The sequence below is a fragment of the Centroberyx affinis genome, unplaced genomic scaffold, assembly GCF_046629955.1.
Source record: "Centroberyx affinis isolate AG114_WGS23_722 - 3 ecotype Tasmania unplaced genomic scaffold, CSIRO-AGI_Caff_v1 ptg001874l_1, whole genome shotgun sequence".
Classification (NCBI taxonomy): Eukaryota; Metazoa; Chordata; class Actinopteri; order Beryciformes; family Berycidae; genus Centroberyx; species Centroberyx affinis.
This window is the reverse complement of record NW_027280248.1, coordinates 146,191-270,650: the sequence shown is the minus strand read 5'-3', so window position 1 is coordinate 270,650 and position 124,460 is coordinate 146,191. Positions and strand designations below refer to the sequence as shown.

General features: G+C 40.9%; 2 protein-coding genes across 2 annotated transcripts; one reads left to right on the top strand and one right to left on the bottom strand.

The window, feature by feature from the left end:
• Positions 1–3,479: 3,479 nt before the first annotated feature.
• Positions 3,480–93,405, bottom strand: slc39a11 (solute carrier family 39, member 11; the record flags this gene model as incomplete). The annotated part of the gene is made up of 5 exons (XM_071530059.1): positions 93,394–93,405; positions 90,480–90,597; positions 87,820–87,858; positions 63,609–63,767; positions 3,480–3,609 (listed from the first exon to the last, which is right to left on the bottom strand). Coding segments are annotated over exons 2-5 (436 nt in total), but the record flags the coding sequence as incomplete, so codon positions are not given.
• Positions 93,406–103,394: 9,989 nt separating this feature from the next.
• LOC139653107 (somatostatin receptor type 2) lies at positions 103,395–104,429 on the top strand. Its single transcript, XM_071530060.1, has one exon. The coding sequence runs from the start codon at positions 103,395–103,397 to the stop codon at positions 104,427–104,429; it is 1,035 nt and encodes a 344-aa protein (XP_071386161.1).
• Positions 104,430–124,460: the final 20,031 nt, after the last annotated feature.

Genomic DNA, 124,460 nt, shown 5'->3' with positions numbered 1-124,460 from the left:
TTAAGCATTAACTAACCCTTAATTAATGTACCCTTGTTTAAAAGTGTTTTATTTTATTACCTCTTTTTTATTACTTTTCCTGTACTTGACTTCCTTGGCATTGTTCCGCCAACTGCAGATCAATAAAGTGCAATCATATCATATCCTATATAGGGTTGGGTATTGTTTGGATTTTAACGATTCTGATTCCGATTCTGCTTATCGATTCCGGTTCTTAACGATTCTTGATTACAATTCTTTGAGGGGCAGGGTCAAAACAGGTCATATGCTTATTTCACAGAATTTTTTTATTTTATTTTTTTTTTAAATATGACTTTACACAAGTCATATTCAGAAACTTCTAACTTGTGCGCACATTAAAAAAAGCAAAGACCGGGGTATTTTTCAAAGTCTTTGTAAGTCTTTGTCACTCAGACTCCGGTATGGCCGGTATGAAGAAAGGTATGTATGTTGTCTGTCTCTGGAGCTGTGTGTGTGTGTGTACAGTTCAATCCTACCGCACTTGAAGTAGGTGTGGAATACGTGTTCCTTAGTTCACAGTCTTCTTACTGCAGGCAACAGGTTCTGTATCTTGTGGGCTGGGCTCGCCATCCAGTGCTGGATTAGTTCAGAGAGCTAATACATTTAGTAAAAACTCTATTGCAGCTAGCGGACTTTTAGATCGCTAACGCTTTTAGCATAACTCAATGGAGTTGAACATAGCGAAAATTAGCATCATGGCTAGCGGACTTTTAGATCGCTAACTATTTTAGCATAACTCAATGGAGTTGAACATAGCGAAAATTAGCATCACTGCTAGCGGACTTTTAGATCGCTAACGCTTTTAGCATAACTAAACTAAACTGCATAACTAAGAAACAGGAAACTTCTTCTTCTTCTTCTTCATTGGTTTTACTGGCAGACTACAAACCAAAGGTGCATGCCGCCACCACGGAAACTGAAACTAACACGAGTGAAATCTGTTTAGGAACCGATAAGCAGAATCGAAATTAAAATGTCTTAATGATTCCTTTGGAATCTGAATTTTGGAACCGGTTCTAATTTGGAACCGGTTCTCAATGCCCAACCCTAATCCTATAACTATCCTATCTTATCTTATCTCATCTTATCTTACAGAGGATTTTGTATGTTATCGTTTCAAAAAAGTTACTAAGTTACTACGAGTGTGGCGGGAGACTCTTACCGATTAATCCACTACAGACAAACTTTACCAGCTGGCACTGGGCGGGTGTTCACTTCAGACTGTGATTGGTGCGGACACACAGATGAAAAGCCGACAAATAGACAGAGAGAAGAGAGAGAGGGAGGGCAAATCCATGGAGGAAGCCTAGCGGGAGCCATCTTGTTAATTCAGAGTCCCACTGACTGTCCATCCCATAACCTGCTGACCACAGGCCTGTTATCATAGATCATGCTGGTGCCTTTCCTCCTTCTCTCTGAACAAGCAATCTCACACTCACACACACACACACATGCACATCACACACACACACACACACACTCCCACTCATTACCACACTCTCACTTCCTCTATGACTCGTCTCCATCAGGGCGTTTTCGGTTTATTTTACTTCCCTTTCTTTCAATTTTATGCAATTAGTTGTTCTACCATTTTTGTTCAGTTCACTTGTCTTTGCTGGTTATGTTGTCATGTCTTTCTTTCTTTCTTTCTTTCTTTCTTTCTTTCTTTCTTTCTTTCTTTCGTCTGTTATGAGGTGAGATGTTTGTATCTGTCTCTAGCTTTACTGCCACCTCCATGCATTAGTCATTTGTTTCTGTTCTTTCTATTTTCTTTATGACTGTATTTAATCACTGCAAATAAACTAACACTAAAAACGAAAGTGAATGGGGGAAAATGAAAGCCAACCGTTTCTGGTGTGTATTGTAAAACAGCTTTGAAGAGTGTGTGCATATCCATGCGTATCTTCCCTCTTATGTGACTGTATATGTATGTGTGATCACGGCGTAAAGAAAGTGAAGCGCCCACAACCTTAAAGAAAACTCAGGATAGTGAAGAGCTGCCCAGATTCACACAACATAGAAAGTTAGGAATACTACCAATTAATATGACAGAGGGACAGAGTGTGACTGAGACGGATTGGGAAAAAGAAATATCAGAAGCATCAGGACAGTAAAAAGATGAGGCAGAATAAGCCATCAAAGAAGCTCAACGTTGGATGTTACAGTGGCAGCCATTGTAGAAGTCCCTCCTCATGCATTCATCCTGCATCTATGCTGAAGTAGCACTGCAGACTAATTCATTCATGAACATTAACCCCAAACTAAAATCTGTGTAAAGCCTGAGATGTGACATTTCTTGGCCAGGTCTCACTTGGAAAAGAGATTTTGAATTAAATAAAGTAAAATAATAAAGGATAAAAAAAAAAACATAAACATAATAATGGTAAAAAGGACGCTACAGATTTGCCATCTGCTATTGGCTGATCTTTGGTGCCAGGTGATGTCACCTTCTATAGAGTACAACAGGTGGTGACATCACTTGGCACCAAAGATCAGCCAATTGCAGATGGCAATTTCAGTAGCATGCTTTTTACCATTAGATTACCATTAGGCTTTACACAGATTTGGGTTTGGAGTTTAGTTACTCTTTAAGTATACTGGAGTCAGTGGTGGAAAGTAACTAAGTACATTTACTCAAGTACTGTACTTAAGTACAATTTTGAGGTACTTGCACTGTACTTGAGTATTTCCATTTTATGCTACTTTGTACTTACACTCCAATACATTTTAGAGGGAAATATTGTACTTTTTACTCCATTACATTTATTTTACAGCTATAGTTACTAGTTACTTTTCAGATCAATATTTTATATTTAAAACATTTGATCATCTTTATAAAATAACTATAAAATAGCATTTTTCTAGATTCGACTACCCAAAAGTATAGCTAAATTGTTAAGATTAGCTTCACGTTGACAACTTTAAAATGCTGCTTACATGTACATGTATGTCAATAAATCAGTATTAATATCCCAATAATTTATGAAAAATATAACTCTCTAAATGGGGACAGTTTGCATAATGAGTATGTTTACTTTGATACTCTAAGTACATTTTGCCGCCAATACTTATGTACTTTTACTTAAGTAAGATTTTGAATGCAGGACTTTTACTTGTAATGGAGTATCTTTACATTGTTGTATTGCTACTTTTACTGAAGTAAAAGATCTCAGTACTTCTTCCACCATTGACTGGAGTACAAACTCTAGTGTCTCTCAACTAGAACATTCCTTGTAAACTACTTTTGTCGATGGAGCAAAAGTGCTGCAGTACTTCAGCAAGAATGCAGAGTAAAAGTGGGACTTCTACAGTGGCTACAACTGCAGATGCCTGTATGGTTTTCTGTCATTTGGTCAATGTTTCTTTTTGTTGCGGTCCAGAACACTGTGGCTGCAGCAACAGTGGGACGTCGGGTATATACTGTATGAGCTGATGTGGGTATATGAAGGGAGGCTTGCCTGGAAGAGGTCCGGCTCTACCTATCCTGATGCTCATCTCCTCGGGGTCAGAGGGCTCCTCCGCTTTCTCTTTGGCCAGCTTGGAGTCTGGGGGAAGGGCCAAGGCGGTGTGGGGGTCGGCCCCGACACCCTGCAGACAGAGAGAGAGAGAGAGAGAGAGACAGAGAGAGAGAGAGGGAGAGAGAGAGAGAGGTTGGGTTAAAAACTGTGTAGCTCCAAATTGATTTTACTCTGTTGGAAATGTTTCTGTTTACATGCCCGAAGCTATTGACCGTACACCGGTTCAGGTCAGTTTGGGCTAAGATGTGAACATGAACCTTTGATACGCTGCGATGGAGTCTCCCTGCTGCCATAAAACAAACCAATTAACAGACTAGAAAGTGTGCTCAGTTGACATGAAAAGTTAATCAGTTCTCCCCTGGTCCATAACCAACCTTCATACCAAGTTTTGTGCAAATCCGTGCCCAACTTCTTGAGATATCCTGCTGACGGACAGACGGACGAACAAACACAGACACGGATGAAAACACACGGTTGCCCCCCTTCCACTTTGACTCGGCAATAATAGACTATTACCAAAACACAGGGAAGAAATAATGATAGTAATCTGTGATGTGTTTTGTTGACATCAAAATATACCCGTAATGCTGTGTGAGTCTAGTTTGTGCAGACAGTGAAAATCAAAAGTTAAAGTCACAATGACATGGAAAATGACGGTTTTAGCTCATTCTATCACACCATTTGACAATTTATGCCAAATAAATGACAAAGAATTTATTTTCTTGTATTTTATTATCATAACTGTTACTTCCTGGAAAACAGAAAATCTTTAGCGGTGTCTTCATGTTGTATCAGGACCATCACAGATCTTTGAACAATCCTGCCACCCTCCCATCAAATAAAACTGCCTTTCTCTCCCTAGCTGAGGTAAAATCACTCTGCATAAATACATCCACAATGAACCTGGCAGTTCTTTAAATTGCAATACCAGCTTGCAGTTGTTTTCAAAATTCATTTCCCTGGTCGGCACAGAGAAAAAAAAAACCTGGGTGATGATCAGTCACTTTGCATAATGCTTTGAAAATCCACTTATTTCAGCACAAAGATCTAAACTTCACAGAAAAGCCTTTCTAAATGTGAATCATGTTAGATGATCTGATGTTAGAGGCTAAATGAGTCTGAGGCCCATAAATCCACACTGAAGACTGAAGAATGACTCAGGGCCGACCACAGATGCGGGGTTAATGGGGCGGTCCTTAAGCTCACCAGGTTGATGAAAACAGAGAGGCCACACACTCATTAACAAACCATCAGATGAGCAACCTCTAACAGTGAGAGCTGCAAAACCATTTCCGTCCATTTGTCCTCCCTTCCTTCACTGCAGCTCTTTTATTCCTCCTCCCTTCTTTCTCATGCAGTGTTTGACGCACTTGGTTTAAAAGCAGGTAGTGGGAGGGCTTTTAGGCACAAGGTGTGTGTGTGTGTGTGTGTGTGTGTGTGTGTGTGGCAAGGTGTACGGAAGGTACTATCACTGACGTACATGAAGCAGCATGTGGAAAATCCCAAACCAATAATACATTGGTGACATTGTTAAAGTTTACATATTATAAATTTTACATAGAAAACTCAAGCTAATTATAATAACTGTGTAATGGTAAAATAAACCATTGTTAATATATTTTATAGCCTAGTTGCATTTAAAGCAAAATATTTTGGATTGATGTAGAACATGTTGTAAGAAAAATTACTGTATAATTTTGATGTTATGATTTATTTTGTTAACAACGTAAGTGAAAAAGATTTTTTATTATTTTGCCACAAAGTGGGTACATTTCATTTACTTAAGAACAATTAGTCTGTATTCCAGTCTAATTTATTTTCAATTAATAAATGACAGAAAATAAAGTGTCCAGCACTACTTTGTATAAAATTAAGAATACAATAATGAAGAGGTAATAGTATAAATAAGAACAATACATTTTCAAGAAGTACAATTTGTGCACATGAAACACGTGGCATCGCTTTTTATTCTGTGTGTGTGTGTGTGTGTGTGTGTGTGTGTGTGTGTGTGTGTGTGTGTGTGTGTCCAGCCTGTCTCTTGAATGAGGTACACTCTTAGTCATCTGAGCACAGACCCTGAAGAGGCCTGATTATTCTCATGGAGCGCTCCCTTCAGTCTGATGAGCAGGTCAGAACACAAGGTCTGCTGGTAGAATAAATCATCAGAGACAACATGTTCCCACTGAAAACACTGAAAACAAAGCGGTTTGTACCGGCTGGGAAATATCAAACACTCCAGAAAAAAAAGAAAAAGAAAAAGCAAAATCAACGCTTGTTTACTGAGTGTGAGGAACGACAGTAGAAAGAAAATGAGAATATTGTTGAGGAATCATTGACAGGCAGCTTTGTTTTCACTGAAATGTGTCTTGCACCAAGTGAGGGAAACACATTAGCATATTGATAGCGAATACATCACAAAATAGAATAGAATGAAATAGAATAGAATAAAACGTAATTGTCCAGCCAAGGCAGGAAAATCATCTATGGTCTCACCAATTAAAACACAACATCACATCCATATTCTGATTGATGAAATAATGCTATCATCGTTAAGAGCAAAGATGAAACATTAAAGGTGCTACATGCAGCATTTTAACATCAATACATCATTACTGCATTAATTTAGAGACATTAGTATAATTACTGTAAACAAACCAGAGCACCAGTGGTCAGCCTGTCAGCCTCTATCAGCCTCTACTCTGCATCCTCCATTGTTTCTCCACCTGGTGGATCTGGAGGGAAATCTGCTGGATCACTTTACGGCACAAAACAGGAAGAGGTTCTGTTCTTCCAGAGCAAACGGAGCTAAAGCTGAAAGAGTTTCTGGCAGCAGATGGTGGAAGGAGGAAGAAAGGAAGATGGAGAAATCACTTCCAATATGTTGATCCTCACTACCAGCACATCTCCACCGTGGTCTCATTTGTTTACGGTAATTATACCAAGGTGTAGGGCTGAACAATTAATCAAAATTTTAGCGAAATCGCAATATGGCCTACTGCGATTTTCAAATCGCAGGAGGCGCAATATTTGTTAAAGGAGTAATGTGTGTCAAAATACCATTTTAAATTAAATATATGTCCCGGCCTGCACATCATATTCTACAGACTTAAGAAAACATCTTTGTTTGGTACAGATCCGCGCAAAAATCACACCATAATCGTTTTAATACGTTTTTCAATGAAAATGTGAATAATGATGTAAAAATGATCATTCCCTCTAATATCGCAAATCATATCGCAATTGCAATATCAGTCAAAATAATCGCAATTAGATATTTTTTCAAAATTGTTCAGCCCTACCAAGGTGCCACAATTAATCTGACAATGATATATTGATTGATTTCCTGCACTTTACCAGCACCCAGAAGCAATTGTAAACTTTTCAATGACATGTCGATGTTTGAAAACTCTACACACAGCGCATTTAAAAAAAAAAAAAACAGATGCAACACTCCCAGAGGTCATTCACAACCTTTATATGAGCAATGTCATGAATAAATTCATTTTAAACTGTGTTTGTCATTCTTCCTCGTCGGTTATTATTTCCGCCAGCGAGCAGTGAAGTGTGTGAGATGGACGCAACCCGCCGAACTCCAGCAGCACACACATGGACATGAAAGCAGTGGGAGCGGCATGGAGGTTTGCTCGGGCATAAACTAACGAGGAAGGCAGTGTGTGTGTGTGTGTGTGTGTGTGTGTGTGTGTGTGTGGTGCTGTGGGGATGAGGCGGTTTCACTGAGGAGCGGGACCACCGACGTCAAAGCTGCACCTGTCTGTCGGCCTGTAGGAAACTGTATGTATGAGAAAGTCAGAGGTGTGTGTGTGTGTGTGTGTGTGTGTGTGTGTATGTGTGTGTGTGTGTGTGTGTGTGTGTGTGTGTGTATGTGTGTGTGTGTGTGTGTGTGTGTGTGTGTCAAAATGTACAAAATATACCATCAATAATGTTTTGTCTGTCAAGGTTTACAAAATGAACCGTCACCGCCACGTTTCTCGCATCCGTGATACCTGTCAGCGTGTGCGTCTCTATGTGTGTGTGTGGGCATGTCTGAGTATGTGAGTGTGTGTGTGTGTGTCTGTGTTTTAACAGACTGTGTGTGTGTGTGTGTGTGTGTGTGTGTGTGTCTGGCTTGAGGGGACAGGTTATGTAGCATCTCAAGGTGTGCCATTAACCTGCATTGGCCTTTGGTGACGGGCCGTGATACAATCTCATCAGCAGGTCCAAGCTCACCATTAAACACCTAGCGGTCTGGCTCCGGTGACCACTGAAGGGCACCTCTCTCTCTCTCTCTCTCTCTCACTCCCCCCCCCCCCCCTCTCTCTCTCTCCCTCTCTCCCCCCCTCTCTCTCCCTCCCTCTCTCTCTCACTCTCTCTCTCTCAGTCTCTCTCTCTCTATCCCCCCTCTCTCTCCCCCCCTCTCTCTCCCTCCCTCTCTCTCTCTCTCTGTCTCTCTCTCTCCCCCTCTCCCTCCCTCCTCTCTCTCTCGCTCTCTCTCTCAGTCTCTCTCTCTCCCCCCCTCTCTCTCTCTCCCTCTCTCCCCCTCTCTCTCCCTCCCTCTCTCTCTCGCTCTCTCTCTCAGTCTCTCTCTCCCCCCCTCTCTCCCCCCCTCTCTCTCCCTCCCTCTCTCTCTCGCTCTCTCTCTCTGTCTCTCTCTCTCCCTCCCTCTCCCCCTCTCCCCCTCTCTCTCCCTCCCTCTCTCTCTCTCTCGCCCTCTCTCCCCCCCCCCTCCCCCCCCCCCTCTCTCTCTCTCTCCCTCCCTCTCCCTCTCTCTCTCTCTCTCTTTAACCGTACATTAAGAAAGGAGGCATTTGATCGTCTTACTACAAAAATCGTCAAATGAAATTTGGTGGATCACATGTAAGCACAGTCGATGACTCCACTTAACACAACAGAAAGCTCTCTGTACTGATTTTTTTGCTACATGCAGCATTTTAACATCAATAAATCATTACCACCTTCATTCTGGGACATTAGTATAATTACCGCAAACAAATGAGACCATGGAAAAATCACTTCCAAGCTAGAGATAGAGGCTACTGATCGTCTTGTCCATGGTCTCATTTGTTTACAGTAATTATATCAAGGTATCATAATTCATGTGACAATCATACACTGGTTAAAATGGTGCACAATCCTCTCTCTGGACCTTCCAGCTGTCTGAAAAAACACATACTCTTTTTTTTTTTTTACCACCTCATAGTTCAATTTCTCAGTTGGAGGTGGTGGCGGTGTGGGCACACTGGCACAAAATCAATGCATTTTGTTTGGCAATCCTCTTAGTAAATTGCATAAATTGTGCTGATATTATTTTGCCTCAACTCAGTTAAGTTGGCATTCCCACTGAAGCTTTTGAGTGGCTGACGGAGGCAGCAACAACGTCTTGGTTTCCAAGGAAGAACGGCAGAGATAGCAGGCAGGCGACTGGCTGGGAGTTATTACACCTTAAATATATGTAGGTTCAGAGAATTTCAACGAGTTTCAAGCGTGAAAATCTCACTCAACAACTGGGCCAGATCTCTGAACCCGCCCGCTCCTCCTCGGGTCGAGCAGTAATCCCCAGCCTGCTGATGTCTGCTAAAGATCTCTGTGTAGTAGCACTCGATATGAAAGTACTCCAGCTATCTGATGTCTATGTGATTCATTCCCTGTGAACGCTGTAGAGGGAGAAAATGTCTCTGAGGGCTTGTAACAGTTTGGTGAGGAAGGAAGGAAACTGAGAAGGAAAAGTCAGTCAAAAGTCAAAGAGGCAACTTCCCTGCCTCCATCAAAAACACATTCATGTCACACGTGTACACACACACACACACACACACTCATGCGCGCAGACACACACACACACACTCCTGTTATCTCTACTTCATATATTGCTGCTGCTACTATCAACTTGGCTCAGGTTGTTTGATCATGGAGGCACGCTTTCTCAAGCAGAGCGAAACCTAACCGGCGTTCACACACCGTTCAGGCTCCTTGGTAAGTCTTCAAGAAAAATAAATTTGACAGATTTCAATCACAGCAGAAGCCAACCTCACCGACATTCCTCTTACGATGATAACCGAGTTAGCTGGACAGGTTTGATTGACAATTTGACATAAACCTGGGATTTTCTGTTCCTTAAAGGCCCAATATGTAACTTTTCCGCATTAAAATGTCTAAAAACGACTAGACCTATGTTATATATTTTGTTGAGTTGTGTACTTACATTATCCCAAATGTTTCCAACAATTTTCAAACCTAGAGAAACCCGTAATTTTAATCAAGGTAACGGTCCGTTTCATTTGGTCGCCTGTCAATGGCGTTATATCCCCTTTACCCCCTCTACTACGTGCACGCATGCGTCAGTTTATCCAGTTTTAAGCCACATTTTTACGGTACACTTTTTAGATCTTGGTCGTTCTTAACTATATCTTTTAACCGGATGAAGGATTTTAGTCATCGGACGTCTGGATCTGAAGTTATCAGAGAAACAAGCTGAGCAAACGTTAGCGGCAGCTCGGCTCGCAGCCCCTCTGGACATCCTCTGTCCGCCGAACAGTGTCAGAGAAACACTGATTTTTTAACGTGAAACTGCTTTATTCAGTGTTTTTACCGGTTTTAATCACTGGGTCCGTTTGTTTTGGAGAGGAGGAGACCTCTGCGGATAATTCGGCTCCCGGTAAAAAACCTCCTGAACGATGAACACTGAAGGAATCCTAGCCGGGAGAAGCTGACTGCAGAGCACCGTCTGTCTGAGAGAAACCGTACGGCAATGGTGGTTGTTTAACAATGAAGACTACAACTCCCATGATCCCACGGTACTTCACGACGTCATCAAACTCCGTCTTTTGTTATTATTGTTTTGATTGAGAGACCCCTAGTGGCAGAAAATTACATATTGTGTGTTTAAAGCAAGCTTAAAGTTCAGTCTAACTTGTTACTCTTTAAACTCAAACCATCCATGAACTCATTTCCAGACATGGCTGCACTTTGCTTAGAGAGGCGCCAACAGATCGAGGCGCTATTATATAATTAGAAAAGCTTTAGGGGAGAACCGTGTACTGAGAGATTGAGCGAAGGTCCTTTGGTGTTTGAAAGATACAGGTTTAGTTAAAGAGTGAATCAACACTATATCACATAAGGCAGAAAATCGTTGTTGCACTGCTCTCTATGGATTCAAACTTTCAAAAATGCTGCACTTCTGGCCACAGTGCAACACGCCTGACAGTTTCAATCCATGGAGAGAAGTCCAACAATGATTTTCTGCCTTATGTCACTTAGTGTTGATTCACTCTTTAAGAAGGGATTATTTACAGTTTACCAGTGTGAAGTATATTCTCATATTTGATTTTGTTTGTTTGAATGTTTGTCCTTCGATGTTTGTCCTTTCCTTACAGGGAAATAAAATCATATCCTGCCCTTTTGAATACTTTCCACAATCAAAAGACCATTGAAATGATGCAATGTGGGCTGTAGATGCATCCTACTCACACATTTATTTACACATTTTATTATTTATTTATTTTTAATTCTCTCGTTTGCCTCTCTCCTTCCAGTTGTATTATGTTTATGAGATTGGTTATCTTGCTTTTTATTTCCTTTCCCTCACGGTCTATGAAAGTTAATTTGTATCACTGTATGACTTTCAATCATGAAGTGAATGAAGGATGGCGGTGACAGAATAAGCGAGATCAAATGAACAAATGGGTGGATTATAGCAAGGATTTGAGGGTGATGCGGGTGCTTGGAGAGTATACAGTATATATGCAGTATGTCTATGTATGTGTATGTGTTTTAATTTATATTCTTTCTTTTCTTATTTTTGGTATCTGAGCCTTGTTTTCATGTCACCGTGGTGTTTCGCTTTTTGAAAAATAAAGTAAAAAAAAAACAAATATGCCATGATTGCTCTCATTTTAGAGGCTTTGGCAATGTTGAATTTCATACTATAGCCAGGTTCATCCTAACCGTACACTCTGACACACACCGTATACCGTGGGACTGAAGAGCGATTTGGAAACTGTTTACCTGTCACGCCAACATGTTAGACGAGTGTCAACAAAAGGAAAAACTGCAATGTAATCACCTCTTCCTCTCTGATCTATCCTATGGTATCATTTAAACACCTGACATCCGCACAAATGACATCTGTCTTTGTTCTGTCAAGGAGGGAGAAGCTAATGGAGGTCAAGAATACTGGTATCGAGCGCTGTGATTGGACCGTCCATATTTGTGGTCTGGATGCTCTGAGCCTGTGTGTCCGTATGAGTAAAGTGACTCATGCGGTACTTTATGGTGACTGGTTTGAAAACAATGAAGGCCGAGGACTGAAATATTGACACTGAGATTATCAAATGACACCAAGGAGCAGTTAGGACTTTTTCTGCATCATGAATTCCCTTCACAGTATCTTTAGCTTTGTGGAGCAAGCATCCGCTCTGCCTGGAGGGGAGCAGGCGAAAACAGAAAACAGACTTTCTTCACCCTTTGTGGGGTGAATAAAGTGTCAAGTAAATATATACACTACCAGCCAAAAGTTTGGACACACGCATCTTTCTTTATTTTTGGTATTTTTCACATTTTAGAATAACAGTAAAGACATCAAAACTATGACACAAATGGAATAATGCAGTGACCAAAAAAAGTGCTAAACAAATCAAAACTATCTTATATTTTAGATTCTTTAAAGCAGCCGCCCTTTGCCTTGATGGAAAGGCAAAGGCTTTGGAAAGAAATTCATACAGGATCAACTTCACTATTTGCCTAAGAAACAGAGTTCAAGCATTTAAGCATACGCATTTGATTAAAGTGGCTTTAAGATAATGAAAAACATCAGGTGTGTCCAAACGTTTTACTGGTAACTGTAGATTGAACATTCCTCCACTTATTTACAAGCAGCCCGCTTTCACAATGCTGATTTCCACACCGTTTCCTCCTTGAGCTCTTGACAAACCACAGACATCCAAACAGGAGAAACCTCAGCGCTGGCATCGCTTTAAGGAACAGGCTGAAGCGGAGAGTGTTCTGTTACCACTAAACAACATCGCATTGGCCCTGCTGACGACAATTCAGAGAAGCCCCCCCCCACCAAAGACAGCTCAGCCAGAAATTATAATATGAATACGATGAAAGTGAGTGATTCATGGGGACTGAGTCTGTCCTCGTCTGCCCTCGCTCCTCCCAGAGCCTCAGCCCAACTCCTCGGAAAATGAGAGGACACATTTTGAGTTTGCAGCTTCTGGTCCCAACCCCACCTCAGGCAGGTGTATGAAACTTGCCCTTTTTAATATGCATCCTAAACTTCTACTGCCACTTTGGCTCTATCCCCGGGGAAGGGGAAGTGTTTGAAATAGTGAAGTTATAAGAAAGGGCATAGTTGGTTGAGAGTCACTGGGTTTGCTCAAACTGCATAATATTCAGGAAAGAATCGCCTGCTGAATTAATGCAGTGATAGATGCAGGATAAATCAATGTAGGGAGACTTAATGATGGCCGCTGTATACTACTGATGCCTTCACACAGGAGGCTCAAGCAGCTGTGTGTGTGTGTGTGTGTGTGTGTGTGTGTGTGTGTGTGTGTAAGGCGTAAAAAAATGTCCCATTACTGACGCTGCCACCAGCATGTTTTCTTGCTTACATGACACATATGCGTGTGCATCAGAGTATTTGTGTGGATGTGTGTGTGGGCATGTCTGAGTATGTGCGTGTGTGTGTGTGTGTGTGTGTGTGTGTGTGTGTGTGTGTGCGTGTGTGTGTGTGTGTGTTTCAAGGGACTGATGCCAAGACAGGAGCAGTAATCTCCCAGCATGACTCTCTCTCATACTAGTTAACTCCTGCCTCTGCCTCTCTGTTCCTGCTCTCCTCCACACTACCCACAACCCCCTGCAACACCCACATTATTATCGCCACAGTCAAACCGCATGACATGAATAATGCAATCTTCCTCTGGACATCAACTGAATACACTCCACTTCCCAGTAGGGGCTATCGCAAGGAAACACAAGTCACACACCAAGCCGAAAAGTAAAAATCCCAGTGTGAATTTATCACCAGCAGTCGCACAAAACGTCCAAACTGAAGGCGCTGGTGAATTTTTCAGCCCGGTAATGACTGTGGCTGGTAGATGAGAACAAAAAGAAAAAGTCTGTCTGTAGACTTCAAAGATAGAGCTTGAATGTGTAAAGTGGCCACTCACTCTAAAGTTAAAAACAGCAGCTGCCTGGTGGAAAAGTTTGACTCGCTACTTGAAATACTGGAACTGGAGCGACTGCTGTCAGAAGGAACTTTAGGTACAATTTACTGAAATATTTCTTCCATTGTATTAACCCACCTCCCACTGTGTGGAGCCTCCATCAGTCCTATTAAAATTCACCACTGTTACTTCCAACAAATTCCAAGAAACAATCTACTTTTGTACACATGTTGATGAGATACCATAATAATAATAAGATAATGAGATAATAATAATAAGATGCAATAATAACCGTCTCGATCTTGTCTGTTAGTAAGTATTCCAAAATTCAAATACTGGCGGAAACTGACAGAATAGGCTGTCACTGGATTTTAGAAAGCAACTGGTAGCAACAACCTCAATCAAATGTGATAAAATTACTTAAAATCACTAAATGAAACAAAAGTCCCAAGGTAAGACTCTTCTTTGAGAAACTTTAAAAAGTCTTTATTTCATGGGTTCATCTAAGGACATTTAAAAACACTTGTGTTTTTAAATGTCCCTAGATGAACTGATAAAATAAAAGGCTTTTTAAAGTTTTGTTTCATTCGGTTGCATACTCCAAACCAAAGAGCACCTTCATTTTATTTTATTTTTTTTACATGTTGCACCATTTTTGTAGCACTCTGTTTTTATTCTTTGTTCCACTTCAAATTACCAATTTTAAATCACTTAAAAACTCTCATAATCTGATAATATTGAATAAATCTGACTAATAACATCCTACCAACGGCTGGCACAACATTGAATATTTTGATACTTCCAGTCAGGTCTAAACATCGAATGTGATGCTGTTAAATCAATCTTTCTTATTCACATTCTCTTTTCTTTCCTATTCACATTCTCATTTCAGGCAGTTTCAGAGTTATTTCAGCATCTGGAGCTCACAACAATTTCACCCAGAAGCAAACAGGATACCGACCACAAAGAGAGCCCACACTTTCTCAATTTTGGCGTAAACGCACAAACCTGTGATTGACACCACTATACTCAGCAGTAAGCCTTTCATTTTCTGGTCGAGTGGCACTGCTCTCACAACCTATTCTCAGATTTGAGTTCTTTAAGTAAGAAAGAAATGAAAGGTAGACGCATTTAATGACCTGGTGCTGCTGAGTGGCAGGTTGCAGGAGGTGGCGTTCAAAATATAAAAAGTTTTTGTACTGGAAACATTTGCTGTACTATCTATTTCCCCTCTGGGTTATTTTGTAGGAAACTGAGCTAGGTTGGTGCACAAGCAGACTAGACTAGACCTTTATTTATACAGGGGAAGGTTGACTGGACACTCACACAATCACACGTTTACACCTGGGAGCTGCCCAGTACGACCAATACAATCTTCCACTGTCGGCCAGGGAGCAGCTCCATGGGATTAACCGGTGGGTTAAACGTTTCACTCACTTTCCCAGATTCACCCGGCCGCTCCGAGATTCAAACAACACTCTAGAGCCCTATTCGCAAAAAACCTTGAAAAAAAACAAAAAAAAAAACAACCCCAAATCATCGAGATGCCGATTCGCACGGGACTAATATTATCACATGACCTCTGTGTTTGGCGAAATATGGTAGGTAATTTGCGGAGGAATTTTTACTTTACAAATTACGGACATGGCAGATTCGCACGGGATTAAGATCACAGACGACCTCTGCAATTATTACAAATGACTAGAGGTCCCCAGGTAATACTAGTCGAGTGCGAATAAGGCTTAGGTCAGGAATGGGAACCCAAACTCTACACAATTGCACTAATTAACTCCCCCGTCTCTGGCTCAAGGTGTGCTGACCAGTGAAATCGCCTCGGCTCTTCATGGCACTCGACTGCCTATCACTGCTCTAGGTTACAGCCGCCCCAAGTGCTGAGAAAACCTCTCATACATATCGGTCATATCTCTATAGAGACTTTACAGTTGCATCACAAATCTCCTAGCTATTGCTGAGGACATCTGGACATGAATGTATGTGAAAAGTTCTGTTTTTTAATAGGCTAAGGTGATATTTTGCTGGTTTATGTTTCCTCAGAAACACAAGTGACATAAACACAGAAACAATGATAGTCAGTAGACAGTGGAGGCACAGCAACATACACACACACACACACACACTCACACACAACAATACATGGGAGGGGATGGACTTATTTTTCTGTTATTTAATAATTTAATTGATGATTAATCTCTTGTTACATGCTTTGGCAACATTGTTTGTTTGTGAACTGTCATGCCAATAAAGCACCTTGAATTGAATTGAATTGGACTCTGCTCAGGTTAGGTTTACTGCATATGCATGGGTTAATATACAAAGATAGAGCTTGTCTAAGTAGGCTACACAACTCATTTTTACTGTGAATCAAACAAGAGCCTAGCTGTGTATTTGGCCTGGAAACAGAAAACTTGTAGCAGTGAATGAGCAGTACAAACTGGAAGGAAGAAGGAATGTGAGGTACCCAGCATGATGTCTGATCCTAACCCTAACAGAAGGTTCAAGGATTGTGATTGGGTCTTAAAAGATTTAAGACATGATTATAATTCTAAAGGTACATATGGTTCAAACAGGTTAAAGGTGAATGCTGCTCTTCCACACTATCATGACTGCCGCCATCATGGGGGTCCACTGGATAATTGGCTGTGTGTAAACAATGGCAAGATAACAGCAACCTAGCTAGAAAACTAGAGATACCAAGCTTGTTGTGGTGTAGGTGTGGGTCAACTCACTAATGTTATAAGTAAAAGTGAATAGTCTGACGAGATAGATTTGTTTCCAAATTTGAGTTCCTGTGACTTGTCTTACTGTCTTGTCTTCAGTCCTAGTTTCTACTCTAGATCACTACACAAGTAGCTGTTTTTTGGGCAACAACAAGCTAAGAAGTTGGCATTATCTAAACACAAAATCAATCAGATGTATCAGTGATGAAATGATCCGTGTCGAGTGAAAAGCAGCACAGAAATGAACCAGGTCTATTCAATTCTGTTGAGACGACCAAGTTGTACATTTAGAAACGCAATCAGGTATTTCCGGCCATTGTTGCCCAGGAGCTGAAGTCACCTGAAAGCCCTCTTTTGGCCGACAGACTATGTGAAATAAAGCACCTCCAATTCAAACTCCCACCTCCAGGTCACCAAGCCTGTAATCAGAGAACCCCACAGCGCTGTAATCACCACTGAAACATTTCACACCACCTCTTTCAAAATCAACTGAATTGAGCGTTTCTATAGGCTATTAAAATAAATGCATCCCAAATCACAAACGCTTTAATAGTGGACAGTTATAACGCACTCTTCTCTTTCATTTTCCTTTTTAATGGATTTCATTTGCATGTAAATGAATGGCGGACATTGCTTTGTCTCCCCGGCAAATTAGCAGTTGGTCTTTCATCTGAACACAGTGGCGTTGATGGACATTTCAGCCAATGGCGTTGGCCGTAGAGGCAGAGCCGCTCAATGGCCTTTTCTGCCATGGCTGAACATCTGACATTTAGAAATAATCAAGGGATGGATTCAACGCACACCTCTTTCCATGACCTTGTCTTCCAATTATCACATTAATATACAAATACATGCTACTAAGAGGAGTACACATGATGCTCATTTTTCTTTCAGGAAAATGCACCAAATTCCACTTTAAAGCATAATATTTCCGGACAGTTATGCACTGCCTTATTTTCCAGCTTTGAGGGTTTTTTTTTTTTTCCTAAAATGGCCGTGCCAAACAACAGTAGCAGCTCAGTAAAGCTTAAAATTGAAAACCAAACCCTTCCGCGATGGCTCCAACTGTCATAAAACCAAAGACAGAACAGTTTGTGTCCAGGCAAGGAGGATAAATGACATTCTCCTGCAGCTCCGTGCTTGAATGATTTTGTGTGTGTGCGTGTGTGTTTGTGTGTGTGTGTGTGTGAGAGATCCAGGGGGGCGAGGAGGGGGTTGTGTGTTTGAAATCAAGTCTTGATGGAGCCTCAGTGTATCAGCGGTGTGTTTGTGTAATCACAATCTAAACTCGCTGCAGCTTCCAAGGCGTGTGACTTCAGAAAACTGAAATAGCTGCACTTTTACCCCTCGGTGCGTAAAGATGCGACACGTTTTTAATCAACTGGTGTCAACGCTGAACACCATCTGCTGGAAAATTCAGTGGAGATTTCAGCAGTTACATTCTGATTGTCTTTGTAGCACCTGGGAGAAAAAAAAAAACACAACAATCAGGATTAAAAACTGAAAGAGGGGAAGAAATAGGTCGGGATATGTTTACATGCACAGAGTAACCTGCCAGCTGACCATACTCCATTTAAAGTCTTATTCAGATTACGCTGTTTACACGTTTGACACCCTGTGATTCTGTTTCCATGAATATAAGAGTTCAAATGTGGGCGGGTTGGAGCGTAAACATGGAAAGCGACTACTTGCTGCCACAAATTACAGATTCTTCAAAATAAAAATGAGCCACCGGGACGAAACCAGGGTGTTTCAGGAAGAGGAAACAGGGTTTTCGAGAGTGAACTCCCAAAAACATGAAGTAAACACTAAAATACTAAATAAAAAAAAATATCTGCCAAAATTGAGTGAAAAAGTTATTTTTCATTTCATTGAGTTTCATTGTGTGTGATACATTGTTCCCTATTTGAGTTCTCAAAAACAACTGCAGGATTTGAATTTGAACTGTACTGTACGCTTCTGAAATGCTTTCCCACATCAGTTGTGTCTTTACTTGTCATCTAGATTTTTTTGTTCCTTGTTACTGTTTGTTTTTTTTGTTTGCTTTGAGGTGAGATGTTTTAATTAAACACTTTGTTTTTTATCTTACTTGCACAAATGAATATTTTTTTTCCTCTTCTTTCTGTGCTTTTTAATTGTACTTTACCACTGTATTTTATCACTGTGCAAATAAATTAAACAAAAGAAAACAGAACAGAAATAGGAAGAGTATTGAATTATTACCACATCAGGACCTTTACATAATAAAATCATTATTTCTGAGGATGACATTATTGTATTTTTTAAATTGAAAATGAAAATAATTTCAGCTAAACAATTAATCTCTCTTATAAATATGTAGTTTTTTTTATTTAAACCCTGCACATAGTTTGGTAAGTCGGCCAATATAGCCTAAAGCATCAACCGCACATGAACAGATATAAAAACAGAGATTGACGCTATATGCTATGAAAGAGAGACAAACTTCCACACAAACTGTGTGTGTGTGTGTGTGTGTGTGTGTGTGTGTGTGTGTGGTGGAGGGGGTAATTAGTACAGTGCAGTGCTGTGAGTGTGAATGTATTAATGGTGTAAAGATTTCCCTGTGAAACTCTCCTCAGCAGCTGATAAGAGCCACTTTGTCTTCAGCATGCAGGAGGTGTCATCTGCCAAGGCTATTTATATCAGCACGGCATCTAAATGCCATGCACACACACACACACACACACACACATACACACACACACACACACACACACACACAGGTGTCTATGTTTCTAAGGGGAGAGGTAACGAATTACAATTACTCTTGTTACAGTCGTTTTTTTTTGTGCAGTTGCACTTTTTGATTTGTATTTTACTTTTGTATATTAAACCACATCCATTACAAATACACTAACCCTAATACATAATAAAAACTGCACAAGAAAAGAAATAAGACTCACTTAATTTGTGACTTAGGGTTGGGATCAGGCTAAGGTCGGGGTTAGGGTTACATGGTCATGCAGTGAATAGGCAAGTGACACTTTGAATATGAACACTTCTCTTCTGTAAAAAAGTAACTTTTACTCTGAGTTCATTTTAAATCAGCTAGTTTTTTACTAAGGTACACCACCAGTCAAGAGTCTGGACCCACCTGATTGAATGTTCTGTGTTTCTCATTCTCTTAAAGCCATTTTGATCTAAAGGCTTCTGCTTAAAGGCTTGACATTTGTTTCTTCGACAAATATAAATAGTGAAGTTGATCCTTTGTATGAATTTCTCTCCAAAGCCTTTTGCCTTTCCATCAGGGCAAAAGGCGGCTGCTTTAAAGAATCTAAAATATAAGATAGTTTTGATTTGTTTAACACTTTTATGGTTGCTGCATAATTCCATTTGTGTTGTTTCATAGTTTTGATGTATTTTCTATTATTCTAAAATGTGGAAAATAGTATATAAAAATAAAGAAAAATGTGGTGTGTCCAAACTTTTGACTGGTAGTGTAGATTTTTACACGAGTTATAGTTACAGTACTTCTACTTGAGTAGGATATTGTAGCCCTAGTTCCACCCCTGGCATTTTACCTATGTGTGTGTGTGTGTGTGTGTGTGTGTGTGTGTGTGTGTGTGTGTGTGTGTGTCTTGTTCATTAAGCCTTGATGGGAGAGTGATTAATCAAAGTGTTAATGGGAGCAGATTTGTTATGGGTGGCCTCAAAGCCTCTCATTTACTGCCATTCTTCTTTGTTAGGTACTGTCTCCCTGAAGTCTTTGTGATTAATGGGTTAACACAAACATTCACACACACACACACACACACACACACACACATCTTTTTTCAGTGCCATGGACTCTCAGTGCCCAGCCCACATGGGTTTACACAACACATCAATGCAGCACACTGAAACAATGAAACACATGATCATGTTGCCCAGGCTTTACAGATCAGGTTTTCCACAGAGTCCAGCTTTTCCTCAAGGACAGCTTCCATTTAAGACTTCCATAATCATCTCAACAGAAGACAGGAGCAGAATGGAAGTCATTTTGCTATAAAGAACATTTCTCAGCTCATCACATGGACAACAGAAGGAAATGAAGAGAGAGATCTTCAGCTTATGGACAAGTTCCCATACCGTTCTATAATACCCAGTGTATGTTTTAATTAAGGGCCGGGTCACACAGGAGGCGTTTTGAAGGCTGAAAAACGCAAAGCATGCTGCGCTAACTTTTTAACCTGCAAAGCAGAGTAGCATGTTTTGTGTTGTTGCTAGGCAACCACAGAATCAGCTGACAATCTGCTGTCAGTGACTCAACCAGCTGCTGTCTATTGTGCTAGCTAATGTCAATGTGATTTAGCAGAATTATACGTAAGTAATGCCCGACGAGGTGTCCATTATCAGGAATTAATGGACAACGGGGAGGCCAGAACCGTCCAACGCGCAGCGGAGTTCATTAATTCCTGATTACGGACACCTCGAAGGGCATTATCCCGCTTATACCATGGTCTCAGTTTCCCTGGTAACACCTGAGGGTTTGACTAATACCTGGAACAATCATTACCGTCCCATAAGGTTCTTATGCAATGGAAACGTTGTTCACTACTCCAGTAAATAGGACGAACCTTAGATACGACTTGGCAGCAGGAGATATTTCTAGTCCGCTCAGCTCATAGAACCCTTTGGCTCAGCTATGAGCCAGAAAGCTAACGTTATGCTAGCAACATTCAAAGTCAATAACAAACAGTAAATATAATTTGACAGTATGTTTAACAACAAGACTAGCTAGCTATCCAGCCATGTCATTGTCCCCAAATCAATATCAAGATTTTCACGAACGTACAAATTGTAAACGGAGGCTTTGACCGCGTCCCTGTTGCTATGGTTACTCATTTTAGATACAGGCTGATACTACGTAGCCAGCGCATTAATTTAGAACAGTGAACAGACAGTTTCACTGGAACTACTTAGTAGGTGTCCATTATCAGGAATTAATGGACACCCTGCAACCAATCAGAATCGAGTATTCACCCAGACCATGGTATAAAATTATTATAAAGAATAAACAATCACGATTAAAAGTGACCACAGATTTTGAGAGCAGCTCTAATTTGCCTCCAAGCTGTTTTCTGTTCATGTCATCGTGGTAATCATGGTAACTCTGGTTCATGAAGTCGTAAAGCTCTGCCATATTTATTGTTTACAAGCGTCACCGCAGAAGTCTTGTGTCTCCGTCGATCCGATTGGACAATAGAGAAAAAGCCGACAGTGATGTAGGGCGCATTTAACTGCATTCATGCCGCTCTTCCAAAAAATGTGATGCACACGGAGCGGAAAAAAGACGAGGCACACCGAAACGCAACAGCAGCTTCACTCACATTGAAAACTACCGACCTCTGCTGCTTAAAATGTGTCCTGTTTGATCAGGTCCTTGATAAGACAATATGTCCATAGTTTAGGTTTATACCAAATATACCAAAATACCATTTTCTTTAAAAAAAATAATGTCTAAATTCTTTTTAATATACTGTATAAACCATTCAAAATAAACACAATTTCAATGGCCTAAGGGAGAGCTGTAAGTTTCCCAAATTAATATTCTTTTAGTGAGTCTTTAGTCTATTGCAAAGACAAAGCATTTCACACCTCAGTCTGGTATCACAGGACTCCTACCCCACTCCACCTCAGCTTGCCAGATTCTGAACAGTATTAAAACAGGCAATTTCTTGGCATCCCCAGACACCTGTGGCAGAATAAGAATCTTGCTACAAGTCTCCATCTTTCTTACAACATCAAACAACAACCACCAACATATTGTGTAGATCTTAGTCAGACTCAGCAAATGAAATGATATCTTCAGCATATGATAGGATACCAATAATCCTATCAGCAACTTTAACTCCCAGTTTACAGGCGCTCAAATAGAGAGCCGTCATGGCTGTTAATGTATGTTGTCAAATGTCCACACACACACACACACACACACACACACACACACACACACACACACACACACACACACACACACACACACACACACACCCACATACACACATACACACACACACACACACACAGCTACTTTTCTCTAGAGAGGAAGGTATGCCATCATCTATCAACATGTAGGCGTCAAATGCCCTCCTAATTGATGAAGGTATAAAACACTCTGTGTGTGTGTGTGTGTGTGTGTGTGTGTGTGTGTGTGTGTGTGTGTGTGTGTGTGTGTGTGTGTTCCAGGGGGGTGACAGGCTGCCAGGTAAATTGATGTCTCCTGGTTTGGTTCCCAGCTCTTAATTAATGAGCTCACAAACTGGTGGAGGACAAAATATCATATTGAGAGGGCTGAGAATAATAACACCCACGTTCATGTACACACAAACACACACACACACACACACGGATACACACACACATCGGTGCGTGTGTAATAAGGTGTGGATCCTGTTGACATCTGAGTGGCGGTGATGATGATGGTGATGATGTCAAATTGACAGACTCCAGCACAGTTTACTGAGCCTGTAAACAGACTTAACTGGTCTGAATACACCAGGAAACATATTAGTTTCAATATTTGATGTTTAAGGTATACAGCATGGAAAAGCAGCGTTACACTGACTACAAACAAATAGAATTAAGCTTTTAAGAGCACTTTGTATAAAGCTCAAGTTTTTAGACACGCATTTAACAGATAATCTGTTATTCCTGTCTCTATGCTGTAAGAAGCATTTTTAATTTGAGTCAGCTATTGGCAATGTAACATGCATTTCTGAGCCCATTTTCCCTTTGGTGGTGTATTGTCTATTATTCCTGTGGATAACTTGCCAAATATAGACAATGTAACATCAAACTGAGATATTTCCAGCAGCTACAATGCAGTTTGATATGAGAAAATGTTTCAGGATGTAAAGCATCAGCGGTAAACGTCAGGTTTTGGTGTCAGTCCCTCAGAATCAAAGAGCGAGGGCTTCTTCTTTCTAGAGCCGCCATTTTAACACCAAGAGACGATCAACGATCATACAGGGAGAGATCCATCGTAGAAGAGGAGAGAGACCAGTTTATCCACCCACAGGAGCAGGAGAGAGACCAGAATGCAATGCAGCAGAGAGACAGGTTGGGTTTTGAGTAAGGGGCGTGGCCAAGACTCGCTCCTAGCTAGCTATATATCCCATATGCCCACCGTTGATTGAAAGCAACAAGTTTACGCCCATTCTCTGGGGGTTGTTGAAAGGCATTCTGGGAAATGGAGGAAATCACTGACTGCTGTAGAGGTAGACGAGGCAGGTTGAGGGAAAGTGGGTACAACAATAAAGTAAATCACAACACTTCATCACAAAATAACTCCTATTCTGTTCTCTCCTATTCTCCTATTACTTTAGGCTCTTTGTAATTTTGTCAGGAGAAATGCTCTACGCAAACACTAGTTATCGTGAAGCATGGGTTCGGGGACAGTGAAGTAAAACTGTGTATTTTTGCTGCATGAAATTTGCATTTCAGAATGAGACAGTAGACAATCACAGCTTCTGAATATAATTTGCATACATGTTAAACTATATTGGAGCAATGCCATTCCATCGCTCTCAGCAGTCTATGCATCTCCAAATAAGAACCGTACTCCCATTCCATTCCATTTACACACACACACACACACACACACACACACACACACACTACTTACTGTTATTCTCTGGACCCCTGCCTGTTTCATTTCCTTTCACATCTATTGTGAGTCTATAAATGAGTGTGTCATTATTTGTTATCACAGAAAGTGTGGGGCAATTATGCTTCCTTTTTATGTGTGTATGTGTGTGTGTGTGTGTGTGTGTGTGTGTGTGTGTGTGTGTGTGTGTGTGTGCGGACCCCTGCTTATGTCGGAAGAGCTGCATCTGTGCAGGTGATTGCTGACTTCCTGCTGTGGGAAGCTGCAATCTACAAGCCATGTCTGAACAGTCAAATAATGTACAGTGGCAGCCAGTCACTTATCCTACATGCACCCGGTGTTAGTCCTGCAGGCAACTCCATCTATATGTATGTACAGTAGAGCTGAATGAAAAAAAAAATTGAAATTGCAATATGAACTTCTGCTATTTCCAAATTCAGATGCTGCAATTAATTGCTTAAGAGAGAGAGTTGTGTCCAAAATGGATTTGTGAACAAAATGTTTAAGAGCTGCAGGTAATCTTTGGTCTGTGAATCAAGTACAATATCGGTGAAAACCTTTCATCAGACTCAAACTCAGTAAATCCTGCACACTGACATCTATTTAAAAAAAAAATAACAGAACAACTTTTCTTTGAACTATTTTAAAGTTCTAAAAATGTATGATAAGAACAATTTGAAAATCACTTGAAAAAAAAGTTTGCAATATTCTGTCAATTAATCACAAATTCAGCCCTATTACACAGTAGCACCAAATTTGCAAATTATAACATCTAAAAACACCATTTCCTTGTACGGCTGAAAAAAGAGCAAAATTCGATTTTTCCCCAACAATTCCTCTTCAGGATGGAGCTCAAGTGTGTAGGGGAAAAATGTGGTTCAAAGTGAATGAGCAAAGGTTCAAGAGTCTTCCGTGGATTCTTTATTCAGGAATGTCTGGAGAGAAAACCTTAAGCACATACACTCAAGTGGGCTGCGGGATATTCTCTGACAAAGGGTAGAAATGTCAGTTTTTTTATACACTTCAGTATGTACAGTTGCTTTGTCCATCCTTTTCTAAGAAATCAATATATGGCTAATCCAGTTCTACAATACACACTAAGATAAAGTCTATTCTTACATGATTGTCTCTAACAATGAACACTAGTCTGAGGGCTAAACTTCTAATATCATGTGGAAGTCATAAATGCACTCATGACAGCTGCATGATCAGATGAAGATCCTTTACTGAATACTCCATTGTAAGATATATAGGACAAACACACAATATCATATTTTATTTCTACTTCAGTGGGCCGATGCTGACCGAACACTGAGCCAGCATTAAAGTCATGTCGGGTCGTACTTTTCTCCGAGTGGGGAACACATCACAACTCGGCCATCTGAGTAGTTCACGTTCACATGCTTTATGGTGGGAAAAAAAAATGTTCGCAAAGGTTTTGGCCAGCTTTCTAGGCTAACGTTAGCAATTGAGCTAGCGATAGCCTAGCTAGCAAGCTATCTTTGGCTATTTCAAGGGATTATGAATGTAAACACCACAGGAAGCTGAATGTCGTAGCACTATAGTTATCAAGAAATATCCATGTCTTTTAAATTTGTACTTGTGGTTCATTTTTGGCTTTATTGTATGAAATTTCTTATGTTCACGTACGACTCTGTGTTCGGCAAATTCGTGCTGCATCTACAATTCTCCCAACTTGATCATCCGACATAATAAGGTGTTCATGTGGTACTTCCTGGTCGGAAACTCATTCGGACCGTAAATCCGACACCGCCTGAACGCAGCATTGGCCCTCACACCAGGCTGTGCAGAGAAGGAGGCTAGGTAATGTGTGAGTGATATTTCACCACAACATTTCAGCTACTCATGTTCATGAATGGGGATTTTCATACCCAAGAATGACAAGTCGATACTTGAGTCCTTGTAGTAAACAATCTCCCTGAACAACCTTCTCAATATAGCAGGGAAGACCTTCACAGACGGAGATGATATTGTGGTTTTGTATTGTATTTTATACTGTAATATCTGAGACTCACCTTGTTAAATAAAGGAGAAATAAATAAATAAAAAATTACAACACACAGCTGTTTTGCTTCCTCACTGAATCAACCGGCTCTGCACTGGAGACTATAGACTGCTACACTACAGACTGTACTATAGACCGGTGGTTCCCAACGTTGGGTCCGGGGACCACCAGGGCTCCTTGAGGGAGTTCCAGGGGGTCCTTAGCAAATTCAAATAAACTTCACCATTATTTAATCTACAAGAAGTTAACACAATTAGAGAATGTAGAAGAATCACTGTTTTGATCATAGTTTCTCTGTTATCTCTCTAGATACAATACAGATAGTCATGGAATTCTGGACAAAATCATATCTAACATTAAAAATGTTTTCAGATTTGGGTCCGAGAGACAAAATCTCATCAAATAGGGGTCCGTGGCCCTAATGTGGATTAAATTAGGGGTCCTTGATATGAAAAAGGTTGAGAATGACTGCTATAGACTATGTGTTGTTCTCATAACGAATCTCGGGGCTTGGCGTTCGTTCTCGTTGGCCAAGTCACTATCTGATGCATCTTCAGCTGGCAAGTTAACTTCTGCCATTTTTATCCTTTTGTTTTGGAATCACACTTTGGGCGTTGCATATTATGTGAAATGCGTCAAAGAGGACGCAAACACACAAAGACCCACAATGTTCTACCCCAGCGGACATTTACAACACTCAACTGATTAAAAAGCTCAAAGCCAAATGCAAAAACATCCTGTCTAGGCAAGCTGTGCATATTTAACAACTTGGATATGTTTGGTGCCAAGTTTAATTTTGTTTATTAGCACGGTGATAAAAACATTAGATGCAAAGTGCTAAAAACAAAGTGATAAAAAACAGTGATAATCAATTGGGTGGGTGATATTAAAAAAGAAAACAAGGGGCAAAGGGAAAAACATCTCACCTATAAGACAACAGAACAAAGATAAACTTTAAAAAGGAAACAACATGGAGATGAAAAGCAAAGACGAGACTGAACTGTGTGAGTTTGAGACATTTGAGACACTTTTAATCTCTTTGATCTGCCGCTTAATGAATTTCTGCTTTTCTGAAATTAGAAAGGTGTCAACATGATTTGAAGAAAAGGCTTGAGGAAGCATGGAAAGGAAGGAAGAAGCCTTTTACCATACACACACACACACACACACACACATAAACAGACCACCCTAAGGGACACCAGGAACCGGGTTGACATGGTTAAGTAGTGGAATACCGGTTGGAATAATTAATGAGTTTTATGAGTGTGTGTTCTGCATGTTATATATGGCATGGGAGCAGATGTGTGGAGGGTGCACACACACACACACACACACACACACACACACACACACACACACACACACACACACACACCCACACAAGGGCTGCAACTAACCATCATTTTCATTTTTGATTATTTTTTCCATTAATCGATTAATCTAGTCTATAAAATGTTAATAAAATAATGACAAATGCCAATCCTAAGTTACCAGAACCCAAAGTGATTCTTCAAATTACCTGCTTGGTCTGACCAGCAGCCAAAAGAAAAACCCAAAGTGTTAATTTTATGATGATATGAAATGGGGAAAAGCAGCAAATCGTAGTATTTGAGAATCTGCAACCAGCAAATGTTTTGTATTCTTATTTGATAAATGACTAAAACAATTAATCAATAATAATTATAATCATCATAATTATAATCCGTAAATTTCCGGTCGATCGACTAATCAATATATAATTTCAGCACTAACACACACACACCCCACATTTTTTCAACTGTCCCTTCCTTCCATCCTTCCTTCCTCCCATCTTTTGTGTTCTCTCTCTCTGTCTCTCCATCATAAACAAGCCCTTGTGTCCTTGCTTCATGTGCAGATGGGGTGAAACATGAAGGCGGGTTCCCGGGGGGATCCTGCACATGATCCATTCACGGTCCTCAAGTTTGCCCACGGCTGCTGATGTTGGTGTTTCCTGCGTCACCATGGCGACCGTGGGCCTCGGCTCAGGGTCATCGTCTGCCTCACAGTCACTCACCGTACTCTCCAAGCCGCCCCATTTACACAATACAGATGAAATTAGATTTTTTTTCTACTACCCCTCAAATCCAGCTTATCTATAGATTGCTATTAAAGCTAACCTGACGCGCCAGATGGTTTGTTACACAAAACCATCTGGGAAGTCGTCCTTGGAAACTGTTTGGAAAAGGGCAGGCACTTTCAAAAAATACGTGGCAGGTGATTAGATGAACCATCTGTCTATCACCGTCTATCACGGGCTAACTTCAACCAATCAGATCAACGAACCATATGACGTAGTAGGAAAGCGCCGAAGAGGAAAGACAACAACAGACTATGTAGTTAGCATGTCGGTAGACGATTCTTGCCATCTTTGAAAGGAAAATTTGCGCATAAAGGGAAACTCTTACGAATACCAAAAACATATTTGATTGAAAGAAGTTAGCAAATGAGCCTCTTTAGGAGCCGCCATTGTTGTGAACGAACAGTCGCTTCTCGCTGTCGCCACACCTAAGCCCCGCCCCCAGCTGCCCTCACAGGACGCTGATCGGTCCGCACCGCTGTGGTTCGGCCACAAACGCAGAACTTGAAGCCTGGCGAGATGGATTCTTGCGTGATCGTGATCTCGCGAATCCAGCTGCCTCACAAGGCAATATTAAAGCTGTGCTGCACAAGAATCCCATCCCCAGTAACCGAGATGCCATACATGCCGTAAATCCTTTCACCCACTGAAGTGACGAGCGAAAAGCAAAAGTTTTTCCTAAACAGCAATTGAGTATCCTGTCCAGCCACTAAGAAGAAGAAATTTAAGTCAGAGAGTGTACAGTTTACTGACATCACGTTACATGATTTCTGGGTAATAAAGTCCTACAAAGTTTCAACAGTTCAACAGTTATCCCAAAGTTGCCTAGTGCAGCTTTAATCCAATAAACACCCTGAAAACATGCAATAAAAGTAGCAATAATCAGTAGGCATCAGTCGGTGTCCATGCTATATAGATGCAAACTGATAAAAACACAGTGATTGATGGTTGAAAGCTGAAAAAGTTTACAAACCATTTTCCTACAACAGCCAGTCAGTCATGGGTGTGATGGGAGACCAGAGAGGAATAAATTAGTTAGAAAAGTAATTAGTTACACCCTCAAACGGTTGTGCTAGGCTTACTTCCATTCACTGGACCGATAAATGTTGTGGAGTGAAGCCTCATTACCAGCAGAAGATTCTAAATAAAGACAGACACTAAATCTTTCTATAATGTTTTTAATAAAGACAGAGCTGCAGCTTTACATTCAGACTTTCTGAGTCGTGTTTCCTCTTTGTGGCTCGTTCATGTCGCTCCGCTGTGATTCTGATATTTCTGACAGACTTGAAGGCAGCAGAAGACGAGGAGAATCTGTCATAGATATTACACCAATTAAGAGCGACGGAGGCGACAGTAAGGAGCGATCTGTTAGATCAGGAACTGTAATGTGAAACTAAAACTGGCACAGTAACGCCTTACTTTACTCTGCTATAGGAATATCGTATAATATCAATATTGTGATACGAAACTAGATATCATGTGGGATTTTGATTATCGTAATATTGTGAAATAACTTAAATGTTAGGCTACTTCTTCCTGGTTTTAAAGGCTGAGTTACAGTAAAGTGACACAATTTTCTGAACTCATTAGCCTGTTCTGGCTGAGTAAAATGAACAATGATTGGCTTTACCTGCTCATCATATCCATATTACTATTAATGATTCCATATTACTGATCATTACTAATTTTAAAATTTTTCTTGTGTGTAAATATCTTATGAAAGCATGAATACTCATCCCCAAAATATCATCACATTATCGATATTGAGGTATTCGGTCTAAAATATTGTGATATTTGATTTTGTCAATATCTCCCAGCCTTACTTTGCAACACGCTACCCCCAACACCGGCATTTACACACACAGATACACACTCAGAAACACACACACACACACACACAGCGTGAAGTATTTTGCAGCTCTAGCGGGGGGGAAAAGAACATGCCTCTTAGAGATGAAGAGCGCTCCAGAGAGAGAGAGAGAGAGAGAGAGAGAGAGAGAGAGAAAGAGGAAGATGAAGGAGCTGAGATGGAGAGGCAGGCAGAGAGAGCAGAGGAAGGGCGGACAGCTAAGTGTTATAAAGCCTCGGAGGGTGTTATTTACCGTGATTAGGGCCGAGGCTCCGCTGCAGCTCGCACCCCGGCCGCAGCACCCCAGCACCCGTAATCACAGCGGGGAACACAGTGGGGGTTATTATGGCTTTTAAACAACAGTTACCAAAGATCTCTTCAAAGCGGAGTGCACACAGAAGAATAAAAGAGAAGAAGAACACTAACTAGCTCCCCGGTTACCACAAGACTTGGTACACAATCCAATAAAGCATGGCTTGTTGTGCTTTATGGGAATTATGAGCATGTTCGGCATGCGTCTTTGACCGGTCAGATTGCTCGGCTCATTCATATAAAAAAACCCACTATAAACAATTCATGAGTGTAATCAGTGAGACGCTTTTTTATTTTACTGGCACAGCAGGGCCTTGCTGCAAGACGCCTCGACAGCGATTGAGAAAGCAAACCCTTTAATTTTATCCCTGAAATGTCCTTCATTTCTCTATTTCATAATTATCCATTAAAGATAACATAGCTTTAAAAAATGAAGGTTAGTATCATGGGTGTATAAAGGGATTTATTCATGGGTTGATTCGCAGAGACACCAGTAAAGGTTCATGTCTCCCTGAATTTTTCATTAAAGTCAAGATTACAGGGCTGTTTAAAGAGATTTCAATGGGATCTCCTCCATTAATAACGCCCTTCATTCATTTTAAGGGGATTTTGCATGAATTAAGGGGTGGATTAATGTAGATTAATGAAAATGTAAGGTTATTTTAAGGGATTACTGGTTCGTAGAATGGAGAAGGGAGAGCGTTTCTTGTTAACTTACTACAAGATTTTCCCGCACTAGATTTCAAATCGAAACCAAACAACTTCTCGAACCATTAGTTGCCCGTTGCCCTCTTCCTGTGATGGAAGGCAACAAATTGTCACTGATATTTCAACAAAAAGAAATGCACTGACGGCAAATAAAGTCAAAGCAAACACTCTATAGCCCCTTTCACACATGAAACCCGTAAAATTGCCGTTTTAATTTTTTTTTTTAATTTTTCAGTTTCAGTTTCAACACATTCAATTTCATTCCCGCTTTTTTTAACATAATGCTGACATTCACACAATTAATGGTAATACCGTTAAATTCCACTGTTTCCCCAGATATTACGTTTAACCACCAGAGTCGCTGCAGTTTGAAAACATGGCGGGCTAATCTCTCCGAGGATCTCTCTCATTTCACCGTCTGTCCAATTCCACATTTTTAACAAAAAAGTAAAGCTGCAGCTCGGTGTCTAATGGTTTGTATTTCACTCCTACAGTTTGACAGCAGAGCATCCAAACGTTGTCGATACAGAACTTTACTAGTAACGTTACAACGTCTTGAACGGTGAAATTGGCAGAACTGATTTACCGACAGCATGTGTGAAAGGGGCTTATAACTGCCAAACTACCATTCTGCTTTTATGATTGAATGACACTGATGCAGAATGTCTTGGCATGTTGATTTCAAAATGTCCCACCATCAACAATAGGCTTATTCAGAGAATGGAACAATAATAGTTTTTTGACAATATCTCCAAGCCCGGGCAGGTCCACCGGATGATAGGAAGGCCAACTGTTTTAGCAGAAAACAAACAGCGGGGAGAATCATTACAAGATCCAAAACCAGAAACAGAGCAGAGCTGAAGGCCTGGATATGGACACAAACAGCAGGAACACAAACAGCAGCTCTGCAGGCAGGACACACTCTGCCATTCACCACGGCTGAAATAAAACGTCCACAGGATCAGTGTTGGGTTCTCAAAAAAGTAACTCTTTACTCATCTGATATTTAATATGATTGCATTCCTTGTATGGAAGCAGCAGTTTCTTACACTACTCATTATACTGGGAGCTGTAATTTGTTACACAACTCATACGTTTTTGTCACTTAGTCTATTATTGAGTCCTAAAAATCATAATTTTCTTAAAATAAGTGCAAAAATCTGCCAGTGGGGTTTGATAATTTCACCTGTTTCCAATGCAAATCAACCTGTTTCAAGAATTTAGTAGAATCAAGTGTCATTTTCTTGACAGCAGTGCGGTGATCTGTCTTATTCTGACTGGTTTCAACAGACTGACTCTCATTTCCAGAAAATGGAGTGGAGTGGAGGTGGAGTTATCTCTCCTCACTGCAGAATGTTTCTCTTGGATTAAAAAAAGTAAGATTTGAAAGCGGAATACGAGACCAAATGACTTTTTTTTGCAGTGTGGTAATTGTGTTGTCTCTTACCTTCTAAATTTGAGACAATTCAACTTCTCCTTGGTTTTGGGGGTAACGAAATAGCATAGATGTCCAATGCCCATGTCATCTGTTTGCTCAATAAAATCAAAATAGTGGGAATATTTCCACCAAGAAAACGTCAACTTTTCTAGTGTGAGGGGATGAAGACTAATTCTGATGAAAACAAATGAGGGTGTGTAATAATATAATATGTGAAATGTAGTTTTTTGGATGACTAAACTCAAATCTGATATTGCAAGTGGGTGATAACAAAAACAACTCATTTTTTTAACTGGTAACTGGTAAGTAATAATTCATTAATAGTAGTAATAGTAATTCCCCTAAAAAACACACAAACGGGTTGTTACACTCACATTGTTGCTGTTTGCTCACACTTTTTTCTACCACTCAACACAGCTCAAGATAGCCAAACACTCTTTACAGGGATGGGATGTTCTGTTTTTTTCCACCTCATACATCTTCTGTTTTCTACTTTTTTCTTGCTCCTATTTCTGCACCAGCCTATTAGACAGACAGACAGTCCTGATGCAGGTTTGCTGCTGTAAAGCCCTTTCATTTGAAGACAAAAAGGAAAAAAAAAAACATCCTTGAGCACACTCAGAATATACTTCACACTCTCCTCCTGCGGAACAAGACATCTCATCTCGTAGAGAGAGAGGATCCGGGTGGAAGCCGGGATCACAATAGTTTCATGTATCTACAATAACGCTGCTTTAATGTGCGGTAGACCAGTTTTATTCACCCACATCCCCGTCTTTCACTTTTTTCTTTTCCCATCTCTCTCTCTCTTTCATCCTAATACATCATACCTAGTACATTAGACATGCTTTTCGTGGTACACACGCAAATCCTCAAACGGGGGGCAAAACAAATGGCAGCCATTTCTTTCACAGCTACACAGCCATGATAATAAGGTGAAGCTATTTCCATACAAAGCCCGAGAAAGTATTTTGAATCTCCGTGAGGAATAAGCCGAGTTAATTTTATCTTTACTGCACTTCAGTAGAAAATTTCAACAGAGCGAAGAAAAAAACAAACACACACACACAAACACAGTCACATACACAAAAAAATCAACCTACAGCTGTAAGAGTTTTATGCTCAAGTGCTGACAGCTCGAAAACAGCTGATCACATCGGTCCTGAGGGTGAATGACAGGGTTAGGGGTTACATTCCCACTTCAGTCGACCATGTTCACAAAGCAGCATGCACTTATGGGCACCATAAGGTGCTTTAGATAAAAGCGTCAACCAAATGGCTTATGTCATGCTGCTGCCGACAGTTTGTTTTCTTTGGACCAAACAGAGAGCGAAGATGAAGCATGTTGTATTCAAACAATGGAAGGACACGTGGGCGGAGCAGCCGACAATCAGGCTTTTTCTTGGTGGATGACAATACACCTTTTTCACAAGCATGGCTGAAGTAATTTGGCAGGGTATAGATCGGTTCTCACCGTTGCCAGCAATCTTTCTGTTGCCTCTGACTCTGTGATCAGTTATTTAGAGTTTCAACATAGTGTATAATACAACAGGTGTCGTCACTGACATATTTTTGTGTTTCTGCTGTCAGACCACAGACGATATGTCAATGACAACAGCTGTATTGTGTTATACATTATGCTGAAACACAAAATAATTGATCACAGAGAGTCAGAGGCGACAGAAAGTTGGCTTTTTAACATTGCTGTCAACAGTGAGAACTGATCAATACCCTGCAGCAGTATGCCAGCCATGTTTGTGAAAAAGATCTATTCTTGACAACAATAGAAATGACTTCAATTTCTATCTAACTACCATGAGAACAAAAACATTCACACAAAAAAACATTGTTTTTAATTGATGTCACGTTTGATGTAAGTCTCATGCTCCTAACTTGATTTGATCCACCATTATCTAGTCTCTTATTTGGTTGCCTGGCAACGTCCCCGCCTAGGCGAGGCCTCTGCTAACATACAGTATAACCGAATTTATGCCGAATGGTTTTTAAGCGGATTGTCCTCCGAATATAATTTTGGTGTCAAAATGTTCGGAATCACCTCAGATTTTCATAAAGAGCCCCAGCACTATAGTGTCAGTCTTCATGGGGAAATAGAATCAGACTTAAACTTCACCTGGGCACGCTGCTCCCACAGTGAGTCAACAGAGTCTCCTATCTCCTAAAGTGACAGAACCCACGTGACAAAACACCCAGAGGCCACAATCATCGTCTCCAAATTAAAAGTCTCTGGTCCAAACCATAGTGAAAAAGTATACTTGATTGCATTTTTGTATTGGGTTCGTTCAGGTTCACACTGCGCAATTACAAGCGAAGCAGGGCTCGTAAACAGAAGTAACACAGACTCACAAGCAGCTCATTTATTGGAGGGAGTTTTGGTAACCTGTCATCCTGTGAGGTCAGAGGTTTTACTGGCGTGGGGAGCCAAGAAGCAGCAGCTAAAAACACAGAGGCTATTTGTTGGCGTCTGATTCCTCTCCCGCTGTACCATCACAGGAGTCTGTGTCCATCCCTAGCTAGCAGCACTTAACAAATGCTTGGGGTCACGGCTTCAATCGTTGCTCAGTAACTATTGAAAACCCATTCTTGGGTGTCTTGCTAGAAGTTGAAATATTTTGAACTTCAAAAAACATCCGAAGCTCTCAGCGCTGAAGGGAAGGCACAACAGCAAGAAGGACTAGTAGTTATGTAACCTTACCACTGTCCTCTCATAGATGGTAATGTTATTGTCTTCCTCTGACAAAACAAAGAAAATGGCTAATTTCAGTGTGATACTATACTTGGTGTTCTATAAATCTATCTTTACTTTTCCCATTTACAGCACAATCTGAACTCCCTCTCACCACATACAGTAGACAATGGGCATGTTGTTTGCTTTGTCAGGGAGGAAAAGGCAATAACATTGCGATCTTCAGCTTTATTTTCAGTCACATCGTGGCGTGCCCCTCGTAACCCTTGGTAGTCTCTCTCCAAACACTGCGTGACGGGCCTCCATTCTGCCAGATAATTACTTTCAATGTTGATCTAATTCTGTCAGAGCCTTCTCTCCTCTTCCTCTTCCTCTCCCGTCTCCCGCCCCTCTCCCTTTCATCTCTGATCATTCCTACCAACTACTAGAATCCACTAGTATTTTAACTTAAAGGCATACTGAGTAGGATCTTGCCGGTGGTGGCTTGTAAACACAACTTTCAAAGTTGACCCCTCCTCTCTAGCTCAACAAGATGTGAAGCCACGCCCCCTGAACACGTTTACCAGAACGGTAAAAATGTACAAAAAAATTACAGCGAGGAGAAACACCAAGCAGACGAGGCTCATTCCAAAACGAGTGTGAATCTGTTGGCTTTCACCCGTTGGCGAGTATTAAAGGAGAGGAAGGGGATGAAGAGTGAGGCAGAGTTGGCCTGTTTTCTATTGCACAGGTAGGTGCCAGTATAGTTATCAGCTTTTCTACAACAACAAAGCTACACTAACAACGGTACATAGCTGCCAGCTCACAACACACACTGGCTCTGACCAGACCTCCAGTTACTCTATTAGAGTTCGGACCGCTACCGCAGCCAGCGAGGCTTTTAGATATAAAAAGGATTCAGCAGTGGTTTTGGTTGCAGGACTCACCTGCTGGCAAAAGGTCGACACCCAGAAACATCCTGAACATTCAGAAATAAGAAAATCCAGGCAGAAGGCAGAGTCTCTATAGACACACACACTGTCACACACTACCAATGAGCCACAAGTAATGATTAGGAGTAGGATCATTTGCAGTTGCTATTGCTATTTCAAAGGGGAAAATCCTGCTCAGTATGCCTTTAAGAATCTAAAAAACTAACAAGCAAAACATGTCCACAAGCAATTTGAGTCGTAGAGAAATGAAAAATGAACAAAGCAATCTTCTAGCGAAAAAGTGCCGCAGCTGGAGCAGCAGCATCAGTGCCATCATCCGGCCCTTCATACAGGCATTTCAGGCATGGCATTTCAACAAGGACCTAATGAAAACCCTACAGTCTCTTAGCAACATCAGCAGCAGTAGATGCTTTCCCTTCTGCCCTTTTATATCAGACAGATGTGCCCATACATCCTCGCTCCTACAGTCTGTCCCTCTTTTCTACTTTATCTCTCAGGCCTGGAATTAAGTCATTTTTAGGGCAAGGCCACTTTGGCCTTTGATAAATACAAATTTATTGGGACATCGCGGCCAAAATGTAGGGCACCAAGGCCAAGACCAATGGTTATTCAAATCCTTTTTTCTAGGGATGCCCCGCTAACGTTTTTTGCCGCCAATCACCGATCGTCTATGAGCCATATCTGCCATACCGATCGGCCATACTGATAGTTTTTTTGTTTTGTTATAGCAGCTGGTATAGCAGTATTATAGGTCTAACAGTTTCCATTTGACATACATTTCATCCATCAAATTGAGTCCTGGTTAAAAAGTATCCACATTTTCTTTTTTCCTACCTCAATATTTACCGAAGCACAAGACTGTTGCCACTCGCCTGTGTTGTTGAGTCGAGTGAAATAAATGGAGACACCCTCCGAAGATATATATCCGTTTCAGTCTTTGTTTTTGTATAAGTGAATGTTCTTAAGAGAGAGAGAAATGAGACTTTTCAGTTGCCTCTCTGTGTTCGGGTCTGGACCGTCGTCCAGTTCAGTGTGCAGAGCCTGCAGAGTGCAGACCGTTATGTAAACAAACGCGCATGGCATGCGATGAATTGATGCATTAAATAAGCAGAGAATTAAATGAGGAGAAGTAGCGGGCATGACGGACTGCAACGTTACTGGTTGTACATGAAGATTTGTGTTTTTAATTAACATCCACACCGCCGACATGTTTTGAGGTGAGTTAGCATGTGACAATGACACCAACTCCGCTGAGAAACGGCTCACGTGTTTTGCGTCATCGATCGGTTTTTGCAATCGGCGACTATTAAAGCATTATCGGAATTCTCCGATCTCATATTTATACTAAATATCGGCCAATTGCGATTGCTGGCCGATCGATCGCGGCATCCCTACTTTTTTCAGTCCTTTTTCCTCAACAAAATAAATATCCTAATAGAAAAATGAAGTGCTGCAGTGTGATACAGCACATATGTAAGATGGCTCAGACTGCAAAGTTAGTTACATGTCCAGTAACACACGATAACGTAAGTGTAGCTACAAATTACAGATGTCCCCTAAACGCCTCACATGCAGATTATCGGTAGACGCTACAATTTACAGATGTTCCCTAAACATCTCATATGCAGGCTACTGCTACTGATACCGTTTTTGCTGCTCTCAACCCGGTTAATTTTGCTATATTCTTCATTACAGCGGCTAATTACCCGCTGTACATTTAAACTGACTCTAGTTCTGCTCAAGCACTCATAGCGCTCTCTCTCCTTCTTTTAGCGACTCCTCTCCTTCTTTCTTGCTAATCCCACAGTTGTTAACAGGCTTTTCAGATCTGCTAGTTACTTAGCTTAGCAGTTAGCGATAGCTTAGCAGTTAGCGATGGCTTCTCTCTCTCCCTCTCAGTTTAATTAATAATTAGCTGTTAATGTTTACGTTAACGTTACACATATATTTGCGGGAGTGGGAGAAATCTCGCGCTACTGTTGATGTCCAGCGTGATGACGGAGACTCTGGGAAACTGAGTTTGTTAATTTGCTGCGTTGCATGTAGTTTTAAATGAGGAAATCCGCAACTTTCTTTTAAGGCACAACGGCCAGTTGAAAACAGGACATGCCAAACTGGCCGTGTAGCTAGTTAATTTTAGAAGTGGCATTACGGCCACACTCCGGGGCATCCACAGCACTGGCCGTTTGGTCGTGGTATAATTCCTGCCCTGATCTCTGTCCTGCATTTTACCTTCTTATACGATAAATGGATCAATACGTAGATCGATAGGTAGATATGAAACTCTCACTGTGTCTTCTTCTCTTGTAGATTTCTGTCACGGATGATAGACAGAGATAGACGGACAGACAGACAAATAGATAGACAGAGAAGAAGAAATGGGGATAAAAATAGAGCAAGAGAGAGAATCTGAGTGACATAGGAGTTAAGGAAAGTCAATTAGATCAGAATTAAGAGCAGGAGAAAGGTGTGTGTGTGTGTGTCTGTGTGTGTGTGTGTGTGTGTGTGTGTAAGCAAGCTCCTGTGTGCTTGCATTTGTACCGTCACGCTACAGTGTGTGTGTGTGTGTGTGTGTGTGTGTGTGTGTGTGCGTCTAAGCTCTTATCAGGCCCGGTATATTGCCTTGTACAACCCACTCACACCTGTGGCGTCTATCGAAAATCCCCAGAGTCTCTTTAGTGACCTGGCTAATCCATTCAGTGACCTGCCAGCCATTCTGCATGATCAAAGATAACAGGAGAAGGGCATGGAGCAAGTATTCCCACAGCGGAGAGGCTTTGGGGGGCCTTTGATCTGACATGACCCCTCCACTCTGTCCATCAAAGGCCCGCTGAGAGGATCCACTCCGAGTGTGTGTGTGTTTGTGCATGTATAAATCAAAGACGGGCTGAAGGGTGTTCTCCCCAGCTGGAAAGAAAAGCTGTTCCATAAGGAACCTTTGTCCTGCTGTGTTATGTGGAGCGGGCTCAAAACAGGACAAACAGCATGACTGCCGAATCAAGTCGGTACTACCAACTACTGGAATATGATAAAGCACTGGGTGCCAAAGCCAAAGGTACTTTAATGGTTAATCTTACACCAACTTTTATCCAATCACCATACCTGTTCTAAAACCTAAAGTGACTGCTGATTGGCTCTCTAGGCAGCTATTCGCCACAGGCAGGAAAAACAAACTTGTACACAACCAGAACCAGTCCAAGTCCGGGCTACATTTTACTAAAAGAGACAGAGAAAGTGTGTGGTGTGATATTTGTGACAAGAAAATGACAATCAAGTCCAACAACACCCTGAACCTAATGAAGCACTCAATAGTGCACAATGTCAGTGCACAGCTCTGCTGCCAGAGGCAAGAGAGAAAAATAAAATAATAATAATAATACGTTGGACATAAAGACTTGTTTGATACTGTTAAAGTAAACAAAAATGAAAACAAAAATGTCAGACTTAAGAGTTCAAATGTTACTTTTAGTTTGGATAACAGCAAAAAAGATATGATAGTCAAAAAACTTAGGCTATTGCATTGCATGACAAGCTTTTATTGAACATAAGTATAAAAAAAAGTACCATTTTGGTACCGGTATCGAATTCAAGGTACATTTCACAAGGTAAATTTTCAAAGGGTACCAATCTCTAGCTTAGGTGCTATTGTACACAGTGATGTAGTGGAAAACACAAGGTTGGGTTAAATATGAACTACCAATATAAAGAGAAAACAATTATACTTAGGATTAATATGTTTTTCTCTATCTTCTTCTATATCTTCATATAACCTACATCATTTTGATACTACTCACTATGCTGTACACACTAAATTAACCTCATAAAGATTTGTGTCAGCCTAAAGAGGGAGGTAAACTCTATTTTGCATATTAAAAAAGTGGGTGAACTGAGTTTACCCTCCACTACATCCCTGATGATACGATGACATAATCTAGAAATATTGCCTCTAGCAACTCCTCTTAGTCACCGCTCACACACAGGCCCAAATACTCACAGCTGGCAATTCAAAATATTTTCTTAACATGCTGTGTTAAAGCAGATAGATGCAGGGAAGGGGTGAGTGAGAGAGAGAATGAATGGGACAGACAGAGTGAGAGAGACAAGAGGCAGACAAGTGTCTCCTGCTATATCTGGGTGGCAGAGATAGGAAAAGAAAGCCTTCAGCAGGATTCAGGATTCACAGGATGTGTGATTTGCTTGATCTGACTTGGTTGAATTGAAGTATGAAAATGCTCCATGAACTGTCACTCCAATCAAGCAGCTTGTGAGGAACATCCTGCAACTACTTATGGCTGTTGTCGGGTGAAAACCTTGTATCTCATTTATCTCACTGGTTTTTAAAAGGTTTCATAAACCCAGGAGGAGGAGGAGGAGGAGGAGGAGCATGTAATCCTTCAATTGAAGTTAAAACATCAAAATCACGTTTGGAGTTACAAGGTTTTCACCTGAGAGCGACGTTATGCTACTACTACTACTAAATGTACTACTATCACCACTACTGCAACAACTACTACTTTTACTACTACTAGTACAATTACTACTAATACAAAAACTGCAACTACCACCACTAATGTAACAACTGCAACTATTACTGCTAAATGTACTACTACCACCACAACTACTGCAACAACTGCTACTTTTACTATTACTACAACTACAACATCTACCTCTACTGTACTACTTAGCACTACTACCGCTACTGTAACAACTACAACTACTACTATCACTACTGGAACTGCTCTAACTACTGCAAGTATTACTATGACTACAGCAAAATCTACTACTACCACCACTACTGTAACAACTACAACCACTACTATTGCAACAGGAACCACTTTGACTACTGCCAGTACTACTACGACTACAACTACTACTGCAACAACTGCTACTTTTAGTACTACTACAACATCTACCTCTACTACTAATACTACTACTACTACTAACTGCTAGTACTACTACCACTACAATTATCACTAGTGGAACTACTCTAACTACTACAACAAAATCTACTACTACTACCACAACTACTGCTACTTTCACTACTACTAGAACATCTACTACTACTACTACTCTTAATGCCACAACTGCAACTACCAGTACTACTACTACAACCACTACAAATATTTTTATGACGATGATGATTATTAATATTATATTTGTATGACACTAGAAAAGTGTTATAATAAAGTTAGAAAATACTCAAGACAGAAACTTGATTTGTGATTTGTGTTTTTCTTTTATAGGCCGGTCTTACATATCTTATGTTTTTCATGTAGGCCTGATAAATTGTTATTGATTAGTTTTCTATTGGTTGTAAATACAGTATATGCCCACATATGTATACACTGACTTGATGGGCATTACTTATGTAATATGATGTTATTTTTGCTCCGTCCTTGATGTAACATTTAATGCGATTTATGTCGGTATGCATTATTGAATTCTCTACTATTGTAGACTGTTTTTTTCTTTATATTTACTTGACTGCATATGCATTTTAAAACCTTTCTATTTTTTTCTCAACTCTTGTGAATCTTCATATTGACTCTGGTGTGTCCTTTAACATTATGGACATATGCATGTGAACAGCCTCTCTGGACATTCTAGCTCTAGGCTTACGCTGATTACCCTGTGACGCCAGTTTTCTAGAGTATATATGTCACTGAGATGCTGTGATTTTTTTAATCCTGAATAAAGCATTAAGTGCCGAAACGTTGATTAAATTCATACTTTTGCATCGGAGTTACGAGTGTGCGGCTTCTCCTTTCTTTTGATGTAAACTGAAATATGAAAACGCTCCACCCAATACTATATCAATCAAGTCTCTATTTGTGTTCTGATAGTGAGGACACTATACGTATATATTTTATTGTATAGGTTTTCTCAAGCAGTGGACGAATTAGCGAGCAGGCACTATGCTTCAACAGACCGACACCAGCAGAAGACTATGGACTATAAATGACGTTTCCATGGTGACGCAGATCCCTAGAGATGTGAGTGAGAATGAAGAGAGAGATAATACCAAGTGGAGATGCCATCACCTTGCTATGGCGCATCCACACACACACACACACACACACACACACACACTCTAGAGGTCTCTCTCTTTTAATATCTCTCAATCTCTCTCTCTCTCTCTCAGTCTCTCCCTTTATCAGTCTAGGTCTCTCTCTCTCTCTCTCTCTCTTTGGTATTTTTACTTGACAAATGACTAAAATGATTAATCAATTAGCACAATTAGAATCAATTAATTTTCTATGTAACAATAACAATAATAATTGTTTCAGCACTATGTAGGTTTCTGTCGTAGTCTCTCTCCCTTTCCCTCTCTCTCCCTCCCTCTATCTCTCTCTGTCTCTCTCTCCCTCCCTCTCCCTCGCTCTCTTTCTCCTTCTCACTCACACACACACACACACACACACACACCTCCTCCACAGAGTGATCCGCCTGGGGCCACTGAGTTTGGAAGGTGACATTTCAAAAGGGAATGATTATTCATAGGTAAGCCGGACGGCAGCCAGCGCTGTAGGAAAAACACACACACACACACACACTCACACACACACACACACACACACACACACAGACGGTGGCTAGCGTGCCTTTTCTGTCATGTGATATTCAGCATGGAGCATGAGCTCTGTATCCATGTGGTGAATAAATGAGGCAGAGACGTGCTGCTGGCTGCATGAATCATGGGGCTCCGTTGGACCCTCGCTACCCGCAAAGCCTGTCAGGATCTAACTACTGGGAAACACTCCGGCTTCAACACACACACACACACACACACACACACACACACACACACACACACACACAACAGCCATTGAGCATCAGGCATTGTGACCAGCCATCGAGGGATCGCTTCCTTTGAAATCAATGAATGCTTCTCCACTGTTGCGTTGCGTTCACGTTGCAAGGTTCAGTTCTCAATGGCTGATGCACGTGTTCATCTTCATCTGGTGCACTGAAATAAAGACAATATTGGCTGTTTTCTGCTTTACTGACATGTAAAAAAAAAAAATCCTAAAGTGAATGGCAACCCACAAAGGCAATGGTGTTCAATTAAAAAAGGCACGTACATTTTTCAAAATGACAAACATACTCCAAAAAAGCAGATAATTGTAACCTACTATAACAAATGTTTGGCTGTAGGTTGTGGCTGTGTTGTAGCTTGTTTCAGCTCTTTTGTTCACATTTGTGCATGTAATGAAAAAATCCCAAAGCTCTACTTATTGATGAACACAGTGCAGACGCTTTTCCCCTATGATCTCTTTTCAAAACAAAACTGCCTACATTTACATGCATGGAGCATCCCGCCTATCGACTAAACGCTGGTTAAGGTCTTTTTCAGTTTAAGCTGTTTACATGCAGCTTGTGTCTCCCTGTTGGTTATCCAATTAAGGGAATATTCCTGTCACCTGTCAGCTTCCCATTCCCTCTTTGACCGAGCAATAATCGCTTACTTCGAACACACTGGAAATAAACGATGAACCGAGTAGTACGAGCAGAAAATAACTCGATGCTACAGGCAATTATACTTTTCACTATAATGAATCACGGACATCAAGGACACCGGGCTATAGCTGCTGCTGAAAATGCACTCAACCCTAGACGTTTACAGATGACGCCAGCATGAAATACTATAATACCGTTTTATCCGGGCCGCAAGTATGCAGTAGTAAGTTGAAGTTAAAGTCGGCAGTCAGCGCTGGCAGGAGAGGGCGGTTATGTTTCTGTTTACAGATGTAAAAACGGAGAGAAAAACTTTTGCATGTCACGCGCCTCATTTGTGAAGTCGTGCAGCATCGCGGAGCCGGTAATGAAGCCTTGCCAATGCAAAACCCTGTGAGAGTCTGAGTTTGTGCAGACGGGGAAAAAACAAAAGTGAAAGATGTTTACACGCCACAGTAACCAGTTAATGCGGGGGGTAAGCCGGGGTTAGGGAGGTTTTGGGAAGATGAGCTTACTCAAGTTTTTCTAACTCAGTTATGATGTTTACAGGCACCGACCCAAAACCAAGTTAGGCTGCGTTCACACATAGCGTTTTTTTCCCCAACCGCCAGCGGCCCTTTTCTCATTAAAAGCAAAGGGAAGCGGCCGCTGCTCCCGGAAAGCGCTGCAGCCGGCGTTTTTTTTTAGTCAGAGCGGAGCGCTTTCAAAAGTTGAGAAATGTTCAACTTTTTAGAAAAGCACCGGGTGACGTGAAACCGTTTTTTTCCTCAGCCGACCAATCGCGATCACAGAGACGCTGGCCGTTTCCCATAGCAACAACAAATATGGAGAAAGTGAAATTGCCGGTGGAGAAATCGGGACGTTGTAATAAGTGAATTTCTGTTACCGCAACAGCGATCATAAAGGCAGTATGGATTATAGTGGACATGTATGGGAAATATTTGGTAAGCCTTTGCTTGTTGCACAACACTGTTTTGTCTGCTAGAAGAGCTAACCAGCTGGTTGATGAGCTAGCAGCTGCTCAGCTAATGTCAGGTGACGTTGTCGTGATCCGTTTTTTATTTCTCCGAATTCTCCATGCATGAAAACACCTGTGATGTGACAGTATGTTTACATGCACAACAATACTGCGATTATTGGGAGTAATCAGCTTGAGGTAATATTTCGATTACAGCGTTTACACGGTAACACAAGTTCTCTAATGACCCGGTTTACATGGATTCATTTAATAATCGGCCTACAGGTCTAAATGAACCGACGTCTGAACCACATAAAATGCTGTTTCCTCTGTAAATACAACATCTGGGTTACTGCATCTGGTGACCTTTGACATGCACAGTTTGAAAAAGAAAACAAGAAATCCAGCAAAGGTGTTTACATGCCCTGATAAACTGAAACGTAGGTGTGTTAACCAGGTAATGCTTATACTCAGATTATGACTTTACTCCAATGAATAAAATTGTTTACATGACCATTTCAATAGAGTTTTGCCTTAATCAGGTTGAGATTGAAGATTTAGTAGAGTTTAGTAGAATTTGAGGGTAAGAGTTTGATGATTTTGTGTCCTATCCTGTGTAATTAGGGTCTTGTACCATTAGCTGGCTATTGTCTTGTCATGATATATCTTTGTATGCATTTACAGGCAAACATATTGCAGCAGCACCATTATTTACTCTAAGTGTAGCCTATACAAGCTCCTGACAGAACAATCCATCATTTGACAGTCTAAATATCAATTCCCTTGGATCACCATTTACAGGGTATATGCAGGAATCCTGAAGTTAAATTCAATACCTTTTAAGACCTTTTTTAAGACCTTTTCAATATATTTTAAGACCTCAACGCCACTTCGAGCTGTAACAGTCTTAGTTTGTGATAACTTCTATGGACCACTGTATCAATACAACAGAATTCAGATAGGCCGGGAGGGAAGAAAGCTCAAGAGAATAAACTGAGTGACTAACCCAAAGGCAAGGTTTATTAAAAGTAATATCAGTAACAAGCTCACACACGCTCACAAACTGAGTGACTAACCCTAAGGCAAGGTTTATTAAAAGTAATATCAGTAACACGCTCACACAAGTGGAACACGTACTTTCCACTTAGTGACAGCCTACACAGAAGAATCCCAAATTCGCCCGGTCTTAACTTCCGGGTTATGCATTACTGTTTCTGGTTGTAGTTTGTTGTAGTAGTTGTGAGGAGCAAAATAAATAAATTCACGCAAACTTTTAGCACACAAACTCTTTGGACAAATAGGCTATTCACATTGAAAAAATAGCTACAAAATTTAATACCTCATAAAATGGCGATTAAGACTTTTTAATACTTTTTAAGGGCCTTAATTTTCACTAAATTGATTTATTACCTTTTAATACTTTTTAAGCCCCCGAGGACACCCTGATTTATCATATCATTTAGCAGGATTTCTTCATGGAATAATGGATTAGTTAAAGAATGGGCCACTTGAAGACATCGCAGATTGGAAATCATAACAAAAATGACACAATCACTCATGTCATCTGACAAGGACAAGATATTTTAGTGGTAATGTCAATGTAATGCCATGCTGGAGACCCGGGCTTGAATGCCAAATTATGTCGGCACAAAGACATGTTTTTCTCTCCGTTAAGTAGAATTTGGCAGTTTATTCACGGCTGGTACAAGTTAGGGTGAAGCCTCTTAAGCAGCAATTTGATTATTCATCTGTAGCTAACTCTCCAGTAGAGGCCAATCAATTTGTCCCATATATTTTACTCTCTCCCACACACCCACACATTAACAGACAGACAAACCTTTTCAAATACCAAAAACACAGTGCTTTTAACACCCTCTGTTCCAAACCCGACGCAGACAGGCAGCAATACTCAAACTGGGAAATTCTGACCTGATGCATCAAATGTTACAGTGAGACAAAGTTACAGCTAATTAGATTAAACTAGAGATGGTAGGATTCCTGTCTCCTTTTCTTGCATTTCTTTCCACGAGTGACAAGAGAAAATCTGTTGCATCTTCAGACTTTTTCCTGATGACATCATACATTATTACATTAACTGGCATTGATTGTATTATAAGGGGCATAACATTTTTTAATTATCACAATATCATGATTATACAAGTAGATTTCTTATAATAATGCAATTAGCCATCCATCTCTTTCTATCTCTCTCTCTCTCTCTCTCTCTCTCTCTCACACACACACACACATACACACACACAGGAGGAGGAGAGGACGGGTGACGTGAGCGCACCAAGAGGTGGTCTTGATGTGAGGCAGAGGACCCATTACTAATGCATTGACTACCGCCGCGCTTTGCTGACGCACCCTCTCACCCTGACAGACACAGTCACAGATGGCCGTGCACACCTACACACACACACACACACACACAGACACGGACGCACACACACACACACACACACACAATGTGGCGGGGGAAACCTCTGGAAATATACCTGCTTAAAGGTGCATTTTGTGTTTCTCAAAATTAGGACCACCTTTCCCATAAGCGATAACTGATAAAAGGCCAGTTTAAACTATGCAGTCAGAATAGAGGAATTGCAATAAAGTTGTGTAAACAGTTTCTGTTTTGTGCCGTAAAGCAATCCAGCAGGTGGAGAAACAATAGAAAATGCAGAGTAGAGGCTGATAGAGGCTGACAGGCTGCTCACTGATGGTCTGGTTTGTTTACAGTAATTGCACCAATGTCTCAAAATTCATGTGGTAATGATTCACTGACGTTAAATGCCACATGCAGCACCTTTAAGTGCAGAGTGTGGAGGAGAATAGAGGAGAAGGAGAAGAGGATGAAGGGACAGAATAAGAAAAGAAGAAGAATATAATTGGTGAGGAAGGAGAAGACGTGGCCCGCCATATCGATGGAGGCACAGCGGCAGGAAATAGAGGACAGGACACACAAAGCTGAGGGCCAATTAGACCTGCCTCTCAACACAGAGGACCCCCCACCCCCCCCACACATTTAATGGATTAGCTCACCATCAGTAGGCAGGTAGTCGCTCTGCGCGTGACTGTAAAACACGCTGGGTGCTATTTTAATCAGCCGCTCTCCTGTCAGTCTCTGGGGAAGTTTTGCAGAAGGCTGCTGAATCAGAACAGCTCGGATAGCGATGGTGGCGGGCGCTGCATCGAAATCAAAACCCATTGGTCGGCGAATACTTATCTTCTCTGTTCATACTGTAAAACAACTTTTCTACTACATGTACAGTACAGATGATGAAAAAGCCTGTTTTGGGTGGAAGAGGTCAGTCTCTCTCATCTGTCTCTCTCATTCTTAGGGCGTTTTCACACCTGCGCTTTTAGTCCGGTTAAATCGGACTCTGGTTCGTTTTCCCCCTTGGTGCGATTCATTTGGGCAGGTGTGAACACAGTAATCACACTCGGGTGCGGACCAAAACAACCGCACCGACACCCTTTAGAGGAGGTGGTCTCGGTCCGGTCCCAAACGAACTCTGGAGCGGTTCGTTTGTGGTGGGAACGTGATCCGACCTCGATCCGACCCAACTACCAGATGTACTCAATTTACTCCGCAAGTTTGAGCTAAACGGCTCCTGTAGACAGGTACAGCAGGTATAGCAGGTATAGCAGGTATAGTAGGTACAGCAGGTACAGCAGGTACAGCAGGTACAGCAGGTATAGCAGGTACAGCAGGTACAGCAGGTATAGTAGGTACAGCAGGTACAGCAGGTACAGCAGGTACAGCAGGTATAGTAGGTACAGCAGGTACAGCAGGTATAGCCAGTATAGCCGGTATAGTAGGTACAGCAGGTACAGCAGGTACAGCAGGTACAGCAGGTACAGCAGGTACAGCAGGTATAGCAGGTACAGCAGGTATAGCAGGTATAGCAGGTATAGCAGGTACAGCAGGTATAGCAGGTATAGCAGGTACAGCAGGTATAGCAGGTACAGCAGGTACAGCAGGTATAGCAGGTATAGCAGGTATAGTAGGTACAGCAGGTACAGCAGGTACAGCAGGTACAGCAGGTATAGTAGGTATAGCAGGTATAGCCAGTATAGCATTTTCAAGACGTTTCCTCGAAGTGCATTGGGCATTCTGCTGGTACAGTGTTGCCTGGTATATTTCCCAGATAATTACAACAGTTATGAGCAAATGCCAATTCTGCCGTTGCTCCATGTTGCATAGCAATGTGCACTAGTCCAGAACACAGGACCTTCTTCCTGTGTTTACTTTCTTCCTCCCGCCCCAGACACATCTGACCAATAAGCAGAGTGAACGTTCTCACGTGGTTTGTAGTGATGCATTTTGGTTCGCTTGGATTCTTCTCCATGTGAAAAGAAACCAAACCAAGGGGAAAACACTCCAAGTTTACAAACTCATCAACTGATTCGGACCAGAGCAAACGAACTATAGGTGTTAAAACGCCCTAACGCCTCTTTTTTTTTTAGCTAGTAGCTGTGGGAAGTGTTGGCCATGACTCCTTCAGTTGCTTTGAAACTATTGCAAACTGGGCTGAAGTGTGAAGCACTCTTGGAGCAAAACACAGGTAAAGCTCTTGGGACTTTGGGGAAAACACAACAGCCCATCCTTCCAATTGAATAATGAGGAAAAACGCTAAATAATGAGAAAAAGAAGCCAGTGCTATGAAGAGAGTTTCCTGGTGGACATGCAGCCAAAGTGATCCCGCTTAAATGACCCGACAAGTTTTCTGATGTCAAAAAATGCCAACGAGGAACACTCTGAAGCATCCTGAAGTCTGCAGCTTAACCGTCCCAGTGTCTCCTCCCCTTCCCCCCCAACATGCGTGAGATAGCCTATCAGTGTTTCCCCAGCATCATTCATTAAACACACAGACACACAGAGGAGCGGCCACGGCCCGGCCCGGAGCCACAGATAAGGAAAACATCACTTATTCAGAGGCCAACATAAATCTCCACAGCACCGCGCAGATAAGAAATGAACTGGAGGGAGCAGAGGGCCGACATGTACCCATTAATCGGTCACCGTGTTCCACTATGCACATCAGTGGGAGCCGGGAGCGGGCTGATGACGTATTTAAGAGGCAGCGGGGAGTAATGACAGTTCAGAGAGACAATTATGCTGGCTCACTTCAAACAGGCGGGTCGGCCGGGTCACAGAGGCAGAGTGGACTTTGCAAAGCAGCACAACAAAAGAAAAGATGAAAGCCTTCGTGGCCAATCAGGCATAAATAAACGGCTTACAAAAGGACCGAGCACAGATAGGAACCTTCAGGAGTTCAGGGGTGCATATGCGTGTGTATGTATGTGCGCACAGGTGTGTGTGTGTGTGTGTGTGTGTGTGTGTGAGCATGTATGCATGTTGCGTTTGTTGCTTTGGAGAGTTATTAATTGGATGATTAGTGGAAACGGGTTTGTCACGGTTGCCCTCAGAGGTTTACATTTCATGCCTTTCTTCATGGTTAGATACCGTCCACTTGAATTCTGTTGATTAACGGAATAACATAAATGTGTCTGTGTGTGTGTTTTTGTGTGTGTGTGTGTGTGTGTATAAGTGAGAAAGAGTGACAGAAACAATGAGAGAGATCACAAGCTTCTATAAGTAACAAAGACATTTTCCTTTCCACGAGAACATCAAAGACAAAAAATATGCCGCAGAAGCTATCTACTAATAAATCTTCAAGTGCAAAACAAAGCAAAAAAAAAAAAAGAGGCAATCAGTCCAATAAGTTAGCTTGTCCAATCCCTTTGATCCTGTATCCAGCTGGATCTACTTTATTTGATGATGAAAAGATATAGCAGCCAAACCAGGGCTCTCAAATCAATTCACAGTGCCAAGCCATTACCATCCGCAAAGTAAAGGACAACGCAGTCGATGTCCAATTCTTTATTTCATGTAGTTATATAAAATACTGGATTATTCATATTACTCGCTCTACTGATGTGTAGCCTTGGCTGTCTGAATCCCAGTCTCCACACACACACACACACACACACACACACAGATTAGAGTATTTAACACCACAGACGGCGGGTCAGGTCCCGTGTAGGTCAATGGGCAGGGGATGGCACTAATGCTGCGGGGGTTAGGAGTTTCATTCCCACTGGGGCCACCCATGCTGAAAATACACGATGCTGCGAGGCGCTTTGGAGAACAGCGCCCAACAAATTGCATATGCCACATTATCAAAGCTCAATTTGGCTTCACAGTGGGTCAGACACGCCAGACATTCAAGCTAGCCGCAGCTTCTCTGAGCACCGGCTCGTCTCTCACCACGTAAAGGCTGATTTATGGTCGGCCGCTCGACACCTTTGATAAGTGTCGCTCGACAGAAAATAAAGAGCCAAGCGACGTTTGTAATTTATGCTTCGGCGAAAGGTTTCAGTCGTCTCCATGGTAACCACACGCTATCCTCCAGCCGGCTTGTTTAGTTACATTATATCATCCCGATCGGTGTATAGGTATCCTTCTGACAGCTTGTTTGTTTTATATCTATATCTACTGTGCTACTTTGTATCCTTCTGCATTTTGATAATGGAGGGATTTGATGAAATCAGTAAGTTAATTGAAGAGGAAGAGATTTTAAACTTACTTCTAATGAGAAGACAATGGGAGCGCAAGAAAAGGAGGTGGTCAGTGCGTCCATTGAACCAAACAAGGGAGCTACAGGGTGAATATGTTTTAACTTGTTCTGCCAGTCCTTCATCTATACCCTCCATATTTGCTACGAGCTATGCTAAACTAATTAAACTAATTAAACAAGAACGAAAAAGTTACAGACCAAAATATCAATAAGGACATTCAGTTCAGTGAAAACTACAATCTCCGTGGCGACGTAAGTGTGACTACCCAATCACATTGCGCGACAAAATGTGACCGTGTCCGCGACATAACAAAATTCTCCAGGTGTGCGACATGAAAGGAAAGTGTCGAGAGACACTTTTTTCTGTTGAAAAAACGTAATTTCTGTTGAGCGACACTTATCAAAGGTGTCGAGCGCCCGACCATAAATCAGCCTTCACGCTTCCAGTGGCTCCGCCCTCTGGCAGTCTAATGTCTGCGGGAGGGAGGACGAGCATGCTAGAAATCTGGGTAGGGATGGCCTTGGATGACTCCCTTCAGGTGATAGCAATAGCCCTCTTGTTTGGAATAACATCTTCAAACTGTTGCCTTGATAAGGTGCCTTATTTTATTTTCCATGTAAAAATTCACACAACTGTCTTCTAAAGCAGTGAGCAGCACTCCACCCAGAGAAAGCTGGACTCACCAATGTTTTGCCTCTCTTGTCCCTTTGGTTTCCTTTGATATAAAGTGCTGGGTGCACTTTTGCTGCAATTTGCGGCCACCAAGTGGTTTAGTGCAGCTTTAACCTTTATTTATCCAGGTAAAGCTGACTGAGCACTGAGTGTGTTTTAATGACCTAGTGCAGGTTGAGTTGGGGGGGTTGGAGGTCAAAATATTGCTTCAAGGTTTTCTACTGAAACATTTGCTGTGCTATCCATTTTCCCTCTGGGTTATTTTGTTGAAAGCTTCGCTAGGTTGGTGCAGACGCAGACTGGAGCTTCACTTATCCAGGGAAGGCTGACTGAGCACACCGTCTCCACTGGAGCAGGTGGGGGGTTAAGTGCCTTGCTCACGGGCACCTCAGCAGAAGATCTAACAGGTTCAAAAGTAGATACTGAGGGAGAAGAGAGCATTTCTCATTCACTTTCCTCACAGTTTCCCCAGCCAGTCCTGGGGGTTTGAACAAGAACCCTCACAGTCTCAAGCCCTAATTTAATCTCTTTGAGTAAGGCATTTCTTCCTGCTGTGGAAGAAGAACAGATTTCTGAAGAGCCAGCTCAAGTAATTAGCTGTGGAGACTTAACAGAATACTTCAGTTCAGTGTTTAGACGAGAGTGGCTTTTGTTACAAAGAAATGTCCCCAAGCACTGAATGTGAGACCCTGTTGTCTCTGTACCATGTGTGCCAGTTTGTACTTCTGTCACTATGTGAACTGTTGAAATGTCCCTGCACCAGCATTATCTGCGACAAATTCCTGGATATATATTCTTCTGGGTGAACTCAGTGATCCCGTTTCTTTCTAAAGAACAAACTTCAGCGATTGGTTGTACAGACTTAACCACATAGCTCAATGTTTAGATGACACAGTGCCTAAACATGTCTTTATTGTTCTTAATCGGCAACCTCGAATCTTTATGGTCTTTTCTAGTCCAAACAACAGGCTGGTCTCTCTTTGTCTGAAGAGGGTTCATCAAAGTCTGTGATCAGAATTTGGCAGTTTAATGTTTATTTTCTGGAAGACAAGCATAAGTACTTAGAACATGACTTAAGACGTTTTGATTTCGGCAGACATCCCATGCACCAAGCAGCACGTATTTCAATAAAATTGTATCTGCTCAAACAAGTTCAGCAGTTACTCCTTCGTCCTCTTCCACCAAAAGTGACTGTTGGAGGCATTTACAACCAATGCAGAAGCAGCTTTAAATGTTGAGTGCCACTTTGTGGATAGTATGTAAAGCTGGTCTTAAAGGTCCTAAAGCTGCACTAGGCAACTTCACATTTTGCCAGCCCCAAGTGGAAGCGAGTGAGAGCTTGAAGTTTGAAGTTTTGAAAGTTTGAAGGACTTAATTTTCCCTGAAACCAAATAACATGACGTCAGTAAACTGCCTGCTCCTCAGATGTCAGTGTCTTCTTAGAGTCTGGTGGAGGTGAAGGTGGTGAAGAGGTTCAGTCTTCAATTTGTACTTTCCTCTTAAGTTTCAATTTGTTACCTCCTGTGCACAGAGAGACGTTGCCCCGCCAATTAATTTGGGAAAACAGGGCGAATCTACAGCCTCTCAATTAGGGGGGATGGGGCAATCTTCTCTACTGCAGGCCCAATTTGTGATCCAGGCTGATAAGATGGGAGTATTTTTACATAAAAATCTTCCTGGTGCAGCATTAGGCCAAGTCATGTTTGCCAACACCCAGGGCGGCAGGCAGTTTGACATCACATTCTCTCCCACACAAAGACAGAAAACAAGAACGGCACCGAGCTCAACAATGAAAAGTCAAGCTGCGCAATATACACAATATCCTCTTAATATCCTAAACACTGGAGCTTTGCAGAAGAAAATACTCAGAGGGAATCTGTGTGGTCTCTGACAACCGTTATCAATCAAAACCAGGTGAATCCCTCCAAGGCTGAAATGTTGTTTTAATCACTGCTGGAGGGGCTGAAACACAACAGGAGCGGAATTTTAAACTGATTTCCCAACTGTATTTTTCCTTTATTTTATCACAGTAGTGCATCATGAACAGACCAGAAGGCTGATTTCCATTGTGTCTCATTCTGTGTGCAAAACAATGTAATAAAGACAGCTAAGCTCCTGTGCGTGGAGGTGTAATAAGGTGCAATGTATTGTCAGTACAGGGATACGACCGACTGGGACAAAGGGGGAAACCGTACGACTGCAGATGTGGGAGGGAAGCAACAAGGAAAGGTAATGGGGCCCCTCTGCTTAGCACTGCTCCCCCGTGAGTGTGTGTGTGTGTGTGTGTGTGTGTGTGTGAGTGTGTGAGTGTGTGAGAGAGAGAGAGAGAGAGAGAGAGAGAGAGAGAGAGAGAGAGAGAGAGAGAGAGAGAGAGAGAGAGAGAGAGAGATAGTTTGTGTGTGTTGCTCTCAGTTATTTAAAGATGGCTCCCCAGATGGCTGTCATGTTTGTGTAATAACATCTTTATCAGAGAGCTAAGCCTTCCGTGTGTGTGTGTGTGTGTGTGTGTGTGTGTGTGTGTGTGCGTGTGCGTGTGTGTGTGCGTGTGCGTGTGTGTGTGTGTTTCCCAGTTATGCAGAGAGAACCTATGGATGTGAAGATGCTACTTGAATGGTGAGGTGATGACAATAGATTCCTTCTCTTCAAACAATACTACTTTGCCTATATCTTCCTCCCTATTCTTGATCTAATGTGCTTTAAACTGAACTTAAAAAAAAAAAAAAAACTTTCAGCCTTTCTCTTTAGCTCCTTTTTCATGTTTCTGTTCCTACCACTTCTCTATCCTGCATGACTCTTCTAGGGTAACAGTGTTTTGTTACAGTACATCTGTTGTGAGGGCAGCATGACTCAGACCCTTGAACTCCTCACTGTTGGTTGCTTGTAATGTTGGTGATGTTGGAAAATGTGAAAACTTCCAAGTCTCCTGTTTCTACAGCCATGAAATATAACACAACTGTTTTTTGAGCGATGTGTGACTTAAGTTGGTGTTCAAAACGTGCCAGCTTTTTACGATATTTCATTACAAGCGAGCCAAAATTGAGGGTCATCATCACACACCTCATCATCATCTTCTACACCAATAAACAATTTTCATATAAAGGTTTGTGAGATTGTCTGTTCTAAACAGCCAGTGTCTGGTAGCTCTTTCCTTGGAAAAATCCTCTGTCGCACAGCAAGTAATGCGTTTTATTTTCCAGATTGTTAATTACAATTTTGTTAAGTACAATTTTTTAATTTCCAGATTGTTTGGAATAAACAGAAGAAGAAGAACTGGGTGGTTAGCATGAGCAGCGATAGCCACCAAGGCTGAACAGACAGAGAAAAGAGAAACACCCACAGAAACTCCAAGCTCTGCCTACACTGTTTGATTGCCCACACTGCAACTGAATTAATCGAATTTCTACTAATCCCGACTTCCAAAATGATTCCAGCATCCAAAATAACTGTCTGTACGCTGTGTGTGTGAGTGACTGGGAGCTTGTGTTGTTTTGTAGTGAGGAGAGTGTGTGTTCATGTTCATGTTCGCTCTGCTGCTACATGCTTCAGATACAAGACAACTGCTGCCATGTTGCTGAACTGAACTGAACTGAACTGAACTGAACTGAACTGAACTGGACACACTCTGTTGTCTGAGCCTCACTACGCCTCACAGTCACTCACTCACACAGCAGACCAGGGACCAAAGAGACAAATCATCGTTTTGTTCTCGCATTTTTTTGACACAAAAAAAGTAGGAATCGATAGGCAAACGTGTTTTCGATGTGGTCATTTTCTGGAAAAAAACTGGGACACACAGTCCTTTCAAGCTTTCATCAGTGTATCATGTATCCAAAACAAATCAGATTCCAGACTTGGACTTGTCTGCGCTCTTCTTCTCTGGTATTCAAACCAGTTGAACACATGAAGCACAACACCAGAACACATGAAGAAAAATATCTGAACATGAGCATCAGCCCAGACTGCGGTTTGACCTCGCTTCATTTTGTTCCGCTCAGCTCTCCAAGGCATGAGGAACCGCTGGCTATCAGACGTCAACATTCACCTCCTTATACCCATAAACCCTTGCGTTTTGTGGTCGTTTCCTGGAGTTGGATTACGTTCTCACTCCGAACGAACCGCACCGCAGTTCTCTTGTTAGAGGACTGACACCTGCATTTTCAGGCGTCTTCTTGTTCAGTTATTTCCCGTAAGACAGAGACCCAAATGCAGACACTTGGAAGCAGAAGGTCGTGTAGGAGGATTTACTTGGAGTAGAGAGAAATGGTACAGACATCCAATCCAACAAGACAACACAAAATCAAGGCAGGCAGATATCAGAAAAACCAAACTAACAAAAACAGTCAAATTAGCGAGACAGCTAGTCAACAATCACACTAGGGAACTAAGCTCAAAGTCAGGTATATATACACCTGAGCTGTAATGAATCATCAACCTGGTAACCGAGGGTGAGGCGTGGCTTCTTGATAGGTGGGCGGAGATGATCTAGATACACACCACATAGACAAGCACTCACATACCAGCATTAAACATACACACTATATGACAAACAGGGAAGGAAAAGGAGATCAATAAGAATCACAGGATGACTGGTCTGACCCCGTGACAATTTGGTGCCACCAGAGCTCAAATGGCATCGTTCTTCTCACCTGGCCAAAAGTAACCGAACTAAAGGAGTAAAGGCTCCGGAGTTTGAATAAAGCGACATCCAAACATGCCTGGTGTGAACATGCCCTTACAGTAAAGAGGGTCCCAACGGTTTCACCCTGGGTAACCATGACTAAACATCCCAGTCATTCAATCCTGTAAGACAGCCATTCCCCAGACACGGTACACAGAGAAGATGTCATGTGTTTGCTGTGCTCCGGTCATTGTTACCGCCGTCCCTTTGGCTTAGCGCCACCCGTATACCGCGGACAGCAAACCAGGATCCGGTGATATATATACACCGCGATGCAACGCTCCCGTCCGGGGCTGCCAACACCTCCTTAGCTCCCGGCAGCTGTTGGTTGTTATGGTGACGGCTAATAAGGTGGGTGAGGGGGGGATAATAAGGTGAGAGGGTGGCGTTGTATTTCATTCAAGTGAGAGCAGATACATGATTGCATCTGCAGATACAACGCAAATGCTGTATCTGATAGAAAATACACGCAGAAACATAAATGAGAGAATGGAAACAATAACAAGATCTCGCTGTCTCTTCCATTTCTCCCTCTCTCTCTCTCTCTCTCTCTCTCTATCACTCTCTTTTCTCGCCCTCTCATCTTCCATCCTTTTAGTGACAGTTTTGTTTCAACCTAGAGACAGTGGAGCACAAATGAGGGTCGGAGATTCCATGTTTGGGATGACACAGGTTTCAGAAAAGCCAAATTTAAGACTTTTAATACCTTTTTAATGCTACTGGGAATTGGAACAAACAAAAAAAACAGGAAAAAAAATGGCAAAAGCAGACACAGCTAAGTGGGCAGGACACGAGGAAATGAAATGTTTAGGAACATGATGTCCTGAGATGAAAATAAAACATGCTTGGCATATCTTCTTAACCCTGTCCTGTTTTAATCTAACAGACATGCATGTGGGTCAAACTTAAAGGTGCAATAAATAGGATTTTCACTGCCCAATAGCACACAATGACCATAATATATCTGTGGGACTGTGATAGGGTCGTCGATCAATACCAACGACTCAATGATTAGTTCGTCAGGTGCTGAGATTTCTAGACTTCAAACTCACTTTCCCACCTGTACTCCCCACCCATTGGAATTTCAAGACACAACTGTAATGAATCCTCAACTGCTCAGTCATGGAGGAGGATGGTGATATTAGCAAGAGACCAGCACTGCAAGAGATTTTGTTCTCAAGTCAAAAAGCAAATGATAAACCAGTATTTTTACAGTATTTGCTCTTCACAATTTGTTTTTGTTGGCTCTCTGCTTTAAATACCGTATTTCCTCTAATATTGGCCCGGGCCTTTATTTACCTCGACTGCAGAGGGTACCAGGCCTTTATTGGAAGCAGGCTTATATTAGAGACAGGCCTTTATTTCTAATTCCCTCTGTTTAATAAGAATATTTGCTCATATTTTAGTACGAAGCCTCCTTGTTTTCTGATCTGCTTCTGTTTGGGTTCGTTAGGTAGCTGTTTTTTTGTTACTGCAATGCATTACCGATAATTATGGTAATCGACGACGGCACGCTCCAGAGACTTCCGCCGGCCGAGCCGTCTTGTGGCATACTGCCATCTTGTGGCACTTGTATGTTACTACAAACTACAGTTACATTATATAACAGGCACCAGGAGTTTACCGGTATCCATCGTTGTTTTTTCCTTTGGTTTTTTTCCCCGGCCTGTATTTGGGGCCGGCCTTTATTTGTTCGTGTCGACGACGGCCCCGGCCATTATCAGAGACCCGGCTTTTAATTGACTACTGGCCACTATTAGAGGAAATACGGTAGCTAGCTTACTTGTCTCTATTATGAAAATCTGACTATTATTTGTCATATATAAACCGACATAAGCTATGCAACAGACCTACTGATGTTGCCATAGACTATTTAATGCAGAAAATAAAAGAAAATAAACATAAATAAAAGAAAAATAGATAGAAAAGAAAAAAAGATAAATAAAAAATAAAACCAACGCTAAAGCTCATCCCATTGACTTTTTTTGGTATAAATACGCAATTCATGGGATTTGCCTTATTTTGTTTGTTGTATTTTTTTTCCTCACTTTCCAACTCTGCTTTGACGAATATCACAGAAGGTAAAAAATCTGTCAGCATCACTTTCAAATTTTACAGCTGCATCAACACTCAAAGTAAATCTGCAATACATAGTGAGAAAAAAAATAACACCCCTGTTTACTGTATTTAAGACATTTTAATACTTCTCAAAGCCTTTAATTCCAATAATTCAGGACTTTTTAAGGTCCTGTAGGCAAGAGAAGAGAGAGGGAGGAGGGGTGAGAAAAAGAGAGAGGAGGAGTGATAAAATGTGTTACTGGAACCATTACATAGTCTCTTAGTTACCTGGTCTTCATCACCAAGCTGGGAAGCCCTCTTAGCTCTGCCAATCTCTTTCTCTCTCTCTCTCTCTCTCTCTCTGACTCTCTCACATCTAACTGTCTCTCGCCCCCAACCTCCCTTCCGTCCGTTACCTTATCGCCCCATCCCTCTCTCCCTGTCAACCCCAGCTCTCCCTCTCCGTCCATCTCGCCCTCCCTCCATCATTCTTCTCATTCAGCCCCAGTGTTTGTTGAGGAGCCAGTAAAAGTGGCACCAGCAGCTGTCCAAACACCAGTGACCCCCCAGTGTGTGTGTGTGTGTGTGTGTGTGTGTGTGTGTGGAGGACCCCCTATGTTCCCTGTTGATTACACGCTAGCCATCATCACAGCCCCACGCTGCCACTGCCATCACTAGGGAAACCAGGGAAGAGGGGGAGAGGAGGAAGAAGGGAAAAGGGAGGAGAGGTTGTGGGGAGCTGAGGAGGAACCGAAAAACGAGGTGATGGAGGGGGGGGGGGTTGCAGAGATGGAGAAGGGTGGGAAGATGGAGAAAAACAGGGATATGGGGGGGAAGAGGAGGATGGATTATGGAGAAAGAGGGAGAAGAGATGAGGGGTAAGAAGGATGGAAAGACATGAATGATGTGATGTAGCGAAGAAAAACAGCGGGAGGCAAGGAGGGAATGTGAAATCAGTCAACAAGTGCTCCTGTTTGCCTCAAAAGCCAAATTTAAAGCTTTTTATCACCTTACTTGAATTTAAGACCAATTAAACAACCAAAAGAAAGAAACAAGAAAGAAACACGAAATCCAATTTTGTTAAGTAAAGCAGGCAGAATGAAAACCAAAAAACATATTTTGCATAATGTACTACAAAATGCATCGTGAAAAAAACAGACCTCCAATAATTAAGTAATTTTGATACTTTTTAAGGCCTTAAATTTACATAATTTTACATAATTTGTTAAGGATCCGTGAGTACCCTGTATAATAGAGCTGAACAATTAATCTAAAAAAGCAAAAACAAAATTGCAATATGAATTTCTGCAATTTCCAAATCACAGAGGCTCCAATTAATTGCATCCAAAATGGATTTATGAACAAAGTGTTTTAGAGCTGCAGGTAATCTGTGGTCCATGAATCCATGATTGAAAGTACAATATCGGTGAAAACCTTTCATCAGACTCAAACTCAGTAACTCCTGCACACTGACATCTATTTTTTTTTTTTTTTTTTTACAAAGTCACTTCTCTTTAAACAATTTTGAAGTTCTAAAAAATTCATGACAAGAACAACTTGTGATGATATGAATCGAACTTTAAATCGCAATTGCAATGTTCTGTCAAATAATCGCCGTACTGTGCAACATGCCACTCACACTGTCAGAGTCTTGCTGGAGGGACCCATGCTAAAAATGCATGCACTACAGGTACTGTATCGATCAAAGTGTCCAGGGTGGAGGAGTGGAGGAATGTGGGCAATGGTTTCAAACGGTTAAGCCTGATGTTTGCTGATACAATTCTGTTTCTGGGCCAGTTCAAGCCAGAGAGGTCAGTCATCCCTTCAGCCTGTGGCAATTTCTACAGTGCGGTTACTGTACAGCAGGCTGTTTCAAGCCAGGAAGGTCAAGCCCTCCCTTGAGCTTACGTTTGTTGGTGCAATTCAGCGTATAAACTGCTGCACGGGCGGTTTGAAGCCGGGAGGGTCAGCCATCCAATTAGCCCCTGTTGAGTTTGGTGGAAAATTTGGAAATAACTGGGTGAGCTGTTTAAACCTGCAATAAGCAATATCAGACTTAAGAACCAATCCTGAAACTAATGTGTGCTACATGTGGAGATTTCATTGAGACATAATGATGTAAACCAATATCTAGCAAGCCAAAACTGAAAGAACTTGCTGAAGAACTGAGATTGCGCGCAGGACCATGGTAGCTGTTAGGGGTGCAACGGATCACAAAACCCACGGTTCGGATCGTATCACGGTTTTGAGTCACGGATCGGATCATTTTTCGGATCAGTAAAAAAAAAAAAAAAGGGTTAGGGTTAAATTAATTTTAAAATGTGCTACTTTGGCTCTGATGCAGCCGCCTTTCTCTGTCTGTAGTCACCACTCTGTAGTCTCGCTCAATGTCCCGCCCACAGCACTCTCTGATTGGTTACACGTCACGAGTAATAGCCTATCAACACTGAAAGCTATGCCACAGACAGGCAAAGAGACTGGAGCTGCTCTGAGCGGAGCTGTGTGTCGAAGGGAAGGCAGCATATTGCCGAAGTTGCAATAAACATCACAATCTTGTGATCTATTTCAATGATGACAAGCATGCCCAGTTTCCCAGTTACACCACTGAAAATGGCCGAAGTCACAGCCTACAGGATTTCACTCAATGGAGGCGAAAGCGACGGCTTTTGAATCAGTCGCTCTTCCTTTTTTTTTCTTCCCTAACGCAATCATTGGTCTTCAGAGTAAAACACAGCACATCTGTCTTGTCTGTATCTTTTCACTGCAACTCTGCATCGAGATTTAGGGAATTATTACTTTAAAAAGTAACAGCGGCAGTAAAACTGTATTTCACACTATGATGGTTAAACTTTGCAATTAATCCGCGGTTCACATGCGTGCCAAACCGTGTGGGGGGATCCGTACAGATCACGGATCAACAACGGTCCGTTACACCAGTAGTAGCTGTCCATGGTGAATACTACTCAACAATAACAGGTGAAGCAGAATGAAAAGTACAAATAGCATGAATTATTGCAGTTACGCTTCAAACAACAGTAAATTGCTCCCTAATATACACATGCACATGCAAACACACATAGAACAGAAAAACTAGCTCAAAACTCACACTGTGTTTGAATAACTGTTTTATAATGTTAATTCAAGCAGAAAGTCGACCTAAACCCTAATCAGGGGGATGCTATCAGGACCATGGAAAAGCAGTAACACACCATAAGAAATGAAAAGGTTTGTCCAAAAAATCTGAAATCCAACAAAAAACAAAATCACTGAAAAGCCACAAGCCTGCGTACTTTATATCATGTACATGTGCACCAGCTTGTTTGTGTATGTATGGAGGTGATGTACCACCCTCTGCTTCCACTCTCCGCTGTCCTCGCTAGACTGTGTGTGTGTGTGTGTGTGTGTGTGTGTGTGTGTGTGTGTGTGTGTGTGTGTGTGTGTGTGTGTGTGTGTGTGTGTGTGTGTGTGTGTGTGTGTGTCAGCTTGTATGGGTGTGCATGACGGTGATGTGTCACCCTCTCCTTCATATGCAATTCCTATCATTGCTGCTGTCCTGGTGTGACTGCAGGAGCTTAAGGCAACAGCTGTTCTCTGCTGCTCCCTCTGTAGTGTTTAGCATCACATCTCTCTGTCTGCCTGAGTCCCGTCTCTCCCTGTCCCCAGTTTCTGTATTCTTTATCACACCTTACACAGTTGGATTAAATGCAAGCTTTCAAAGGGTCATAAGATCGATCATTCAAATATTCGTCCGCGAGTATCAATGCCGACTTTTGTAATTCTGCATCGATTTCAAATAGGCTTAATTCAAGAACCAAAAAAAAAGGGAAATCCGCACTCTCAAAAAGATATCTCAATCAATTTATTTAACATTTACATTTTCAGTTTGCCAAGCTGTATATTTTTTATTTGAAACATGTCAAATAAATCAATCAAGATATCTTGATTGATTTCCCTTTTTTAGGCTCTGTGTCATTAAAATTATTTTACCTGGGAGTAACTAACTATGTAGAGCTCAAAAGGCTGAGTAAGAGCTTTGGCCATAGAGTAGCCATTAGAGGGCTTCTGGTGTCATGAAAAAAAAAAAAATCCATGCTATTTTTTACTGTCATTTGGTAGCAAGTACATCATAAACAAAGCTACTCTAAAGCCCAGCGTGGGCAAACTCCAAGAAAGTAAAGAACGATCTTCTTCAGTGTATGATAGCATGGCTCCACAACAACAAGGAGGAGGAAGATGGACTGAACCAAACTAGCATGACAACATTTGTACAAATTCCAACTGATTGCCGCCAACATGATATTCAACCGTCGACAGCAGAAAGTGATGTGATTGTTTTTGTCCATAATCTGCTTTAGCATTGCAAATTTCACGTACCAAATGTCCGAATATTCGTTTAGACCACGCACTACATAATCAACCATGAGAAAACGGATTTGTGCACATACCTAATGCAAGCCCACATGTGAACCTGTGTGCATGATTGTGGGGTGTCACACAGTGTGACTGCAGTATACAGTCTACTATACTATCTTTGTATGATCTTCCTCCCGATATCCATGGACTCTTTGTTCGCCAACCTCCATCCTCTATTCTCTGCTGCTGTAATGATCCACCATCCGCTCAGGGGATCAATAAATCATAAATCATCTTTGTCCTTACAGTTTATCTGGAAATCCTGTCTTTACAGCACTTGCGCAAAAGAACTTCATAGAAAAATGAACCTTGTGTTTCTGTCTCTTTGTCTGTGTCTATATCTGTTTTTCTTTCTCTTACTAACAACATAATGGCTCTAGCATCCCTCTATTGACGAGTCCTTCTCTTTTTGTTTCTCTATATTCATTTCCCATTCTGTTTTTTTTACACTTGCTTTTTCTGCATATTCTGACAACTCTCTCTACTGCCTCATTTTCTCCAATCAATGTCCATAATTATCGCGTGCAACAGATGTGAATAACACATGAATGCTGGATAGACATCTTTAACATATAGACGCTGCATTCATTATCAGCATACTTGCATAAAGACTGTGTTTTTCTTTCCCCAGTAAACAATATCTGTATGGGAGTTTCCACCTGGAGTTTCAGGTTCTTACCAGCATGGGCATGGCGAGGTCAGCGAGGTAGACGAAGGCCGCCCCCAGAGCGAATCCCACCGCCACGGGCACGAAGGCGAACGAGCCGTACTTCCCAGAATCCTCCGCCATGTCGATCGCCGGCGCCAGCAGCGACCAATAGGAAGCAGCCAGCATCACCTGAGAGAGAGGCGAGGAGATGAGGAGAGAAGGAAGGGAGAAAAGGAAGGAAGGAAGGAAGGAAAGAAATAAAGGAAGATAGTTATAGTGGGCTGTTGTTCCAGTAAGTTTTCTAAGCTTTAGTCTTTGATCATGTCTTCTTCTTTTGCTCTTATGGCTACATTGTGGACTATAGGGAAAGGCTGACAAAGTAGAGCTAGGGGGAAAACAAAGAAAATAAAAACTCTTCCCTCTGATTCACTCAGGCTTGAAAGGAAACTCAAATGTTTAAACTGACATTTGGTCAAGTAATCTTTGAAATCCACACAAGCCTAAAGAGGCAATTTGTGAAAGATTCCATTGTGTGTGTGTGTGTGTGTGTGTGTGTGTGTGTGTGTGTGTGTGTGTGTGTGTGTGTGCGTAAATGCTTTTGAGAAACTAGACTAGGCAGGCTCTCAGATACCTGGTATACACACACACACATTTTCCCACTGGTATAGTTCACACCTGCCACACATCCCTCTGGGTCCCAGCACTTTCAACAGTTTCGGCTACAAAATAACCATTACTGAATAATGCATTGACACATCTATATAGGCAGCAGCTGCCATTTTCTAAGTGTGTGTGTGTGTGTGTGTGTGTGTGGGCCATGCCTCTGTGTATGTGCATGTGTTCAAAGTGTATTCTACATCCTCAGGAGGCAATCAGCCCTGAAAGCATCTTTCACTCCAGAGCCTGGTTAATTCTACCTTAATTCTAGCTCTTTAATAGCTGCCAGAGTCCAAAGGGAGGAGAGGAGGGAGGATTCTGTGACTCTACAAATACTTTTCAAGTCTTTAGCCTCGGGCCAACTTTCGTCATTTTTGAGTTCTTGCAGCCAGTCTCATGCAGATTCACCAGCACTGGGTATGTGAGACATGAGTCCTTAGTCAGCCCTGCCAATCAAAAGTTATACAGCATTAGTGTCAAGTCTGTACTCAGCTCTGCCAATCAAAAGTGATGTAACCCTAGTGTCAAGCCTGTAGTCAGCTCCACCAATCAGAGGTGATGCATCATTAGGGTCGAGTCTGAAGTCAGCTCCACCGATCAAAAGTAAGGTACCACTAGCATCGAGTCTGTAGTCAGCTCCACCATTCAGAATTGATGTAGTACTGGTGTCCAGCCTATAGTTAGCTCTATCAATCATAAGTGACATATTATTAAACGCCAAAGTCGACTGTAACTCATCTGGTTTGGCCCAAAATGGAAGTTCACCGACCAAAAACTAGTAAATTATGGTTTACTGCCTGATTTTGAACCAAACTATTAGATTGAAACATAAAACTCCTAATAGGATCAAAGTCGACCGTAACTCATCTGGTTTGGCCCAAAATGGAAGTTCACCGACCAAAAACAAGGAAATTATGGTTTCCTGCCTGATTTTGAACCAAACTATTAGATTGAAACATAAAACTCCTAATGGGATCAAATGTAAATGCATATACAGCCTATTCACAAGTACAGTCAAGGTTATGTATTCAGCAATTTGTGTTTTTAGAGGTAGTAGCATTAGGCGGCATTCACATGGAACATTTGGCCTCTATCAAATTGACGGACAAGTATGTGTGGGCGTGTCTTGAAACGTTTTGAAGCAGTCTGTACAAATTTCACTGGCTGAAGATGTCCGTTAGCGGATGATGTTTACCTGCACGGCGCCAAGAGTTCAAGTAGTTTCAACTTTTCTGACACATTGGGTTGCAATATTTTCACGATCTGGACTCTGTCAAACCATATTTGATGCCCTTGTTAAAATTGTCATCCACTCCCTATAACACCAGAGCTGCCCGCCATATCTCTTAAGTCTTTGAAACTGGACAAACTGATCTCCCTCACTGCTTTTAAGGACTCTATTGCAGAGTTGTTCACACACACCTGCAACTGTCACCCAGCCTTTTGACTGACAAATAAATGTGTCTGTTCTGCTTCATGACTTGTAATTTTATTTGGTTGTTTGTTTAGTGTGTTTTGATTATTTCCCCGTTCCCATACTGTGTTGGGTTTCTCTGCCTCTGCGATGTATGTAACATTTGTGTCTGATAGTCTTATCTGGATTGTTCTTTTATTTCGTTTATTTTGTGTGTGTTTTTTTTTGGTCCCCTTTTCCCTTTACCCTTCGAGAGGTCCTTTTGTCCTCTTGCTAGGCCGTCATTGTAAATAAGAATTTGTTCTTAATTGACCTGCCTGGTTAAATAAAGGTTAAATGAAATAAAAATAAAAATATCATCTGTTAACGCGTAGGTGTCATTGAAATACATGGGATATTGTCAGTTTTTTGGCATGTCACAAATGCTCATGTGAATGGGGCCTTAATGTCTGTTGAGTCTGACCACTACTGAAATATTCCCCAACTCGGTCCCCTTCTCAGCCTTTCTAGGTTATTTTTGAGTTCTACCTTGAAATCGCTCTACACTGGAGCAAAATTACTTAAAAAATGTTGTGTTTGAGGGTGCAAACAGAGGTTTTTGAGGGAGAAATGGTTGGGATTCTTCCAATTTCCATTAGAAAAGTCGAAGCAGGCAAAAAAACAAAGAAAGGTCTGGGTGAAAAGAGTTAAGCGAAAAGAGGACCTGGGGCAATAAAGTGCTGCTGCAGGCCTGATAAGCTTGCCGAAGGGCCTGATTCATGTTGGAAATGGCAGACTGGCACCCAGCAAATCATCACCAATGTTTGTGGAAGCAGATAATGTATTTACTTACCGAAAGAATCCTAATCCATTTCCCATCGAAAACCTCTGTTCGCACCACCAAACACAACATGTTTTATTGTTGTTCAAAATTGAGGGAACAGAGTTATACAGGTAAAGGCAGACACCTGGATTCAAAAACCAGAAGGACCAGAGGAAACAAATGTGTTGAGTTTTATCTCTTATCGCATTGGCAACTTCACCCCTCCACTGACAACAGAACTAAAGCACAGAGATTAAAAAAAAAAACAGATAGAAACGAGGAAATCAAAATTAAATTTAACAGGATGAGAGCCAAACTCATATGAGAAGGTGCGGTCTTATCTGCTTTTGGTGTACCAAAATACACGAAAGGAGGGGTTTGGAGCAAAAAGTGCCGTAACAAAATGGGACCAGAACCGAATGGAGAGTAAAGGATCCAGTTTTCCCCTAAATTCACACTGAGCCTACAGTATTTTTACCTATTAAAGCAAACAAATAAGCCGACAGTAGGGGAATTAAATCAACATAAAGAACAGATAAAAACTGTACTGTCATAGTTGTAGTCAGTGTTCCCTCTAAGCCAGTGGTGTCCACTCCTGTGCCATGGAAGAGTGTCCAGGATTTCAGTGCCATTAATCACTACACACACTGATTGATTTCACTAATTACCACAACTTCAACCAAAGAGGGAGGGATTTGTCAGTGAATTTGTCAGCTTAAGTGTTTGGTTGGAATGAAAACATGCAGACTTTTCCATGGCACAGGACTGGACACACTGGCTTAGTGGGATTATTGGCTGTAGTAGTAGTAGTAGTAGCAGCAGGCTAATAATTGCCAAGCTGGTTTCCATTCTGTTCCGCTCTGTTCAGTTTCCCATTAAATAGGAGGTACTTCCATCCAAGCAAAGTGATTGGTCAAAGACAGCAACCGGTTCCAACTGTGTTGATAATTCCCATAAAGTATTGGGCTTTACTGGTTGCTATCCTTGCTCTTGTGGTAACTAGGGAATGAGATAAGACTTCCCTCAGCTTTGCCTCATACCTCGCCGCACCACCTCCGTACACATAAGCACAGTAAAGAACACTCTCAGGTATTATTTTTATATCTTCCGCCCCTCCCTTCATATTCACTTTCAATCACCTACCAATCAAGGGTGCAATTTACAGATACAATCTAGAGAACATCCTGTACTTCTGTGCCAGCTGAGTCAAGGTGGGGAGCCGTCTCCACGTTAATTAACATCAATCCGGAGCACACATAGCATTAGCATTTTAAAACGCCTTCACAAAACCTTCGCAGCTGCACAACGAGCTCAACAGACTGTGATAGAAATGAGCAAACATAACCTAGCGTGTGTGTGCGTGCGTCAGGCAGTGAGTGTGCAAGAACTTATGCATTAGGCCTGCATCCCAATTAGGATTTCATGATCCCTGAGACTGAATGAATGGGACAAATGGAAATTAATTCTTTGAACGTTTGAGGTCATGGAAAAGAATTTAAGATTTATATTCATATCTAGCTGTCTCCTGAGCCCCATATTTCAACTACTAGCCTGAAACTTGAATACTAAACCAACCTCTAGTCTTTATGGCCTGTCAACCCATTCCTTTGTAATTCAAATAAAATTCTCTTTTAACTTACAATATGTGCTCAGTACAGTAACATGACACAAAACACTAAAGCAGACCAGTGGTTCTCAACATTTATGGCTCACAACCCCAAAAACCAAGCAATGCTCACTCACAACCCTGTGTTCCAGGTGTTAACGCACACTGAACACCAAGTGCTCATTTTGTATTTTCCCTTTCTGCACTAATCTACTTGATTGATTATCGGAAGAAGCCAAGAGGATACAAATAATTATTTTAGAAGGAAAGGGCATTCATCACAAAGATTATGTAAGATATTGTAATTGATTTGTGTTGTAGAAATACAATTTTTCACATTTCATCATCTCACAATCACCCCACCCCACCCACTCAGAAAAACAAAACAAAATGACAAACATTGAAGGACTGGATCTGAAAAAATATCAATTTCTATCATTTCTCAAATCAGGTACCACAGTACTTTTTCAAAAACTGTTGTACTGGAAAAATGCAACAGTGCAACAGCCATTGTACTTCACTCTACTGTCCAAATTTAATGCATGCTTTCTGAACTACTGTTGTACTGCTGCTCCATCCTCAAGACAAAGTTTTTGGAAAAAAACAAAATCAAGATTTCCTCTCGAGTTATATGGAATGGTCTGGTAACTAGATGATTGAGAGACAATAAGAGTTTTGTGATACAACATAGAAATTTGAGTCGACTGCTGCACTGGGCATTTTTTCACGTTGGGGGCACCAAATGGCAGCAAGAAGTAAGAGTGAAAAATTTGAACTTCAATACCCAGAAATCCTGTAAGGTGATATCAGTAAACTGCATACAGCTCGCTCATGTTTACCAACCAGCCGGTCTGTGATGCTTTATATCAAAGGAAACCAAAAAGAGGAGAGGAAAAGTTCTAATGTTGGTGAGTCTGACTTTCTCTGGACACAGCGCTTGCTCACTCGCTGTTAGGAAACACGTGTCTTTTCGTCATTGCTGTCAGTTCATATTGGTATTAGATATGATATTGGTATATGATATGATATGAGGAAATCCCAGAATAGATATGTACAGTCATTCAAAAAAGAAAAAAATCAGATATGAGCAGCAATTCAGTATTGCAATCTAACCCAGTGGCTGTTGTTTTCATTCAATTTTTTCTCCTCTCTCATTTTGTTTCCAATATTCTTTCCTCATCTTCTTTTCCCTTTCCTCTATCCACCTCCTTTCGTTCCGTCCTCCTTTCCCCTTCCTCTCTCCTATTTCCCTTTCTAGCAGCCAAACCCTAAGCCCATTCTGCGATCTCTGTTCGCACTCATTAAATGAAGAGTTCAACAAGGCCTCAAGGCTATCGCCAGGTCTCTCTTGACGCCAGTGGCCAATTACTGCTTTGCTGTCTCACTGAGTGTGAGCGTACTGTGTGCTCCTCTCCTCCATCATTACTTCAAAGTAAATGTAAAAGATAAAAAATGGATGAGAACCAAACTCATGTGAGAAGGACCGCAATCTCTGTCTCACTGATGAATGACAACTCCATCACGAAAATGACAAGAAAAAGAATTGAACCAAACTAGGGGATGGAACAAAACATAGGGCACCAAAAGGGGAATCAAAGCTGCAATGAACACTCATGCTGCAATAGTATAATCAATAACAACGCTTCAGCAGTTTCATCTCAATGTCTTGGAGCCACAGGGTCTTCGCATTGAACTCTGCACACAGCTTGCAGTAAAATGCATTACACATGATTAAGTGTAATCAGTGTGAGTGTGAAGAATACATCTTTGATTCAGCCCAAACCCTTGAGTCTTCCCGACAAGAAAACAGACTGAGGTAGCATTTCATGTATTCCAGACAATGTCTTTCAGGTGACATTAGGACTTTTCATCGTTTTCATACTTTACAGTCTTGGGTTTAGGTTTGATTAAAAAACTAGGCATCTTTGTGCTTTGGTAGCCTCAAATGGAAGCAAGAGATGAGGGTTAGAATTTCTGTAATTGCTTTGTAGCAAAGATAACCAAAGGAACAAGAGATGAAAAAGATTTAACAATGGTGAGTCCAGCTTTCTCCAATCTCGGGAACCCATCGTCTATCGGTCTGACGACGATTAGACTCTGGGGGCGACGGCCAATATTTCGGGGTTTCCGGTGTAGCCAGCGGACATCCAGGCCAAGACTTCCTCTTCCGTTACAGTCCGATTAGCAACTTGAGACGCGAGAATGGAGTTGGAGTTGAGAGAAGACATTTCATATGCAGATATCTGTTTATAGAGATTAGCCGAAATGTCGTCCGGACCTAAAACACCTACAAAAAGTATTGATGTTTGTGTATTGTGTGGAGAAACGTTCGACTCTCGCGTGTCAAGTTGCTAATCGGACTGTAAACAATGACCGGCGCACGGAAAAGGAAGTCTTGGCCCGGATGTCCGCTGGCTACACCGGAAACCCCCGAAAAATTGGCCGTCACCCCCAGAGTCTAATCGGCGTCAGACCGATAGACGACGGGTTCCGAGATTGAGCTTTCTCTGGATGGAGCACTCCTTTGCTGCTGTTTAAGAGACAGTTTGAATTTCACTCTTAAGCTTCCTGTGGGCGGAGAATACCCAACACTAGAATATAATTTGAGCAAATAGGGTGAATCTACAAGATCTCAATTAGGGGGGAACGACGCTCTTCACTGTTGCAGCCCCACTTTGTGAGTTAGGCTGATAAAAATGGATTTATTTTACCAGCTTTAAGAAACACGATCACTTGCATCATCAATCATCCTTGGATGAGAAAAAAGAAGACAGTCCTCACATACTTGTCGCCTAATCACACGGCTCAGTTCTTCCGCACTCTATCACAAAGCACTTTCATGATTGTTGAGCACTCTTTTCTCGAGATCACAGGGTGCTTTGGTCTTATGATGCTTAAGAGCAATCATCTGGACGTACAGTATGTTGCAGCATAATCAGCCCCCCACTGACAACCCTGCTGAGTTCAAGGGTTCCACCTGAGCAATGAGAGCCACTAGCAGAAACCAACAGTGAGCAATTTAACAGATGCCTTCACAACTCCACAGAAGGGGCAAGAAGTGAAAGAAAGCTTGAGGGTGGTGTGGATGAGTTCTGTCCCTTTGCTGCGTAAAGCAAAAAGAAATCGTGAGTTATGGTTTGCCTGGAGGTGATTCACTGCCTCTCGAATGCTTGAGTTCTTCCAGTTTCTGAAACAACTGCGGTATTCTTTCGCCAGTGGGTGGGTAGCGGCTCTATCATCTAATCACAGCCTGTGGCAGACGGAGATATAGGCTAGATAGAAATGGTTTGATGGACTGTCATGATAAAGACGGACGTAAAACAACTTGATTACGGGCCCCTGCACAGAAATCCCATCTTAGAAACGGAGCAGTAACTGGCTCTGTGGAGTTCTTGGCACATGTCCTTGGTTATGCAAGCATGACAGAAAATATCGCTCTTGTGTCACCAATTTCCATCCCACTACCTAAACCGTTTTCCCAGTCCTCTTCCCACAAGCTTTCAAGAGAAAGAAAGATTAAACAATAGAGTAAATTGGGCCTCGAGGGGGTTCTGGTCAAGTTTTCCTCTAATCATCTGTATCTTACCTATCTCATCAATCTCGCTTCCCTAATATATCTATCAATCTATCCATCCAAAGTTCCCACTTAAGCCGAGACACTTCCACCCATTTTCCCTTTCCAATCAATTCATCTATCTGCCTTCCTGATATCTCCTCCATTCCATCCATCCTGCCTCCAGTCTATCTAAGAGCTAATCATGCTCAAAACCGCCCACTTGTTCCCACTTCATCTCCCCTTCCAATCTTAATCGATCTCATCCCTTGTTTCCTGCCCTCCATCTGTGTCACCGTCTCCCACCTCATCTTCCTCATCTTACACTTCAGCCGTCATTTAATTTGGCCGTTCCCGTCAATAGCTCACAATTTCTCGTTTCCTTACCTTCAATCACTGTGGGAAATTCACACCAGTTTTGACCGTGGCTGGTAGGGTTGCCAGGAAAACAAATAAAAAGATAAAAAACTATATGTATTCAATGTTTCCCCCATAATTTTATTCTTGGAAGGGTAGAAAAGCCTCTGAAAGAGCATTTAGACCATGGAAAACCAAAACTCCCCAATGAAACCCAGGATGATGATTATGATAAAAGAAGAAGAAGAAAGTAGTAGTAGTAGAAGTAGTAGTAGTACAACAATAATAATAAGAAGAAAGCAGTAGTAGCAGAAGTAGTAGTAGTACAAGAAGAAGAAGTAGTACAAGAAGAAGAAGAAGTAGTAGTAGTACAAGAAGAAGAAGTAGTAGTACAAGAAGAAGAAAAAGAAGTAGAAGCAGGACAAAAACAAGAAGTAGAAGTAGAAGAAGAAGAAGAAGAAGCAGAAGAAGAAACATATTCATGCATACTTGTGACAACGCTATGCGACGATACCTCTGTCTAACTCAAGTAGCCGTTAAGTTTCTAAGGTTAGACAGATATGAGTATATGCAAAGCTTTATACAAGTATATGCAAAGCTTTCCAACAGCTTTGCATATATACATATACAGTATATACACTATATGCGCGTGTGTGTGTGTGTGTGTTTGTGTGTGTGTGTGCTGAGATGACCATTCACTTGCTCTACTGATTAGCAGGCCATTCCTAAAACTGAGGCTCACAACACAATCACTTTGCCTTTGCTCTGTCTTTGCCTTAGAGGACGTTCAACCTCGGTCGCCACCTCCTACAACGCCTCCTCATCCTTGTGATTGCACTGGAGACCATGTACAGGGACACTGAGAGAGATTAGCCTAGACCTATTTGGTTGAAGACTGAAACACCAGGCTACAGCCCAGTGACAGCCATAATCTGCTGATGGAGAACAGCCTGAGACATTAAAGCCTCGTGCTCCACTTCCACGCACAATTTCCACAGAGCAACGGAGTGGAGGAGGATGAAGGAGGCGGGGGAGCTGCAGGTTTTGATCAGTCTGGCTGGTGGCTTATTCCATATAAATACACAGTGTCACTCCGGGTGCTTGTGAGGTACAGCTAACAGACGATCATCACTACCCGTCACTCTTAGTGCGTCTTAGCAGAAGTAATCAGTTCTTACCATTTTTCAGTCTGTTGACAGCAGAGGAAGCAAAACATATACAATTCACCACAGCTAACATACACAATAACATCTGTGACACACATTAATCTAAAAGAGAGGTTTAGATTTGGTCCACCAATAGTCTAACATATGGATCGGGCCTTATGAGCGAATGACACTCTAGTTCTTCCTATTTAGCCACCTCTCCATGTGTATTTATAGGGTTTAGATATCTCCTTATTGCAGCTGTTAATTGTGGCAAATATTGTAACAGATGGAGAATTATATATAAGCCTAGCTTCTGTGGTGTCACTAACATTGACAATCTGCTTTGCTGACCTCCCCATATGTCACACTGGCGTAAAAATGTTCAGGGCACAAGCGTCATTTGTTGCAGAGTTGTTACTATTTGCATCAACCAGAGATGATCATTTATTTTTTTGGCACATTCCATATTGTCTTCAGCAGTAATGTGTCTTTTCTCATGGTAAACCTAGAAAAACCTAGTAAAACTAGCAGCAATATAACTTTGACTTGACTTACCACCATACCAAAGAATCCAGGATCAATTAAAAATGGAAAGTCAACCTTTGCTCAATTTGAACACCAGGGATAAACTCAGTTCACAGTTTAAGTAATCCTTGCATAATTTCAAATATCCCTCTCCTTTAAGGACAAGTGGAGCATGAGAGAGCAGAGAACAATATGCAAATATTTGACTGGAGGCTATGGGGGGAGCAAACAAAAAACATAACAGAATTTATTTTTAGCAAAAACAAAATAAAAAATCATTATTCTAACAACCAACGGCATGCAAAAGTATATATTCATATCAGGTTTGCAATATCTGTAGGTGCACCACAAACCTACAGTGGCCTATATCGTTAAGTGAAATTCCTCTTACATTGCTTTGACCATTATGCACGGCAACAAGCAGAGGCTTAACTGTCTGAGCTAGGGAGATGTAAAATACCACTTATTGTCCTGGAAGAAATTCATTTTATAAGGCCAGCACAAAGCTTGTATGGACTTGCATGCCATACACAACAGGGGAGATCATTCAATATGCATTCAACACAACATTCAACACAACATTCAACACATTCACCAGGTAACAATAACCAGCATAGTTGAATTTCCTTTCAGTAAGTCGAGCAACGCAGAAAAGCAGAAAATAAAAACCACAATGTACTCGGCAGCTGGCAGCATATACAGTCATTGGTTTCTGGGTTCAACACCATTCAGAATATATTTATTATTATTATTAATAGACACAGTAGCTTTGTCCAAGCACACCAGCATGGCAGACAGGACATGTAGCACAATTAGCAGTCAGTGTCAACCGAACGCTGGGAGCCTCGCAGCATGTGAAATCAAATTCTCCTCAAAAGCAATCAAATCATGTAGGCATCAAACCGTTCCCCTCCCCCCCCCCGCGCGTCTCTGTCCCACATTGCGGCGAAAAGAAACAAAAAGGCTCTCGAGCATAATGCGCCAATCTGAGAATCCTTTACCAGTTGCTCGTTGACGCGGGAAACAAGTTGGAGAGGAGGCAAGGACCTGTGGCTTTCATTCCCCCGCAGAGGTCGAGACAATACGCACTCACGTTGAGGGACAAAGGACGACGGAAGAAGATGTTCAGTCTGCATGTTGAAGAGCCTGCCGCTATTCCACATTCATGAGCTTGACATTGTTATTCTACAGCGCTATGAAGGAGAGTCATGAAAGCTCGCAGTATAGCCCGGAAAATCATTCACGGATCGTTCCCAATATGGTTGTAGAAATCTGTAATGTTGGAGAAAGAACTGGAGAAAGAATTGTCTTGGTACTAATGACGACAATACCTACCACTATTGTTACTCCAAGCTTTTAGGAAAGCTTAATGCTGGTGAGAGTTTTGCTTTTCCATAGCAGAGCTGAACAATTAATCGAAAAAAAAATCTAAAGTGCAATATGACCTTCTGCAGTTTCCAAATCGCAGAGGCTGCAATTAACTGCTTAAGAGAGAGAGAGAGAGAGAGAGAGAGAGAGAGAGAGAGAGAGGTATCCAAACTGGATTTCTGAACGAGGAGTCTTAGAGCTGCAGGTAATCTTTGGTCCATAAATCAAAACCTTTCATCAGACTCAAACTCAGTAAATCCTGTACACTGACTATTTTTACACTCACTGTTCTTTAAACTTTTTTTAAAGTTCTAAAAAATGTATGACAAGAAAAACTTGTGATGATATGAATCGCAGATTAAATCGCCAATCCAATCAGCAAAAGATGGTGACCCATTTAGAACATCTATCGGCTAAATATCACTGTGGCCTATATTTGCAGAGATGCTCCACACTCAAGGTCTTACATATTGTAAATTAAAGTTATAAGGAGGAAAACTATTTCAACAACTTATTTGACAACTAGTGGGTTATGCGATGGTATTAGTGAATTATGCATGCCATGTAGTTTTTTCTACTACTTTGAAAGTCTCAGAATCAAGATAGTGATGAGGGCAAAAAGCAGTATCGCCTGTCCCTTAATATTTCTGTAAAAACTCCAACTTCTATGTAACAAGGGGCTCTCAATCGTCTTTTTTGTTAAAAATGTCTCTGTCTAATATACTCACATTACTGGTAAGTTAGCAAGCCTGTTGGCCATATCTGAAGCACCTGTATCCTAAACTGAAAACAGTGCAACTACTGCTCATTTGTGGGTTAACCAACATGATGCCAATTATTTCATGATTATGTGTAACTGCTAATGAAGCTAGACACAGTTTCAAAAGATTGACTGTAGCCTACAGACACAGCAATATTAGACTACTGCTTTGAATGTTAAAATAGGCTAATTTGCTGGCTAATTTCTCTAGGTATTAACTGCAATTTATTTTAAGCACATCCCTTCTAAGTACACAAATGCAGACAGCATTAGTATTACCGGGGGGGGGGGGGTCTGACGGTTGGTCATTTTTACCTCAGGACCAAGGGAACGAACATCTGAATAACGAAAATGTCAGTGATTTTCTCCGGCTGCTACGGTTAAAAATCAGACTGAAATTACCTAATGTATTTTGAAATTATCTGTGGGGTCATTTTAAGTTTAATTTTAATTATTTTACTCTCTAGATGACCGACCGAAATTACAAATGAGCGTGGGCAAAATCAAATTACCGACCTCACCTGGTGAAGCTCATGCTGTCCGGAGAGAGCTATACAAAGTCGTTCAGATCGGGAAACGTGCGACAGGAAAATCAAAAACACATTGATTGTTTGATTAATTGATTGATTAACTGCAGGCACATGTAGTGCGTACTGCCTTGATGCATCTCTCTAACCTTGAAGCTTACCATGTGTAAACCAATCATCTGTTCATTAGTGTTACTTTGATATTCAGTTTAATTTGTTTTACATTTCATTCAGAGTTGTTAATGCAAGCTTATTGGCCGATTAATCAGTTAGCGGCTTTTTTCCAGTGCAAAATGTCGTTATATCGGCTTTAAAAACCCACTATCGGTTGGCCTCTAGTTGACAGAACGCCACAGTCAGAAATTAACACAGGCTCAGGGTAAAAACACCTTTCAAAGTTCATAAAATGCCTGTGAAATTAAAAACGAGGGGGCAAAAATGTCCCTTATAATAAGGAGCACCCTTCTCTGCATTTCACCCTGTTCACATTTGCTTCATTAAGTTGTCAAATATGCACGCATGAATGCGAGTACTGTCCCCCGTGGGCCACTGTAGGTGATTTGTGGCAGACTACGGCCGGGCGATTCTTCCCAGTACATTCTGGGTGAGGAAAAATGAAGCAGTTTTTGAACAGAGAACAACCGAGTACACAGCCTGAAGCAGTAGGAGAAAATACCGACCTGACACAAAACACCGACAACAAATATCATAAAAAACAGAACAATCGAGGGATGGAAGATGGACAGGTTGGGACAGAGTGGAGAAATGCTCTTCTGGAAGGTCTGCCGTTGTGGTAAAAATGTAGTTTTTATTTGCCAATATGGAATGAAACTGTATTATTTCATAATTCAATAAAATTGCCTCTGAAAATGACCAAAATGCTCTAAAAATCAAATCAAGGGGGTAAAAAAGGTTGATTTCCTGCCCTGCGGACCACAAGCGTGGGTTTTTGTTATTTACTTCAGTTATGGGTGAGCCATGCATCAACCGGACAGAGTCGACATGACAGATAAACTAGGCAGCAGAGTAATCGAACCCAGGCTAAAATGCAGTCTGTCATCGTTCATTCATTGGTTTCAATCAGGAAACTGAAATTTTGGCATAGAGACATAGAGAGAGATGCAGCGACAAGTCAAAATATTGTATTCAGAAGTGGAAAAAGAACGGACCGGGACAAAACGCCATGTGGCTCCCGCTCCACTGGATGACATGGCTGTGTGACGGCTCCATCACACACACACACACACACACACACACACACACACACACACACACACACACACACACACATCTACAAACCTGGACCTCGTTTCCCAGTAACAATCATTCTTAGAGGTGTTTAAAGTGTTTAAAGTGTTTAAAAGTGTGATCCTATGTAATTACTTACCTGCGTTTCTCAAAGCAGCACTTAGAGCAGGAACGCACCCACTTTAGCATTTACTTTAGTATCTTAAAGGAATAGTTCACCCAAAAATAAAAATTCAGTCATTATCTACTCGCCCCCATGCCAGTAGAAAATTGGGTAAAGTTTGTTGGTCCACACAACAGTCCATGAGCTTCCCAGCAGAAGTACGATTTACGTCTCCAAAAAAAAACCCAAAAGTTGCTGGGAACCTGTCTCCAGACTTTTCAGAAAATAACCATAAAATGGCTCCATGCAGCTCTTCCAGGATAATCCAAATCTCTTGAAGCCAGCCGATCCTAAAGTGACTTGAAAAGACAGACATTTACACCATTATTTAGCTGAAATCGCCACTCTAGCTGTTCTTTTCAAAAACAAACAAACAAACAACTAACAAACTTTACTCTTTTCTACTGGCATGGGGGCGAGTAGATAATGACTGAATTTTCATTTTTGGGTGAACTATTCCTTTAAAGCCGCTGCGATGCTGTCAATATGAAAGGTGCTGATGTGTTTGTTAACTTGGCTTCATGATTGATTAACCAACTGTAAGTTATGGGATATTCTGCAAATGAATCAAATACTAAAAAATGTAACACACCCAACAGAAACAATTACGCTTAGAATATATTGCCCCATGGACGACATTATTCAAATCGCCTGTAGAAAGCTCACAGCATTGCAATAGGCATACAGTATGTTCGTGCGTGGGTTAAATGTTAATGTATGCTCCGACTGATTTTTCTGTTGCTCCAGATATTTGCCCTTAAGCAAAAATTAATAACCCAGCCTCAGATTTAGGCGTGATGGTTCTCATTACATGCTCTCTGATCTGAAGACAGCTGTCAATTTCAAGGACTCGCTATTCAGGTGTTTTCACGCTCGCTCACTGCAGTTATTGAACATTTCTTTTTTGGAGATAAATTTATCCTTCTTCCCTGTCCCTTCCCCCGAAGCTCACCACTCCAGTTGCATCAATCGCCGATGTCACCCGTTTTGTGTTTTGTCTCCTTTTACACGGTTCCCTCAGCAAAAATATCATTCTATATTTTTAGTGTTCGCCTCTCCACTGGGCACACCACTCCATTTCACCACACCCATCCATTGTATATAGATCACTAGTGGGAAGAATACAGGCCTAATGAAGAAATAAGATGAAAATAAATTAGATAATAGTAAATAACAGAGGTGGGGACAAAGGTTGAGACTTGACTTGCATGAAGAGAAGACATGAGACTTGACTTGACTTGGGTTCTGGTGACTTGGGACTTGACTCTGACTTGTACTTTGATGACTTGAAAAGGTTTCTAAAGTCTTGACTTGAGATCTTGTGTTTGTGTAAATGACTCAGATTGAAAGTGATGAGATTTGTTCCGGCAGACGACTGAATTTAAATTCTGTTTTCTGAATTTGTATGGAATGATTGAATTTATTGAAGTTGAAACTGATTATAGAAATCAAACTCATGATGCTCTTACCAAGTTTTTATCCTATTAAAACCATATTGCATTGAAAAGTCCTAGATATTTAGTTTTCTTTAAGATATTAAATTGATACTGGACTCTTGATTTGTTCTGACTTGACTTGCTGTTCTACATTTAGACTTGGGACTTGACTTGAGACTTGTGCCTCAAGACTTAAGACTGACTTGGGACTTGAGCAAAGTTGACTTGGTCACACCTCTGGTAAATAATATAAAAACAGCCTCATGAACCTTAAAAAATCAAGTTAAAAAGTTGCAATGAGTCCTGCAGGTGACATGGTGGAGTGTTTTTTTTTCCTTCTCAAGAAAACTTTTAAGAGCGTCTTTTAATTTAAGATGCTTTTCAGAAACACCGCACAAACTGAAGAGGATTCATATGATTGAATAGTGTAATGTGATGTAATATAATGTAATGTATGATTGATGTTACGATCATCTCAGCCTTGACAGCCTTTGGGAAAACGAGGCTCAGGTCAAAAACGCGTCCGGCGTTAATTAGCCTTAAGGCTGACCTCGAGAACACATACAGCTCCCAGAGACAGCAGAGACGATCTGAGATTACATGTATACAGTATATCACAGGAAACATTGAACTTAAACATAATATATCTGATGTCTCAATACTAATTGGATCAGTGACATTCCAGCTGCAGCATGAAGAGCCTCTGGGACGGTTAAGCATGCTGTTCATGGCACATAGCCTGCAGCTCTCCATCATCCAAGGAGAGAGAAACATCACAACTGAGTCACGGAGCGGTGAGGAAAGAAATCGCTAAAAAGCCAAGTGAGCATGAAACCATGGACAATGTGCGCACTGATTTTGTAATTTGTTGATTTTCTTTTTCTCTATACGCGCCTAGTGGATCATATAAGGCTTGACCAAGGTTATATTAGTTTGATTTGCACTCAGGCATGGGAAGGAATACAACAATCCTGTTTATTCAGGCGTGATATTCCAGGCAATGGGAACGGTTTCATGTACAAATGTGGCCATTGTAGAAATCCAGTGTTTTTACTGCATGCTTGCTGAAGTAAAACTGTCTCTCCATACAAAAGAAGAACTGTTTGGAAAGTTTTCCTCTGTTTTCAGCCTCCAGACATTAAAAGCAATGACTTTTTGGTCGACGTTAGAGTTTCGTGTTATAGTGTGCTAGTTTGGTTCCTCTGTATAACATTCAAGAAAGATTAATCTGCAGTATTAATGCAGGCCAGATGCAGGTTAATTGCATGGCGGAGATATATTCTGTCTTTTATTCAATGCTGGCTTGCATCTAGACCTTGTAGGATACAGATATAGTCAAAGGAGTAGCAAAGACATCACACTTTTCTTCCACATGCAAGTGAAAAACTGAGAAACTATCTTGTTTGGCCAGGTATTTCATTTCATTGCCAAGGTCTAGCTGACATTGGAGTGATATAAATTCATACATCCACAAACTAACTCCCTTTCTGCTACTGCATTTCTTCTTCAACTCACCACCTCACTTAATCACAGCTACATTCTCCACATTCGTACAATCCCTCATAGCCACTCTCAACACCGAGGACTGACATCGCTTTTTAGTTTGCTACAGATCGGTGAATTCAATCATCTCAACTTGGCTGAGAGAGAGAGAGAGAGAGAGCCACCTGTGTGATGGAAAGGCGAAAAGACGGGGCAGGAAAAAAAAAAAATCTTTGAAATTCCAATATGCTCCCAGAGAGGGTTAGCAGAACCTGGATAATTCAGTAAGGCCTGGTAAGACTGAATTCATTTCGATTTCCCATCAGAAACATATAAACATAAATTCATGCGGTTCCATTTCCATTCCTTCCTGTTCCACTTTACTTGATATTTTTTGGTATTCTCATGCATGCAAGTTTAAATATTCTGTAAACAACAAGTCGGACATAAGGGCCCGAGACATCTTATTACCTGTGATGTCTGTATGCGTGTGTGTGTGTGTGTGTGTGTGTGTGTGTGTGTAACATAAACCTTACATGACAGCTAGTTTGCTGCTTTTAGAACCAGAGATAACAGGCTCACTGCAAAGGAAGTAGTTTATACAGATTTTCATCCACTAAATCTTCAACAAGTCCAAATATTTATATCATGTCTGTGTGTGCCCGTGTCTGGAAACATGAATACATAACCAACAATGCACTCTCATCAACTATTCCTGAACGATGCCGTCTACCCCAGAGGAAGCCAGCGCTCATTCTCCTCACACACAAACATGCATCTGGCAGCAGCTTGGCAGCAGAACTAATGCCCATATGGACAAAAGCCTGGACCACAGCAACGCTATCTGCAAACCCATCTTCTTCGTGTTTGCTTGTGAACCTCACCGCAATACAGATGAAGTTTCTGGAATGACCCGAACTCACCGCTGAGCCTTTTGGAAGTGCTGTGGGCCTAAATCAGTGAAATATCACAATCTAAATAATTACATCAAATCCTGTTTATTGGTAAATCCATCTCCTTCACACCGGCTTGCCAACCAACCCCCTGTGCATTACAAATGCAATTTGTTGCCAACACGCTAATTACATTTGTAACATGCTGACTGATGTGACTGCCAAATACAACAAATGTGAGAGAGAACACACGCATGAAGTCAATTCCTGATGCAAACTCAACTCTTCAAATGCAGAAGGATAAAAGTGAATAGGTAAGCTAGCTTTGCTTCGCTGGTAAATAAACTAAAATAAACTAATGACATGCTTGGTATGTTAAATACAGTCTATCGTTTTTCTTCTTCTAATGTTTGAGTCCGGCCAGTTATACAGTTTTGAGGTATGTGTCTGCTGTGTCTACTGATCTGTGTGTCGCTGGCTTGGGATCAGCTGTATGAAGGTGTTTTTGTAGCAAAGCACCTGAGATCTAGCATGATGGAATTTTTACTCACACAGCCATGATCTTAATGTAAAGACACAGACAGGATTTAAAATGTCAAAGTTTGAATGAATTGAAATATTTGAAAAAACAAAATAAAAAATAAATGTATATATTTTTTTAAATAAAAAAAAAAACTAAAATTAATTTAAAACAGTCAATTAAAAATTAAAATAATTATTTAAAAAAATGTTTTATGAAATATGTTCATACAGAAGTATTCATCTATTTCATTAAATTTTTGCCTTTGATTTTCACAATTTATCATTTACAATTTCCCATTTGGCACGCTTTTATCCAAAGCGACGTACGCATGAGATTTTAATACAACACAAGCAAGGATCTAGTCAGGAGAGGACAACGAGAGTAAGTTTCTTTCTCATTCACCTTCCTGCATCCTCCCTGATTTTTACAAAACTTGGAAGAATGACGCATCTTGGCGCTGCGTTCTGCCATTCAAAGAAATCACACAGATGGGCCTGATGCAGGCGCTATAATTAAAGGTCAAAAACTTTGAAAGGCCATAACTGCTACACTACTGGTCCGATATTGAAGAAACTCAGAGGGATGATGCGTCTTGTTACTGATCAGCCTAAGGCCTGCCTGCAGCATTCGACATGTTTCACTGACTAACTTTAACCCTTATCCCAACCTAAACCTAACATCCTCATCTCAAAGGATTTTCCTCATCTTTCTATCTATGTCCTCTTCACCCACCTTTAAAGACACACACACACACACACACACACACACACACCAATCTGCACCACTAATCCAGCCTTGCCACCTGGACAAAACCTAATGAGGAGCTGCGATACAGTGACTAAGCTAAGAGTCTCAGCAGAGTGACTAAGGCCAGACTGAAGTTAACTACATTATTGTCTGTAAACTCGCTGCGACAAGTGAGTCAGTTCAACCCCGTGTTCCTTCGGTTTACACCATGAAACTAATTGACTTGTTTCTGACTGAGGCAGCTCTCCATCACCTGCCGATTTGCTCATAGACGACTTTGGCATCAGGTTGATAGGATTCAATCTCCCTGAAACCTCGGAAACTATTAAATATAAAATCTAAACCACCAGTCAAAAGTTTGGATACTCCTGATTGAATGTTCTATGTTTTTCATTCTCTTAAAGCCATTTTGACCTAAAGGCTTCTGCTTAAATGCTTGAAATTTGTTTCTTAGACAAATATAAGTAGTGAAGTTGATCCTATGTATGAATTTCTTCCCAAAGCCTTTGCCTTTCCATCAAGGCAAAGGGCGGCTACTTTAAATAATCTAAAATATGACTATAACTTTATTTAACTGTGGTATTTTTCATTACTGCCTCTTTGGGTTTTATTGTATGTAAAGCACTTTGTAAACATTATTTTTAGAAAAGGCTGCAGGCCGAGTGCTGAAGATAATCACATACATCATTATACAACAGTTCTATAAACAAAGCTATATATCAAGTTATGGCAATAACTGATTTCTGTCTTTTATTTGTCTCCAACCAACAAAAACAGCTCCCTCAGGATTCCACTACAACACATAAACTGTTTCTCTCAGAACAGCTGTAAAGCGGCGGAAGGATACATAAAGTAAAACGCCCCAGTGCTGTTAGACCGTATATCAGCACTCATGGATTATCAGCCTCCTGTCCAATCAAATGACTCGACCGGAACTAACTGTTGTGTAATTGGGGCTCATTTCTAGTGAATGCAACCACAGTGATATCTATTGATTCCTTCCAGGATCCCTCATTCCTTCCTTGACCCTCTCTGTGGAAAGGGCAAGGAAAAAGAGAATTACCCCGTGAGGATCAATAAAGTATGATATTATTATCCTTTTTATTATATGAAGAGGTATAATTGGGATCACACAGCAACTGATCCCGACAGCAGTGCTATCGAGACTATCGAAACCATGAAGAATCACGCTAGTTTTACACGAGCAAACAGATTAATCAGCGAGACTCACTTTTTTTTTTTTGTCTCCATCTTTGTCCCTCAGCCTCATCACTGTGGTGTTTCTGCACTGCACTCCCCACGATCTGTCTGTCAATCAAACAGTGTGGGCGGAGCTTGGATTTTCTGTCGATGCAGTTTGAGTTTCTCTTTTCTCTGTCTGTTCAGTCATGGTGGCTATCGCTGCTCATGCTAACTACCCAGTTCTTCTTCTTCTGTTGATTCCAAACAAACCGGAAACGTAAAACGCATCACTTCCTGTGCGGCAGAGGATTGTTCCCAGGAAAGAGCTACCAGACACCGGCTGTTTAGAACAGACAGTGGAAAAGCTTTCATCAACTGGCATAGCATGAATCACTATTGTGTTATATCAGTTGGCGATAGAAAGTAGCAAAACGGACATTTATTTATGCAAAAAGGTCACAGATAATTACTTTAAAGGTAAAACAGCAAATGAGCTGCTTGTTGCTTTCCATTAAAAGTCTGCAGAGAAAAGAAAATCAATCCTTAATGTTTAGCTGCCCATTAATGTCACTCTGTCACCTCTTTCTCCACCATGCCAGACTTAACAGCCTCATTACCTCAAAACCTGGCAAGAGAGGCAGGAGTGGATGGATAGGGGAAAGAGAGAGAGAGAGAGAGTGAGAAGAAGGAAGGGAGAGAGAGAGAGAGAGAGAGAGAGAGAGAGAGAGAGAGAGAGAGAGAGAGAGAGAGAGAAAGTTGTTGTGATTCTTCAGCAACAATAACAGCTGAAGGAGGCTGTGCTTCTGGGACTGCATGATGTGATTTACTGCTGTGACAAAGAATGTATATGTGTGCGTCCATCTGTATCTGTGTGTCTGTGTGTGTGTGTGTGTGTGTGTGTGTGTGAGTGTGTGTGAGTGTGTGTGAGTGTGTGTGTGTGTGTGTTGTAGGATTTGTGGCGTGTGAGTCGGGGGGAGAGCAGATGTCAAGCAGTGGAACAGGACAGCATCTGAGTCACATGAGATGCAAAAACATGACACACAGGTCATGACCCACCCACACACACACACACACACACAACATTAGCTTGTCATGTTTCACTTAAGAGTATTGTACCAAGCCAGAGAAAGCCGCCTCTCCTGCAGGAAATAAATGTATTTGCAATAACAAAGTGACATGCGATCACATGCACACAACATATGAAACATAAGGTCACATTACATAAAAAGCGCGCAAATAGATATAAAACATGTGCACAGAATAAATTAATATATAAAGTCTTCTCTGAGACATGGTGTTGGAGAGTTCTTAGTGTTTTAGATCTATTTCTCTAAGTGTATTACGTCTGCAGCATCCCTCAAATCTACATATTGGCGGCTGGCAACCCCCATCATCTCTGAATATCCTTGATAATTTAACACTTTGCATCATAAGTATTCTCAGTAAGCAATGCCTTGATAACTCAAGGCATACCTCAAGGTTTTTACCTTAAGTAAAACAAATCTCTATCCATTATACCTTATCAAAAGCCTGATCCAACTAAATATATCTAATATTCAACAAAATAGCAATTTAGATTAATGAAACCCAAATAAATCAATGCAATCATTAGGGATTTACCAATACGTTTTTTTAAGACCGACACCAATATCTGATATTTTCTCACCCATATCGGACGATACCAATATGCATTTTTGTAAGAATCTTAGTACGAATGCAACAGGTGAAGCTTTTCAAACAGGCATATCTTAATTAAATGGTTTTTAAACAAAAAACCATGTTAGTTTTATTCTGTTGCTAATTTGACAGTTGTATGAAGTGACACACTCCACAATCAGTCAAATATCAGCAGTAAAAACAATATCAGACCTAAACCGATACTGCTTTTTAAGGCTGATATTGTCCGATACCAAAAGTCTGGACTGGAGGAAAGCACTGACACTTTCCCCTGAATACCGCTGCCTCCCTCCCTCCGTATCTGTCTCCATCCTTCCACCCGGCTCCTGCTATCTGTCTGGACGTCTTTCCCTCCCCGTCTGCAGCCGAGAAAAATCCCAAGGTCGATCTGGAAATATTTTCTCTTCGAAAGCAGCATGAAGCAAGGCCCGATCTACTCCCGTCCTCCTCTAGCTCCCTCCATTCCTCTCTCCATCTCCACTCCCTCACTCACTCACTGCCCCCGCAGGCGTTTTTCTCAGAAACTGATATGGCTCAATAGCTGAAACTGTCCAATTTCCAAGCCAAATGGAACAGCAGTCCCACCGCTTGGCACTGCCAGCTCTCAGCGGCACAACAGCACCGAGCGACGAGGACTGTGGTCTTTGGTCTGGAATCAGAGTGTAAAAAAACCCACTAAATTGCATAACAGTTGGCTACTTCCAGCGGTAGCAATTACAGAACTCCCTCTCCATGAATACATCCTGCATTAGCAGAGCAGACAATTCTTTCTCGCAAATTAGTACACTGTAAAACCAAGCTCGAATATCTCTCAAATGGCTAGTTAGCAGACCATTACTGTAACTTCTGATGTCTGAAAAAAAAGCAGCAAAACCTGATTTACCGCAAACTATTCCTCTCTGGGGCTGGAGACAAAGTGCCGCAGCAGTTCAGCAAACATGCAGTGAAAAGCAAGACTACAATCACTATCTGTACACTACCAGTCGAAAGTTTGGACACAAGCATTTTTCTTTATTTTTACGATTTTCCACATTTTAGAATAATGGTAAAGGCATCAAAACTATGAAATAACACACATGGAAATATGCAGTGACCGAAAAAGTGTTAAACAAATCAAAACTATCTTATATTTTAGGTTCTTTAAAGTAGCCGCCCTTTGCCTTGATGGAAAGGCATTGGAAAGAAATTCATACATAGGATGAACTTCACTATTTATATTTGTCTAAGAAACTCATTTCAAGCATTTAAGCAGAAGCCTTTAGATCAAAATGGCTTCAAGAGAATGAAAAACATAAAACATTCAATCAAGTGGAACCAAACTTTTTGACTGGTGGTGTAGATACAGTAGCACAGCCAGCTACTTTCAATTAAGCCTGGATTAGCTTCAAAATTACCAGGGCAAAAAAAACTTTTATAGGATATGCAGTGAACAGTATAAAAAGTTGACTTTCCCAGTAAGAAAAAGATACTTTCGAAAGAGGAGAAGTTATGCACATGTATATCAATAATTAATCGTGCTCGTATTGAGTGGTTAAATCTATCAAAAATATATATTTCAACATGATATGCAACACTGGGGAAATGGGGAGAATGTCTTTGACAGAAAACCCCCTTCGGCTCTTCTACCTCTACATTTTAATTTAATTGAATATATAAGAATTTTACACTAGTGTAGGATGCAATAGAAATGTCGTTGAGACTGAGATAGGGCAAATTGAGATGAAAGCTGACTGAGATTAGCTCTATTTTACTTGCCAATCTCTTTCTCGAGGAAACTTAGTTAATCTCTTATCGTTTGGCATTAGTCTTATCAGCTCACTTATCTGAACTGCTTCTGCTTCAGGAAATATAGAAATTGAATTGTAATATTTCGTACAAACAGCAGGTTTTTCGGGTGTATTTTTTCAACACGGAATAATAGCTTCTGACACATGTTAAGGCCAAGAATCCATAGAGAGTCACACTTGATCTAAAATAATTTATGAAATAATGTGAAACCTGGAAGTGTCAAGTGAGAAATCTCAGCCTGCCACAAGAAAAACTCCAAAAACATTGCATCTCTCCTTAGTGCTTTGACAAGTGTTGACAGCAAAGAATCCTGTGCCTGTACGTGTGTGTGTGTGTGTGTGTGTGTGTGTGTGTCTCGTGTTCAAAGGTATCTCCTCTCACTTACCCCAGCAGCGAACCCCAAACTTCCGTCTAAGATGCGTTTCTGAAAGGGCCAGAAGGAGAGAAAACAAGGGGAAGTCAGTCAAATCTATAGCATCAAACCCTGACAGTAGCCTATAACATCTAACCTTTCTGTAATCCTTTGCAATATTGTTGCTTTCACTGCAAAACATGATATCGATTCTGTAGAATGTCCCAGGATCCATAGGCTCAAAGAGTACATTAAAAGTAGATAAAAAAAGAAGTAGGATTAATCCTCCATATCCACTATACTATCAACAGAGGGCTTTCAGGTGATGTAACGCACCCTCTGGCAGCCACCCTCTGCAGATTGCACAGGCACTTTCTTTCTTTCTTTCTTTCTTTCTTACCCAGTCTCTGCCAGGACTGTTTTTTTTAATCTTTGTTTAGATTGCAGATTGCACAGGCACTTTCTTTCTTACCCAGTCTCTACCAGGACTGGTTTTTATCTTTGTTTATTCCTATCTGTTTTTAGTCTCTTATCGTGCTTTTTCAGAATTTTTATTTGTACCTTCCTATCTCGTAATGTACACATTGGAAGCTACTGTACACCAGAATTTCCTTCGGGATCAATAAAGTATTTATCTATCTATCTATCTATCATATCGGAGGTCCTCAGCTCTTGGCAACAACAGCTGAATGGCTGATTGAATTTCTGAACGTACGACCGTTTCAACAGAACTGAACAGACGGTTAATTTCTGTGCTGTTTGTGACTGGGAGCTGATCATTTTGCCACTGATACATCTGATCGATTTTGTGTTTAGATGATGTTAGCTTGTTAGCTAGCCATAGCCATAGTATCTGGTCAGCTAAGCATAAGTCTTGTTGTTAACACATCTGATTTGCACAACAGCTGTATTCAGTGGAGGTTAGCATCAGTGGCTAGTAGTCGCATGTTAACATTTGATTGCTTGGTTAATTTAGCTTGTTGCTAGTTAGCTAGATAACAGTTTGTTCAGGTTAATTGAGCTGACTCTTCTCAAGTTACAACTCAGAGTGTTTTGGAGTAGAGACTAGGGCTAAAGACAAGACAGTTTACTGTGTCAGTAACCTACATTTGGAAACAAATCCAGCTTATCAGACTCACAGAACTTGAATGGACAGAACGGTCATTCCCATTCAAATCAACATTCCAGGAAGGTTGGAGCGGCAGCCATTTTTATGGGCTAGCTTCCCAACTATGTACCGATTTACGGTTTTGCAGGAAGGACCAAAGAACTTTCTCCGTCTCCTTGCTGCCATGGATTGCTAACATGCTAATGTTGACTAGAAGAGCTAGAGAGAGAAGTACAGTCTGTGATAAAGCTACGTTAGCCTTGTTGCTAACGTTAGCTTTCAGTTGAGTTTTGACAGTTTGCTGACTCATCTGCACAGTTCTCAAGAGAGTGTGACAGACTTTACGACCCTAGATTTGCATTGTCACCATAGCAACTAACCCTTAAAAGTCCATAATCGCCATTTTACGCTGTAGCTACTAGCCAAATTACCATGGTAAACGGTGGAAGGACCGTTCTATCCATTCAAGTTCTGTGATCAGACTATTCAGTTTTACTTTACTTATGTTAATGAGTTGACCTACACCACACTATCAGGCGTCTCTCTTTCTTGCTCGGTTATATATTTAGCCATTTAGTTTATTTGCACCCGGCCAATTCTCCCATGTAGCTACCCAGGGTTCCTACACATTTTCAATTAAAAAATTCCATACTTTTTCCAGACCTTGATTTGTTTTGAAGATTTTGTCTGGTGTTCAATATGATTTACGCAGATAGACATCTTGCCCCTGCTAACTAGGTCATATCACTGTATAGATGAAGATTGTTCTTCACAGCGACAAATATCAGAATATGTGAGATGATTGGCAGGGTTCCTACACGGTTTCCATTTTAAAATTCCATATTTTTCCCAGACCCTATGTTCTTGACTGGATTTGATTTTGGTCTGTATTTGATATAATGCATGCTGACAGCGGCTGGGTAATAAGAGCGTCCCTCTATCTGAACATTATTCTTCACATCAACAAAAACTGTGGACTCAAAGTGGCTCGACAACAACATAAAAGCTATAATTATGTGTGTATCGGACCTGAACCACAACATTTTCCATACTTTTCCAGACATTTTTTCAAATTCCCAAACCATTCAAGACCTGGAAATGGTCAAATTCATTCAATACTTTTCCAGACCTGCGTAGGAACCCTGTGTACCTCCATGATGGCACCAGCCACAGCTTCTAGGAGACTTATTACATAACTGCAAAGTCTCTATAGTTGCTAAACTTTATAGCCTTCCTCATCTTGTGAATGATATTGACCTTCTTCTGAACTTAACAAAAGAAGCTAGACCAAACTCAATTTCTGACTCGTCTCTATACCGGCCTAAAGCACATGTATCCCCACTGAATTGGGTGAACCTGGGAAAAAAAATCAGTTGTTAAAATGCATTTCATTATAGAAGAAATGAGAAGTATGCTTATCTTTGATGTTATTCTCACTTTTTATCTTTGATGTTATTCTCACTTTTGAAGCCGAGGGGTCAAGTCAAGTGCACTTAAGATGTTTCAACATTTGAAGCCATGATTAAAAAGAAAAAAACCCCAGCCCAGTGTGACAGTGGGTGCTGAGTCTGTACAGTAGGCTTACCTGTCGACTGGAGAAGATGAAGACCAGGGCGGCTCCGGCGGCGGTCAGGCCCCAGGTGAACAGCGTCCCCAGCAGGGCCTGGGTCACTGGGCTGTAGCCTGGTAGCATGGTGCCTGACCTGGAGAAACACACACACACACAGACACACACACACACAGTTATCCAATGCCACGTTCACGTCATATCGGAAGAGGCGGAAGAACAGGATGCCATCTTGTTGCTATGACTTAGAAGCAACAAACAATTTTATTTGATGGGAGGGGTGCGGAGGGGCGGGATTGTTAAAAAATCTGATGGTTTTACTGGTTAGAAATTTATATTTACGCCTACTAGTGCAGCATGATGTCACCATGAAAGATACTACTGTGTTTTCCAGGAGGCAAAAGTAATGGAAAGTTCATTTCATGGGGAATTTAATTAGTGGGAACGCCGACGTCCAACATGGAGAATATAAAATTAACTGATATTTTACAATCAACCGATATTATATTTTCTGAAAGACTTAAAGAAGCAAAGGAAACCAACATCAGTGGATTTGCTTCCACGTTTGCCGCCTGTGTCAACATACTTACACAATTTTGATGCCAAGTGGGAGATATTGGGAGACTAAGGCCTGTGCCAATATGAAAATTTCATGGGATGACTATAGTATGAAAATGCGTGTGATGGCTGAGAGCACAAACCTATTGCTTGCTTATGTGCAAAAATTGGAATGAGTATGAATAGTAGGAAGAGTAGAAGGTGTGCTTTGAATCGAAAAAAAAGTAGTAAGTAAGAGTATTTACAGTTGAACCCAATAGTGATATCTGTCAGAGGGTGAAGCCTATACTCATAGAAGCCGGGGTTACAATACATAACCAACCAGGACTTTTATATGGGATATGATTGGCTCAAGCTTTTCTTGGCCGTTATATATAATATTATCTCGATAATTATCAATAAAATGAAAACCTTAGGATGAGGATTTGACGGAGACGGTGACACAGATTTATCGCTCACAGCCGTTTTTTTTCCCGGCCGGAAATGTGTTTATGTGTTTACCGCAGACACTTCCTGTATGACGCTGTTCACTTTAGAGGATTAGAGGAAAATAAAACATGAGTGATGAACAAGTCGCTGGTGGTCACGGTAATAAAAATTAAGCGCGGTGTCATTATTCTTCTTTGCCACAATATAAAGTATTACCGGTTATTGTCACATCACTATTTGAGACTATAAAATATTCCCACAAATGTCCTGCTTTTCATTAGCACTATAGGAGGCTCATGTGAACATTTCTCCCCAGTCGGGAACTCCTATTTACGGTAAATCGTACATGACCTGAACGCAGCATAACTCTCACGTTCTCAAACTTAAATCAAACAGAAAAGACAGCAACAGAGGAGCAAGGTTTGGATAAACTAAACGTCTTGAATCAACATGTGTGTCTTTAATCCCCCGCATTGCTTTTCTAAACACGCCCAATGTGTTTGTTTCAACTCACAAACTAGCCGGGTGAGTAACAAATCCTGTTTGCTCAGGATCTTCCAATGCAGGATGTTGCATTTGCATTTGTGTTGCCCAACCCGTTAGCTGCTGTTAGCCCACTGCTGCTCAGTTAGCAGATTATGTAAGATAAACTGTATTTATGCAGAGTCACAACTGCCACTTTCATGTTTCACACACAGTAAACAAAGTGCATGTGTTGTGAATATTGGGATTAATCACTTGTGAGCTACAGAAACTACTTTAATGTCAATTTAACTGACATTTTCACATTCATATAAATAAAATGCAGGCCTATGTGTGGTGAATGTCTCGGTTCATCACACAGGTGAGCTGTTAGAAACTGCTTTAATTCAGCTTTAACTCACATTTTCACATTCATATGAATTAAACGCAGGCTTCTGTGTTGTAAACATTTGGATGTAGGCTATAACACACACGATCTGTAGAAGACACTTTAATGTACATATAACTAACATTAATATGCAGTAAATAAAATGCATGTGTTGTGAACATTTGGATTCATCACATTTGGATTAATTACCAATGTAAGCTATCTGTATGTAAATATTACATACAGATAACCAACAAATTACATTTTCATGTGCACATAAATAAAACTTATGCGTTGTGCATATTGGGATTTATCACACACACAAGCTGTGAAAGCTACTTTGATGTAAAATTAATTGACAACTGACATCTTCACATTTCATAAACAATAAATAAAATATATGGGTTGTGAATATTGGGATTTATCACTCAAATGAGCTGTGAAAGCTACTTGAATGTAAATTTAATTGACAGCTGACATCTTCACATACAATAAATAAAATGCATGGGCTGTGAATATTGGGATTTATCACTCAAATGAGGTGTGAATGCTACTTTAATGTAAATTTAATTGACAACTGATATTTTCATGCTCACACACCATATGCATCAATATAGGGATTTAGCACACACATGAGCTGCAGAAGCTGCTGTAATGTCGCTTTAACTGGCAACTGACATTTTCACAGTCACATAAATGCAATCTATGTGTTGTGAATATTGGGATTAATTGGCAATATAAGATGTAGAAACCTGCTTTAATGGCACTGCAGAGTGTCTGGTATGTCTGGTCTTAATACAATGATGTTATATTACACACACACTCTCTCTCTATCTCTCTCTCACACACACACATACACTCACACACACACACACACACACAGAGAAGTGAACTGACCCAATGTGAGCAAACCGGCTACTTTACATGGACAAGAAGGTATTTTCTCGCCTTATATTACAAAACAACGCTGTTATATTTCGCTAAAACACCGTTTTGTCGCATTGTCAAATAACACGCACACACTCGGAGAAGTTTAGCTTTGTCCCGAGTGTTTTTTTCTCTATAAATTGGAGCAAAAGTTTCAGGTTTACTTACTGTTTCCACTGGCACCTCGACAACTGTGTATTTACTTCCTACTTCCCTGTACACGTGTCTATGACAGAGGAAGCCCCGCCCCTCCTCGCAGCCTATTGGCCAATCACTCTTTCGACAGCAGAAGTGGGGGGCGTCTTCATTCATAAAAAAAAAAAAAAAACACAGACTCCCCAAATTGTGCCGTTTAAATGAATTGAACACACGCTGGCATCTATAATCCTAAAAGTGAATTAAAAATTGCATTAAAGGAGGATAAATTGGGTATTCACACATTCCTCACGGTTTTATAGTCATGCTTAAAAATTGATGTAGAGGCATAAAATTGAATACTAAATAAGCTTATTCCCAGAGAAATGTTTTTGCCCTTTGGGAGAGGTTCAGTGATATTCAAATGTGTCATATTGAATCTGTTACAGTGGAAGACATTGTAGAAACCCCCAAACATGCGTCTATTTTGCATAGCTTTTTAGTAGGCTATGTTGAAAACTTTGTGTCTCAAATGTCTGACTGGCTTGAAAGCAAGGAGAAGAAATAATTTTACATGCAGTTTGTGTTTGGGGTGGAGTGCAGCAGTGATGGAGCCAGCATGCAGTGAAAATGAGGGCTTCTACATCAGTTTTATATCCATCCTTTACACGTTTAATGTCAGCTACAGTAAATTCCTAAAATGTAAAATGTAATCATAAAATTAGCTTGACAGACATTTTGGAACAAGGGACCCTGGAAGCAAAACTAGGACAACAGTATTGTCTAGAACAGTGGTTCGCAACGTGGGGTCCGGGGACCACCAGGGGTCCTTGAGGGAGTTCCAGGGGGTCCCCAGGCAAATTGATGAACTGTGAAACTTCTCCATTATTTCATTTACAAGAAGTTAACACAATTTGAGAACGTAGAAGAATGACTATTTTGATGATAGTTTCACTGTTATCTCTCTACCTACAGTACAGATAGTCATGGAATTCTGGACAAAAAGACATATCTAACAATAAAAATATTCTCAGATTTGGGTCCGAGAGACAAAATCTCATCAAATAGGGGTCCGTGGCCCTAATGTGGACTACATTTGGGGTCCTTGATGTGAAAAAGGTTGAGACTCACTGATCTAGAAGAAGACCTGGAATCCAAATTAGTCTCAGCCTGGCCAAGCAAACAAGAAAAATAAAATTAATCAAAAATCTTTTCCATAGGTCAATAGATAAAGTAACTGTCATTACAGTTGAAATATGGAAGTCCAATCCCATAATTCCACTGATAGCAATCCCACTGATAACAAATCCATTATGCTCTTAGATGTTTGACAAAGTGCTTCCACTCCCACACACACACACACACACACACGCACATCCACACACACACACACACACACGCACACACACCACAGGTAATCAGCCACTGTATTTTGTTTTAACCACATCAGGCTGTTTCCTGTGCTCTGCAGAACGAGCAACACATGCCGGATTAATGTACAATTGGCTTTAGTACAGTTGGCTTGCCATACAAGTTCAGTAAATCACAGAAAAACATTATAGCAGCAGTAGGCCTAGTCTACAGAGGCATTTCAGTTGCATCACAAATCTCATATCTGCCACATCTGGCTCCATCATGGAGCTCCACTGGAGAACTGACTGTGTGTAAACAACGGTTAAATATAAAACAGGCTAGGAAAAGAGAGAGATACTGAACAAGCTTGTTGTGGTGTGGCTGTAGATCCATTCAGTAACGTTCTCAGTAAAAGTGAATAGTGTGATAAGGTGGATTTGTTTCCAAATGTAGGTTACTGTGACACAGTAAACTGTGTGGTCTTTAGCCCTAGTCTCTACTCCAAAACATGAAGAGTTGTAGCTTGAGAAGAGTCAGCTCAGTTAACCTGAACAAACTGTTAGCTAGCTAACTAGCCAGCAAACACACTGATGTTAATTTGAACATGCTAACGCTAGCTGCTACTAGATATGTTAGCTAGTGTGCTAATCAGATGTGTTAACAACAAGACAGTGATGGTTAGCTGACCAGATACTGGTTAGCTAGCTAACAAGCTGACAGAATTAATCTGATGCATCATTGATGAAATGAGCTGTTCCCAGTCAAAAACAGCACAGAAGTTAAGATGCATCCAAGTTGTTTGTTTAGAAACGCAATCAGCTGTTCACAGCCACTGTTGCCCAATAACTGAGGCCGACCAATATGGCCGCCAGAAGGTGAGTTATGTCACCTGAAAGCCAGCGCACAGCCAGCATCTCTGGCTGCTTTAGTCCACAAGTTCCTCTCCTACTGAAACACTCTGGTGTAAAGGCAAAGGTTAATGAGGTGCAAAACCTCCAGAGGGCAGAGTGAAGCCAGTGACTCCTGTTGCCCAAAATAAAAAGGTAATACAAAAGATGAATGAGGAAAACATAATGCACACCAAGCCTGCATCCTTCTTGCTGAGAACAGGCTTTATTCATAAAAGGTCCCGATTAGCATGAAGCAGCAGCTTTGTTCTATTGCTGAATTACTCAAGAGGTGCTTGGAAAGCCAGAATTAGATACAGGACTGCTTTTGATTTGTATTAATTCATTTCAAAAACACTGCAAGTCCATTTCACTGTCTTGTCAAGGATGCAAGAAGGTCAAGTATAGGCCTATCTTGAAGCTGCTGAAGAAGCGACAGCAAAGTGCATTGTATGAATACCTAACGAGAACATGGAGGACAAAGGATGGCAAACATAAACATGCTAAAAGCATTTTTAAGTGTCTGTGTGGAGAGTTGTGTGTGTGTGTGTGTGTGTGTGTGTGTGTGCGTGTGTGTGTACGTATAGACCTTATCTTCCATCTGAAGCCCTTCACAGCTCCCTCTGAGTGGTCCATGCTGTGTTTTGACAGGGAGCAGGGTCGGGGGATAAGTGATGTCGCTCAGGAATTTTCCTTTCTCCCCCGTGGAAGTTTCCAGAATTGCTGGTCTGTTATCCAACCTCATTGACCTCTCAGCGGTAATCCCTAAGCATCGTGACCTTTGACCCCTCACACTGATCATCAGCCACTGATACGATTAAGATGTGACTGAATTGATTTTTACATTTAAGCAATTGCTGGAGATTAACTACTTAAGACATTTTGTGAGTTTCTTGGTTCCCAAACATGAACTTTTTTATGCTAAAAAGTTTGAAAGTTTTACTGAAAGCTCCATATAGCACCAACTTTGTAGTACATCCATTCAGAGCCATATATGGTGATAAGAAGTAATAGTTGAGTGAGAGTGGTAAACACTGGCAAAATTTGGCTGTGGCTGGTAAGTCAGTGTCCTGCATCAGTCAGATAACTAGACAGTGTTTAGAAGCTGTTTTCATTTCTAAAAGCCAATCTGGCAGTTGCAATTCTTACTTTTTAGCCTTTCTTGATCCGGGGAAAGCTGACTGAGCGTGCGTGTTATTGTTCCAGCGACACTCTTCTGTCTCACACAGTTACACATATTCACACCAGTGAGCCGCAGCTGAGCGGCTCCACTGGAGCAAATGCGGCTGAAAGTAAAACCTCACCCTCAGATCCTCTTGTGCTGTTACATTCAAAGATTCAAAAGTTTTATTTGTCACATGCTCATCCAAAATGTGCAGATATCTTCAATCTGTGATGTCCAATCTATTCCAGGAGTTACTTTGTGATGTGAAGTGTTCTAATTAAATTTTTTGGTGTATCCACTTTCCCTCAACCTGCCTCGTCTACTTCTACTTCTGTTAGTGATTTCCTACGTTTCCCAGAATGCCTTTCAACAACCTCCCAGAGAACGGGTGTGAACTTGTTGCATTCAATCAAAGGTGGGATATATAGCCAACTAGTTTGTGATCGTTAGGGCGTGTCTATGATCGCAACTGCACCCCTTACTCAAACCTCAACCTGTCTCTCTGCTGCATTGCATTCTGGTCTCTCTCCTGCTCCTGTGGGTGGAGAAACTGGTCTCTCTCCTCTTCTACGATGGATTTCTCCCTGTATAACTGTTAAACGTCTCTCGGTGCAAAATGGCGGCTCTAGAAAGAAGCCCTCGCTCTTTGATTCTGAGGGACTGACACCAAAACCTGACGTTTACCGCTGAGGTTTTACATCCTGAAACATTTTCTCATATCAAACTCCACTGTAGCTGCTGGAAATATCTCACTATGACATCAGTTCTCCTATATTTGGCCAGTTATCCACAGGGAGAAGAAAAATACACCAAACAACAAATTGGAAATGCAAGATACATTACCAGTAGCTGTTTTTTAACAGTGTAAAAGTATTTTAGGGGGGATTTTTCCTTTAAAGGATAAGGCTGGTGTTTTTTAAAGCATTGCTTACCGTCAACAAATCCTATGAAAATAACAAAATCAGCAATGACTTTGTTTTGCCAACAAGTCTCGTCCATGTAGCCGGTGCCCAATGCAGCCATGTCCCAGCAGCCATAGAACTCCATTGTATTAAAAAAAACGATTAAAAACACGTCCAAGAGCCATGCCGTTGCTCATATTTCATCATCACGATGCACCGGGCCGGCCGACTTTTTCCTCAAACAACTTAATAAGCCGGCTGTAAACACATTTGCGATCTCAGGAAAGTAGTTCCGTAGCACCGCAAATAGTCCCTGGAGTAATGAAGAATTTGTTCCCATTTGAATTTGATTTTGTAATAACTACAACAGCCTGACTTTTCGTGGTAACAGTTAGTGATTTTTAAAATGTAAACTATGTCTTTGTGAGCTGTATTTCAAGGTTTTTAGCTTACAGTTGGAGCCAATGACTTCCGGGTTGACGGCTAAAAACGGTACGTGAGAAGTCAGAAAGTAACAGGAGTAAACACATTGTTGATTTTGTTATTTTCATAGGATTTGTTGAGCAATGCATTAAAAAATACCGGCCTTATCCTTTAAGTGACTCCAGGGCACCTCAGTATTAGTTGTTAATCAATACATCTATCCACTGATGTATTTCAACAGCATTATGGCAGCTTTATCCATCTGATTAAGGAGACACAGATGCTCCAGTGCAGCTGAGGCTGCGGTCGTTCAACACCCGTTCCTTTACACATCTCTCTCTCTCTCTCCACTGCTGCAGTTAGATTTTATTACACATGAGTAACTCCGGGCTTTTTTAAGTCAATGTTGCCGGGAAACAAAGAGAAGAAGAAAATAAGCTGACTCCCAGAAACAGTAAATAAGCGGAGAAGACATCTGGAGTTTCCACATTTTTGTCTGCAGCTTCCTCTCCCTCCCAAGCAAGTTGAAAGCATTCCATACAGCATTCCATCTGTAACATCTTTCCCTGAAAATGTGCTTCGTCTCACGCAGAAATTTCATCTAGCCACAATAACAATGCATGATATACGATTTGCCGGAATAACTGTATCACTGCACGCGAGCTGCAGATGCTCCTCGTGTTTGCTTTTGAGGTATTTTTTCATTTTAAATTTATGTTTTGATATTTTAGGCATGTAGCTGATGCCCTTGCAAAGAGAGAAAGAGTAGAATAAGCTTCGATTTCTTACAAGTAACCACTAGTAAGGAGTGCAAGGGTTCGAAGCCACAGCAATCTGACAATAGATGTAAAATACTATTCCTATAACCCAACAATGATCATGTAATAGTGAAGAAGTCCTTGGAAGAGAAATAAGACCTGAAGAGAGGAGTAGCAAGGATTTCTTTTTAAAAGCTTCTTTTCAAATACCTCAAATAAATTGTGGAAGGCAGCGTTGAAACAACCGTAGAATGATCATGTGATATAGTGAAGAGTGAGGAAAGTCCTTGGAAGACAAATAAGACCCGAGGAGAGAAATTGAAAGGACACCTCAGACAAACTGTGCAAGGTAGACCTGTGAGAGATGTCATCCAGTTGATCCATCCCACAGCTCTTTAACATGTGATGTGTTTCATGTGTCAGGATGCCCGTGAAATACTCTCTGTGAAATACGAAGCTGCCAAACATCTTCCAAATTTAGCTCCATGTCACAAAGCGTTTTGAGTGATGGTTTTTACGGGGCGGGAGAGCGGTGGCTTTCGTTTCTATGAAGTGCCGGTCTCCGGGGGCACGTTAAGCAGCGACCCAATCAGGAGCTGAGACTACAAAGGCATTTTTTCACTTCATTGGGATCAGTTAAAAGCCAGCGCTGGGGGTCGGCAATAAAACAAAGGTGCATCTCCGGAAATCTCTGTGGAAATCTGTGGGGTCCAATGAATGAGCTCTTGGATCCGGTGCTGTAAGAAAATGCCTTGGAAAACGAAAAGGTAAATCCCGCAATAAACATTAGCCTCACTATCATCATAACAGTGTGTGTGTGTGTGTGTGTGTGTGTGTGTGTGTGTGTGTGTGTGTGTGTGAATGTGACTATACATAAATGAAGAAACTGAACCTCCCACTGTCTGAACTCAAGGAAACTCATTAATAGGATAATTGAGACAAAGTCATTAAAGAAGCTCAACATGGGAGTTTACCCATGGCGGCCATTGTAGAAGTTCCTCTTCATGCATTTATCCTGCATCTATCCTGCATTAGCTCTGCAGACAACTCTTTCTTGAATGTCACACAGTACAACCAAATATGTATATAGTCTAACACAAAGCTCCAGACCGTTCCTTGTAACTTCTGACAGCTGAAAAGAGAGCAAAACCTGATTTCGCAGAACCATCCCTCTTTATGATGGAGCTAAATTGCGGCATGAGTTCAGAGAGGCTGCAGTAAAAATTGGAATTTCTTCTATGGCTACATCAAGGAAAGTGGAAAGAAAATAGTCAGATAAGTGGCAGGTATTTGTCTCTTGCCAGAACAGACAAGAAAAAAAAGAGTAACAACTGCATGGGGCAAAGAAACATGTAGCTATTTTGGTAACACTTTACAATAAGGGTCACTAAGTTAACTTAATTAACAGTTAACTAATGTGTAATTTACTAATGGTGTTCATGTTAACTAAGGTATTAATTTATACATTATTTAATAGTTTATAAAGATGACTATTAAATAATGTATAAATTAATACCTTAGTTAACATGAACACCATTAGTAAATGATTACCAGACACATTAGTTAACTGTTAATTAAGGGTTAGTTAATGCTTATTAAGCATTAACTAACCCTTAACTTAGTGACTCTTATTGTAAAGTGTTTTGATACTACACTGTCATTGTACCACATGTCTTATTAGGTGATCTGCTACTTTGACTTTATTCTTGTACTTTTGGGGTTTTTAAGTCTTACATCCATAGATGTCTGCACTTTTTTTTATTTATGGGGTGCCACAGGAGGGGGTCATGTGTTTTTGTCATGTATTTTATTGTGTCTTTTATTTGATACTATGCTTGAGGTCCTTCTTGTTAATGTTGTTCTGTTATGAGCACACTAAGACACAAAGACCTAACCTATTGTGTGTATGCACTTTGGTAGCACGTCTCCACTATTACACTGTGTAAGACGTGATTGGTTGATTGGTTGTCCGACAAGATGCTCAACTCTGAGGAGATGAGCGAGAGAGAAAAAGGAAGAACAAGAGAAAACCAAAGAGATTTAGGAAACAAAGAGGGAGCGAATACAGGAATCATTAGCGATGGGACGATTTGTCGAAATTCAATATATCGCAATACAAAAGCGTGACAATACGTAATCTGGGACAGAAGAACAAATCGTGACATTAGCTCCATTTTATTCTGTTGTAGTAATCACAAATGAGACGCTTGACCATCACAATTTCACAAGCTCTCCATCCAAATTACATTATCTGCACTTTGTAATGAGATTTTTGAATTGTTGTTTACATTCTAGCAAGAGATTGCCATCACTAGAAAGATTTGTAGCTCGTGAGATAAGGCAAGGCAAGGCAAGGCAATTTTATTTATATAGCACCATTCAGACACAAGGCAATTCAAAGTGCTTTACAACAGCATAGAAATACATTGAAAATAGGACATTAAGATGACATTAAAATTGCATTTAAAGGACAATAAGCCGCAGTAAACGATAATGTTTTAAGCCCTGATTTAAATGAGCTGACAGTTTTAGCAGACCTCAGGTATTCAGGAAGCTTGTTCCACAGGTTGGGGAGCATAGAAACTAAAAGCTGCTTCACCTTGCTTGGTTTTGATCCTGGGAACACGGAGTAAACCTGTTCCCAGATGACCTGAGGGACTCTGGGTGCTTCATGACATACGAGCAAATCAGAAATGTATTTGGGCCCGAGACTGAAGTCTATCCTTTGACACACAGGAAGCCAGTGCAGTGATTTGAGGACTGGTGCTCCATTTTCTAAGCATATCATCCCGTCCTATAGGAATCATGTTCAACAAATAGTTTGTTCTGACGTGGGAGTCGTCATCCAGCTTTGACACACAAGTTCACCCGCAGGACAAAGTGGAAAATTTGGCACCACTTGCCCGAAGGAAAAATGAGCGTCAACCCCCTGGATAGAAGACAGAGCGATGGGCAGAAGCTGTGCTCATGGTGCTGTGGATGTGGATGTGGGTGGTGGAGTGTGCTGGAGGTATTTTGGGGGGACGGTCCCGGAGTATTCCAGCTATGCGTGTCGGAGAGGCAACAGGACGGAGGTCATCACTCATCTACGGTCTTTAATCTTCTAGAGACCCCCCCCAAAAAACCCCTCTCTCTCTCTCTCTCTTTCTCTCTCTCTGTCCCTCTGTCTCTCTCCCATCCTCTCTTTTCACTTTTTCACCCTCTCTCTTCGTCCCTTCCTCTCTCTCTTCCATCTTTCCTTTGTCCTCTTTCACCTCCTTCCTATCTTCTCCTCCTTTTGTGATGGATGGATAACCGTAAGAAAAACAAAAACAAGGAGGAGGAGGAGGAGGAGGGAGGGGGGAGTTTTGGGGGTACAAAGAAGCAAAAACAGCATCCATGTCAAATGTCAAAAAACAAAAACCCCTGACAAAACAGACAGGGGGCTTCGCTTTCCTGTCAGCAGATTCACTCAGTGGAAGTCAATTGGGGTTTTAAAGGTGGGTGGCCCCGAGCGACGAGTGTGTGTGTGTGTGTGTGTGTGTGTGTGTGTGTGTGTGTGTAGTCCAGCTCATTGTATGACCCCCCACTGAACTGTGAAGGAGCTTAGGAGACAGAAAAAGAGGGGAGTGTGGTGATAGAAGAAAAGGATGGGGGGAACGAAGCAAACAGAGGTGGAGGGGGGGGGGAGAAGAAAGGGAAAAAGACGAGGAGGGGGAGGTAGAGAGAGAGAGAGAGAGAGAGTTATGAAAACAAAAGTATTGTAGCAGATGGGGCCGGGCTTTACCTTGGAAACAGCATAACAGCAGAGGGGTTGGGGAGCGCTCCGGAGGGGTGTGAGCCAAGCCGGAGCTTATCGCAATCTCTGGAGACTGACGAACAGGGGGGGGGGGGGGGGTAAAGTCCACACACACACACACACACACACACACACAGCAGACACACTCCTCACACTGTGGGGGGAAGAGATATAAAAGGGCTCCCAGGGAGAGAGAGTGGTCAGGCAGGCGTCCGACCGACCGACCGAACGACCCTCCTGCTCCTTTCCACACAGGCAGAACTCTTGAGTGTGTTTATATGTGTGTGTATGTGTGTGTGTGTGTGTGTGTAGAGGTGTGTGTGTGTGTGTGTGAGAGCGCACATGGGAAGCAGTAGCCGTCTTCGCTACACCACAGGAATAAACTTTGACAGGTTTTTAAAAAAAAAAAGAAGAAAGGGAGGAGAGCGTTTGACTGGATGGGGAGTCGCTGAAGTCTGGCTGTCTTTTTGAACCTGTTTTATTAATTTTTTTCATCAATCTGTGAAAAAAGAATCAGGTTTTTTCAGTTGATTTGTTTACTCTTTGTTGTTTCTATATGTTTACGTGTGTGACGGGGGAACGGAGGGGTGAACAGGCTGCCTAACTGCTTGCAGAGGAATTTAAACAGAAGCAGACGATGTTTTCTCCCCCCTGAACTGTTGATGCTGTGAGCGCAAAAGATTTTACACTCTTTTTGATTTCTTTTTTTGAGTCCTTTTTTTTTCTTTTCTTTTTCAACCGTTCATTCTGATGCGCTTCTGAGGCAGAATGGAGTCCTCGCATTTCCCGGTTATGAGCTATAACAGCACCTACGTGGACCAGGACGTTTACTTCGGGGACAACGTGGACGGCTTCAGCGTCGCCATCGCCGTCCTCTACCTGCTGGTGTGCGTCCTGGGCCTGGCCGGGAACTCCCTGGTCATCGTCGCCATTTTGAAACTGGACAAGATGGCCTCCGCCGCCACGGTGTACATCTTCAACCTGGCGCTGGCCGACGGGCTCTTCATGGTGGGGCTGCCCTTCATCGCCATGCAGAACTTCCAGAACCGGTGGGAGTTCGGCGACGCGGCGTGCAAAGCGGTGATGGTGCTGGACGGCATCAACCAGTTCACCAGCGTCTTCTGCCTCACGGTGATGAGCGTGGACCGCTACATGGCGCTGGCCGACCCGCTCCGCTTCGCCCGCTGGAGGACCCCGCGGCGCGCCAAGGCGGTCTCGGCAATCCTGTGGCTCCTCTCGCTCCTCGCCGTCCTCCCGATGGCGCTTCACTTCTCGGCGCGGGACGGCCTGTGCACGCTGGACCCGGCGCTGGGCTCGGACGCCTGGTGGCTCGGCTTCCTCACCTACACCTTCGTCCTGGGCTTCGCGCTGCCGTTCACCGTCATGACGGCGTCCTACGCGGCGCTGCTGCTCACGCTGAGGTCCCAGCGCCTCCGGGCCGCCGCCGCCACCGCCACCGCGAGCCACGAGAGCCACCGGCTGGAGCGGCAGGTCACCAAGACGGTGGTGGCGGTGGTTCTGGTGTTCGGCGTGTGCTGGCTGCCGTTCTACGCCTTCAACTTCTGCTCCCTGTACAAAACCGACCTGGTCCTGACCTTCGCACAGGGTTTCGAGTTCGTGGTCCTGCTGTCGTACTCCTGGAGCTGCGCCAACCCCATCCTCTACACCTGCCTGTCCGAGACCTTCAGACGACACTTCCGCGCCCTCCTCTGCCCCGCCAAGCGGTCTCCCAGCATGCAGTGCAACGCGGACACTGAGCGGTACGACCTAAACGACACCAGCGGTGTCAGCATGCTGGCATAGACAGAAGAACATGAACTGAAGCCTCCATTTAAATTGATTTCCTTACTTCCTTGAACTTATTTACTCACTTGAAGATGATTGTTGGATGTGTGATTTATTTGATTTAATGTCATCTTAGAGAGAAAGTATCGCCTTTCCTTTGTTACAATGCAAAAAACAACAAGCTGTCCAGTGATTTGAACTTGTTTCCAGACCTACCAAGCATATTTTGTGATAATTTTTGTGAAATTATCTCACTGCATCGGCAGATAATCTTGATGGTTTCAGTAAATTTCACTTGATTCATGCCAATACGACTTCTTTAAAGAAATCATCATAAAACAATGAAGAAAATCCTGAGATATAAGAAACTTTCTCCAAGACAATTTCACTTTTACCAAGTAAATGTCCTGAAGCAAGTTACATTCTCCTGAAAACAAAGAGTCTGGATTTGTTGAAACCGGTAAAATTACCTGTCAGTGCAGTGAGATGATTTCATAAAAAAAAAAATCCTGAAATAAGCTTAATAAGTCTGGATACAAGAGAAAAAACCTTAACAAGTCTGTCAGTTTTTGCAGTCTACTCTCCATTAGTGAGTATTTTTTCTCCACATAGTTGGGAGTGTGTTGAAGTTATCTGCCTCCATGAATGTTGAACTTTAGACATATTTTCATAACGTCTTTCTGAATGAATAATCCTGTATATTAAGTTGTGGATATGTGTTTATAAGGCATGTTTTGTATTCATCACTGTATGGAAGCTATAGGAGCCTGATCAGGTCTGTGCAGAGAAATGAACTTTCGTTTCTATCGGCCACAAGGTTCAGTGTGAGTAAAGTCTTCTCAGCATCAGCAGGCAAAGACTCTGAATCCTCCTGCCTCAGGCTGCCCACATGAAAAGTTTGCCCTCTTCACACTGTGGAAGTGAGAGTGTTGGCTTTGTACATCCTGAGTATGACACCAGTCGCCCCGCGGTGCAGCATCTCTATTCAGACGGGGAGATTTTCTTTCACAGGCTACAAAAGGATAAAAAAACTGAAGGTCTGAAATGCATTTTAACTCTCTTCAAATGGCATAATTCAGTTTGGCATTGAGATTTTCCATTATAAACATTATAAAAGCTTAATAGAATGTAGACCCATCTCTTTTTCTGTGTGATGTTGTATAATATGATTTCTAATCATTCAGACCATCGGGGCGACCTGCTCTACTGCGTCCACTGTTATTGGATTTCACTAGAACTAATGAAATGAGGCACAAACGACAGAAGAGGGATGAGGTGTGGACAGGTGGCGTGTAAACTGAATAACATTGGTCCCTTGCTTCTGGCCAAGCCAACACACACACACACACACACACACACACACACACACACACACACACACACACACAGCGGAGCAGTGACTCAACAGCTGACTCAATGACAGCTCGTTTACTCTTGTTTCCCCCCTGCAGCTGGATCGAGTCTTGCGGGGATTTAAAGGACAATTCCACTGTGATTGGAGTTTTTTGTTCATTTCCTGTATTCCCTTACTGTCTTGCATCACTGCAGATGGTTTTCCAGCTTTTGTCATGCTATGAGATACTTGCTGTTTATTCCCTTGTTTTTCAAAGTAAATAATTTGAAACAAATGCAGTCGAAATATTACTCCCAGTAAAGAAGAGGGCGCCAATTTCAAGACATAATTGTGTAAAAATCAAGCTTTATTTTCCGTTTAATTTTATGGACTTTAATAGCTGTCAGCTTGCTTTGTCTGTTGGCTTGACTGGGTTGTGATTGACAGGAGGCGGGGCCTAACGTAACCACAGAGAACGTTAGCTATTGGTGCAAAGTTTTATTTTGGAGAAGAAGAAAGCGTGCAAATCAGAGAAGCAGAAAGCGGAAGTAAGACGCCCCCTGCTGCCTCGTCTCAGCTTTGTTCCTGAATGTGACGCATTTTATTATGAAATGATGAACAGAATGAAAGATGTAAAATTTTATCGCCTGATTTTAGTGTTCTGATGCAACCAAAAGCAACGGTTGGCTTCTCGTTCACAGTGATGGATTACATTTAACAGTTAACGGTCACAGTTAACAGAAACAAAACAGTCACAGTTATCACTAAAGGGATGGAAAATGTAAAAACAGTGTGTGTGTGTGTGTGTGTGTGTGTGTGTGTGTGTGTGTGTGTGTGTGTGTGTGCTTATGCATGCACCTGTACATGGGAACAAGGGAATTTGTGTGCATACGTGCCACAAGGTTGTGTATGTGCATATGTATGAGGAGCTTGTATGTGTGTGTATGTGTGTGTGTGTGTGTGTGTGTGTGTAGTTATATAACAGGTGTAACCTTCCATACAAACCCTCTCAAATCAACCATGTGGCTGATGTCATGGTTGCCATGGTTTCTGCTTGATGCTGACTAATTTAAGGAGATTTTTAAAGACAATTTTCAGCAAATGAACAGAGAGATATAGGATGAAGAGGTTTGTTTACTTGCTGTTTATTGTTATTACAAAATCAGTGGGGAAAAAAACGTGGTTTGTCTTACAGTGTGTGCCTTGTGTCTCAGAAAAGAAATTTTCCAAGAACTAACAAAAACAGCCTTGGTTTCAGATTGATGACCATACATTTGTATATTATCCAGTGGGTTTTGAAAGCGTTTCATACGATGTCAGAGAATTTTCCTAACCCATACAGGAGCATTTAATCGTTAAATTGAAGTGAAAACATTAAAATCACATGAACAGCAATATGCTTCTTTTGCCTATAACCTTGATTGATTTCAGTGATGTGGCCTTGGGATTACAGCCCCCTATCCACCTGCGTTAACATGGGTGATCAGATTTAAAACAGATAAGAGTAAAAACACATAAAATCCAGGAGTAAACGCACCAGAGACACATCCAAACAACATCCAGAGGTGGATAGAAACGTTGCAAATGCAGTGCGTCTCCAATCCATATACTGGAGATGGAGAAACGTTAATCGAAATCAATTTTCATGCACAAATCCAACCGAGTGAGTAATTTACGGGTCAGAAATGGATTGTCAGGATATGGATGGGGAAGCGAGGCGAGGTGGCGGCTGTCAGTTAAATGTATATGTTAGGGGAGGGAGTGAGAAATCAGATTTCAATGTGTAAACCAGAGATAGACGAAAACCATTTTAAAGATCCAGTAAATGTAATCCAGCTGCATCAGATCTAGACGCAGTGCGGATAGGAAACACATGTTAACACCAGGTGGGAAGCGGCTCTGTGTGTTTTACCAAGGCTGAGCATCAAGAAATGTTGGTGGGATTCACTAATATTGATCATCTAGACTCTGTACTTACCAGCATTCTTCAAAAGTTATCTCTGTATATTGCAAATATTGTTTATAATAAATATTGTTGCTTAATTCTTACCTTTATTGACTGATCACATCATTCAGCGTGAAGGAATACTGCATCACAAACATATACGCTCACTGTTTTTCTCATCTGTTTCCATTTGATAACTCACTCCTTGTATGGACAGTAAAAAATATGTTGTTTATCATATTGTTTATATCTGTGAACAGAGTGGGAAATAACCACCAACCAGCAGCCAAATTTTGTCAAAGTTTGTCTACTGTAGCAGCCAATCAGTCATGATTTGGAGGTCCATTCTAAAAATAGCAGGGTTTTTTTTTTTTTAAACAATGTTTTTTATTGAATTTTCACATGTATCATATACATAAGGAATACATTTTTTTTTATAAAACATAGAGCTATAGTTCTCACATCTTACGTATTTAACAGGTAAAAAATACACATAGGCCTACACATACAAAATAAACTGAGATGCACTTTATTGATCCCCTAGGGGAAATTCGGGTGTCACAGCAACAATGTACAGTACAGTAGCAGAACAAAGTACAGGGAAGGTAATAAGTTAATAAAAATAATAAAAATAAAAAATAGTGCAGAAAAGATACAGGCAACAACAACATGAAAGTGTCTCAATGTCCAAAGTGTCTAAGTGGTGTTATCTAGTGTAATAAAAACTCCAGTGCAATAAAAACTCCTTTAAATAACGTTGAGTCCAGGGATTGGGATTGGGATTAGTGCACTTTGTTATTTATTTATCCATTGATTTATTTATCAATGGATAAATAAGTAGAGTAGGGGTTTCTGGCACAACTTCACCTACTTCCAAGGTGCATGGAGAAGGGAAAAAGGTCTAAAAAGGTCAAAACTCCAGCAACACTTGTAGTATATAGAACAACTTTATTGTTAGACCAACGGGTTTCGGCTTGTGGCCTTCATCAGGGTCATCCAATGGATAAATAAATCCAATGGATAAATAAATAAGAGTAAATAAATATAGAAAATCAAGCAGCAATATAAAACACTTTCAAGTTGACTGTACATTCTCAAATTTAATAAATTCTAACGAAGCGTTCCATATTTTTATAAACTCCTTTGCCTTTCCTCTTGCTAATATAAGTAATAAAAACAGCAGGTTGGTAAAATAGTGAAAGTGAATGTTGAATTTTGTGATTTCCCAAAATACTCCAGGACACTCACCGGCTGTCTTTCCCTGACTGGAAGATGGAGACAAACTCGATGTTTTCATGGCGGTTGGTTCCAGTTCCCTCCCCGGCGGCGCTCTGTGGACTGGAAACACTGTAAATGTCAAGCCGGCTCACCGAGGCTCACTTGTGTCTGCCGGCTTGTTATTAAAAGAGCTAATAAACCCAAGTCATGTCTGCTGGAGCTTTTTAACAGGAGCTGAAGTTCCACTGGCTCACATCCCAGCGAGGGATTGACGGGCCGGAGGAGGCCAACTCGACCTGAACAGGCTCAGAGTTTTCACAATATAATATGGTGGCAAATTAAAAAAATATATATATATTAAAACGGCTTTGGAAACTGTTTTGAACTGATATCAGAAAGATATTTAAATCCTGATTCCACAAAACCATGCAGGTAGTAAAACTAAAACTGGTAGTTAAATGAAAACATAAGACAAACATATTCAGCCTAGCTTTCCTGGAATTTTTACTGTTTTTGATTTATTCTTATATACATTGTTTCTTTTTTATTATTATTTTAATTTTAATGTTACCATTTATGCATTGTCTATTTTTATCACCTCTCTTTTCTGGTTGTTTTATTCCATTGCATTTTTTATCGCTGTGAAGCACTTTGAGCTACATATACAAATAAAGTCTGATTGATTGATTGATTGATTGATTGACTGATTGATTGATTGATTGATAGCAGAGATGAATGAATGGATGACAAGATATTTACACAGGTTTTTAATGGGGCAGGCGATCGTATCATCATCTATTTAACGTCTAAATGTTTGCTGGGTTTTGTCTCTTCAGGGTTTGAGGTTTCATTTCAACTTGTTACACAGTTATTCGTCACTCTTCTTCACTCCCTGCACACGTTTATATGAAATCACAACTTATTACATTTTCAACAGTCGGTGTTTTGGTGGCTCAGTCAGCTCAGGCAAGGCACCATGTAATCCTGATCTGCTGTTTTTCTATCTTTCCTGTCTCTCTTCACTGTCAGCGATCAAATAAAGCATGAAATGTTGAAACAGAATATCTAAAAATGAACAATGCACTGTTTTGTGTTTCCGCAATGACAGAGGATCAGTTAGGTTAGGAGATTCAGAGTTTTTAAATAAGCAAGTAAGTTAAAAAAAAAAAGGTACTAAGTGCTTCACAGTGGGACAGTAGAAACATGAGAAGACACAGAGTTACACTTAAAAGAATTAGATACATTCTAAAAGACCTTAAAAGACTTCGAAAAGATTTGGACTCCTTTCATTCACTACTAACAAATATGACATCTTAATTATGAGCATTTTACACCATATCTATTCTCCTTTTTTCTTTCACACTATATTTTCCATGATCCTTGTTTTCCTTTCCTTTTTATTTCCTTTAGGCCTATTTTTCTTAATTTCCTTTTTTACTTATTTGTATATTTATATATGCATATGTACATATATATTTCTAATATGTATGTACAATGTACTTACTTATATGTTTATTTGTTTTTAAAACCGCATTATACCATTGTATATGGATACCTGCTGAAATACTATGGAAGACATGGAGTTGACTATGCAGGTTTAACTGAGGAGGTCAGTGATCCCTCGGCCATTTACTGTGCCTCTTGTGTGGCGTGTGTGTGTCTGTGTGTGTGTGTGTGTGTGTGTGTGTGTGTGTGTGTGTGTGTGTGTGTGTGTGTGTGTTTGAGGGGGGTCAGGCGGGGGTATTTAGGCCATGTTTGCTCTGCTGTGTTGTAATCCCATGGGCTCGTCCGCTGCAGACAGAGATGTAAACGGCGGCTAAATCCCCTCACATCTATAGATGTAGCGATGAGAAGCACCTAAAGGTCACGCTAATTAAAATGGCCTAAGTGTGTGTGTGTGTTTGTGTGTGTGTGTAAGAGTCTAATTAAGCCATCGGCAGACAGCAGTCTTTTTCATTGGTTCTCTTTGCTCTTTTGTCTGATCCTCCCTGAACCCTCTACATGTAATTAACACCAGATGCGAACTGCCTGAGAGGCGTCACAGTAAAGAGTATCGATGGGACCCCAGAGTGTGTGTGTGTGTGTGTGTGTGTGTGTGTGTGTGTGTTAGACAAGATTGGGGGAAGAGATCAATAAAGGTCAATTAGGCCATTTACATAAAGTCCACTAGCTGTCAGGCTTTTCTTCATCACTACCTCTCTCTCTCTCTCTCTCTCTCTCTCTCTCTCTCTCTCTCTCTCTCTCTCTCTCTCTCTCTCTCTCTCTCTCTCCCTTTCTCTCTCTCTCTCTCTCTCCCCCTCCCTCCCTCTCTGTCTCTCTCTCTCTCCCTCCCTCTCTTTCTTTCTCTCTCTGTCTCTCTCTCTCTCCCTCCCTCTCTGTCTCTCTCTGTCTCTCTCTCTCTCCCTCCCTCCCTCTCTCTCTTTCTCTGTCTCTCTCTCTATCTCTCTTTCTCTCCCTCACTCTCTGTCTCTCTCTGTCTCTCTCTCTCTCTCCCTCCCTCCCTCTCTCTCTTTCTCTGTCTCTCTCTATCTCTCTCTTTCTCTCTCTCTCTCTCTCTCTCTCTTTCTCTCTCTCTCTCTCTCTCCGACGGTAATGCCAAAACATAAATGTTTATGACGATTCTCTTTTAGCTTTGTTGTAAAGCCCCATTATTGGAAGGCACAAGACCGTGGCATGAAAAAATAAAGCACAAAAGCTTCCACTTTGTGAAGATTTTATGGAACACTGACCTCCAGCTAATGGGGAGGCTTCAAAGTTTCTAGTTATATTCAAAGTTTCACAGCTTTGCGCTGCATGTGTGCAGATGTATCTCTCTTTTACTGCATGCTTGCTGAGCTACAGCTGCACTTTGCCTGCAGTTACTCTTTCCAAGGGGGATTACTGGGAAAAATCAAGTTTTGTTCTTTATTCAGCTGTTAGAAGTTAAGGAAGGATCTGGTAACGAGTCGGTAGAGAGACGCCAAAGTTTTGTCTTACAATACACACTAATTAAGTTCTCATGTGGACCGTTCATTTCACTTGTTTCCAATGCAAATCAGTTTGTTTCAAGAATTTTGTAGACTCAAGTGTCATTTTCTTGACAGCAGTGCAGTGATCTGCCTTATTCTGACTGGTTTCAACAGACTGACTCTCATTTCTAGAAAACTCCTGAAACAAGTGAAGCTGCATTGGAAACAAGTGGAGTTATCTCTCCTCCCTGCAGAATGTTTCTCTTGGTTTAAGAAAATTAAGATCTGAAGATGAGACTAAATGACCGGTTTTGAGATTTTGAGAAATGCATGAAGAAGGCCTTCTGTAATGTCTGCCTCTTCACACATACAGTCAGGCTCAGATTCACTAAAGGTTTGTGAACAGAAGAGCGTTCGCTACATCGCCAAAATAACCAGATGAGAAAGCTGTGTCTGATTCACTAACCGTGCGCAGTGAGCAGAAAACACGGGTCAAAACATAAAGCCTGTTTGTTCCTGTCATGGTCACGCATATTTCTGTCCCACATTACATTAATGGATGGATGGTGGATTAGTCTCAAATATAAAGCAGGTAATTTGCGCTTGCAATTAGTGATGAAGTGGCTATTTGCTGCTCTGGTCTCTTTATGAAAGCTTGTTTGTGCCAAAACCTGATTTGCATAAATTTCAAAGTGACGAAGAAGGTGAAAATTCTCGGCTGTTAGCTCAAGCAACTGAGGCGTAAAACAATGCTCAGGTTGCCGTCGCTACACAATCTGGACCGCATAAACTTTCCTTTGATTAGGTACCAGGTATATTTTCAACAGGAGAGACTGGGTGGGAAAGAGAAGAACGTGTAAACTCAAACTCAAACTACTTCAGAGTTCAGAAGCAGAACAATGCATTACTGTTGCACAGAAACATTTATCACAATCAGTATAACTTCAACATGAAAGATCTTTTCTTCTTAATTTTATTTCTCTTTTTGTGTCTTTTTGTGTACATATAGACTGTTATTTTGCGTGTATGAATAGATAGATAGATAGATAGATAGATAGATAGATAGATAGATAGATAGATAGATAGATAGATAGATAGATAGATAGATAGATAGATAGATAGATATAGATAGATAGATAGATAGATAGATAGATAGATAGATAGATAGATAATTCTGTATAATGCTGTAAAACATTGCTTGGAGCTGCTTGTGAACATCTAGCTTCACCGTAGGGAAAGTGAATGTGTGTATATAAGAGGAATATACAGTATATAATACTGTCTTTTAAACAGAATAAAATCCTAATGTGATGCTTTATTGATCTCAGTAGGGAAATCTTCTTTTCTCCCTGCTGCGTAATCTGATACCACAAAATCCCCTCAGTGACCTTTTTTTATTTACTCTTTACATATTCTAAAAACATATCTTTCCACTTCATCCTGTCTACGCAGTCGACCAAACCATCCGTCTTAATTGTACTGATATTACTAGCTATATCTGATGCTACTAGATTCCCATTGGAAACTGTCCCGGGACGGTGCAGAGGGCAGTAAACAGAAGCAGACGAGGTTCATCATGGAGCTGTTTTTAGGTGGCGGGGTCCAGATGAGCGAGTGACTCTCACGGTGATAAGGTACTGAGTTTTCTCTGGGTCGACCCCATAGGACTCTGGGACTCTGGGTCTATGCTAAATACAGATATAGCTGCTGTAAACATCCCTGTTTACTGCAGCTGACCTACGGCTGTGCTCTGACTCCATCCAACAAATCCAACTGTTTTGGCAAAATCAAGCTTTTCTCTCTTTTTAGCCAACAGAAGAACCAAGAACAGTCTGATTGAAGAGTTCCTCACTTTTTAAATTTAGTCTCCATCTTTGTTGCTCAGCCTCATCGCTGTGGTGTTTCTGCACTGCACTTCCCAGAGATCACATCACCTGTCAATCAAACAGTGGGGGCGGAGCTTGGATGTTCTGTTGGTGCAGTTTGAGTTTCTGTAGGTGGCGCTCTTTTCTTTATCTGTGCATCAGGTGGCCAGGCAATTGTTTTTACAATATGATATTATAGCATGGTAAAAAATTCATATTAAAACGGCTTTAGAAACTGTTTTGAAGTGAGAAAGATATTTAGGGCCTGATTTCACAATGCAGGCAGCAGTGATGGATGACTATTATATTGTTTCAACTTTCTCACTTAGACAGGTTTTCAATGTTTTCAGGTTTCAGTGCATGGGAAAGATTACAAATATTGATTAAGCTGTTAAAAAATTATATTTATTGTATTTATTTATTGTCAGTTTTGTGTTGGATTCATAAACTCCCTCTGTCTCTCTCTGTCAGCTCAGTTCAGTTCCATGGCTGCTTTATAGGCTTGAACCCAGAATAACATACATTACCATAGCAGAATGTGACAGTTATTATTACGGAAATTTACAATCACCATGGAAAAATGACAGTCAAACTGGAACAGATTGGGTATTTATTTGTCAGTCAGTATTGATGTGTGACGAGAATCAACAAATTGCGCAGGTAAAATTGCACACCAGATTCTCTTGTAACATAAATACAGGGAACATTTTGATGACTGGGGAAATTGTCAAACTTAGGCGATTTTTTTTAAACTTATTTTGTCAAAGTAAGTCACTTATTTTTCTTCCTATCTCTCACAGTGCGGTAAACAGTAAGATTTTATCTCAGTTGACAAAACCAAGATAAAACCCTCCTCCCGGGTTGCCAGGTCTGCCTGGTGGCCAGGTTGTGTCCACTCCGATCGATCTGTTGTCAATGATTTCGCAACTTTTGAAAAGTAGTGGTGGTGAAACACTGTGCCGCTGTGTGCTCTCTGTCTGTCTGGGGTCAAACAGAGGTCTGCTTTGCTTTGAGACTCGCCCGTTTCTTTCCAATATGTGATATAATTTTTCTTTCCGGTTGTGTCGGATGGATCGAGGGTTTTCCTGAAGCTCTGAGATGATTTGAGAATTCGTTGCCTCACCTTTGAGCTTTGATCACAAGTGGAAATCAGCCCAGTTCTGTCCCGTATGCATTAGGTGGCTGGCTGCGTTTCTGTTGGACTCTTTGCATGTTTATTTTGCAGAACTGCAGAATGGCTTCCAGCTGTGTTTCATATTTTAAGAAGTCTTGACTGGCTAATTGACCCCCACGCTTTATTAAATGCAGTCAGATGCATGATCGAGTTCAGAGTTTTGATCCAGGCCCTAATCAGAATATCAGCAGGAGATTTATTTTTGATGTTATGTGAAGCCCTTCTTCCTCTTCTTCTTCTTCTTCTTCTTCTTCTTCTTCTTCTTCTTCTTCTCTTTCACAGCCTTGTCAAAATGTCCTTTTGAATTGATAATCAATCCTAAACATGTATATGTTTACTTGTGCTCAATTACTATACTTACTAGTGTGAATTTGTGTTAGAGTTGGAGCGCTTTTGAAAAAGACAGATTTTGGTATTTTCCGAATTTACTCTCCCTGTCTGTGTTCTACAAAACTTGAGAGGGATTTCCAAGCTCTGCTGTATAAACCATTAATTGAAGGGAGAAAGACGAGAAAGAAAGAGAAATCAGACATTTGACCTTTGTGTCTGCAGAGTGAGACGTGCAGCTGTGGATTTTTACACTTATTCTGCTAATTCTGTCTGTATCTTTCTCTTTCTGTCTGTGCCTTTGTCTCTCTCACACAGAAGCATAGCATAAAATCAGTGTTTAAGCCTGAACAGAGCATGTATTCAGGTTAAAATATTTTCTTTTTTCCTTTTCAATTTTATTTTATTTTTTTGTCAGCAATATTTTTTGTGGAGCAGTCATGCTTCGCCATGATGCAACACTGTGAAACGCGGTTTCGTCCCGCTTTGAAGAGCGAGTTTTATCCCAACATCAGTGAGGAAGGTGCATATATGTTTAAAATATAGATACACTGTGCTTCAAACACGGTCTGGTGAGCAAGATTCTCTGTCAGAAGTCTCCTTCTCAGCACTTTCAGTTCGATTCAAGGATGCTTTCCTTGCATGACAGTCAAAGAAATAAACTAGATTTGAGTATTGATTACAATAATGATTAGTGATAGAAAAACAGGTAAGAACAGCTCCGGTTCTGTCTCTGACCCTCAGGCTGTAAATTACTGACATACTGAACAGACAACTATGTCTTCTTCTTCTTCTTCTTCTTCTTCTTCTTCTTCTTCTTCTTCTTCTTCTTCTTCTTCTTCTCCCCCCTTCTTTATAATTTCTCCTCCTCTCTTCACAGGGAGATTTTTCATGTGAGAATCTCCTCCTGTGTCGCAGTTCCACAAATTCACAACTTTTTGTCTCTCACTCTGTCCACTTGTCCTGCTTATTCTAACTTTCCTGCTTCGCTCATTTTGTGATGAAGAGAAGTTAAAACTCAGATTACACAGACTCTCAAAAAGCTAAGGGGCTTCTAGAAACATCTGACCTCAAAACAAACAAAAGAAGAAACCAACAAAAGACAAGGCGACAATAAACATGTTGTCTCCTACAAATGATGCAGTCATCTCTTGGGCCAATCAGCAGCATTTACAATAAAGCACCCCCCCTCCTCCATCCTCAAGTACTATATGTATGTGTGTGTGTGTATAGTATAATGTAGAATATGTAGAATCGCCTCAGGGCTTTGTACCAAGTTTGTTGTAGATAGGTTAAAAACTGAAAAAGCCTTAAGGGAAAACACTGTTTTATAAGAAATGCATAATGGTGAAAAGTCCAACATGGTGCACATTGAAAGATTTGTACATACAGTATGTGCACCAAATTTCACATCAGTCAAACTGAGGGTGTGGAGATTTCATCATGGACGAAAACAAACACAAAAACAAACCCAGAACTAGATGGCGGACAAGGAGGCAACTGATGAGAGAATAGGAATAACAACAGAAGGCAGCGTGGTGGAAAATGCTTTGACAAAATGCAAAAGGAAATATAATAAACCAAAAATGTATGTTGAAAAAATATTAAAGTATAAGGGTGGGCTGCAATTTGAAAATGTTTGAATCAACAACAACATTTGCCAGTTGTATAAGCCCAGCATGTCACATGTTGCTGTGTCAATTTACTGCTGTGAGTCTATCCATAACAGCTCCTTACACATGTCCTTCCACAGCGGAGGGAAATCCAGCTGCACAACCAGAACAGAGAGAGAACTGACCAACAGGATGCTGGGAAATAAACAAAGTCAACCTAGTATTGTGTTCTCACAGTTTATCCCACAGCTTCACATCAGAATTACAGCCACAATCGGAGTTCAAAAGCTCCTTCTCACCCACTGCCTCTGCCTCCACTCTGGCTGTCTCCAAGTGTTCTGCCTTCAAGTGTTGGCTGCTCAGTTACCCATTATGTGTTGTTGGATGTCTTATTGTTATGTGTCCATGTAGGCAAGTGATTTCATTCATTGCATCATGCTGTACTGAAAGCAGATTCAGTAGGACATGTAGGTCATGTAGGATGAATGGTTCTATTCTATTCTATTCTATTCTATTCTATTCTATTTATTCAGCAAGTGCTTTAGTCCATAAACATACCAACATCTGACATAGTAACAGAAATACATACTGGTACACATGATGGGGCCTTTCATTTGGTGCAGGGGGGACAGTGCAGGACATACTGTATACTTCTCTGGCTGCATATATGCACCAAAACATTGTGAGTCTTCATGCAGCAGGTTGCAGCCCCAGGTGAGAGTCCAGCAGAGACAGCTACACTGAGCAGGAGGTCAGAGGAAACGACAGATTGAGTTTGTAGCCTCAGATCTTTCATCTCTCCTCCAGACTGATTTCCCCTCTCTCCTCCAGGATGGACAGACTGAATTTTGCACTTCATTATGTAACTACGCTACATGTTGCTGCGGCTCGTGTTTTCCGCTTGCGTTGTGGATCTCTGCATGGTAGAGCGCAGAGGCTGCTAAGAATAGGAATACTACAGCAGTCATACCCATAAGTCATACCCATTCTTTACTGTGATTATGGGGAGGACAGTGATGAGGCAGAGCTAAGGACCGGCGAAATACGCACAGTAAGGGTCATTCGTAAGGGTATTATGCTGTTTATACAACACCAACGCATGTGTACTGTCTGAAATGTTTTGATGTATGGCATTTTATTGTTGCCCAAACAATAGAAGAATAGCAGGAGAAAACCAGAAAAGGTTACATTTTCTGAAGAAAATTTGTGGGCTTGCTTCAGCAATACAGGTTGAAGACAGTTGAATTCATGACAAAGTGTTTAAATATCTGTACATTTTGATTATTTTGATCTGTTGTTTGCAGTAGTAGCTCTTATAGACTACTTTTACATGGACTGCAATAATCCGACTATTGACCTTATTCTAAATAAGACAATATTTCGATTAAGGTGTTTACATGAGTTGCTTATAGAATATTCCATTCATATTCCCGTTTACATGCTACAGAGCAGAGTCCGATTAATGAGTCCGAGTTTCCCTCTGGAATTTAACCTGAAACCCTTTCTGTCATGTTTCTACTGTGGTCGGGACAAAATGTTGGGACTTCTTTTTGCCGGTGGCAGTCATCTTTTCTTCTGTGAACAAGTTGCGCAACACTCACTGGAAGCTAGAGCATGCGTCGTCAAGTAGATTGCTGTACGTGTCGCAAAATGCTGTGAAAACTCCGATAGGACGTCATAGTGCGCAACAATGCACTTCAATAATGCGACTAAAATCGGAATACTCCACATATATTGCTTACTCCGACTATGACCTTATTCAGGTTAAGGTAATCAGAAAATGCTGTTTACATGGCAGTGTCTTATTCAGAGTATTGTCTTACGTAATCAGGTTAATATTGGAATATTGCAGTCCATGTAAACATGCTCATAGTTATAGTTGTAGTAGCAGCAGTAGAAACAGTAAAAGACTGAAAGCCAGTGCAAATCTATAAACCAGCTACCTTTCATTCATCAACAGCACAATTTCTATGTCAAAACACTCCTGCAGACCTGTACGTCCACTACACACTAATGTTTAGACTCAAGCTATTGAGCAAGAAAAGTCATGCTAGGCCCTGTTCTGTTAATTCGAACCAGCGAAACGCATATTGGTCTGGTCCCACTACCTGTTACCTTGAGTGACAACAAATACATCCAATCAGTAATGACAAAGAAAGGACCTACCTTTTCTGTTTTCTGTGAAATGTTGAATTGCTTTCTCTTTTGCCGTTGTGTTTTGTGAAATGTTAATTTGTTTTGTGAAATGTGTTTTGTGAAATTTCAATTTGTTTTGTGAAATGTGTTTTGTGAAATTTCAATTTGTTTTGTGAAATGTGTTTTGGGAAATGTTAATTTGTTTTGTGAAATGTGTTTTGTGAAATTTCAATTTGTTTTGTGAAATGTGTTTTGGGAAATGTCACTTTGTTTTGTGAAATGTGTTTTGTGAAATGTTAATTTGTTATTTGAAATGTGTTTTGTGAAATGTCAGTTTGTTTTGTGAAATGTGTTTTGTGAAATGTTAATTTGTTTTGTGAAATGTGTTTTGTGAAATGTCAGTTTGTTTTGTGAAATGTGTTTTGTGAAACGTTAATTGTTTTGTGAAATGTGTTTTGTGAAACGTCAGTTTGTTTTGTGAAATGTGTTTTGTGAAACGTTAATTTGTTTTGTGAAATGTGTTTTATGAAATGTCAATTTGTTTTGTGAAATGTCAATTTGTTTTGTGAAATGTGTTTTGTGAAATGTCAGTTTGTTTTGTGAAATGTGTTTTGTGAAATGTTAATTTGTTATTTGAAATGTGTTTTGTGAAATGTCAGTTTGTTTTGTGAAATGTGTTTTGTGAAATGTTAATTTGTTTTGTGAAATGTGTTTTGTGAAATGTCAGTTTGTTTTGTGAAATGTGTTTTGTGAAACGTTAATTGTTTTGTGAAATGTGTTTTGTGAAACGTCAGTTTGTTTTGTGAAATGTGTTTTGTGAAACGTTAATTTGTTTTGTGAAATGTGTTTTATGAAATGTCAATTTGTTTTGTGAAATGTCAATTTGTTTTGTGAAATGTGTTTTGTGAAACGTTAATTTGTTTTGTGAAATGTGTTTTGTGAAATGTCAATTTGTTTTGTGAAATGTAAATTTGTTTTGTGAAATGTTGTGTTTTGTGAAATGTTGTGTTTTGTGAAATGTTAATTTGTTTTGTGAAATGTTAATTTGTTTTGTGAAATGTCGTTGTGTTTTGTGAAATGTTGTGTTTTGTGAAATGTTAATTTGTTTTGTGAAGTGTTCTAGGCCCTGTTCTGTTAATTCAAACCAGCGGAACGCAGAGCCATTACTCTGATCCCACTTCCTGTTACCTTGAGTGACAACAAATACAACAAACAAAATCCAATCAGTAACGACAAAGAAAGGACCTACCTTTTCCATTTTCTGTGAAATGTTGAATTGTTGAAATGTTGTGTTTTGTGAAATGTTGTTTTGTGAAATGTTAATTTGTTTTGTGAAATGTTGTTGTGTTTTGTGAAATGTTAATTTGTTTTGTGAAATGTTGTTATGTTTTTTTTAAATGTTGTGTTTTGTGAAATGTTGTGTTTCATAAATTTTTGTTGTGTTTTTTGAAATGTTGTTGTGTTTTGCACTGCCACTGTATATGCCTCTCTCCCTGTCTCACACCAGTCACCAGGTGTTCTGGATCCTTTAATCACACACTCTTTACAGAAGGAAAAAAAGAGTTTGTTTTGAAAGTGGAATACTCTGAAACAAACGTCCATAGCTCAAAAACTACACATGCTATCACTTATTTGTGGAAATGACTACAGTTAAAAGGAAAAAATCTGTTCAAAATCAACACAAATACTATTGCACTAATGTTGAACAAACCATACAAAATACATGTCCCATCACTTAGATATTGACATATTGGGAGAGAGAAGAAGTATGTGAACATTTTGATGTATAATATGTCCATGTAGTGTGAAAATTGTGGGAACTATTACAGATCAAATATTGTATTTGCAGAATGAAAAATCGACAGAAACAAGGCAAAATGACTGTACAGCACTAGTGTTGAACAAACGTCCCTAACTCAAAAAATACAAACGCTACCACTTAGGCATTGTGAGACAGAGAAGAAGCATGTGAATAGTTTGATGTAAAATATATATATGTGCTGCCAAAATCGAGGGAATAGTGACAGTCTAGAAATGTGTTCAGGACACAGCTGCTGAAATGAGAGAGGAGGGCTCTGAAAAAACAGTTTTGCACTAGTGTTAAACAAACGTTCGTAACTCAAAAACTATAAATGCTATGACTTAGATACTGGCACTTTGAGTGGCACAAGAAGTAGCAGAACAGTTTGATGTGTGATATGTGTATGTAGGGTGAAAATGTGGGAGCTACCACAGTTTCAAAACTTGAATATTTTGTAAAAATCACAGCCTCTAGAGTTCCTAGAGTGTGCCACTAGCAGGCTGAACATTCTCCATTTTTCCTTATGAAATAATGAACACTTGCGACCCCTAAGCTTCATCCATTGATTAATCAAGTGGAAAAAAATCAAGCTCAGGCAACCAGAGGGAGAGGTGCTGCCTTAAATTGAATTGCATAGAGGGATCATGGGCAAACTGTAATAGTCAATCCTATTATATACTCTATATATAATAATGCGTATAAGCATAAATGCAGCATATATGATGAATGTCCATTTAGACCCAAGTGTCATGTTTTTAATATGATTCTGAAATGTTGAGAAATGGAAAATAAATATCATTTGGTGTCAAGTTCACCATTTTGCACATTTATGCCTGCAACAAGGAGTCATGAGAAGTCAACATTTTGCTTTTTGATTTTATGTTATTTCTCTTTTATTTAGCCAGGAAGGTCCCACTGAGACACAGTATGTCTTCATCCAGGGAGTCCTGTTGACAGAAAAAGCAAAAATAATCACATAAATCAATTTCTCACATAAACACAGGCGACATAAAAAGCCATCTGGAGGTCACAAGTTGAAAAGCTTTAGAACAAACTGCCCTGCAACAGCTCAGCTCAGCTCATATTAATGAATATTTCCTATAGCCAGAAATAAGAAGCAATTGTTTGTCTTTTTCCCCCGGTGCCTCCAGTCTGTAATGTCACATTGATGTACTGCTCTGCTGAGAATGACTTGGAAAAAAACACGGAAAAGGCGATTAGAAGAGCAGCCAAAGGGAAGGTTCTGGGGAAACGGTTATAATTTCTGCTTCAGACTTATTATCACTGTTATGAAATGAAGCTTTACTGGTTTAAAAGGCTCAAGCAAAATTTGGGAGAGTCCCTTCAAGTCAAATCCTCTGGTTAATATCAACTGAGTGGCGCTCCACTTTAAACCGCATGGAAACAATACAGATATGCAGCATGGAAGACTACTGAAGCTCTCTGAGGACATGTATTCATACATTTTATTTACATCATTTTTCCATGATAACGAGTTAATTTTCTTTGTTTTCTCGATATGCTGAGTTATCTATGTCATTATTCTGAGATAACACATTCTGGTTTTCCTCGAGATAATGAGAAACTTTTTTCCCTGAGATCTCAAGGTAATTTTCTCATTATCTCGGTTAAAAAGTAAAAAGTACAAAAAAAAGAGATAATTTTCTGCTTGGAATTTACATCCAAAAGGAAACCATATTATTCAAAACTGTCTTGGGAAAATAAAGTTTTGTTTTCTCGAGATAACATGATAACTCTATGCCCATTACTTGTTATCTCGAGATGATGAAAAAATTATGTTGTTATCTCGGGAAAACAAAGAAAATTAACTCGTTATGACGGGAAAACCGTAACGGGAATAGCTGTAAGATAAAACCCTGCAAAAAATACTAAGGATAAAATAAAATAAATATGAGAATAAAATAAAAAGATAAAATGACTACATCACACATAAGCATAAGCATAAGCATCTATTAAAAAAGTCCATAAAAAAAATGTATATCAAGTTCAAGTTCAAGTTAAATTTCAAGTTTATTGTCACATACATTTAAAAAGTACAATGTACATTCAAATGCAATGAAATGCATCTGCCCTGGCTCTATCTCAGTCCTTAAAAACTATATATAAATAAGAATAAATAAAAAAAACCCAAAACAATAAATAAGAGATCCCACAAATAATAATGACTATGAGTCATGTAAAGTGCTACTGTTCAGTAATCTAACCGCCTGGGGGTAAAAACTGTCTTTGAGGTAGCTGGTCCGGCTCTGATGCTCTGTAGGTGTAGGGAGGGAATGAGAACAGACCATGTGCTGGGTGGCTGCTGTCCTCCATAACACTTAGGGCCTTCCTTCTACAGCGGGAGGTGTAAATGTCCTGAATCTGTGGCAGTGGGGTTCCTATGATTTTTTAAGCCATTTTTACTGTCCTCCTCAGTTGTTTGTGGTCTTGTTCAGTCAGGTTGCCAAACCACACCAGTATGCCTCCAGTAAGGATGCTCTCTATGGTCGCCCGGTAGAAATTAACAAGGGTCTTTGTGGACATACCGTATTTTTTAAGGGATCGCAGAAAGTATAGTCTCTGTTGTGCCTTCTTAACGACACAACTGGTGTTTAGAGACCAGGAGAGGGAGTCTGAGATCTGAATGCCTAAGAATCTGAAGTTATTCACAATTTCAACAGGGACATAATTGACGTAAACTGGTGGCTACACAGTTTTGGACTTCCTAAAATCAACAATTATCTCCTTTGTTTTCTCAACATTTAGGGAGAGGTTGTTGTCTTGACACCATATTGATATGTCCCTCACCTCTTTCCTATAGGCGTCCTCTTTGTTGTAATTTATCAGTCCAATCACTGTGGTGTCGTCCGCGAATTTCACAATGCTGTTATTATGATATTTGGCAACACAGTCATATGTGAACAGACTGAGTACGGGACTAATGCAACAACCCTGCGGTGCTCCTATGTTGAGAACTATGGTAGAAGAGTAGCTAGTATCAACTCTCACTGTCTGAGGTCTGCCTGTCAGAAAGTCATATAACCACTCACAGATGGAATTACAAAGACCAAGGTCCCTGAGCTTTAACACCAATTTAAAAAATGTATGTATGTATGTATATCCTCAATGGACTTCTAATACACTTCCCACATATGGATGAGTCTTAATCTGAGAAATGTAGTTGTCGTGCCTGGAAGCTTCGTGCCTGAGAAACATCATGATATCACAGACTGTCTGGCTGACTGGAGATTTCTTACATATACAGCTTATGTAAGAACTTGCTCACATAGCAGTGAGACAAGAGTGTTTAATACTTTATACTTTATTTATATACATGAACACTGCGGGTTTGAATCCCATATCTCTCAGTATTCCCTCTGCTGTCTCTCTTCACTGTATATCATCACAAAGGGTATATGGTGGTAGAGTAGAGAGACTTCTTTAACTGGAAGCCTGCTGAAGTGTCCTTGAGCAAAACACTGAACCCCTACCAGCTGCTGGGGTGCTGCTCTGTAGCGCTCGTTAGGTTACGCAACATTTTCATAGTCAAAGTGAAAAAGACTCAGGTAAGTGGTGAGACATTCTCAAATTTTCAAAATGTTGTTTGTGTGTAGATTATCTCACAGTTGTTACTATATGTATGCTTACACATACATGCGTACATGTTGATGGTGTGCCAGCTTGTGTGT

What these genes read in the sequence shown, in the direction of transcription:
- LOC139653107 (XM_071530060.1), top strand. Translation starts at nt 103,395, where the DNA reads ATGGAGTCCTCGCATTTCCCGGTTATGAGCTATAACAGCACCTACGTG.